Source organism: Uranotaenia lowii, chromosome 2 (genome assembly GCF_029784155.1).
Source record: "Uranotaenia lowii strain MFRU-FL chromosome 2, ASM2978415v1, whole genome shotgun sequence".
NCBI classification, from domain to species: domain Eukaryota; kingdom Metazoa; phylum Arthropoda; class Insecta; order Diptera; family Culicidae; genus Uranotaenia; species Uranotaenia lowii.
The window spans coordinates 19,366,310-19,468,758 of record NC_073692.1 but is presented as its reverse complement, the minus strand read 5'-3'; the positions used below and the strand labels follow the sequence as shown (position 1 = coordinate 19,468,758).

Here is a 102,449-nt window from a genome sequence, read left to right as displayed (position 1 = left end):
TCAGGGGGGTTTCATAATTATCAAAAAAAATTTCCCAAAATCCAAGTTTTAGGCAGCATTTTTCAATTCGATTTTTTTGAAATTATTACCATTTTATTATTGGAAAAATGATTTTTTTTTTTAAAAACAAGGTTTATCACAATTTTCACGTTTTTCTTAGCGAATTGTATTTTTGATCCAGAAGTTTTCTAAAATCACTGTCAAATGCTAGTTATACGTATTGAATGCCGTAAAAATTATATTTATGTCAAATTTTGTCAATAAGATATCATCAAAAATGCAGAAAAAAACATGGAAAACTTTGTATGGAGCCGCTCTGTAGTCTCCTGAGCGAAGTATAGAGATTCCGCCTAAAACTGAACCCACTCGTTTATAGGTTCTAAGTTCTGATAAAAAAAATCATTCGGACTCCTTATCTTCTTTAGTTTTTTGTTAAATCATAAAACTCACAATTGTAGCACGACTACAAGTTGTTTTCGAACGTCGCGTTTAAAGATTTGAGTATTTTTCAGAAGATTTGCCTCTTTGCTCTTTGATTGGCTCTATTTCTTTCAATTTTCCAGAAACAGAAAAAATAAAATATACCTTATAAACTGCGCACTTTCAGCTTTCATTGTGCAAATTTTCAACAACAAAAAAAACCCATTGAGTGATTTTGTAAAGCGTTTGCAAAGATATGCAATTTGATGTGGGACTTCCTTTACATTGCAATTTTATGAATAAGCCTAAAAAATACTGAAATTAAAAAAATACGAGATTGAAAAACAAAACATTTTTTTTAAATTACCACCTTGATATAAAACTGGCAAATACATCTTTTGATTTTTTTTTCAAGGCATATATTGCCTCAGTGATTCCTCTGCTGTTTAACAGGGTGATTAAAAAAAATTAAGAAGACCAGAATCGAAACCTTGGGATCTAAATTTGCTTATGGAACTATTCAAAAGACCCATACCAAATTTAAGCTCGTTTATGGGGTGTCTTACCAATGCTGTTCTCATTTATATGAGTGAATAATTCAACAAATATGGCCGGTTAAATGAAAAGTAATTTAAAACTAGTCTGTTGAAAACCGTAAAATGTTTTTAGAGTTAAGCTGTGTTCTCGAGCCTGAAGCCGGAACTGGAACTTGATTTCTCGAACGAACTAGAGACCTACTCTTCTCCATACTAGCACTGTACGTAATTTTATAGCAAAAGCCCAGCAAACATTTAACGCAAGAACAACAGAAATAAAATAAATATACCAGATGAAAAGATTGTATTAATCTTACCAAAATAGCATTTAGCTACAAAAGTGGAGGCGATATATCTACAATGGCAAGATTTTAACGATTCGATTTCCCCACAAAAAGCAAAATATACGATTTAAAGTAATTTGAGTAAAATGAAAAAAAAAAACATCCACGACCAAGATTTGAACTCCAGTCCTCCGAGTTGGCTGTCCGGCATCTTACCACGATGCCAACTCATCAGTTGATATGATTCGCGCTATAGCTGTATATCTAAGACTTTCTGTTCACGAACCGGTCAAAGGAAGAAAGAAGAATCGCCCATTTATCGTAAATCAGTTCACCCAAATCGTAAATGTCGAATTAGCATATTTTCAACTATTTGGAGACATATTTACGAATTTACTAAACTGCTATCAGATTCAACTTTTTTTGGGCAAAGCTTGTCGTAAATGAATGATAGAAAATCACTCAATACCAACTTGTTTACGATGGTTATTGAAAATGTCTTAATATTCGATTTTTATTACGATTTCATGTTAGTTGGGAGAAGATCCATTCAAACCCAAGTAACACAGATTAAGCCAACAAGCATTTGAAAGTTTTGTTATGATTTTATCAAAGCATGTTAGTTTGCAGCTAGTTTTATAACTGTTCTATTATGATAATGAAAAATGCTTAGATTTTTTAATTCTACCATTTGTTTTCAGGTAGTTCCTAAAACGGTAAAAAAGGTTTGGCTAAAGTATATTTAAGTTATTCAGAAGGAATCCTGAATGCTCTATTAAAATTCCAAAAAAACGTAAACTGAGAAGTTTGTTCCAAGCTTTTTTTGCATGGTTTATAAAGGCACGCAGTGCTTGATTTTAAAACCGTAATAAAATAAGGAGACAGTTCTCGATTAAGATGTCAAAACAGAACACGCTCGGGCTAGATTGCACATATTTAAATTGGAATTTTCATTTTTAAACATTTTTGATAAGTCATGTGTGCTGTTTTTGAGTTAAATAAAAATAAATAAAATGAAAAGCCTTTAAAATACTTTAAATTACCGGGAGTGCTATGAATATCTCTACAGTATGAGTATTGGCTGGTCCGACACCATCTTGAAATACAAGAAGGTTTGATCCACATGAAACCCCCGGAATATAATTATTACACAAATGAGTAAAAGTCGAGTTGCGCTATCGGACACTAGCTTGATATTTTTTTTCAAACCTGTATATTACTGATAATAGCTTGAAACCCCCATAATATGAGTAGGGTGATAGGGCTTAACTAAAAGAAGTCGAATTTGGTATTCTGACGCTATCTTGAAATCCAAGGTGGCGGCCTCGGTCTTTCTTTTCAAACCTGTGTATTATTGATAAACGCTTTAAACCCCCATACATAAGATGAGAGTGCAAAACTAGAAGAAGTCGAATTTCACTATCTAACGCCATCTTGAAATCCAATATGGCGGCTTCCACTGTACTTCAAAATTCTGTGAATCACCTAAACTCGTATGAAACTTCTACATTATGGGTATTGGGTAAAAAAGCCAAAGAAGTCGAATTTCGCTTTCTGACGACATCTTAACTCAAATATGGCGGCTTCCGCTTAGCTTGAAAATGCTGTAAATCACTGAAAATTGAATGAAATTTAAACGAAATTTTCGACCATTTACAGCGTTTTGAAGATGAGCGGAAGTCACTATCTTGGGTGGCGTCAGATAGCCAAATTTTACTCGTTTGGTCCTTTCGTCCAAAACCCATATTGTGATTTTCAGTTATTAACAGAATTTTAAAGTTAAGCGAAAGTGGCCATCTTGGAATTGAAAATGATGTCAGAAAGCGAAATTTTGTTTCTTCTTTTTTAGTCGTTTCACCCAATACCAAAATTGTAGGACTTTCAAGCGATTTTAAATCATTTACAGCATTTTTAAAGTTCAGCGGTAGCCGTCATATTGGATTTCAAGATAGCGTCAGGTAAATCATTCTACTGTAAAATTTTGATCACCAAAGCTTTTATAAAACATGTTAAAATTTTGAACATGTTTTATAAAAGCTTTAGTGATTCAAAATGATTTAATCGAAGATTAAAAAACTAGTCATGTTGACGTTTCAAGCTTTTTTAGAGTTCTGGTGATATAGAATGCGCTTAAGCTTTTCATAAAGTTTAATGCGATAACTCTAAAGAAGTTCTGCTGACCATAATAAAGCTAAAATTATTTTGTAGATTGGCCCAAAAAACTGACCTGTGCAAAATTTCAGCTCAATCGGACAAGATTTAGGGTGCCTAAAAGCAATCAAAGTTTCGATTTTTTTTATCTTCGAAAATCACCAAAGGGGGGACCTAAGGAAATTCGGAAAACCAAAGACTTAAAAAGGGAAAAAACTACGAAATCTAGTGTTATTTTGAGAAAAAAACTTTCTGTCAAAGGTCAATTTTTTTTTTAAATTTCATCAATGGGAGGTTTTATTTGGTTCCAAAGGGAATCCAGAAAATCGAAATTTTAATTCGATGCCAAATGGCTAAGAAATGCATGAAACGTCGACATATGGTGAAATCTTGAAAACATTTTTTTTCACCAAAAGTCGGCTTTCTGGGACAGTAGTTTAATCTGATTTTCAGTTAAAAAATCAACCGGAGAAGCGAATTCTTGTAGATTATTTTTGTCTTTATGCCCCTACAGCATCAACTCACTCACCTAGAATGATATAAAAAAACTGATCAGTTGTAATCTATTATTACGTTCGGAAAGATCACGGGAAATGCCGGCAAATTTTCTCTAATTTCTATGAATCCCCGTATTTTTTTACAGAAATAAAACGGCTTCATGAAACCCAATCCTTATAAAGGTCGCCCAAACTGATTCCACGGAAAATGATGGTGTGGCTGATGATGATAATTACGCGCAGGATAATGAATTCCTCAGAAGTTCGGGGGCAGCCATATTCCCATGAAAAGTATGGCACAAATTTTTCCCGGGATCCTTACCATGGCGAACCAAACAGATTGAATTTACACCAGCAGTCAGGCAGGCCTCGGAGAAAAGTTCCTAAAAGCCTGATTTTATTTTATTTTACATCGTCCCACTCACCATTCAGTTGGGTTGGGGTAGTCGTTTCCAAGTAGCTGAATGCAATCGTACATACCTGAAACGAGAGGAAGGAAACAAAATGGAAAAAAGTTAGTAACTGGGTACCTACTAGTATTTATACGAGTTTAGTTGGGTGGATGATTGCGTTTCATTTGAGTGGTAAATATAATTGTTTTAAATTTGTTTGCCGGGGGTTTTATTCGGAGTCTGGTTTGGACAAATTGAATTGAGGCTTTCGAGGGAAACCAGTTTGAATTATGATGAATTGTTTATGTGTGACATTTATTGGAGCTATTCAGCTTTTCAGTTGAAATCAAATGGCTTGTTTTGTTTTCTACGCAATCATAAAATTGTGCTTGTGGGTTATACAAATATCAATCGCGTAGAAATTTATGAAATAATTTGTAGGTTCAAATCATTTCTGATCTTTTTCAAGATCTAATATTCCAAACTTTGTAAATGTACGTTTCTAAAAGCACATCTCTCAAAAAGTTCGTCTTCAACTGTACAATACACCAAATAAATCAAATCTGTCTCTGAAAAAGATGTTCTCTCCGATTATTTCACTGGACGTGTTTCCATTTCAAAAATGTATCTTGACAATCCACCCAAGAAAAAGCCATCTAAAACTTGTGTAACCCCTTAAGTAAACATATCTTAGAAACGTGCTTCTGTAGTACGCGACCCTGTGCGGCCTTATTTTCCATTCTACATTCCCTATTTAAGATATGTATGCAGTTTTGCAGCTTGCAAGCTAACAACCTAACCATGGCGCCAATTTTTTAACCACATATACCACATGGACTGGTAAAGGGTGGAAATATACGATGAGGCCAAGACCTGCTGCTGCTACATTATGCATTCTCTCGACTCAACTCAACAGGTTAACTTTTCTTCATAATGCTCGAGCGAGAGCTACAAAAGGCAGCCATCAAAAGCTTTACGTTCTTGTGTGAGGGCAAACATTTTGAACTTTTTTTTCCCTACTTCTTCTCTATCGGTCTATCGGTAGACAACCCTATTACTCCATTCATCGAAGAGGGTCGGTTTGAGAAGCTGCATCAGTCGAGTACAAGTTACATTGACGGCAGTCTCCGTAGACTTGCATACTAATTATGGAAGCATGTAAGAAGGTACATTACAAGTGGTATGCTCTCGGTCGTGTCTAGTTTGGTAATAAGACATAAACCCCTCGCTAATGGCATAATCATTTCATCGCGTCTTTTGGCGGCATGTTTTTTTGAATCGCTAGCGCGGCTTTGATTTTATAATATACCCATTCTAGCGCTCCGAGACGACCTTGGGTCAGGTGTCAGAATCGTGGATCGATTATAATTTTTCTGTTTTTCCATTCTCGCGCCTATCTTCTAAGATTGTGATCAACAATGGTGTCAACTGATTTGCGCCTGTTTTCGTTCGTTCCAGCAATTAATTCACGCAAAGCTCTACCCGATCATCAGTAATAGAATCACGCCCATCGCCACGATTTATGCACCATCAATGGCGATGATGTTGCCGATGCGATGGTGTGACGACGATGTTAATCCACCCAGCTCATTGAAGTGCTTTATTAGTTCAGATATTTCGCTTCACCGGTTGTAAATTCAATTCTGGCTGGAATGCGCGCGGGGGTGGGTGTGGATATCCTGCCTCCAAAAGTGCTGCCAAGTGCGAGAAACGCTAAATCTGTCGCGCCGTTTGCCGTTTGTAAAGCGCTAACGTCACCCTGCGACTGAAATTGATTCCAATCTGTAGATGTACTCTGCCGTGCATATAAATTAAGATAAATTATCTAATTAACAATTGGCTGGCTGGTCTGGTTGGTTTGTTCGGTGAGTTATGGTGTCTGGCTGTTTCATGATACCTCAAAGTGTTCATCACACGATAAGCATTGATGTTCAGGTGAAGGCTAGGATGTGTATGGAGAATTGATATTTTGTTATGCGAGTAATAGGAATAAATAAAACGCATCATAAAAGTCTTTCGACTTTATATTATCAGTATCTTAACTTACTTTTGCGGTCAGAGTCTATATGACCCAAACTCCTTCCACTCTTTCTATCCTCCCAATGCAAATCGGGAGGAGTTTGAAACAATCATAGAACCTTTTCACGTATCCAAAATGTCCTCCCATACCAGTTTGGTTCCATTTGCTCGAATAGTTATCGAATTTAGCCAAAATAAAAATTTTGGAAGCCTCCTTCCCCTTAAAATCTTTGCACTGGAAGTAGGAGGGGTACCATACATTTCTAGAAATATTTCTCGTAGCCAAATTCCCTCCCATGCCAAATTTGATACCATTTGCATGAATAGTTCTCAAGTTATGCAAACATTTCTTTTTTGCAAATGGAGACCCCCTATCTTCTTCCAGTAAGAGGAAGGGGTCTTAAACTATAAAAGGAACCTTTCCCGACGTCAAAAACACCCACCTGTCAAATTTCAAGAAATTCGGTTCAGTAGTTTCCTAGTCTAAAGGAAACAGACAAGCAAAGCGACAGGCAGAAATCCCTGTTTATGTACAAAGATATATGCGTCTTCATTCATTAAAATGGAAAACGTCATCTAATTTTGTAAGAACTTTTTGTCAATTCCATAAATCATCTCATTATGTCAAAACGCTTACGCTTATCAAACTTTTACAAACATTCTTCGACGATTGTTAATTTTGTATGGAAGTTCCTTTTTTAGGAATCGGCAGGGATTTGAAAGTATTATAGAAACCATTCCCTGTCTTAAAAACGGATAAACCCAAAGTTTCACGTTGATCGGTTCAGGTGTTTCCGGAAATTGATCGAATGGTGTCACATTGTAATTAATTTTTGTATTGGAGACCACCCCCCTCCCCCCTCCCTCTTTCTTAATTTGGAAGATTCTGAAAGTATTATATAAACCAATCCCCGTTTTGAAAACGGCTACACACAAAATTTCACCAGTTGTTTCCGAAAATTGATCGAATTGTGTCACATTGTTATTAATTTTGGTATTGGAACCTCCCCCTTTCTAAATTTGGAAGATTTTTTTAAGTATTATAGAAACCATTCTCTGTCTTGAAAACGACTACACACAGAATTTCACGTTGATCGGTTCAGTTGTTTTTTAAAATTGATCGAATTGTGTCATATTATTATTAATTTTTGTATTGGAGCCCCCCCCCCCCTCTCTTTCTTAATTTGCAAGATTTTGAAAGTATTATAGAAACCATCCCCTGTCTTGAAAACGGCTAAACACAAAGTTTCACGTTGATCGGTTCAGTTGTTTCCGAAAATTGATCGAATTATGTCATATTGTTATTAATTTTTGTATTGGAGCCCACCCCCCTCCCTTTCTTTAATTTGAAAAATTTGGAAAGTATTATAGAAACCATTTCCTACCTTGAAAACGGCTACACATAAAATTTAACGAGGATCGGTTCAGTTGTTTCCGTAAATTGATCGAATTGTGTCATATTGTTATGATTTTTGTATTGGAGCCACCCCCCCCCCGCCCCTTTCTTAATTTGGAAGATTTTGAAAGTATTATAGAAACCATTCCCTGTCTTGAAAACGGCTACAACCAAAATTTCACGTTGATCGATTCAGTAGTTTCCGGATGTTCAAATTGTGTCTTATTTTTAAAAAATTTGTATGGGAGCCCCTTCCATCCTTTAAGTCCTGTAAAAGTACTTTAGAAACCATCTCCGACCCCAAAAACTCTTACATACCAGGTTTAAAATTGATCGATTTAGTAGTTTTCGGGTCTGGAGGGAACAGACAGACAGACAAACATTCATTTTAATGTATATAGATTTCATTTTGAATTTTCAAATGTTTGCTATATGATGCTTCTTAAAAATTTTAGTCTTGTTTTTTGTAGTCTACAGAAATCGATCTTCAACCAAAAAAGTCCCTTTAAAATGGGTGGTTTCGGGTGGTGGGTGATTTTATGTCGAAGTAAGGTACGCCGTATTCCGGAAATCGCAGTTCTAAATGTGATAAAAAATATCAAAAAATGAAATTTAGTCATTTTTCATGGTTTGTAACATATTAAAATGTAAATAAATCGTTTATCAGTTCAGTTTTATTGATATTGACCGACTATTCAATTAACAAACAATGGCAGTAATACTTAACCCTTTAATGCATAGTGTTGTTTTAAAACAACAACACTAATCAAAATCCAAATAATTCGGAAATGCGTGGATATTTTTGAGTGATGTATTCATAAAAAATGTTTTGGAGATTAAAAGAAACTAGCCCATGGTATTTTTATAAGAATATTTTAATATATGTGTGAGATGTCTAACAAAGTATGCGGAAAAATACAAAAATCAAATTAATTTATTTCTTTGGAAAAAGTAGTTTTTGGAAAATCGCTGTATTTTCTTCAGATTTGCAAATTCTTACAATTTTTTAAATCTCAATCAATCACAAACACCCTCCTGCAACCAATAAATAAGGATTAGAAGAAATTTGTAAAATCGTATTGATATGAATTAAAAATTTCAAAAACTATTTTTCAACTTTTCACGGCCATAACTTTTTAAATACTCAAAATAACGTCTTAAAGCCAGTTTAGTTCAGTAATTCGAATTGAAATGATATTATTTCACTGAATCAATAACTGCTATTCTCATTAAAAAAAAAGTCGTTAGTACCGAATGATACCGAAATAATTAATCACGAATTTTCAAAAATACAGTGTGACCCATGAAAAATGTGAAAATTTTAAGCAGTTTGACATAGGTTGTTTTGCCGATTTTTGAAAAAAAAAAAAAAATCCCGATACAGATCTTGCTTGGAGAGAGTAGCTGAGAACGAAAGTGTTTCTTTATATCAGGGATGAGCAAAACGCGACCGGCGGAAAGATTAAATTTAGTTAATTTTTTCTTTAAAATTTCGTAAAAATTATCGTTTTTGTAGGTTTGGAAAAAAATAACAAAAAGAAAACTTTCATAACTTTTTTTCTCAGAATTCAAAATTTCTCGCGGTCTTTGGGAAAGTTGATCATTGAGTCAATAAGTATTTGTAATTTACAGTTTTGTCAAAAAAGTATTCAAACTAAGCAACAATTTTTTTTACCTATTTTTAAAAGTTATCTCGAAAAATAGAGCTGACAAAAAACTAATTGAATAATTGAACTCAGCGCCCCTGAATAAGTCATTATCAGTTATGAGATTCCTTGCACCTCGGAGAACTGTGAATTGTGTTGTCTTGTGCTATGTGTGATGCTATTTTCAGAAATTTCATTCGCAAATCATGCCAAATATTGATTAAATTGAGTCATTTTACTTCAAAATTAGCAATCCACATTGCCAAAGTCATAAGATTTTCAATATTAAGCCTTAGAAAGCTGCACCAAACAAAATATATGAAACTTATGAAATCTGCAAAAAATTTCTAGAATCAAAAATGTAAACTGTAACAATGACAAATCTTGTTAAAAATTCGTGAAATAATGATTTTTTCATAATTTTGTAACTTGCTCAACATCTTAACGCAATGATTTCATACGGAACTTCAAAATAAAAAAAAACTATCACCATTATTAGAAAAAAAAATTAGGCTTCGCAACTAAATTTAAATAAATTGTGGAAAAAAACTTCGAAAATGGGCACAGAAAAAAACGCTATGATTAAACTCCATGAAATTTTTTTTATGGTTCATATTATAGACATTTTTTATCCTTTAATGAATCTGCCTTTTTTCAGATTATTCTAATCCGAACATCACAATTTTATAATGAAGAAAAGATAAATTTTTTAATAAGGAACACGTGATGAAATGATTTGAAAGAACAGTATTTTTATTGTTTTCAATTTAGTCATTATGCAGGGTGGCCAGCGAGTTTCCATTTTCAAATTCCCGGTTTTTTCCCGGTTTTCCCGAATGAAATTTTATGGTTTCCCTCGTTTCAAAATGCGCGAATAAATATGTCCATTTGACAAAAACTGAAGATATGTTTATGCAAGTTGAATGTAAAAGTGTGAGAGGACTTAATTCTTTTTAGTTCAATCATGAAACTCAAAAGTTATTCGAATTATGGTGATCGTAATACAGTAAGAAAAAAAAATCTAGTTATCCGAACCTTAACCGAAAATTGTTACTTTCTTTTCAGTATTTTATACCATCTTCGTTTTTTATAAGAAAAACTGCTATATTTTTATTATTCGCATGGATAAATCATAGTTTTGATATGATGCCAAATAATACTTTTTAAATTTTAAGTAGAAATTCTAAATTTTTCTATTGAAATCTACTTACTGACATTCTGATATTTATTCTTCTAAAGCTCTTAAAACAGATTCAGATGAAACTTATTCATAATAAGCAATCTGATTTTTATTTCGGTTCTCATATTGAACACTGAAATAATTGGATACCTTTAACATTTTTATTAGAATGCGCTGAGTTCTAGATTATATGTCCTATCTCAAAAATGCATGTTTTTATTCGATATTTTATGTAATGTAAACAAGAATCACACAAAAACTTGTTCTCTAGTTACATCTTCTGTCTTCTGTGCGTTTAGCAATTAACCGAATAAAATGGTGGCTTCTTTTTTTCTGGCATTTTTCCCGCATGGGACAATTTTCAGTTTTAAACCAAATTAAATAAGTTCTTCGAGGTCATGTCGTTTGTCAGAAAAATAATTTTGATTTTTGAACTTACGTTTTTGACAGTTTCTCGTGTTTTAGTACATAAAACGCAAACAAAATATTTGATAGTTTTTTAGATTTTTTTTTAAATGTATTATTAATCAAATGAAAATTTGAAGTATGATTGATTATTTTTTATTTTTGAGGTACTGTAAACTTAATTGAAAACAGCTGAAAATAAGTAAAGCCACGTCAAAAAAAAATTATTGTTAAATCTATTCAAAAACTTCCATTGATCATTAGATTTTTGTTAAAATAGCTTTTCAGTAAATTCTTCGACCGAGGTAAGACTTTATGGCTAAATAACTGAATTCATATCTCTCGTTTAACGTTCTATTAAAAAAAAATTTCATCAAATAATCCGATATTTTAGTCGGACTCTTCAAAATAACTCCCCCAGTGTTAATGTGTTTGATAGATTTCTGCTAATTTTTCTAAGTTTCGTTCCAGTATAACGTGTTTTTCTGAAAAAAAAAATTAGCTCCTGATGCCGATTTGAGCTTCGTCAATTCTGAACTAGTGTATAATTCCAGTTTGAAACTAGGCCTTCGACTAGCTCAGGACTCCAGCCAATCTCAGGTTCGGCTCGTCGTAACTAGAAGAACACTCACTCACCTGTTCGACTTTGATTCCTCCCACCCCAGTTACTACCCATATTTCAGATATTTCGGTGCACGCAGGTAAAAGTCTAACGCACAAAATTAAAGGGCAATTCAAATTATTTATTTCAAAGAAATTTAATAGAAACTGAATAAGGGAGAAAATCTGATTTATTTACAAAAGCCCCGGTTTTGACTCACTGCTTTTCTGCTTCTACTGCTGCTGCTGCGGGTACCCGTCGATGCTGCCGGACACTTGCTGAATCTCGCTGCCGTGGTACCACGTGGACTCGGTCGGCCGGATTTCGACCGGGATGCCTTGGTGCGTCGTGCTGGGCCTTGCCTGCCTCAGGCTTCAAGGTGGTTTTTTATTTAGCCTCGGATTCCTACCGACGGCTCTTTGGGGGTTAGGTATGGAGAACCGCAATTCTCAGATAATTTCCCGGACCGTATGTCGCTGGACGGCCGGGAATGTCCTGCCGTATGTTGACGGACGGCGTGTCTTGGAAGCCGTATGTTGACGAACGGCTGTTCGGTCTTCTTGGGACGCGGGCACTTGTTTTGGCTACGGTGTCTTGCACTAATTGCACTTGTCGCCAGAACCAAGGTCCAAAACAGAACCGACACTTGGTTGGCGGAAAATGTGTTGGCGGATAAAAAGGCGCGCACAACTACCGAACGACACTCGGACGCGTTCCCAAGGGGATAAGAGGCCGGCCCATTGGTGCGTCGGTCTTTTATCACCTCCTCCGGTAGGACCAATCGGTGATGTCGACGCTTGTGATTGGGCCACGTAATCTGGTGTTTCCGCATGTGGCGCGGATTACGTCTGGCGCGGTTTGTGTCTCGGCTAAATCCATTTTATAGCAGTGAAGTCAACCTACACTAAAAAAATTCTCTATTCTCCTATTCAAATTTCAAAGCCCAATTTATTTGAAATATTAATCTAATTTAATATAAAACAACATCTTTACTGCGTGTAAATTTACATTTACTGTCATTTTGTATTCAGGGCAAAACTGCCACCGAAATACCCAAAATGCCAGTTGTAACCGAGTAGGAAGTTACAAGTTATAAGATATAAGTAATAAGCTTAAATCTTAGTTTTTGAGATGTGGATTCAATAGAAGACTGCCTGATTTCAACACATGAATTTTCATCACAATTCAATTTTTTTAATTCCTTTCACTCATTTCTTCATTCAGCTTTTCAAGTTATATTTTTTCCAGATATTTGCAAGAAAGTTCACAATAATCAAAATCTGTAAATTAATTAACGCTATAAAAGTTAACTACCAAGACTTAACGTATTAAAACTTTACAGTTGTGAAACGTTTATTTAATTTAAAAACATTTTTATATTCACTGCAGTGCACAATTTGCTTGGGCTAAGAAATAAGCTAAGTTTGTGGTCGAGACATCTATTTCTCGATTTTTCAAATATTCTCGACTTTTCCCGGCATTTTACTAATTAATATAAGATCCCAACATTTTCATGCTCCTCCCAAATGGTTAACAATCTTGGAATAAACGACTATAGATTGTAAACTTTCTAAGAGAAAGTTCAGTCATGATGATATGAACGTATTTTAGGATTTAATAATCCATAAAAATATTCCCGGTTTTGATTTGAAATTCCCGTTTTTTTCCCGGTTTTCCCGGTCTCATTTTAAATTCCCGGTTTTTTCCCGGTTTTCCCGGTTCGCTGGCCACCCTGCATTATGACATTTCGTGGTATTTTTTCATTTCTGTATTTTTGGTCTTTTGTAACTATTTTGTCATTTTTTACCCTTTTTTTAATTTTTAGTTATTTTAGAATTTTTAGTTTTTATCATTATCATTTAACCCGTTCGAGACCGATTGCACACCGTGTGTGCAATGGAATTTTTGTGCCTTTGTCAGAACAATCTTTCATTGTGTGTTTACTATTGCTCGGAAAAATAATATTCTTATACCAATGGAATCCGCAAATGTTAGGCAAAATGTATTGGGAAATGGTTTTGAAGAAAATCAAACAACATAAAAGTTCTCTAAGAGTAAAGTACTATGCGTACGAATGTCGTGAAAAGGCCTCCGTCTCGAATGGGTTAAGTGATTTTTATATGTTTTAAGGTGATATTTTTGTCATTTTCTTGACAAAACAAATAATTTATTTTTTTTCATTTTTTTTTGTTTTTGTTTTTTTTTATTGTTCCGTTTCTGTCAATCTGCCAGCACGGAAGAAGTCGACAAAAAATGACCGTTGAAAAATACTGGCAACACGAGTGAAAAATAACGGTCAGTTAGAGAAAAATTAGCATACGATCAACATCGAAATCTCGTATTTCTCTTATTAATAAAGTTAAGTTGTTTGAGTTAGATTACAAATTTTTCGATCCGATCATTCGACGCCCACGCCAACTCCAACCTAATACAGTTCACCCGCACTTTGTTCACCGCCCGAACATTTATCATTTTTGTTGTTTTTTTATGATTTTGATCTTTTGTAAGTTTTCCATTTATGGTTTTTGGTTCATATTGTACATGTTGATCATTTTTGTGATTTTGGTCCTCTTTGTCAATCTTGTCTTTTTTTCATCCTGTCGTTTAGGTAATTTTTGTCTTTTTTGTTATTTTTGTTAACTTTGTAATTTTTGGAAATTTTATCATTTTTTTTTTTAAATTTTTGTCATTTTTGCATGTTTGTCATCTTGTTCATTTTTGTTATAATGGTCAATTTTGTCATGTTACCATTTTTTATATTTTTTGTCATTGTCATCATTTTTGTAACTTTTGTAACTAATGTAGTTTTGATCATTTCAAAACATTTTTCAAATTTGTAATTTTTATCATTTTTATAATTTTTTATCAATTTTGTGATTGTCGTCATCTTTTCATTTTTATCGTTTTTATCTTTTTTCTTGTTTGTGATTTTTGAAATTCTTGGCATGTTTGTCATATTTTGCCTCTTTGCCATGTTTGCCAATTTTATTATTTGTTGACATTTTTGTTAACTCTGATTCATGGTCCGAGGCACACAATAAAGTAATATCTTAATATTTAAAAATGGGTTTGGTGGGATATTAAGAAAATATGTAACAACTCTGAAAACAAAAATTTGGAAAAATATGAAGTTACAATTCAATTGAAAATTGTGAAGTAATTACGTATGACATTCACGTGCTGCCAGAGATAGATGGGGATGAAAGATACAATTTAATCCAATAGCGTTTTTATGGCAGCTTCACGAAAGGACTTAACAGTAATTAAAATTTAATTTCCTGAGCGCTTCATTAAATTATGAAAAACCGAAAATGAAACCCCTCCCGGTAATGATAGTTCCCACAAAACTCAATTCCTTAATGGACATTTTCCGCCGACAAACGAATCTGGTTCGCAGCCGGTCCCCCATCCCCATTCGTAGATGAGGGCAAGCACATCGAAAGACAGAAAATAGTAATTTATTCCTTGTTTCAAGCTTGTCTACCAAGAAGTCTTACTAACATGGAAGGCATGAAAAAAAAAGTCGAAGAGTCATGACTTTTGCCACCCAGTTCTTCGAGGTTAGAGACAATTTACTGGAACAAAAACCTCACGACAGAAGATTACCTATTGGCATGAACTGACACGGAGTTTATACACTTCCATCTATCCATTGGGGGTTCTTTCGTTCTTCCGAAGAGGATAAATTATACACCTAGTAGGAACATTATTAGAGACACGCCAAGAAAACGAGAGCTGACCGTTTAGCACCCCTAGGTGAGTTTGTAAGGGGTATACGTTTACAGCCGTGGTCATCCGCCTTCCGAACATCGTTCTACAGTCTAGATTCTGCCGGTATTTCCGGCTTTTATGAAAATTAATATCCATAAATCAGAAACCGGAGGTCCCGGGGCTCGTTTTTGGGTGTGATGCTAATAAGTATGGTAAAGGTACACTCTTTTGACCTAACCTCAACCAACCAGACCAACAAGCTTCATCAATATTAATTAGTGACGACTTTTCGCAAACCTATGTGAATTGCACCACTCACTCATTTGGGCTTGTTGTTGATTTTCTGACAAGCCACCAACGCAAACGCTAAAACATGAATGCTGAACGATGACAGCATCGAAAGACAATACCTATACGATTTTATAAAACTGGAAACCTAAATGCGTGGAGGATGTGATTCGGTGCGGGAAATATTAGAATCGATAATCCTAGGGTTTCAGTTCAATGGCCGTGATTGCCGGCAGCTTTGTCAGAACATGCTCATCAGAGCCGATTCTAATGATAAATTGAAGACCAAAATACATGTGAGGCTCATCACTGGAATTGAACGCGATTCTATAAAATGCTAACAATAATGAAATATCCGAGTCTAATAAGTTAATTCAATAATTATAACTAAGGATAATGATGCCGATATAAAATCGCAAAAATAAAAATTGGGAATGCCTTTAACAGTAACATTTGCTGAAAATTATGTGCAGAGCTTTAATAAAAATACCTTCAAAACTATCGAACGTGTAAAACCTATTCTCAAGCCGAAAAAAAAAACCGAACACATCAAAGAGTTTTGTCTCTGTAAACAAAATCCAATCATGAACCGCCCTGATACGTGCGCCAAATATAACCTGACCCCCAAAGCTGTATTGGTAATTGCACAGCCCCAACGTTGTTATCATCTTAGTCACGTTGCTCACGTCACCTGTTTCTCACTTTTCTTGTAAAACCCTCCACAACTCAACCGCTCTGTCTTACTCCAGCTCCGTAATAAGTAGACTGTCTACGTATATCGATTTATCGCTTCCACCCTTTTCTTGTCGCGACACCCCACAACTTGTAAGCGTGCGTAAGTCGGTGGTTGATAACGTGACATTTATATGATGAGGAGGGCGGTTTACGCGATAATTGAGAATTGAAAATAATATCGCGCATCGATTGGTATTGGGAACGATACCGATCGGATGCCGCATATGTTTTTAAAGTTTTTTAAAACTCAGTTGACGAGATTTTTCTTTAAAGAATAAAAGCATGTTGAAATAGGAATAACAATTATATTTTCACTGTGAAAACACTATTTTCAACATACATTTCTTATCCGACGTCTGCAAAAAAGGTAATTTCATCGCAGCGACTGGATGTCAGTTGCAAAGTGATCTGCAGACTGCAGTTGATGTTGAATCAAGACATTTCCGAACGTAAACAACCGGTAAACACCGGTTTATGGTTCGATTTACTTGTACACATGTACGTACAACCATTCCGCGTCCAGTACGAGGTAAAATGCTGAGGATCTCTACATATGTTGGCCGATTAAGTAAATTTACTGTTTTCCCATCGAGGTATACAAAAATTGGAAAAGAAATTAATAAACTACAGAAAACCTTTATTTTTTACAAAGAAAGATGAGCAGTTTCTAGTGAAATTTGAGAAATTTTATTCGGGAAAAGCCAGAAAAACTAGTTTTTTATTAGTCACATTTCATTTTTCAACACTGACCGATTTTTAATTTGAGTATGGGAAAGTCGGGTAAAACGGACACTTTCAATATTTCGAGAATTATAATGTTTGGCACTAATCTAATGATGGGAATATGTTCGCCTGAGTGTATCAACACTTTCGAGACCCTTTGTTTATTTATAGCAAGCAAGGTCCCATAATAGTAAACAAAACAAACAAAAACTTTGAGAATACATTATTTGATGTAATTTTCTCTCCTCATAAAATAGTTCATAACTCGCAAAATTTTCGAAAATGTCAACTGTTTTCAAAGGAAGAGTGTTTATTAGGTTTCTTTTTAACCATATGGAGGAAAATCAGCGAGTTTCGGTCAAAGGGCTTGAACATCAATCGTTTAGAAAAAAAAGTTGCTAAGGCGGGTAAGACGGACACCTCAAGGTCGGGTAAAACGGACACATAAGTTTCTCCAGGTATTTTAAATTTTTCATCGGCTTGATCCTCCATATGCCTTAAGAAGACCTTGGCAAGAGCAATTGTCGGTCGAAAAGCACTCAACATCTCAAACAGGCCATAAAAACTGTAAAAACAGGATCTCCGGTGAAGAAAGCGCCTATAAAATATGGAATTCCGAAACCACACTGTTTCGCTTCTGGACTCGGACTAGTTGGTTCCATTTTAATTTAAAAACGTTTTCTTATACTTAACTCACAAAAATATCTACATTTACAGCAATTTTTGCGGCAAAATGTACCTTTTCTGAACAGTGTCCGTTTTACACGACCATTTTTGAAAAGTGTAATTAGCAAGCATTTTTAGATAACTATAAAACAGTCTTGATGAAGGAAATTTACTAATTCCAGTGGTTAATGCGATAGCAAACAACCTAAACTGCCCATCTGCATGAAAACTGCGATGAAAATAGCAATATCTGGTTTTCTATTGCGATTCTACCTTAGGGTGTCTGTCTTACCCGACTTTCCCGTATGTGGATTTTCTCAAACCCTTAATTATGTCAAACTTTCACCTGATGATTGCATCACAATAAGAGTAGATTAGATTCAGAATTTGGTACTTCTTCTTCGATACAGTTGATTGGTTAGGGACAAAATATCAGTAGGGGAAAGGTTTCCTAAATGGGCCTATCGGGTTAAATGACCCTACGGCTGTTTGATGAAATGGCTGACTAGACAGCTTTTCTGACCAATGCATTTTGAGGGTGATACGCTTAGAACATAAGGCAAGAAAGAATTTTTTGAATTTACAAACTCAAAAAAATTTAAAAAATCATACAAGGTTTTGATACATTTTGATGTAATATTTCGACTTTTAAAAATTATACGTAAAGAAGCTTAAAACAAAAACTAGGATGGTTTTTGTTTCTTACTCAAATGAACTTTGGAAATTATACATATTTCAGCTTTTGTGGAGGTTTAATAATAATTTTATAGTGGAATAATAAAGTGTTTTTGTATGCCCCCATCATGTTTGTAAAATGCCTCCATCCTAAAATAACAGGTTAAATAGAATAAATAAATGATTTTAATCATTGAACCTTCAAATCTATGCTATGAATAACATCTTAAGAGAGAATTGAAGATCTAAAAACAGATTTGATAAAGTTTTTCTCATGGATGAACTGCCTGCATAGTATGGCAACCCTAATTTTTGTTTTATTCCCTAAAATTATAATATACATAGATTTTTATAAAACTTCAGCTTTGTCGTACGGAAATTATTACTGTCTAGCAGCTTCAATGAAATTATACGGAAATATTGCCAAAAAAAAAAATTTTGTTCAAAACATAAATAGGCGCATTTAGCCCGCACGATTTGAGGTTCGGCATTTTAGACAACACTTATAATAAAATCGTTTTCTTGGAAACAGAAGAAAATTTTAACATAAAAATTACTCCAACGTTTAGAAACCAGATGCCTACACACGTGTATATAGTTTTTGTACACATCTTCGATGTGATATTTGATCAAATCAGTGTTCTGCTTAATAGGCGCATATAGCCCGCTCCTCCCCTATGTCGTGAAGCTTCTATTCAAAATGCTCCTCGCTCTTTTCAACACTGTGGTAACCGGTGCTATACGCTCGGAGGCTAGACTTAGAATGCGGAGGTGGTTTAGATGTTGTACTTACCAGACTGTGTGTGGGATGATCAGCGAGGGCGTACGTGTGAGCGTGGGAGTAGAATATCAGCATATACTTACGCAGTGTATGTCTACCACATCCCCCTTTCTCTAAAGAATGAATAATAAATTATTATTAATTATTTAATAATACATTTATTTTGTTTAATTCTTCAAATTTTATTTTGTTTTATATTTCTGTTAACGATTGTCATCTAGTTACAAAATATATTTCTGTTATTTGTTAATTTATTAAAGATTATTAAGACATTGTTAGAGACCAACGAAGCTCTGGAAGTCCAGTATTACTACTGCAAAGTACTACAATGACTATCAGTTTCCTGATCGTACGAGGGACCTTCTATTTTTCTCAAGTGTGACACGTTCCTGTCATACATTTACCTAAATAAAAACATACAATTTGTATAGATATGATGTATCCCTTTTAAATCGTAGCATTACCTGTTTCCAATTATTTTACATAAACATTCGATCCTGTACGCTCTTCAACTTCGAACTTCTCTTTCATGAAATTCGTGGAGAGTTTATTCTAGGGATGAAGATCCTTCATCAGTACCATATCTTTTTTTTCTAATGAATAAGTTTCAAATCGGTGTCTCAAGTCCTCCTTTTATTTTGCTTGGATTTTTTTTTTATTTGTGCAATCGGTCTAGATCAGCGAAGTCTGAGAGGCGTAGTTTCAATATCTCCAATATCAGGTAATTTGTATCTTAATTTTCTGTTTTGGAGTAGCTCACTTGGCGCTTTCTCGGTAACTGTGTGGAGCGTGTTGTTGTACATTTGCAAAAACTGTTGTAATTCCGATTTCCAATCATCTAAGAGAGCATTTTCATCCTTTTTAGAAGTGAACGATTTTGACGTTCCATATCTCCATTAGCCTGCGGCCAATATGGTGTAGTGTGGTTCAAGTGGGTTTTTATGTAGTTGCTCCGAGACTCCGAGAAATGAACTACTTCGCATTTTCTAAGGTTAACGTTTGAGATGTCCCCAGTGGTTGAACTTTTTTTTTCCGAGCCGCTTGATAGCTTTTCTCATGGTTATGACTGTCATTATCTCAATTTCTACATAGAGGGTGTATTAATGCAAAACAACAGGATACATTTGCCCGTTGGCATTGACCCCCGGTAATCGAGAGCTAGAAGCTTAAAACTTGAGGTTGCTGCTTTATTTGCTCGCCGCACATCTACGCATAATCTTACTGAACTATCCGTTATCGTTTATAATGGTGAAACCCATGTCGAAGGTTTTGTTACTCGTTAAATTATTTCCATTTCAAGTAGTTCATTTATTTTCAATTTGACTTTCTCCAACAACGGGATTGGGCAATGTCGCCGAGGTTGAATTACAGGGGTTATACTTCTGTCTATAGGAAGGGCTAACTTAAAGTTTTTTTTTTATTTATTTATTTATTTATTTATTTATTTATTTTTTTTTTTTTTGGACACGGTCTCGTTGCACGGATACTGTTAATCCTGAATCTTCTTGAACTAGGAAGTCTAATCTGAAGTACTCCTAGCTAGAGTTTGTGCTGGTTCTTTGCCTAGAGCTTGTTGTCTATTTTCTATGACGTAAAATGTAGTTTCTGTTGAGATTGTTTCAGAACAACCCTCTATTGCTAAAAAAATCTGTCTTCAATTTTAGAGGTACTCTACCATAAGCCAGAAATGTTTTCGTTTTGTCAAATCACTCAGCTTGTATTTTAACACCGTAGTGTTTCATGTAATCTCACGTCTTGTCGTCAATTAAGTTATAAACTTAACCAGAACCAATCAACATGTCTATTTCAACACCTTCTATTTTACATGACAGCTCTCATATTGATAATTTTTTTTTATACGATATACGGAAGATTTTTCAGTTGTTAGGCTCATGTTCGTCAATTTCCACATTTCTGACGTTCTTGAAACGTTTGGTGTTGGGCTGGTAGTTGAAATCGCTCGAACTGGAAAAGTTTCTTTTAAAACCAAAGCTCTTACGGCTTTCAGCGCAATTTTTCGGTTGACTTTTACACACAAATTTGTAATGACCATAATTCGAACATAGGTAACATTGAAGGTTGTAAGCCGGACAATCTTTTGGGTTGTCGTGCCTCGTTTTTCCACATCCAGAACATTTAGCTTTGTAGGCAATTTTACCAGAATCTTTGTACCTTGGAATGTCATTTCTATTTACGGTGAGCTGATATACTTGAGTTTGGGAAGGCGGTTTGGAGTTCATTTGGCTAACTTGATATTTGATTGCTTGATGAGATATGATAGTTCTTATAACTTGATCCATTGTTAATTCCGCCTTTTCAAGCAATTTGCGTCTGATGTCTTCTGGGGCATGTTTGATGATTTTGTCAATAATAGCGATTTGTTTGCTCTCCATTTCGGTTTTACCAAAGTTACAAGTTTCGGCCTTTTGTTGAACACGAGGTATAAAATTCTCAATGGTTTCATCAATCTCCATTGCCATGTCCCAAAACTCAGACCTTTCAAAACACTCGTGATGTTTTGGAGAAAAATGTTTATCCAATTTTTGTTTGGCCTCTTGATATGGATCAGCACCGTTTGCAAGGCTATCGTCAATAACTGGTAAAGCATAATAAACAGCCTGTAATTCTATGCCACCCATAGCTAACAGTTGAGCTTTCCGACTTAAACTCTCGGTGATATTGGTAGCAATCATTACATTTTCGAACCAGCGTATCCACGCGGTCCATGCTTTTTTTATTCCAGAAGCCGGTAGATGTGAAAATTTGAACTGAGGCAAATTGTAAGAGCCAGGACTAAAAATAGGCTGGGACGGAGTCACCATTATATCCGCTGGACCGTTCGCCATTGTCCTATTAAAATAAAAATATCTTCTGATTTTCGTTTTTTTTTTACATGGTCAAATTGAATAATTTCATCAAAACTTTTTGTTTTGTTTTTTTTTTTTTTAGGGGTTCAGTGTAAATAATTCTTCATTCAGTGAAATTCAGTGAAAAAAGGATCATCACCTTGAAGAAAAAAATAACGCACCCAACTGTCCTTCAATTCATTCATCAAGTGAATTTAATCACATGCACCTATGATCAGCATGTTTCGAATAAGAGAGATTTTTTTTTCTTAACTGCACACCACACAAATCAACGTAATACATACTGATCGAAACTCTTCAATAAGGCGATTCAACGCCAATACCAAACCAGTCATTGGGAGTTTTTTTTCCAAGCCAATTTTCAAACGCTTCTATCTCTGGTGATTCGTTACCAAAACGGCATCTCAAGATGTTGTAAACACTGCATCTTATAAGTGTATTGAAACACAACTCAGTCTAGAAGAGTTCTCAACAGTAAATTTAATTACTACCACTTCTATATCATTCCTGGCGTCTGCTCTCTTAGCCCTTCAAGCACAAAAAGTCATACCCAAGCTTACTTCAGTTTCAGCTTGTCAGTGTATTGAAACACTCGCCATTCAAGCCATTCGAACAGAATGGTCTCTTGAAAGCTCACCGCCTACAGTGGTCTTAGATTTCAACAAACGTACACGAAGAATAAGCTGAGATGGCGATGGGTGAAAGCTCTCTCTCTTTTCTGGAGCATGCAATGCTAATGATCACCCGATCGTAGCTATGTTATGGAGAAGCGCAATTCTCGCCCATAGCGTTGCGTTGATTTCGATCTCATATATGTGTTGGTTCGTTCTGGGTTCTGGCTCCAAAGTTTCAATTGCCAGCAAATTTAAATGGGGCAGAGATTCCGCAAATTATACGCAACATAAGGCGGATTCAAAAACTTTTTTTTTTTTAGTCAGTGAATATCAATTGAAAGAAGCTGTTCAAGAGTGTGTCTGATCAGAATATGTTGAATTGATGCAATTTTTTTTTTCTGTAATAACCTAATGATGATCAAGAATAATTAATTTCTTTTCAAAACCTTAACCGTTTCTGTTGCTGCATGGAAGTTTGAAACAAAAAACTCTGAACTCTTGAACAGTGCAAACTTTAATTTTCTGTGCGGCAACATACCTGTTCGTGCAGCTCGATTGGTCGTGGGTGTAAATGGGACGGCAGAATCTTCAACATTCACTCACACATTCATACACATTTTTTTTCTCCCACTTCCCAAGCGGGAAAACCCAAGACCTGATGCGTCTTCCGAGAAACTCAAAATGGAGTCATCGCGTATCACAAATTGATACTTGGACTTATTCTTTGGCTGATGGTGATTTATCAAATTTCACTACATACCTCAGCACCATTTCATTTTGAAAACTGATTTACACTTTATCCGAGATCCCCATATTCATTTTAATTGCACATTCGGGTTTGAGCGCTTAATAAAACTTTAACTTTTTTTTTATAGATGATCATTTTCACTGATTTTACAGATTCTCACGGATTCATTTTTTTTCTTGGTAAAATTTTTCAGAACTCATCACACCAGCAAGATTTCAATTGAATAATCACAAGTTTTTCACTGAATTTACAATCTTGTTATGGCCAAGAAAACTTCCCATTTTTTTCAAGATTTTTTTTATATTTTCACTGCCCCACTTAGAAGTGATGAAATTATTTCTTTTTTTCTTCTTTCAAACTCTCATCACCTTTCTGAAACTTTTTAACAGCAATACTCACGATTTCAACTCAAGGCTAGACACGCCACTTATTCGCTTATCAAACTTATTTCCGACTTCAAACGCACGCGCGGGTTTTTTTTCTCGACTCGTCGCCACTCTGTGGTAACCGGTGCTATACGCTCGGAGGCTAGACTTAGAATGCGGAGGTGGTTTAGATGTTGTACTTACCAGACTGTGTGTGGGATGATCAGCGAGGGCGTACGTGTGAGCGTGGGAGTAGAATATCAGCATATACTTACGCAGTGTATGTCTACCACAAACACCTTAGTAACTTTCTTCCTATGGTCTATTCGTCCATTATTTCAAATCTATAATACTCACCGATAAACCCGCTAAGAATTTCCAAAAACAAATTCACGGTGAATTCCCCTCTTTAAAAAAAGCTGTACAGAAGAACAAAACATATGATAAAATTGTCTGTCAAGAGGTTGTGCGGTAGTCTGGATTTAGACTCCACAAGGTCTAGAACCGGGACGGACTCCACACTAGGTTTTTCTTTTTTTTTTTGTAGCACATAAATAGACGTCTATAGATCACAAAGCTGCTAACAAAAATAAAATATTATCAGCAGCTCATGAAAGACATGTAACATGAAAATACTTTGGAAACGAATCAACGAGATTATTGGAAAGAATTCTAAACCTCATGAGATAGCATGGTAAATCCGTGGAAGATCCATTATCTGTAGCTGATTCATTCAACAGACACTTTACTTCTAGTGGGGAACAATTTGCCAGCCAACATCATTCAACCGGTAATAAAAATTCAATGCAATCATAAATCTTCAACCATCCACCATACATGAAGAATATAATGTCAAATCTAGATTCTTCGAAAGCTGCTGGAGTAGATAGCTTTCCGGCGTCAGCACTACGCACCTATAATGAGGAACTAGCTCCTATTGTTACTTCGGCCTTTAACGATAGGATATGTATCCTGAGTGTCTGAAATTAACTGTTGTACCCCGAGTATTTAAGTCCGGTAATCCTAAAGCTCTAAACAGTTATCGACCAATATCTGTTCTGACTGCCTATAGTAAGGTATTTGAAAAATTCATTGCAACGAAACTGTTAGAACCTCTTGTTTGGGAAAACTTTCTTTATAAACATCAACATGAGTTCCGTAAAGGAGGGTCGACTGAAATTGCTGTATTGGAACTTACTGATAGTATTTCATACAATTTGGACTAGAAGAATGAAATACCCTGTGCTTCATTCCTTGATCTGTCGAAAGCCTTTGATACTTTAAATCACGCCTTGTTACTCAAAAAATTGGCAGCTTACGGTATAAGAGGCTTGGCAAAGGACTTCACGCTGAGCTGTCTACAAAATCGGCAACAAGAAGTTGAGATCAAAGAAACTGTGAGTTCTCAATTGTCTATAAGAGTAGACGTACCACAAGGAAGCAATCTAGGACCTCTTCTCTTCCTCATTCATGTAAACGACCTACCAAAACCCACTCTTCACGGTATCTGCCGGTAAACTGCCGTCAGATCCACAAAAATAATAATAAAATAATAAAAAAAAGAGGTGTCCAACTTTAAGTAATTAGGAGATCGTTTAGATAACCGTTTATATTGGAAGCTATCGTACTTCATGCCAATACATGTCTTGCAGAAAATGTATCATAGTTTTGTACACAGCTGTTAAACATATGTCATAGTGCTTGGGGACATACCAACGTGATCAGTTAATCAATTCTGAAAGTTCAGCAGAATAGGTGTTTAAAATCTATTTTCAAACTTCCGTACTTATATCCCAGCTTAGAACTATACAAAATGCCAGGGCATAATATCTTACCAATACGCTGTTTACGAGGTATGCAAACCTCAGTAATAATGCAACCAAACAAAAACATCCATCACAACTTTCATTTCCACCAAGTCACACATAATCATAATTTCCTAATACTCGGTATATGGATAATTTTGTAGAAAATTCATCAAAAAGAGACGAAAAAAGGCGATTAGCCATTGTAGGATCTAGATTCTAGAATGTAAAACAGTCTAAATAGAGAAATTCGGAATAGCAATAATGAACCAACTTTCAAAGCCCTTGTTGAAAAATTCCTAAAAAAAAATGTTAAGCGACTGATGTAAGCATAATACCTTAGTTTCATGCCTTTGTTAGCTATAATCGAAATCTTTTAGAGCAACGTAAGTTCATAAGGTTTCTTTCTTATTATATACGAAATAAAATTAATTAAATCAACCAAAAGTTCTTCATACATTTTTTTTTTATTTTAGTAATTGTGCGTGTGTTAATTGTTAAGTGAAATTCAATCTTGAATTACCCTAAACCCAGGAGATGGTTTCCATATCCTGCACTTTGAAAATCGTTAAAAATCCGGACCAGACTATTGGTAACGTTATTCTGGCCTTTTAGAAAATTTCACGTAAACGTAAACGAAGATTTTGTTGCATCTCATCGATTCTACGTGATTTTGTAATACCTTCATTCTTTACACATAGACGACACATAAAATTCATGTAAAGTCTTAGTTGATAATCTGAAATCCGTTTTGAGCTTTTTTAACCCATGCGATTCTTATAAGAAAAACGGAAAAGTCATTAGTTAATCTTTGTCCCCACAAATTTTGCGCGGAATTGGAGTTAAAGAATATAGTATTCTCGCTGATTTTTTAAGTTTTAGTGTGCCCAATATCGATGTCCAAGAGATGAGATGAAGTTGTTGAGTGAGAATTCGATTATCATTCCCTCGTCGGAATTTCGTATTATTTTTGCTTAAAAGTTTGCTTGCGAGGAAGAGTCTGTGCCAATTATGATTATACAGAGAACACATATTCGGAGTAGCGCACGTTTGTACACTTTAACAACATAGAGATATGGCATGAATATAGGAAACTTTTTAAGGTGTAATGTATACAGATTTGTTCAAAAAAGGATTAAATCGCGTGAAGCAGCACACTCTCTTCCAACTTTAACAAGCTGTCATCTTTATCTCGCTTGATTTTTTTTCCATAAAAATTGGAATTTGAACAAATAACTTCAATAAAAGATCATTTAATTTGAAAAAAACTAAAAGGTTCCTCCAACTTCTAGAAGTCACAAGCAAGGTGAATTTCGATGATAAAACTATTTTATTTAGACCCAAAACACACCGGCTCGATTGCACGCTCTGCAACGCGTATGTAGATCTCTCTCAGTCAATCAAAATAGCACATCAGCAAACATGCCATGAAGTAACAATTTCGTAAAGTGTGTGAGCAACGGAAAGAAAAAAAAAATGTCGAAATCATGAACCGAACAATCATCGTATCAAAAATAAGTAGATATACAAGGCTCCCCGGCAAGCCGAAGCCGGCGGGAAATGGGTAGTGTTAATTAAAACAAAACCTTCCCCCGGGTTGATGAAATCAGAAAACCGACACGCTATCATTCGTCGTCGTCGTCGTCGTAATCCCGAATCGACCGAACAAACTAAAGTAAAAGGTAAAAGCCATGGGTAAAAGTGATCCCTCGGCTTAACTGCTGCTACTGTTACTATGTCTGTGTGTTTTTTTTTCGTACTGCAGAAACATTCTGTAGACCTAATCAAACAAGCGATATCCCATTTCCTTCAATCACTCTATTCGGCTACTAAAAGATCTCTCGCTCGAGCTACCTTTGCTTGCTGTTCATCGGATCTGATACGGACGGCGCAAAGGCGATAGACACTGCTGCTGCTGTTGTGTTGTAGACAGAACTATTATAACATAGTTGATGTGTTGCATACCGTTAAATTTCATTAGAGCATTTCCCACACCGAAATCCAATCACGACATACACACCGACATCGGATCCGTCCTGCCCCACCCAGGAAACTTCGTCTTCCTCCTGCTCTCCAAACCTTCGGCGCAATCTGTTTTTAAGTAATTCGGCATGTGTCGTCACGAGGAGCTGCATAACAGCAGTTGACCGCCCGATTTGACGTGCGAAAGGGGGATAAAAAACAACAACACTGAAATTGGGGAGAGAAAGAAGGGCTTTTGTTTATTTTTTCGACCGGTTCACGCGACCGAAAGGCGAGTTTAGTACACTTTAACCGCTATACCCAAAGCTACAGCAAACAACCGAAGTGATAAAAAAAAGAATCGGGAAGCAAAAGTGTGCGACGATGACGGGTAAGGGGGATCAACGAAGAGTATCACGATTTATTGTCACCGGATCCGAACGACGACGATGGTGCGCCGGGTAAATTAAACTTCGTGAGGTTTTACGCTTTTGTTTTTGTTTCTCCACGGACGGGCACACGTGACCATGTGTATCGATACATTAATACGGTCGCACACGTTGTCGAAAAAAAAGTGGTATCGTAAAGTATTATATCATCATTGATGGGAATAAAACGGCAGAGAACAGCCGAGAATGAATCCGTTCTTTACTTTATTTTAATGAAATATACAACCCTTACTGTTTTTGATAACGTATTTCTCGTTTGTTGATTTACGGTTGTCCAAAAAACAAAATATTATCATCACACAATTTGCGCCGAGAGGTCTCAGATTATACCCAAAATACTACCAAATCTCTCTGTAGGTGTTTTACTTATGTCCAAGCTATTTTAGTTGCTGATTTTTTTAATATGTGTTTTCTGCGGTTATTATTGTGGTTAAAACGCAGGTTTCAGTTGTGGAATAGAGTTTATTCATGTTTTGTCCGTCTGGTCATTACATAACTACAAAATCCATTAGCAATTGCTATTGTCGCACTCTCCACTTACCGTGTTCCCTATCCGGGAAAGTACTCATTTCTGAATGAGTAAATGAGAAACTAGTCATTTCTGTGTGAATATTCTGAGTTATCCACTCAGAATATCTGGCAACACTGTTGAATTACCACTAAATCAGTTTGAGTCGTTCCGATTCACCGTGTAATTATGTAAACATTTGTACCATGTTTATCATCATCGGCTGTCACCAAGAATCATCAATCTATTGTTTGATTGCGAATTGACCACACGCTCCTTTTTGAACTCAAAATTGAGCTGTTTTGGTTCAAAACAGCACTTCAGTTGCAGCCCTCTACTTTGAGTTCGACCGGGCAATCGCAAAACTAAGTTCTTACAAGCATACTCAAACCTAAGTTCGACAGCCGAACTCCAATTTGAACGTAGCTACTCAAAATGCAGTTCGACAGCTGAACTCGCTAAGTGCTTTCAGTTCAACATACACAAAGAGGGTTCAATTTTTAGTTCATTAAGTCGATATCAGTTTTGCTCCTTCGCCGAAGGAAAAATGGGATTGGTTTTAGTTCGCAGTTCGAACTCCGTTTTGAACCATCGCAAGATGGAAAAAAGGAACTCAACTTTAGTTCATACAATCGAACTATGTTTTGACCACGGTCAAAACAGCGCTTCAGTGGCGGCCCTCATCCGTGAGTTTGACTGGGCAATCGCAAAACTAAGCTCTGACAAGCATACTCCAAACTAATTTCGACAACTTAGTTTACCCGAAATGCGGTTCTTCGAATGGGATTAGTTTTGAGTTCGCAGTTCGAACTCCGTTTTGAACCATCGCATCGCAAGGAAGAAAAAAGGAACTTAACTTTAAGTTCCTAGAGTCGGGATATGTTTTGACCTCGGTCAAACTTTATTTTGAGTTTAAAAAAAGGAGCGTGCAAAGCATGTGGAGATCCCAAACAAACAGTGTTTTGGTTCTGCTCGGTGCAGTGAATCGTTCCGATCAACAAATCGTGACCCTGTCGGAGGATCCGAACGGTGAGTTTCAGCAAAAAAAATTTATTTATCGAAAAAAAAAAGTTTTTTCAATCATTTGTTTGTAATTTTTCATCGTGACTACAAAAATAACATACCCAAATGCGGCAAAAATTCGTTCTACATTATTATATTTTCCGTTAAACTATTGTTACATTATTATATGAAAAGTTATAATTTTCAGCTGTTAAAAATCCTTTTTTCCTTTCTTCATAGAAAAAGGACAGTAGAGTCCATTACTCAGGCTCTGGGCTCAATTGAGGCTTTTGGTGTGGGAGAATGTGGTGAGGCACTGCAAAAAAAAACTTTGAAGTTTTCATAGATCTCATGTTACAAATTACGGAACGGTGGACTTTAACATCTTTTAATTGCAGAGGATTCCATAAAATACACAAGTGTCGATCACAGTAGTGGACTTCCAAATGAAACACAGTAGTGATTTGTGAACGATGTCATCATCATTCGTCGTGGGTAGTTATCGTCGTAGCTGGAGCTTACAACCTACCGAATTTGCTTTGGACCCAGGCTTGATTTTGCTCATCTTGATCAAATGGAGACAGTGAACTTTTTCGCTCCGAATAATTGTGAGTCTATTTTTAATGAGCATTTATCCTCTACTGCTGAGAGAGCGGGGAGAATTTTTTTCTCTAACGAATGATCGCTCTTCTACTGACAGAGCACTGTTGGTGTGTGACTCTGAAAACTCTTAATCAGTGCTACGTGTAATCAGTAAAATGAATTGCGATCATTGATTTCTCAGCCAGCTACTCAGAAGCTAATGAACATTTCTCTTAGCGAGAAACTTGGACCTTCGATGAGAATGCAGATGAATTTTTACAAGTGAACGCCTTCACCGAGCAGGAGCTTGCTGTAATCTAATCGACAATAGCTTGCGGATTGTTTCAGATGTATTCGCTTGCAAACGCCAATGGTAGAATTCTAGACCTTCTGTTTGAGAATAGTACCGATTTAGCTGATCTTTTACACCCTCCAAACGCAATTTTACTGAAAGCATCATCATCCCTACTGTTTTACTGCTCGACTATTTTTCTAACAAGCTTACGGATCCCGTTAGCCCGCATAGACTAAATCTTGACTTTCTGCACTGTGATACCGACCGTGTTATGGAAAGATTACTGGGCAGAAACTGGCAAATACTTTTCGAAGATTTGAATATTGATGTTGCTGTATCAACCTACATGATCATCTCTGGGACGTCTTACGCATTCACATGCCGCCTAAAGGACTACACCGGGACAAGACTTACAAGCTCTTTTGGTGGAATTCAAAATTACGGAGGAGCCGCAACTTAGTTCGCAAAGCCCGCAAACGCTACTTTCGAGACCGAACGGATCAAAACAAGCCAATGCTCTCAAGGCTAGAGATTGAATATTCGACTCTCCGTAACGCTATTTTCAACCAATACATTTCTGTTGTGATATCATCATGTATCGGAAAACTGATAACATAATTATTTTTATTCTTGTCAAGTCTTGTAAGAAGGTTTGGTTACAATAGTGAATGATATATGATTTGGAATGTCACATTAAATAAATGTAAATGTAAATAAATATATCGGACTATCAATCCGTCATAATGGCAACACTTCCCTAATGATTTCCTATTTGTTCAACTAGCAACGAATCCAGTGAACACTACGAATTAACTCTTCGTCGATTCTAGAAGAATAGCGAATTGACGTGCTCTCTCACTTTCGACTCTCTGTTATTGTTTACATTTACCACGCGTTTCTTCAGTCCACAATAATCGCCGCGAATTAAACATCGAATAGTTCGGTCGTCGCGAGTTAGTTTCAACAATTTCTAATATCGAACGCAACGCGAAACAAGATCCTTCAATATTCTGGAAATACATCTATGGCCGCCGCCTTACTAACTTACTGTATCCCATCGTCTGTGACGTTCAAGGACGCGCATCGGAAAGCATCATCAGCACCGATTTTTTTAAGCAGCGTGTATAGCTCAGTCACTCCTGATCAGGGGCGGTCCTAGAGTTGGCTCTTGGGGGGGGGTGATTTTCCAAATTTTCAAAAATCAGTCAATATGAAGGAACGTAATATCTGGTAAAAAAACGATCATTTCGAAAGAGCGAAAAGAGGGGGAGGGGGTGGCAGGGGGGTTAGGATTGCCACTTTAAAATGAGTACAATATAAGCTGCATACTGCTCGTCCTCCCCCACTTCAATTTCACTAATCAAAATCAGATGTATTTCGAAAAATATGAAACAAGAGAAGAATAATGGAATGTTTTTAATAACCTTTTTCAATATTTATAGAACAACCAGCAAATATATAATATTCACTGGGAAAAAATGTTAATAAAAAGAAAATTGTCATTATTTGTATATATGGTAGTTTGAAGCTGTCACTTTCTAAAATCTTCAAAGAATTTCTTGTTATAAATGTCATTTTACAAATGAAAATTATACACACGTTGTTGAGCTTCTGAATAGTGCTAGGCCAAACAAAAACTATAATTTTGAGATAAGTTTTCGTTAATTATTGCTATGAATTCCAAACCGATTAACGCTGATTAAATTTTAATTGGATTAATTCATTGGATAGTGATTTGGAAATTTCGTCATATTATTTTCAATTTGGAAACATAAATAATCCTCGTTTAAAATTTTGGTTTTGATTTTTCAATTTCTACATATAAAAAATCAACACTCCAAATATAAATTAAGTTGCAAACAAGATAATCAAAATCAGTTACTGAAGTATGAAGCTTCTGGAACTTAATTTAATTGATTTGCTCTTGAATTTCAGGTTATAATAAAATGAAATTCAATCTTAGTTATACTGAAACAAATGAAATGGCAACAAATAAATTATAAAGTGAAAAATCGTTTTTTTTTTCTTCATGTAGGTACCTATTCATTATTCCAAACTCTTTAAATGATATTTATTTATAATTTAAAAAATGGAATGAAGCCATGCAGGGCTAATTCAGTAAAGCGTATTTATCAATTGCTATTGAAATAGCCTAAATTTCAGATGTAGAGTATCAAACTTAAAATTTCAAAATTATTATGTGGGTGAGCTCCCGAATAGCAAGAACCATGGTATTACATTCATTTTCCAATGAATTCGAAGGTTACCATGTATTTCATAGTAAAAAGTACATCCTATAGCTTTTAGTACAAAAATTTACGCATTTCCAATTTTTCGTGTACGGTTTTGACAGCCGCGTCAACTTTGTTTTGCTCAAACAATTTTCGGTCGGCATATTCGTCATCAACATTTTTCGATGGGTTTTCTGCAAAAATATTCAACAATCTATTGTTGATATGATTAAATCGGTAAGTTGTATCGAAGCTTGGAATAAAAAAATCATTTTTAATTCGCAAGATGGAAAAAAGGAACTCAACTTTAGTTCATACAATCGAACTATGTTTTGACCACGGTCAAAACAGCGCTTCAGTGGCGGCCCTCATCCGTGAGTTTGACTGGGCAATCGCAAAACTAAGCTCTGACAAGCATACTCCAAACTAATTTCGACAACTTAGTTTACCCGAAATGCGGTTCTTCGAATGGGATTAGTTTTGAGTTCGCAGTTCGAACTCCGTTTTGAACCATCGCATCGCAAGGAAGAAAAAAGGAACTTAACTTTAAGTTCCTAGAGTCGGGATATGTTTTGACCTCGGTCAAACTTTATTTTGAGTTTAAAAAAAGGAGCGTGCAAAGCATGTGGAGATCCCAAACAAACAGTGTTTTGGTTCTGCTCGGTGCAGTGAATCGTTCCGATCAACAAATCGTGACCCTGTCGGAGGATCCGAACGGTGAGTTTCAGCAAAAAAAATTTATTTATCGAAAAAAAAAAGTTTTTTCAATCATTTGTTTGTAATTTTTCATCGTGACTACAAAAATAACATACCCAAATGCGGCAAAAATTCGTTCTACATTATTATATTTTCCGTTAAACTATTGTTACATTATTATATGAAAAGTTATAATTTTCAGCTGTTAAAAATCCTTTTTTCCTTTCTTCATAGAAAAAGGACAGTAGAGTCCATTACTCAGGCTCTGGGCTCAATTGAGGCTTTTGGTGTGGGAGAATGTGGTGAGGCACTGCAAAAAAAAACTTTGAAGTTTTCATAGATCTCATGTTACAAATTACGGAACGGTGGACTTTAACATCTTTTAATTGCAGAGGATTCCATAAAATACACAAGTGTCGATCACAGTAGTGGACTTCCAAATGAAACACAGTAGTGATTTGTGAACGATGTCATCATCATTCGTCGTGGGTAGTTATCGTCGTAGCTGGAGCTTACAACCTACCGAATTTGCTTTGGACCCAGGCTTGATTTTGCTCATCTTGATCAAATGGAGACAGTGAACTTTTTCGCTCCGAATAATTGTGAGTCTATTTTTAATGAGCATTTATCCTCTACTGCTGAGAGAGCGGGGAGAATTTTTTTCTCTAACGAATGATCGCTCTTCTACTGACAGAGCACTGTTGGTGTGTGACTCTGAAAACTCTTAATCAGTGCTACGTGTAATCAGTAAAATGAATTACGATCATTGATTTCTCAGCCAGCTACTCAGAAGCTAATGAACATTTCTCTTAGCGAGAAACTTGGACCTTCGATGAGAATGCAGATGAATTTTTACAAGTGAACGCCTTCACCGAGCAGGAGCTTGCTGTAATCTAATCGACAATAGCTTGCGGATTGTTTCAGATGTATTCGCTTGCAAACGCCAATGGTAGAATTCTAGACCTTCTGTTTGAGAATAGTACCGATTTAGCTGATCTTTTACACCCTCCAAACGCAATTTTACTGAAAGCATCATCATCCCTACTGTTTTACTGCTCGACTATTTTTCTAACAAGCTTACGGATCCCGTTAGCCCGCATAGACTAAATCTTGACTTTCTGCACTGTGATACCGACCGTGTTATGGAAAGATTACTGGGCAGAAACTGGCAAATACTTTTCGAAGATTTGAATATTGATGTTGCTGTATCAACCTACATGATCATCTCTGGGACGTCTTACGCATTCACATGCCGCCTAAAGGACTACACCGGGACAAGACTTACAAGCTCTTTTGGTGGAATTCAAAATTACGGAGGAGCCGCAACTTAGTTCGCAAAGCCCGCAAACGCTACTTTCGAGACCGAACGGATCAAAACAAGCCAATGCTCTCAAGGCTAGAGATTGAATATTCGACTCTCCGTAACGCTATTTTCAACCAATACATTTCTGTTGTGATATCATCATGTATCGGAAAACTGATAACATAATTATTTTTATTCTTGTCAAGTCTTGTAAGAAGGTTTGGTTACAATAGTGAATGATATATGATTTGGAATGTCACATTAAATAAATGTAAATGTAAATAAATATATCGGACTATCAATCCGTCATAATGGCAACACTTCCCTAATGATTTCCTATTTGTTCAACTAGCAACGAATCCAGTGAACACTACGAATTAACTCTTCGTCGATTCTAGAAGAATAGCGAATTGACGTGCTCTCTCACTTTCGACTCTCTGTTATTGTTTACATTTACCACGCGTTTCTTCAGTCCACAATAATCGCCGCGAATTAAACATCGAATAGTTCGGTCGTCGCGAGTTAGTTTCAACAATTTCTAATATCGAACGCAACGCGAAACAAGATCCTTCAATATTCTGGAAATACATCTATGGCCGCCGCCTTACTAACTTACTGTATCCCATCGTCTGTGACGTTCAAGGACGCGCATCGGAAAGCATCATCAGCACCGATTTTTTTAAGCAGCGTGTATAGCTCAGTCACTCCTGATCAGGGGCGGTCCTAGAGTTGGCTCTTGGGGGGGGGGGGGGTGATTTTCCAAATTTTCAAAAATCAGTCAATATGAAGGAACGTAATATCTGGTAAAAAAACGATCATTTCGAAAGAGCGAAAAGAGGGGGAGGGGGTGGCAGGGGGGTTAGGATTGCCACTTTAAAATGAGTACAATATAAGCTGCATACTGCTCGTCCTCCCCCACTTCAATTTCACTAATCAAAATCAGATGTATTTCGAAAAATATGAAACAAGAGAAGAATAATGGAATGTTTTTAATAACCTTTTTCAATATTTATAGAACAACCAGCAAATATATAATATTCACTGGGAAAAAATGTTAATAAAAAGAAAATTGTCATTATTTGTATATATGGTAGTTTGAAGCTGTCACTTTCTAAAATCTTCAAAGAATTTCTTGTTATAAATGTCATTTTACAAATGAAAATTATACACACGTTGTTGAGCTTCTGAATAGTGCTAGGCCAAACAAAAACTATAATTTTGAGATAAGTTTTCGTTAATTATTGCTATGAATTCCAAACCGATTAACGCTGATTAAATTTTAATTGGATTAATTCATTGGATAGTGATTTGGAAATTTCGTCATATTATTTTCAATTTGGAAACATAAATAATCCTCGTTTAAAATTTTGGTTTTGATTTTTCAATTTCTACATATAAAAAATCAACACTCCAAATATAAATTAAGTTGCAAACAAGATAATCAAAATCAGTTACTGAAGTATGAAGCTTCTGGAACTTAATTTAATTGATTTGCTCTTGAATTTCAGGTTATAATAAAATGAAATTCAATCTTAGTTATACTGAAACAAATGAAATGGCAACAAATAAATTATAAAGAAAGTGAAAAATCGTTTTTTTTTTTCTTCATGTAGGTACCTATTCATTATTCCAAACTCTTTAAATGATATTTATTTATAATTTAAAAAATGGAATGAAGCCATGCAGGGCTAATTCAGTAAAGCGTATTTATCAATTTCTATTGAAATAGCCTAAATTTCAGATGTAGAGTATCAAACTTAAAATTTCAAAATTATTATGTGGGTGAGCTCCCGAATAGCAAGAACCATGGTATTACATTCATTTTCCAATGAATTCGAAGGTTACCATGTATTTCATAGTAAAAAGTACATCCTATAGCTTTTAGTACAAAAATTTACGCATTTCCAATTTTTCGTGTACGGTTTTGACAGCCGCGTCAACTTTGTTTTGCTCAAACAATTTTCGGTCGGCATATTCGTCATCAACATTTTTCGATGGGTTTTCTGCAAAAATATTCAACAATCTATTGTTGATATGATTAAATCGGTAAGTTGTATCGAAGCTTGGAATAAAAAAATCATTTTTAATTTTTTTTTCTCAATTTCAGCGACATAATTCCTTCACACAAGGCTTCGAAGAAGTGGAAATAAGAAATGCGAGCTCCAAAGCATTCCAGCTGGTGGTCGACGGAAACTACCATCTTTCCGTGTACAGTGTTATTATTAAAGGTTTTTATTGTGAAAATTAAAATATGTTTTATTCAGAAATAAATATTATATAAAGAAAATTAAAACGACAATTTTATTATAAGATCACGAAATAACATTAAATTTAATCTTCCTTTAAACAATGTAAATTCGTTGAAAAACATTGAATTTCACAGTTTCCTTGAGCAAATTTGGAAGCTGTAATAACCATCCATTTCATAGTTTTGTGTTTTGAAATGTATGGAAAAAAGTTGATTTTTTCATGGTTAAGTCGCTTAACAACCCCCTTTTTTCATGGTAATTTTGGTCTAAACCGTAAATTTCACAGTCGAAAACGATGAACTTGACAGTGCATTCAACGTTTCTTGTATCATGCTATTCATAGTGTCAACCATAAAATCCATGGTAATGTGAAAATGAAATTCATGGTTCATCAGTTTCGGCTATATAATTGGTGTAGATCTTGAAATCCAGCAGTATAAGTCAAAAGTCACAAAAAGCTCTTTCGAATGTTAGCTTGATGGATTGCCTTGCTGCCAAAAAAATAATCGACTGATAACGGGAAAGTTTTAATCCACAAGGGCAATATAAAACATAAGCAAATGAATTTTGGAAAATTTTTGCGTCCTTAACTCGAAGGTCCTGTGTGCGTACTCCTGATTGAAGATAGGCCTTAGATTCCAGCAATCAAGATGCGACCAACTTATAGTACACCAGGTAAGTTTTGCCACCCAAACGAAGCTTTTTATCAAAGAGTTTAATTTACCAAAACATACGATCGGAACGTGAGACGTGAAATTGAATCGATCAATCGATCAATCGATATAACTGATGAGGCAACTGACCAACATGAACATCAAACAATTGTTTTGAATCTATAAATTATCTTTTATTCATTCAACGATGCAGATTTTAGGAAAGGATTCCACTAAGTGGTAAATTCCCGAAAAAAACGTTACAGATTTTATTCCTAAAATACAATGATTTAAAAAAAATTAATTTAACATTTTTAAATTCTATTTGGGAAATTACTCAGTCTTCAGAAAAATTGATCATGAAGTTAGAACTTTTTTTTAATCTTATTGATACAGCACACTTTTGCTAAAAAGTGCCCAAATTTTTCAATGAATTTAAACCTTGTATTTTTAAAAGTTATCCGGAATACAGAGCAGATAAAAAAAAATACAAATTTGCATTCAGTACCTCTAAATAAATCAAAGTTCATTGCACCTCGGAAAATGTGAATTTTAATTCCTTGTGTAATAATTGGGAATAAAGATTTTGAATGTTGAAGATGTTTTTGAATCTCTATCCTTAAACTCCAAATCCTTCATATTAAAACAGCTTTTATAAATAGTTTTTATTCCTTTTTGGTTCTTAAAACTCATAGGGAACGCATAAATTACAAACACTGCCAACAATTTCTTTTTTTTTATTCATTGTTGCCCTGGAATCTCTTGTATTTTATTACTGCATTAACTTTAATTTAGAAATTTTTAAAAGGTATTTAAAACTCAAATTCTAACTATTAATATATAAAATTTTCATATTCAATTTCTGTTCGTTAGTATGTGTATGTACTTGAATCTGTTTACGGTCATCCATTATATTAATGCTCGATGTGATAGATTTCAAACCAAATTAAATTAAATTGGATCTAATTTTTTGTTTGGAATTTCTTAAAATAGGTTAGTTGCAAGTTTCATAATTCATATTTGTATGATGTAAAATCGAGGGAAAGATGAATTCGTGCAAGAGAATCTTTACTGTGATTCAAAAACTCAATTATTATTCTGCATGAATTCCTTGTAAACGCAAGTGAGAATTGTATTGCATTGGATTTTGAATGTGTTAGACATCACTTTGTAAAGATTTAAAATTGTCAATAAACCAACAAATTGAATTGAAAGTTCAATTTATATTTGAATTTCAAATTTGCCTTAGCTTTTTATCCTTGACGTAAAGTTTTATTATAATAACTTGTCCCGATTCCTTCGGTTTTTAAGATATTTTGAACTACAAAAAAATCCTAATGAGGAACTTTCCGTTTCCGAATCCTCCTTGAAAATGGATTTCATGCGGCATCTAGATGTTGTAAATTACGATTGAATTTATTTTGTGAAGTATTGGTGTCAAAGAGAAAGATTAGAAGGTACCAAAGACTGTCAATTGAAGTTACACGTTTCTTAAGCGCCTACTGCAAAACTGGGGTGGAATTATGAATCCTGTTCGATTCGAGTTACCCGTTTCGAGTTGAACTCGAATCGAATTAGCATCAGTATTACGAATCTCGTTCGAGTTCTAAATTTTCACGTACTAGATTTCGAGTAAATCGGGTAGTAGATCATCTCGAAATGTTCCATTCGAATCGAGATCGGTAATGCCAAAGTTGGTCGAATCGAACGAAAATCGATTGTTTCGAGTTCCATAATCCCGCCCCTGATCACTCCAATAATGGAGAATGTGACTATTGTTTAAATTTAAAGGAAATTACCAATCCTATTATTCTGTATATACATATGTATCTAGTTTGAGTTTTTTTTTTGTTTTCTTCTATCTGACCGAATAAAAATGAAATTGCAGGCTATCAATGTGTGACTTCAGAAGAAAAAATTTTCAAGTATTTCAGTGTTACAACAATATCCACTCCCTATTTGACTTTTTCAAATTTGTAATTCCATTAAAATTCAAAACATAATGAAGGATTAAGAAGCTCAGATTTTGAAACAAATACAAAATTTATCACAATTTGCTCATGTAAATTTAGGCATATGAGGGATATAAGTGATAATTAAAAAAAATGTCCCTACATTTCATTACCTAGCTCAAATGTTAAGTAGATAAATGGTTAGCAAATTAAAAGTCAACAGTCTATGTAATTCAACAGAAGTTGATTGGTTTAATTCGGTTAAGAGAATTGCAAGATACAGCTGTTTGAGTTTGCTTGGCGACTTTTCTTCAATCTTGAGCCTTTAAGTGATAGATTAACTTTTTCGTTGATTAAACACCCCCACGGAGTGGAAAATTTTTGAAAATTCGAAAGCACATCTACTGGGGGAAGTTCAAAGTTTTCATAGAAATTCGAGCGTTTACGGATATTTTGTAACGGTTTTTTGCCGCTTGGGGGGGGGGGGGGGGTGATCACCCCGATCACCCCCCCCATAGGACCGCGCCTGCTCCTGATTGTACCAATGTGCACTTTGATAAACTTCCTAGCTATGACATCAGTCAACCGCAACCCATTTTCACTGAACAAGTGGTTCTAAAAGTTCTTAATTTTCTTGATCCCTCGAGAAGATCCGGGCCTGATGGAATTCCAACACTGCTTGTTCTAAAAATAGCTGCTTCGTTTGTCACATCGCTGTGCATGATTTTCAATCGGTCTATCTTGGAAGGTACTTTTCCTACTTAGTGGAAAATCGCATCAATCTCACCGATCCATAACTCATAAGTCATGGAATGCTCATCGTGTGGAGAATTACAGGCCAATATCAATTCTCTACTGCTTTTCCAGAAGTCCTGATATACGAGAGAATCTATTCAGCAGCCACTCCAATACCAACTGATGTCCAGCACGGGTTTATCAAAAAACGATCAACCATGATAGACCTAATGACCTATGCCAGCGATTTGCATTTTGCAACAGGTAAAAAACTGCAAGTGGATTCGATATATTTACGTAGATTCCGCAAGGCTTTCGACAAGTACCTTACAGAATCGTGAGACAAACACTTGATCGACTTAAATTTCCCGAGGTGGGCAACTAGATGGCTATATTCGCATGCCGTCTGGTGTTTCGCAGGGTAGTCTTGGACAGCTTATCTTCGCAATTTTTATTAACGACCGGGGCAACATTCCCTAAGTAGCCGAAACTGCTATTCGCCGATGATCTTAAAATCTACCGGATCATTAACTCGATATTGGATTGTGTTGCGCTTCAGGAGGACATCGACCCCTTCGTCTCAACCTTCCAGTAGTGGTGCCGGCTAGGATGCAAGCATCGGGTACCCAAACCCTCGTACCCGCGTGCTCTTCGACGAATTGGAGAGTCGCAAATTCGACCTCGTAGCGCTGTCGGATGTATGCTGGAAGAGCTTCGCCGTACGTACATACGTTCCGAGATGAACATACCAGAATTGCGGCAACCCACACAAGCTTGGAACAGCTTTTATAGTGATGGAGAAGATGCAAAAGCGCGTGATCGGGTAGTGGCCGATCGACCCACGAATGTGCCGATTGTGAATCAAGGGTAGCTTCTTCAACATCAGCATCATCAACCTGCACAGCCTTGCCCTTAGTAGAACCGGTGACGACAAAGACGAATTCTACGCGCAGCAGGAGCTTGAATACGATCGCTGCTCAAAACATGATATCAAGATCGTTATCGAAGATTTCAACGCCCAGGTCGGCCAGAAGGAGGAATTCAAACTGACAATTGGAAGGCTCAGTGCGCACCAGCTGACCAACGAAAACGGCCTAAGACTTAAAAATTTTAAACCGCCTCCAAACGAATTGCCGTAAATACGTGATCTCTTTTTCCACCATCGCCTCCCACACAAGTACACATGGAGATCACCGTATCAAACGCATTCACAGATCAACCACGTTTTGAATAAACGGTCGGCACTTCTCGGACATCATCGACGTCAAATCCTGTCGAAGCGCCAACATCCGGTCAGATCCGGTCATCCACTTCAAAGCCGCATAGGACACGATCGACCGTGACGAGCTATGGAAAATCATGGACGAGAACGGCTTTTCCGGGAAGCTGACCAGACTGATCAAGGCGACGATGGACGGAACGCAGTGCTGTTTGCGGATTTCGGTGAATTGTCGAGTTCTTTCGAGTCGCGCAGGGGGCTTCGACAAGGTGGTAGTTTATCCTGTATGATGTTCAACCTTGGCGTTAGAAGGTGTTAAATATTTGAGTGGTTGTCGAAATGTGGAGTACGATTTTCAACAGATCTAGTAACTTATTATCTATTAACTTAACCGACGACATTGATATATTCGAGAGATCATCTGCGGCGGCGGAGGAGATCTACAGCAACCTGAAACGCGAAGCAGGAAGGATTGAGTTAATGATTTATACGTCCCAAGATTTATACGATCCGAGACCAACCGAACTCGCTTGTCTAGCAATAACAAGGTCACGATCGACGGAGACGAGCTGCAGATAGTAATCGAAGACTTTGTCTATCTCAGCTCACTGACAATGACACTAACCGTGATATCCGGCGGCTATTGATCAGCGGAAGTCCGTGCCTACTATGGACTCCACACAAGCAACACGGTCGAGAAGATTTAGCCCTCGCACGAAGTGTAACCTGTACATGACGCTCATTAGACAGGTTTATTCTCATTAGGCACGAGACGTGGGGAATAGTTCGAAGAGACCCTGCGCACATTCGGATTACTCGAGCGACGAGTGTTAAGAACCATCTTTGGAATGTGGAGGCGAAGGATGAACCACGAGCTCGCGCGACTCTACGGCGAAGCCAGTATCCAGAAGGTGGCGAAGGCTGTACGGATACGCTGGACAGGACATGTTGCGAGAATGCAGGACGACCGTCCTGCAAAACAGGTGTTCGCTACGAATCCGATGGTTAGAACAAGTGGAGCTAGATCTGGCGAATGAGGTGAATGAGAAATTGGAAAACGGTTGCCATGGACCGAGTGAATTTTAGGAACTATGGTTCATCAAGTTATGTCGTGAGACGGAAAACTATGTAAATAATCTATCCACTCCAAGGTTGTCAAAGATTATTTCAACAAATCTCCCATAAAATGCTACACGATGACAGTGTGAATGTTTCAAAATTGTAAGTGAGAAAGGTAGGTGCCAGTAGTGCCAGTAGATTGGTGTAGGTAGATTCTACTCCTTCAGTCTATTCACACTAAACAGCTGAGAATCGAAACATCAAATCTGCCAAAAATAAATAACACTCAGCATAACGTGGGTGTTGAAATAGCTGTTAAATCGATAGGAAGTGTAAAGCATGAAAAAAATAAGTTCAAACCGATTTCCATCAATGCTGCAACGGGAAATTTACCAAACATAAAATCTCATCTTGCAACATTTACGCCGACTTTCTCCAGTTTCCGCAACACCCAGGGATAAACTTGACTTAGCTGAGAAATGTCGCGCAAAGTTACATGTTATATTGAAATGCTCCGAGACCAACGATGGCGATGTGCCTGGGGACATCTTTTTCGCCCTGTGAGCGATGATGGAAAGAGCTTCTTTTTTTTTCTTCTTTTGCAACGATTTGCCATTTTTTCCCGTTTCCCAGAAGATTGTGTTGTTACCGCGAATAAACATATTTCCGAGGAAATGGGAACCGGTTACGGTGCAGCTTATTTACATCTCCGACCGGGAAGCTGGATTTGCTTGTTGGATCAAGATCAAGTTTGGAGACGGGTTTTTTTTGATATTGTGTGTGATGGGCATCGAACACGTTTCGCGATTCGATTAAGGAGAGTGTGAATATTTAATTTTTCAGCATGTTTCGTAATCGGTTGATTAATTTGCCGGTCTAAAAGCCTGATTGATAAAGCAAGCATCATTCCATCACTTGGGATCACCGTCAAGATTCGAAGATTTATGGTATATTCATTTCAAAAAGTCGACTACTTTTATATAGCATCCTGCGTGGATTTCTATCAAATAATTTGTTTTATTAAAAAAAATTGTTGGATCTCACTCGCGATGACCAAATATACAATGTTTATTTCACGGCGATTATTCCAGTCTGACGAACAGCTTGGCAAATGTCCTAACCTAAACAATAACAGAGAGTCGCAAGTGAGAGAGAACGTCAATTCGATATTGTTCTAGAATCGATGAAGAGTGAATCCGTAGTGTTCACTGGAATTGTTGTTAGTTGAACAAATAGGAAATCATTAGGGAAGGGTTGCCAATATGACGTATTGATATTCCAATATATCAATCACTATTGTAATCTGACCTTCTTAAATGACTTGACGAGGATAAATGTGAATATATTATCAGTTTTTCGATACAAATAGTAGTCCGTTTTATTTGATATCACAACAAAATTTATTACCTGAGGTTGGGTTTTTCGGTGTTTTTTTTAAAGTTTTTTGACATTTTAGGAATTTTAAGTCCCAAGTATTTTCCAGCTTTCGATTGAAACGAGTGAATTACCTGAAAAGAGATAAGAAAAAAGTCAAATTAGTTTCACGATCACACGATTCTAACAAATACAGTTTGAGATCTCAAAAGAGACGAAGTTACATTCAAGACAATTTGCATTTTAGGTTATATTGATTCTGAAATCAATAGATACCACTTTTTTAGGTAAATAAACCAGAAAAAATAGTTCAGATGAAGAAATTAAAATAATGTTCTGCTAGGATTAAGCTGGCCACTCCCGAAATAATGATTTTAAGGTTTTGGCCTCACTTTCCTAGACACACACGTTGAATATAAACACATATCTAAACAAGCCCTTTAACCTATTTTTTCAAAGCTACCTTCTTTGAAAGTAGAAGGTAGACCTAGCAAATAAATTACTTTACAAACAAGTGGAAGCGAAAAACATCTTCCATGAGCTGAGCATCATACTTTCGATTGGATTTCCCCCGTTTTTTTTAATGTAAACAATCTCGAATGAAGGATGAAGAAATATTTGCACCGGACAGTCTCGGTCAACAATTTAACCCCCCCTAGGAGGGAGGTAGCATCAGCCAGGTTTGCCAGCAATGGTCAGTTTCTTTTAAGGTCTATATAAAAAAAAAACCTTTCCTTCGACGTCGTCATCTTCCGAAGGCCCTGACTGCCAATGTCAACATGTCAGCGATGCTTTTGATCTTGGTCCGGCGGCCGGCCCGGCCTATTCGAGCGCCATCCTCCGGCTTCAATCTCATTAGAGTGGAAATTAACCAGCCGAAGACATGAGCTCCACAACATAAAATTATTGAACGACTACTGCTGAGAGTGAACCCTTCGCCATTTGTCTGTCAGTCGTTTATACGACTGTCAAAAGTTGACTGTCAGGAAATCTATGCGAACTTATAGCAACGGGACAAAACGGGGCTGATGGTGGTTGTGATATCATTATGAGCCACAAGTCAAATGAAACGAACGAAAAAAAGTTAAACAATCACTTAAGTTGCTAAACGATTGTGACATTTGTCGCTGCCTTTTTCAAACACCTTTTCAGCTTTCCAAAAATGGGCAAACTAGCTGACGTTCGAGGGATTTTTTTTTCTTCGTTCAAACTGGAAGGGAAGCTCATTATAAAATCGAGCGCTGGGATGTTGAACGGTGGCAACAAAAAATTAAGGCGGAGACGCTGGTTTTTTTTTGCCTTTGATATTCTGGAACATGCTTCCGGGCAGACAAATTGTTGATTATAATTTGACAAGTTTATTAATGTTGCATAATTAACCGTAGAGCTGGGAATGAGAACGTATGATTCAATTCCGATTTGGCAGTTAGGCAATTTGCGATCTGGGGCAGAACGGCATTTTTCCTCTTGTACCTTGTCTTAGGTCAAACTGAAAAAACTATTTAGAAGACTTATGACAAATTGGCTAGTCTCTATAAAGTCTCTCTAAAGACGTTGTACAATTGTCTGAGAGTAACAGACACCGGAAGTAATTTATTCAAACATCCAATGTAACATAACAATAAATCAAAGCTACAAAAAAAGTTGAGTCCGATTCTTACAGAAAAACAGAAATCAAACAAAACGTATTCCATGCCAACATAAGATGACACCCCGATTCGTTGTGGAAAAAAAACATAAAACAAAAAACCATTATAAATGCGGCAAAGAATACTTTTTTCGGGTTAACTGCATGACTTGTAAGCTACAGCTAAGCAGAAAAAAAATGAGGACACTCAGTCAGTCGTGCCAAATTGCGCTGACTGTTGTATGTTGTTATATTGACGCGGCAAAGGAAAGACACACAAAATACAGCAAATCAATAAGTTTAAGGGGCCTGATGTTGTACGGGGGGAATTTTCAACCGGTCGATGGAACTCGGAGCATTGACGACAAGCGGAAAAGTCAACGGAATCGACTAGTGACAGCTTCAATGGCTGGATGGATATGTTTATGTTGGTTTGCCATCTGACGGCTGCCAGCTCGTAACTTACTATTGTAATTGAGTTGTACTATCGAAGGAAAACTTCACCATTCCGATGGATCGTCGTCAATCGAGATCGATTGAGGCGTCTTAATCCGATGAGGCAAATGGAACCAGTGACCTTTTTTGTCTAGTGCGGAAAATGATCCAGGAAGAGCTTGTTTTAAAAAACGTCACTCTGAAGTCTAAACATGTGGTGTTCCCAAAATCCTTAAATACTTAGACGTACAAAATTGACAAAATCGGATAAATCTAAGTGTATAAATCTTTCAGAATTATAGATTTATGGCTTATTTGAAGAGTCCTTGTCTTTGGGTACTACTTGGACGTTACTTGCGACATATCACTCACTCAGCATTTTTTTCTCAATGTCAACAAGAACGGAACATTTTGTAGCAAGGCAGCACTGCCGTGATAAGCCGAAGTGACGTACCTCCATTCTTGACGATTTTGACTTTTTGATTCTATGCGTTTTTCGACGAGGCTTTTTGATTTTCGAAAAAAATCAAACCGTTTTTGAAATATTTGAAAAAAACGAAACGGCTGCGTTTATACGCCGCCGTGACGTATATCCGATCATCAATGGAAAAAATACAGAATGAATGTCGTTACTCAAAATAGTTTTTGATTTATATTCTTAATGTTTTAGGCGGCATCCATAAATTACGTAACGCAAAAAATGCACTTTTTAGACCACCTCCTCCCCGTATGTCACAAATCGTAACGCTTCGATGTACCCCCTATGAAAATTACGCAACGCTGACAATACCCCCCCCCCCCAGCATCTTCTCATGTTTTAAATACCGATTTTCGAAGGTTTAAAACAACATTTAACATTACATTTTTAACGTTCTTCAAAACGGAAATTAATATCTATCCAAATCGCTTCTTAGTACTCATTGATGATAACTCTCTGATAAGAGAAATTAATTGTTTTACTACGAGTTGCCCTATGCTTGTCAACTGATGAGTGATGATTTATATTGTTTACTTTATTCTGTTCAAGGAGCATAACTTGTTATTCAAAATATACTCCACTTAGTAATATTCGTCGGAATAATTTAAACTGCAGTTTTTCAATCAGTTGAGAAAAAATAGTAATATTTCCGTTTTTAGATTGGACTGAATTCTTGGGGGTAAATTTACCCAATATTCGGTTTTCCAACGGGTATTTCACGGATATCCCATACACATTTTATGTGTGTGTATGTGTATTTAATTATTTATCTCAGAATCTTTAAAGAGGAAAGGCTACAAACCAGTTTCAATCTTTTACAAATTTTAAGCTGATTTTAGTTTGCTTATTATTCTGCAAAAAATACATGACATCTTAAAAGCTGCAATTAATCTGAAATTTTTAAAGAAAAAATCGTTACGTAACGATTAAAAACCTCCCCCCCCCCCCTCCCCTATGTCACAATTCGTCACGCACGAGCTTACTCCCTTCCTCCCCTAGGAGCGTTACGTAATTTATGGATGCCCCCTTAGATGTATGCTCAATTTGACATGATTATCTGTTTATAACAAAAACTGTACCAACCCACCTATTATTAGATACAACTCCAAAATTTTACAATTTTTTTTATATTTCTGAGTTAAGAAAATCCTATAAATGAATAGGGTGGTTTATCCTCAGGAAATCTTGAAAAAATCTAGATAAAATCAATACTTCATATGGACAACTCCCGTTTGTGGCCTTTAACCAAAATTTTATTTTGCACAAATTTGTGTATAAATATGAAGTGTTTTTATGACAAGGCACAGTGGTTCAGGACGGAACTATATCGTGGCGAAATTAAATATGAAGATATTATAAGAGATAGACAAATCGTGTCTTCAGCAAAAATGCTCATATCAAACCATGCGCTTTAAAAATCTTAAATCAAATATAAGGGCGTGTCATTTTTGCATGATTTCCACATAGAAACTTTTCCCAGTGAAGATAGAGCCAAATTGTCTTCTAAAAAGTTGTAGCCAACGGTTTGAAGCAACTTTACCGAAGACATACCGTTATTTATGAGATTTTTTTTTGCAAAAACTTGTACTTTTTAAACTCTCATATCTCGGATTGGTGCTAGCCAAAAGTTGGTGCTATTTAGTTCAAGTATCAAATATTTGATTGTGAAATTATGGGAGATAGGTTTATTTTAATTTTCAATACAAATTCACACATTTGAAGACCCTGTAAAAGAGGGCGCCCCATTTCTCGTGCAAAAGTCAAATTTTCATTGTTTCGTTATTGTCTGAGCCTATGCGATACTGGAATAAACGATTAAGCAAATTTTTCTTGCTTTTAGTCAAATTTGCGAAAAAATTATTTCAAAAATAGTAAAAAAAACTCAGTAATTTCCCGATGTATTTCTAAGTGAAATTATCGCAAAACATTGTAGGTATTATTTATATAGATCACCTTTCAAGCTGACCTTTGACAAAAAAATCAATAAAAAAATTTAATTGACTGTTACACAAAACCTTCATAAGCCCATAAGCCCATGATATTATCTGAATCCGATGCATTATAAATAATAACGCAGTAATTGACTTAGACGGTCACCCCCTTTTTGCACCGACCTGAAATATAAAATTTAAAATCAATTGGTAATTCTGGAAAACGTTCGTGTGCAGATTTCGATGAAATCAAATAATACCTTCAAAATTGCTAAAGCAGTACAGGATGGACTCGAGTCTACGTAGACTGAATTACCCGGTGGCTCGGTTATCCGTGATTTGATTACCTGTGAATTTTGATTCGATTATCCGCTGAATTTTTTCGTGATTCTTTTAACATTGAAAATAAATAAGAAACCCATAATTTTGCCATATATTTAAGAAAAAAAAAAGGTTTTTAACAAAATAATAAATTTAGACAGTATTATTATTCAAGTTAAAAACTTCCCTGCAATTTCTGCAAACTGGAATGTTTTTATATTGGCAAACAATTTTTAATCTCATCGCCTTATCGTTTACGAATGAATTGCTTGCCTGGAAAATATTTCATCGCCAACATAGAATAAAGAATCATTATTGAGATTCGAAACACTCTTCACAACTTCTTCAACATCAATCTGAGCGACTTTTTTTTTTAATTTTACTGCTCCATTTGTTTAATTGATATGATAACCATCATCTGATATCGTCCTCGTCTTCGAAATTTCTTTCTTTGTATATCAAATTTTATTTGAAAATTTTTGAAAAGCGAAGCTAACATGAATCAATTTTTTTAAAAAACTCTTTCAGTTGAATCAAAACTTTACGCGAGGTACCACATTTTTGACTTGAACGCGAATTTTTGGAAGGATCATGAAACAATATGTTTTCACTCCGCCAATCAGTCTATAAATTTTTGTATTTTCTACAGTACCCAATAACGAAAAAGGAAAAAGGTAATCAATGGTTTATTCATTTATCAAAATCAGAATCTCATGATTTTTAGAAATGAAAAAGGAAAAAATGGCAGGGTGACCACTCAATTTAAATTTTTCAGATTCCGCATTTTTTCGACTTTTTTCCGCACGGTCTCACGAAATTCCCGATTCTAAAAACAAAAAATCAGTCACAGAAGCTCTATTAAACGGTTTTCTACCTTAAATATTAGGCTGGAACAAATGTCAATTTCTTCTTTTTTTATATTTGTCTGCGTTTACACGTCTTTGCCTAGGGCCAATGATGGCCCAACTTGGCTTTCTTCTTTTGTCACCCCCACCATCGAAATTTCAAAAAAAAAAACCGTTTGTTTGAAGTTTGAAGTAATTTATTAAAATTTTGAACAAAATCAAATGTTCGAAAGATTACAAGTGCAAAAAACCAATTTTGGAAAATTGGAGTTATTTCACCTTTTGTATTCTTGATTTTTTATTGAATTTTTCGATTAAAAATTACTTACCTTGTGGTTTTTTGCAATTATATACTATGAAATTTTGTTTTGTTGCATACAAGCTTTCGTGCAATTTATACCAATTTATCAGTTTGTCGCATTATTTTTTATTATCCACCACACACCCACCGCCAGATTCAGATGATAGTAGGAAATCAAGAGAAGAAAGAAAAGATTAAGAGAGATAGGTAGAGGATTGAAATTGAGGAAAAACGTGAGTTTGATAGTAAGAAGCTGGGGGAGGAAGACTGGAATTTGCTGCATCGTTTTCTGCATCGTTTTTTTACTGTTCGGCAAAAAGCCAGCAATTGTTGAAAAGATTTGTAATCGTTCAAATTTTAACTAGATGATCAGTTTCGTGTAGTGAGTCATGTAACTCAGTTGTTTAGGTGCTAAATTTAAATTGAGCTATATTTTTAGAAGAACCATTAATCAAGCCATTTTTATTTATCAGCTTCAAAACTTTGACGCAATTTGCAGGAATTTGCCATAGCAAAACAAAACCTAATTAAATCATTTTTTGTTGATACTTACGGTTTCCTTCAGCAGCAGCACAGCGGCACAGCAGCAAACTTCTGCTGCCACGAGCGAAACCAAAACAGTTTGTTTTGGTTCCGCATGCTTTGAGTCAATTCGCAATTGAAACAATAGCGGTGATGATTGATGATGACAGCTGATGATGGTAAACACGGTATAAATGTTTACATCATCACACGGTTAAGCGAGACAACACAAATTGGGTTCGTGGTAACTCACCAGTGTTGCCAGATATTCTGAGTGGTTAGCTCAGAATATCACACGAAAATGAGAAAACTAATAAGTGAGGATATCACTTCAGTGAATATTGTAAATAGCTATCGCTTATGTTATAAGTAGTTCTTTAAGGACTTGACGAACAAAATGAATAAAGATTAACTCTATTCCACCACTGAAACCTGCGTTTTTGACATTTTTTTTATACAAAACAAGTGCTTTTCAGCATGAAACAAGTTTTATTAAAAATTACTAAATAGGAAAGTAAAATTTTGAACCTTCGCACGGTCGGTAGATTGATGAGAGAAATTTGACGTTTGAAATTTTTATTCTTTTTTTATTCAGTCTTCCTCCCCCAGGTAAGAAGCATAAATTATAGTTTGCTAAAAAGTTGCAATTGTGGTAATATCCCTTCATTACCACTCGTGTTCAAGTGAACAAGTGAACAAAAGGACTTTCTAAATAAGTCGTAAGTACTTTAAACTTTTTTTGAAAAACCCTTTGCTAAAAATCACTTTACTCAAAAAATGTAGGTTAGCTAAACTTGATACCGAGTAAGTCGGGAAAGTTCCCTTCGAAAAACAGAAAAGTATTTTCCTCGATTGTTCAACGATATCAGCTAGGAAGCAGGAAGGATATCGTGAGTATTTTTAAATGTAATATGCGAAACATTTATTGATAAAATCTTATAACCTAAAATCATAGGTTAGAACAAGTGTGGCAACCGATCTTGAATTCTAAGTTGTGCGCTAAAATAGGAACAACGCCACTAAAATTGTGAGTTAAAAAACTTTCACTTTCTCAAAGTTACCCAATTCTAATTAAATTCCCTAATATCTACAGCTTAAAAGTGACAATAAAATTGTTCAGCTATCCAGAAGTGGCGTTTCATTCCACCGCGGCAACAGGTTGATTGAGATTTTGTTGATCACACAAATGTATAAATTAATTTATTTTTCAAAAGTTTATCTTTTCCACAGAAATTCTCAAAACAGACTCTTAGAAGCTGTATATTTTTCAAAAATTGCATTTTAATCTTACTCTGAGATTGTAAATTTGAAACTTCAGTTTGATTTCTGTATAAGAAATTTTAATTTTAAAACTAAATCCTGAAAATAAATTTTTCATCTGCATTTTGAGTTCAACTTCTGTATAAATAATAAAAATGTCAATTCGATTTCTTAGTATGAAGTTTCTATCTAAATTTTCAATTTAAATCGAAAATTAATTCAGATTCTGAAATTCTTCATTTGGGTATAATTTTTGTATGATATACTTTTGATAAACACGAATTTTTATTTATGATTGAAACTTTTCGATTCTTGATCAAGCATTGGAATCATAAATGAATATTCATTTTTGTTGGACTGCCAGCCAAAAAAATATCCCAAAAAATCCAATAATAGTCGACAAATCACACAGACATCGACACATCAGTCGACACCACGACAAATGAATTACATTTCTAAACAACTATTTGAATTTTCAATTTGAGTTCAAAACCCTGTTTTTAATTTAATTATTTAAATAAACTTTTTCTTTATTCGGACTCTTAATGCCAGTTATTTTTAACATTTGTCCATCTCTAACAGAACAAAATTGACAATTTGTATTTGAAGCTTCTGAATTTTTTTTCTTTTGATGAACTTTCCTATTCAGTATGTAAATATATGAAGAGGAAAAATAATTTCTTTGCTATTTTCAATTCCCGGTAATATCGGTTTCCCCGGTTCGCGGGCCACCCTAAATTCAATAAGAAAATTAAAAAAAAAAGCCAAACCAAAAAGAGAAAATGGGCAATGTTTATTTCAATAATTTATGAGAATATTTAGAAGCAGTGATAATATTATTGTTTTTTTTTTAATATACGTATTTGAAACAAATTTGAAAGATTTGGATTTATCAGAAATTCTGTGCTGTTGTTGTTGTTGTATGTTTATTTTTAGAGGGTTTTTAGCCTTCAACTTTTACCCTCAAAATTCTGTGCGAAGAGTATGAAAATAATTAAAAGGTGTCTTAAGGTGTCATAAAATAACATACTAAATGATTAAACACAGCCGCAAAAAAGTAAAACAGGGTTGCTAGCCGTTTTTCGTTTTGAAATTCCAAAGTTTTTTTCCCGGTTTTACCCCGGTTTTTTCCCGGTTATAAATGATGATTTTCTCGATATTTATTATACTCGATGTTATATTGGTTAATAAAAAAAATTGATGTATGTAAAGGGCCACAAATTTCTATCAATTGTATCCCAAAACTTGTTAAGCGCTTAAATATCACATTCTTGAAAAAAATACATCTTAATTTCTTCAAAATCGATGTTCCGTTTTCGGTCTAAAATTACACGATTTTTTCTTGCTGTGTAGATAGTTTCGTGTATAGTTTTAATTATTAAATTTATAACATTTTAGTTATGCTTGTAAGTGTAGTACACTTGCGGAGAGCGGAAAATGAGATATCTCAAATTGCTCCCCAATTTAAAAAAAAAAGGCGATTCACACTTCTTTTGCTTACTAATAAACAAAAATCAGCTTTTAAGAGATAAATCTAAATCTTGACTGTCAAAACTACTCTTCAAAATTTAGAAATAAATTTAAAAATATTTATGAAATTCCATGAAAAAATTTAAAGCAGGACAATTTTCCCGGTGAGGTGCCGAAATTCCCGGGTTTTCCCGGTTTCCCGGTGACGCGATGAAATTCCAATGTTTTTCCCGATATTCCCGGTTTTCGCTAGCAACCCTGGTAAAATCATGTCACAAAGAATATTAATTTTAATCTTATTTGCAATCATGTGATTTATTTATTTCAAAAACCTCGTTTGAATATATTTAACAAATTTTTTAAAACCCTAGGTTTTTCAACAAAAAATATTTTTCAAATGATACAAAAATTTTCATTTCGTTCTCCTTGATATTTCATCTAAAAATATTTTATAGTTTTTGATTATATATTAGAGGACAAATGGTCGGAATTCAACCAGACCGAACTAAAAGTTATCAGCATTTTTTTTCGAGAAACTTCAGTTTAATGTACAAATATTCATACAAGAGACAACATTTATTAATTTGTAAGGACCAGAATCAGTTGTTTTCAACCCATGAAGCTAGTTTCCGTCGATATGATTGACGGAAACTAGCTTCATGGGTTGAAAACAACTGATTCTGGTCCTTACAAATTAATAAATGTTGTCTCTTGTATGAATATTTGTACATTAAACTGAAGTTTCTCGAAAAAAAATGCTGATAACTTTTAGTTCGGTCTGGTTGAATTCCGACCATTTGTCCTCTGGTATATAATCAAAAACTATAAAATATTTTTAGATGAAATATCAAGGAGAACGAAATGAAAATTTTAGCTTTTTCGGTCTTGTAAATGAGATTCAAATTTTGTTGTTTGAAAATTATCTCATGATGGCTCATCATGGCTAGTGAAGTAGACAATGTGCAACTCGAGACCCTATACACCCAACCCTCGGGTAGTGGTCATATCACCTCTTGTCTGCAACTCCGATTCTCTACCTCCCCGTGGTACTAGCTGGGGTGCGAGCAACCTTAGCGGAGATCGGGTACCCAACCCCGGTGGATGCTTTGGTCGCATGCAGAATGAGTTAGGGGGCTTCGTACGCGTCTGTTCTCCATGTTAGGGGCGGCGTGCGGAGTGCAACAACGTCCTGGTGGTGTTCGGGACCCAAAACAGCAACATCACGACGGTCCTCCTGCGAGATAGTGGGGTTAGCTGCGGGCCTTGCGAGCCTGTGACTACTAAAAAAACATAAGCAACGAATAACGAACTCATGACGATGGCTTTCAGTTCGGTCTGGTCGAACCCAACCAAATATTCGTTAAAAATTTTTAAAAGGCTCAAAATGTTAAATTGTAAAATAAATCAAAGATAAGCCCCAAAACATTCAAGAATGCTGGGTATTCATTGAAAGTTTATTCATTTAAAGTTTATGTCTGAATGTGAAAATCAACCAAAAATTAAAAGATTGGCCTCAAAATATTTAAGAATGCTAGGCATTTATTGGAAGTTTATTCATTTAAAGTTTATTTCTGAACCGTTTCACAATTTGAAGGTTCAAAGATTCAAGAAATCTCACTAGACTAAAGTAAACGACGAAGCTCTGACTTTAAATTTCACACGTGCGCGTGTACGTGTTCAATGAATCGTTCGAATGTAGAAATCGTTCGAAGGAAACTAAAGCTATTGATGAAAAAGTGGTTTTTCGTGTTTCTCCCGAACAAAATGTCTCAAAATCCCATACAAATTTCAGGCTCGTTGAGCGACCCCTTCCCGTGATCCGATCTGGCCCAAATTTGGCATGAGATCTTGTACTAGGCCAAGGATCAATTTAAGCCTGCAGCGCATAACTTTTTCAAAAGTCGGGTCATTTGGGGCACTCTAGTGTTCATATTATGTGCATGATTAGTTAATGTTCGGAATTTTTGTTGAAACATTTCGTTGCTTAAACAAAAAAGAAGATGCAATTCAACGAGAGTTAACACATGAAAGACCTCAAAGAAAATCAATCGGAAAAATCTTGTATTTCTACAATTTATTTCTCGGTAACAAATGGATCTGAACTGAAGTCTACAATTTTATCATTTTTGAGTTGCTCGAAGTTTCGATTTTTTTTGGTTTAAGTGTTAGTTTCGCATTTTTTTCAGCTATCCTGGCACATTGAAGGCACTGAAATATATGAATTGAGCAGCTGAGCCAAAAATTTCCGATTTATTTGAGGAATTCCCTTCTGTTTCCCGCATTTTCCCGATGGATCCCGTCTTTTTCCCGCATTTCCCGAATGAGTGGTCACCCTGAAATAGGCAAGAAACATTGTTTTCATATGCAAACAATCGTTGAAAAAGTTCTAGAGAAGTCTCACTTTCTGTTCAAGCCTGAGATTTGAACCGAGCAATTTCTGAGATATTGAAATTTGATTGGAAGAGACCAAACAGTTGGAATTACGAAGATTTTCGTTGGCTCAAACAACTACAGGCTTAATTCATTGGATTTTTTTCACGAATAACCTAATTTTTCTCAATATTCTCTTAAATTTAGGTAGCCCCATTTACAAGACCCATCTTTATTCATTAGAAGATATATGGAAAAGTAAAAGAATTATGTGTGTCAATTTATTGTTTTATCCTTCCATTTATATCGACTGGTCATATTTATATTTTTTTTTTTTTCATTTTTTTTACATTTTCATCATGTTTTGTTATTTGTCATTTTGTAATTTTTATCATTTTTGTCAATCTTGTCAATTGCGTCGCCAATGACAATTTTTGTAACGTTTATCATGTTTATTACATTTGTCGTTCTATTGTTTTTTGTAATTTTAGTTACTATTGTTATTTTTACTTATTTTAATAAATTTCGAAGCTTTTCTCCTAGAAAACTGAGAGTGCATTCATGCCGAATTGAACGTAAATTCACCATAAATCAGTTTTTTCGACTTAAGTCTTAAGTAGACTGATGAGGTATCAAAAACTTTGCAAACTTTTAAACAGGAATTATTTCATAAGGCATCTGTTTGATGCCTTCTTCAAACCATACTGTCATGTGATTTATTTCTACATTTTAGTCACAACGCTCTGTTCCAAATCAAGTTTAAACCATTCAGTAGTATCGATCAATTTTACCCGCCTGAACGCCCAATTCAGTCACGTGCGCCTTGCGATAGCTTTCAGTGTATAAGAGCAACACTTTAAGAAATTACCATAAATCGAACGGGCAATCAGCTAATAGCGCGCTCACCGGTACGCCTCAGAAATGTTCGTATGTCACGCCATACGCATTTGTTAAGAATCGCAATAAACAGTTAAGCTAATAGAGAACGCAATTCGGGGCGATAGATTTGTAGGTTTTTTTTCCTTTAAGCGCACAAGTTCATGCTCATGGTAAGTTTCTTTGCCGCCAAAAGTACCGGTTTCCGACACACAGGGCTTCATTTGGTTGTTTATAAATTCAAGCATTTAGCCACCTTTTGGACTGAGGTATGCAGCTTTAAAACTGACAATCAATCTACTTGGAAATTTTTGCCGGGCGAAAAATGTCTGCAACCTCTTAGCAGAATGATGGCGGAGGAATGGCAAACATTTGGCAGCAAAACATGGACCAACAACATCCATCAGAGCTCGAGCCAAGTTAAAGAGAGCCACATGGCAAAGTAATTACGGTGTTCCTGAAATTGGTGCAGCTTTCTTGTTGCAGCTGACATGACTCCTCAGGAGAATATTCACCTGTCCTACTCACCTGAACGTTTTATAGTCGGAGGATATGTGTGCAATGTGTGAGATCCGCAATAATCTACCTTCGTCGTCGTCGTCGTCCCTAGTTGAGGTTGAAATTGTGAAGATTCTTCTTCCTTGGTGCCCGTGGCTGTAAATATGTACCAACTAAATATACTTATGTATGGGTACACGTCTACTCGATTCTAAGCTGCGGGATCTCATTATCGGGAAATGTAACTGTAATGAATCAGTTCTGAGCACGTTTGCCGGCAATAATTAGATGAAATCATGATTGTAATTAAGTTTGCCGATTGTGGTGATTTGGCACAGTGAGCCTCCTTCGGAGAATTGGAATTGATTTCTGATTGAAGGAGAATGGAGCCCCTGGGCGAAGGCGAAGATTGAATCGGAGCAGTGCATCGGAAATCAGGATGCACTTACGAGTTTATTTCTTAATTACCCTTGTGGGATCAGTAATACGATTCCGAATCGATATCCTGAATGAACTAATGGGTAATAATATGAACGCCTCTAGCAAAATGTCGAAGCTGTATAGTTTTCATAATGTTTTATACCTCCCAGCTTGATGTAATTCATATTAAAAGACTAGCTGACCCGGTAAACGTTGTGTTATCTTTAACTTAATAAATCGTTATAAATGTTTAACTTCATCTACACGTCTTCAACACCGTCATGCTCGTGAATTAATTTTTATGAAAATCGTCTAAAAATTGTACGGGTTGTGTCTTAATTTCAATAGATTTTGAATGGGGGCCCCCCTTCCTTAAAAAGCGAGAACACAAACCAACGCTGACTTGAAAACCCCTCCAAATACCAAATTTCACTTCATTCCGAACGTTTTCGATCCTTTAGTTAATTATCTCATCTCTTTTAACAAACAGAGGGGATAAGGGCATAACGAGCACCCGGGCGAAGTGGACACCCCTTTTCCTACGGAAGTAGGTATTTTCTTAAATACATTTTTTTTTTGGTAGAAAATTCGACTGGAAATATGTTTTTTCGGGGAGTTTTTTCGGCTTGCAGTCTTATTTTTAGCAAAAACGACGTATTGATTTACATTTCCAACGTTTCGATCCTTATTGGACCATCTTCAGGGACTTAAAATAGTGTTTATTTAGTTAGGTCTGCTGATCGTAATTTATACTTTCTCAACGAAAAGATGCCGTTTTCTTGTGAGTGTCGACTCGGCTGGTCGTGCAGAGCTGTATTTTCCGAATAATTTAATTTTATCCGTGTTTTTAGATATGAGGTGTAAAGTATCGACTTACTGCGTACAGATGTTTGGGGATAAAAATCTGTTTGTCTAGTGTTTTTGGGATTAATTTTCTACATCATCGAACTTCTAGCACAATCTTGACGTTTCACTTCACAAATTCAGCTGTGTGTATGTGTGTTGATGGTGTAGTTTTTTGTGTATATTTTTTATCTGACAGTTCGCTTATTTTTCCCAGTAATTGGAAAATGTTTGCGTATGAAGAGTTGGTGTTTTCAGTGTCTTTCTTAATGTTTACTGTGTTTTTAGTTGTTTTAATGTGGCAGCTTTCAAGCCGAAAAAAAAATTCAATTTTCAATATAATCAATTTTAAAATGCGTTTTTACTCTAACTTGTTGATTCGGGGCGAACAGAGCACCATTGATCGGGACATGATGAGCATTTTCTGCCGTAAAATCTAGCAGGTAACAAAACTCGATGAAGTCAACTCAATTCAAAAGCTGCAGCTTGACAGATTTCATGTGAAGAGGTGGCCTAGAGGTAAAGAGCCGGAGAGAAAACTCGAGGACTCGAGTTCTACTCCTGGTCGAAGAGAATTTTTTTTTTCATTTAATATTCATGATTGATTATTTTGATTGTTGCATTATACGGCTAGTCGCATAATCCGCCAAACAAAGCTCCTGAAAAATAATGTATGAGTGTGTGAATTGTTTGTATTCTAAAACACATATACTTTATTTTGTTATTGCTTCGTTTCATGGACGATGCGACTGGCCGTGTAATGCCACAATAAAAAAAAACAATCATGAATAGTGCCTGAATGAAAAAAAGAATTCGCCTCGACCAGGAATCGAACTCAAGTCCTCAGAGTTACCTCTCCGACATTTTACCTCTAGGCTAACTCGTCAGATGAATTTGGACATGCTGTAGCTCTTTAATTGTGTTGGCTTCATCGAATTCAGTTCGCTGCCAGATTCTACGGCAGACAATGCTCATCGTGCACACTGCCCCAGAGGGAGGCGGGGGGGGGGGGGGGGTGTTTCATTTTGCCCCTATAGTTACCGATTTTTAAGCTTTCACCAAAAAAGACTTTTTAAAACGTTTTTATCTACTTTTTCAAGTTTCAACCAAATACAAAAAATAGACCCCTTTAGTGTCTGAACACGAAACAGTGATGTAACTCACATCAGGGGCGTAGCAAGAGCTGACTCATTGGGAGGGTTTTGGAGATATATTTTTTTCTATGGCATTTTTGCCAAAAAAATTTAAAAAAAAAAAATTTATTTTAAAATACTATTTGATTATTCATTTTTAAGTTCGTTTTTCTAGTTAAATAGAAACTAGTGTAAATAGAAACTTTTGAAAAAAAAATCCTAAAATCTTTCAAATGATGATTAGGAATTGTATAAAGAATCCTGTATATGTATGTATGTATGTATAATCCATCCAACGACCCCCTGAGCTGGCAGGTATGTTATGCAAAAGAGCCAATATTAATCCGTTTGATTAAAATTGTTCAATCGCGGGTGCTGGTGGTGTTAGCTCTATTGAAATTCCAGTAACCCATTTCAGAATGGCACCTGCACATCCCGAGGCTACTTTCATTGCCAATAAGCCCCGCCCAATCATAGCCGCATGACCAAATGGGTCATGTAATTATGATTAGTCTTTCCATCTTTTATTGTTGACATATCTAGGAACTTCATAAATATAATTGCCCAATTATATAAACTTAGCACCCTAATACGTCCAATAAAAGATGGACATGTATTTAGTTTATGATTTCAATTATAAATACTATTATTGTATAGATGAAGATAATTAATATGGGTGAAAAAAATAATAAGATTTATTAAAAAAGTTGGAAACTGTAATATAGTTTTCATATTTTTCTGAAAAAACATGGTTAATAAAACATTTGATGCATAAATTTTTCAAAATTTCTTCTTTTCTACTTGTTATTCATCCTGTGGCGATCCAACTGAAAATCTTAAGGATTTACATAAGTATATTTATATTCTAATGTTAATATAATAACTGTATAACTTTTACGAATCTGAAATTATTAATAAATTAGCCAAAACATAAAATTTTATAAGATATAGACTAAATTTGTTTGAATGAATCGATTGAAAATAATTGGTTTTTGGGCGTAACAATCTGTCAAGGCATGACATTGGGAAACTATGGTTTGTTGTACCATTCACCAAGCTCTAGTGATCAGCGGTTTCTAAAACATTTTGAAAAATGGATAGATAAATTTCTAGATGCAGCTTAACTGAATGTCATTGCAGGCGACTTTATTATACACTGGTTGGTAGACAATGTTTCGAAACATTTAAATCGTGTTGTTGAATATCTCAATTTAAAGCAAAAAGATAATGATTATACGCGTATTTCAAGTAACAGTAGAACGTTTATCGATCATGTGTTTAGCAACTTTTCTTCAGTTCAGTGTGAAATTGAAGCCGATTTAAAAATATCTGGTCATGAATCAATTGTTATTAAAATTTTGGATGATTTTTTGGAAACTGATAATAGAGTCAAAATACGATGCTGGAAAAATTATTCACGACATGCTTTATCAGAGCATGATTCTAGAAGCTTGGATTCTGATATGTTTGGATGTTTGGACCAAACAGCAGTAGGTCTCACGAACATTTTGAAAAAGTGCACAGATAAGCTGGTAGTAGATAAAAATTTAATGTATCGAATTCAAACCGCTGGTACAATATTCAACTTTGGCGTCTGAAAAAAAAGAGACAGACTTTAAAAAAAAAAAAATTAGGAAACAATAAATGACTGCACTGAAATTTTTAGATAATAATAAAATAATGTGGGCCAAAATAAATAATGAAACAGCTGAAATGATTATTTTACGATATTGTATTACATAATATTCTATCGACACCTCTGATGTTCGTTTAATAAGGCTGCAATTTATTCACTAAAAAATATCTCAAACTAAACCGTGATGTTTCTGTGGTTTGTGTGACCTAGAATAAAATTTATGTAATTAAAAGGTAGTTTTTTTTAAGCGCGACAACACACAAATTGTTGCTATGAAAACTCCTGAAATAAAATGTTGAAAATGCATTTTTATAAAGTAATAGACTGTATGGTTAATTCTTGTCACACAGTCCGGTAGCATTGAGAATAAATAATCAAACACCAAAGTGAATAGCATCAATCACAAATCAACAATAAACTGTAAAAAAAAAGATTAATTGTGCTGTAATTTAAAAATAAAAATTAGTTAAAAAAAATACATGATGTTCACTTCGAATCATATCTTTGAACCTGTTAAAGAAATTACATAAATGGTGATTCAATTCAAGATTCTGTAGGAATGCGCTATATTTTGTTGCAAAATAAAGGAATTGTATAAAGAATCCTGTAGCACCAAAATAGAAAAACTTACTTTAATCGAGGGTTGAAATCTTAAGTTTGCATCATACTCTGGTGAACTTAGCTTGAGATTGCCAGAAGTTTTCCCGCACGCGGGCCGGATAAATCTGAGCTATTTTATTCAAAACCTGAAAAAAATCGGTCATTCTATTTCCAAATTTTTGAACCAAAATCCGGTCAATATTTAGAAAAATTTGACAAAAATCCAAGAACTGTTCAACAAAAATCTAGGAAAAGAAAGTTTGAATTTTTTTTTTCGCCGAAAAACAACCAGATTTTGTTTAGGTTTATTTTAATAAATCTAGCTTGTAAAAGTTCATTTTTGGGACGAAAAAAAAATTAAAATTATAATGATACAATATAATTTTTTGTTGGATTTTCCAATAAAATGTCAATACATCCGGACAAAAAAAGGTTTTTTTAAACAAAATTTGGGCAGCTGAACCTTTCCCTATTTGTTTCATAAAATATCCGGGCAAGTCCGAATAAAACCGGGTAATCTGGCCAGCTTAATTGTGCTTAATTGATTTGAACCAACAATAAGTTTTTTTTAAGAAAGAAAATTCAAAAAATAAATCCAATATTCCAAGGTAAATGTAAAAGATTGAAATTTTGCAGTAAAATCGGATTTATGCAAGTTCAATTTTTGTTAAACATTTTAGTTTGAAATTTTCTACTTGAAAATACTGAAATATTAATTATGTTCAACAATACGCCAAAATAAATGGAAATCCCAGAAATTTCCAGAAGAGAAGATACATGTTTCTTTATCATCAATTAATTCACGAAAAATCAATTCCTGTGGATGGATTTGCATTTCACAAAACGGACTAAAATTCTACCAAATTTTTGTCATTTTCAGCTGTGCAAGCTAACTGAATTTGGTGAAATTCAAAAATCGAATTACCAGTCAGAATTATTATCTCCTGCGATTTAAATCCTTACCGAAATAGTCATCATGATCATTTTATTTTGATTGTGGAACTCATTTACGAGCTGAAACTGAATCTGAATTTTGAACTTGAATATAAAATTTGTATTTTCTATCTGTTTCGGAATTTCAATATATAAAAACGGTTTCTGAATTTAGAAATATGAGCCTAGAATTGAAAACAGTTTCGGAGCCCTCAATCATGAATCCATAATAATAATTCCGATCTTTTGAGTTTCAATGATCATTCTTTATTTCAATTTTGTATTTCTAATCCGACATATTCGGAAACACAATAAAGGATGTAAAAAATTCGTATGAGTTTCGAGAATCGTATATCAAATTTTGAAGGAAATGTAAAACCAAACTTAAACGACGATTTCAGCACAGCTTTTCATTTTTATGTTTAATGATGATTCGAACAGAAAACGGGAATCCTGGATACAAAATCTGGAACACAAATACAATTTCTATTTTGATAAGGGAGACAATTTTGAAAATCTTTAGCTGAATTCTGAATCTGGGATTAGTTTTCGAGATTTGAAGTCAGTTTTGATTCAAGATTGTTACTATCGATAACCTTATTCCATCATCAAAATTTGATTAAAAATTTGAAATTTTGAGTGTAGAGTAGAATGCGGGGAAGGGTGGTTACCCCCAAACCCCCCTCTCCCCGTTCCTACGGCCATGACTCACATAATATAGCTAGCCCCTATGATTCAATAAGCGTCTTCCTTAAGATGGCCATTGTGCCCTTGTTTCCCCTATTAATTGATTAAAAATTATTATAATTAAACAATTAAAAATAATTATATTCAAAACTTCGGAGATTGAAATGGTTCCTCGGCCTTCCAGAAAGCCCCATGGCAAATTGCAGCTCATTAGAATAGCTCTAAGAAGTCCAAGGGGACGCTCAAGTTGGTATAGAAATTTTACATAATTTGTTCTAGCTTAACTGCAAATTCCACTGTTTTTTGGCTCTAGCTTTTATACTAAGGTTGCCAGATTGCCCGGTTTTATCCGGGTTTGCCCGGATATTTGATGCAAAATTTCGATAAAGTCCGGTCCGGCCCGGTTGCCCGGATATCGTGAAAAAAGTCCGGATATTGCCCGGATTTTTTCCCAATTTTCACAAAGAAACCAAAAAAAAATCAAAGTTTTTGAATAAGTTTCAGCAAAATCGATTAACGGTATGGAAATTGTCAACGGTTGTTTCAAATAATTTCGCTGATTAACTTTTATAAACCTTTAAATATTTAAGTTTTCCAAAAAGTTTTTGGAAGTCTGCAATTACATTAATAAAATATTAATTTAAATTTTTTTTGCATTTTTTCTTTGCTTTTATGTATAACTAGCTGACCCGGTGTGCTTTGCTACACCTTTCAGAATCAAATGATATTTTCAGAAATCATTCAAATTTTTATTGTTTTTGGTATTATTTTAAATCAAATTATGACGAAATTAATAAGCAACCACTATTAAATGAGAGCTTCAGCTGGAGTTTCAAATTGCAACACAAACCATAACTTATATTCTGAATCTTGATTTATAAATTTGTTTTAAAAATCTGATTATTTTCATCTGTTTCCTTAAGTTTCGCCCTAAAAAAGAAGGGTCCCAAATTAATCGTTCGCAAATAACCTAACTTATAAAGTATGGTTATTTTTACTTGATATGTTCTGGATTTATGCTAAAAAACTGATTAGAGAGCCCCCCCTGTCCTTCCCTTCACCCCCTGCTGAATGGAGATTGTAATCTTTAATAAACATTTTTTTCGTTCCCAAAAATCCTCTTATATCAAATATAGTTCCATTGGTTGATAAGTATTTAAGCTTTACAACAAAAATTGTATGGAACCCCTTTCTTTCTTTCCCTCTCTACACTGTAAAGCATAAGAGTCTATAACAATCGTAGAAACATATCTCGTAACCAAGTACCTTTCCATGCCATATTTGTTTCCATTTGTTGGCTTCGTAAGCATAAATTGAGAACATATGCTAACAAAATTGTATTGGGCTCACCTCCCTCCTCCCATGTACTTTCTCACTGAAAGGAGGATGATGTGTCAAATAATCAAAGAGTCATACCAAAATGATTTTCCATGTTAAGTATTGTCCATTTCTCGGATTTTGTAAAATAAAAGTTAAATGTAAGCTCCCCTCTTCCCTTCCTATATTCCATGCCGTACCAAATTTGGTTTTATTTAAGTAGTAAATTTTTGAGTTATGTATAAACTTGAAAGGGAGTACCATTCCCCTTTCCGTTCTCTTCTTTCAATAGAGGGGTGATAACTTAATATTCATAAAAGTATTTTTCGTACTCAAATACTTTTTGATGATTATGATGAAATTTGGTTTCATTTGCTCGATTAATTCTCGAGTTATGCAAAAAAATGGAAACCCCCCCTTCTTCCTTTATATCTTACCGCTTAAAAGGTACGGCTTAAATTTAAAATAGAAAGATTTCTCGTATCTAAATACACTCACTTGTCAAATATGGTTCAATTTGCTTGATCAGCTCTCCAGTTATACTGAAAATTGTAAGGGAGACCTCGCCTCCCCCTTTTCATCCACCTCTTCGAAAGAGTGAGGGATACCAAATATTCATAGAAGCATTTCTCGTACCCAAATATCGTTCCATGCCAAATTTGGTTCCATTTGCCGTTGTAGTTCTTGAGTTATGCAGTAAAAATGGTATGAAACTCCCCTCCCTCTTTCCTTCCTCCCCGCTGTAAGAAGGAAGGGGTCTCAAACAATCATTAGAACATGTCACGTTCCCAAATAACCGCCCATGCCAAGTTTGGTTCCATTTGCTCAATTACTTTCTAAGTTATGTTGAAAACTATAAAAAGAGGCCCCTCCCCCCTTTATATCTCCCTACTGGAAAGAGGGAGGGGTCTCAAATAATCATAGAAATATTTTTCGTATCCAAATACCCTCCCATGCCAAATTTGGTTCCATTTGCTTTATTAGTTTTTGAACTATATGAAAAAATATGAAAGAGGCCCCCCCCCCTGTCAAATGGAAAAAGGGGGGGGGGACCAAATAATCATTGAAATATTTTTCGTATCCAAATACCTTCCCATGCCAAATTTGGATCCAATATCTTGATTAGTTCTCGAGTTATATGAAAAATTGTAAGGTAGCCCCCCTCCCCCCTTCCTATCACGCCACTGAAAGGAGGAAGGAGTACCAAATATTCATAGGAATATTCCTCGTTCCCAAATACCACCCCATGCCAAATATGATACCATTTGCTTGATGGGTTCTCGAGTTATGCAAAAAATTGTCTTTTGTTTGGGAGGCCCCTCCCCCCCTTCATGAGAGAGGGAGGGGTCTCAAACCACAATAGGAACCTTCCCCTGCCTCCAATACCCCCACCTGCCAAGTTTCACGCAAACCGGTTCAGTAGTTTCCGAGTCTATAAGGAACAGACAGACAGACAGACAGACAGACAGACAGACAGAAATTCATTTTTATATATATAGACTAGCTGACCCGGTGTGCTTTGCTACACCTTTCAAAATCAAATGATATTTTCAAAAATTATTCAGATTTTTATTGTTTTCTTTGCATCATTTTAAATCAAATTATAACATAATTCCTAAGCTATCGCTAAAAAAAAAAAGCTGCAGCTGGAGTTTCGAATTGTAACACAAAGATAAATTTAATCTGTCTGGAGGGTCTCAAATTAATCGTACGCATACAATCTAACTTATAAAGTACGGTTGTTTTTGCTTGATATGTTCTGGTTTTAAGCTAAAAAAATGGTAAGAGGGCCGCCTCCTCTGTCCTTCCCTTCATCCCCTGCTGAATGGAGGTCGTGATCTTTAATAATCATCACCATTTCATTCCCAAAAATCCTCCTATATCAAATATTGTTCCATTGGTTGATAAGTTTTTAAGCTTTAAAACAAAATGTATATGGAGCCTCCTCCTTTCTTCCCCTCTCTATACTGTAAAGCGTAAGGGTCTATAACAATCGTAGAAACATATCTCGTAGCCAAGTACCTTTCCATGCCATATTTGTTTCCATTTGTTGGCTTCGTTAGCATAAATTGAGAACTTATGCTAAAAAAATTGTATTGGACTCACCTCCCTCCTCCTATGTACTTACGATGGTGTGTCAGATAATCATAGAATCATACCAAAATGATTTTCCACGTTTAAAATATGTCCATTTCTCGTATTTTGTAAAAAATAAAGTTGAATGTAAGCCTCTTCTTCCCTTCCTATATTCCCAATTCTATCATCTTGCTGCAAGAAAGGAATTGTTTCACATAGAAAAATTATTTTTCGTACTTTTATACTTTTTGATGCCAAATTTGGTTGCATTTGCTCGATTAATTCTCGATTTATGCAAAAAAAAATGTATGGAAGCCCCCTTTTCCCCCGTTATATCTTTCCGCTCAAAAAGATGGGGCCTCAATTCATAATAGAAACATTTCTCGTATCCAAATACCCTCACATGCCAAATATGGTTCAATTTGATCGATCAACTCTCCAGTTATACTTAAAATTGTAAGGGAGACCTCTACTCCCCCTTTTCATCCACCTCTTTGAAGGAGTGAGGGATGCCAAATATTCATAGAAGCATTTCTCGTACCCGAATATCGTTCCATGCTAAATTTGGTTCCATTTTCTGTTGTAGTTCTTGAGATATGCAGTAATAACTGTATGAAACTTCCCTCCCTCTTTCTTTTCTCCCCGCTGGAAAAAAGGAAGGGGTCTCAAACAATCATAATTGCATTTGCTTAAATAGTTAATGAGTTATGTAAAAATTATTAAAGAGTCCCCCTCTCCCCTTTATATCTCCCTACTGGAAAGACGGAGGGGCTCCAGATAATCATAGAAATATTCTTCGTATCCAAATACCCTCCCATGCCAAATTTGGTTCCATTTGCTTTATTAGTTTTTGAGTTATGAATAAAAATATGAAAGAGGCCCCCTCCCCCTTTCTACTGGAAAGAGGGAGGGGTCTCAAATAATCATTGAAATCTTTTTCGTATCAAAATACCTTACCATGCCAAATTTGGTTCCAATATCTTGATTAGTTTTCGAGTTATATGAAAAATTGTAAGGTAGCCCCCCTCCCCCCTTCCTATAACCCCACTGAGAGGAGGGAGGGGTACTTAATATTCATAGAAATATTCCTCGTCCCCAAATACCACCCCATGCCAAATTAGATACCATTTGCTTGATTGGTTCTCGAGTTATGCAAAAAATAGTCTATTGTTTGGGAGGCTCCTCCCCCCCTTCCTGTTAGGGGGAGGGGTCTCAAACTATAATAGGAACCTTCCCCGGCCTCCAATACCTCCACCTGCCAAGTTTCACGCAAATCGATTCAGTGGTTTCTGAGTCTATAGGGAACAGACAGACAGAAATTCATTTTTATATATAGACTAGCTGACCCGGTGTGCTTTGCTACACCTTTCAGAATCAAATGATATTTTCAGAAATCATTCAAATTTTTATTGTTTTTGGTATTATTTTAAATCAAATTATGAAGAAATTAATAAGCAACCACTATAAAATGAGAGCTTCAGCTGGAGTTTCAAATTGCAAAACGAACCATAACTGATATTCTGAATCTTGATTTATAAATTTGTTTTAAAGATCTGATAATTTTCATCTGTTTCCTTAAGTTTCGCCCTGAAAAAGAAGGGTCCCAAATTAATCGTTCGCAAATAATCTAACTTATAAAGTATGGTTGTTTTTGCTTGATATGTTCTGGATTTATGCTAAAAAACTGATTAGAGAGCCCCCCCCCTGTCCTTCCCTTCACCCCCTGCTGAATGGAGATTGTAATCTTTAATAAACATTTTTTTCGTTCCCAAAAATCCTCTTATATCAAATATAGTTCCATTGGTTGATAAGAATTTAAGCTTTACAACAAAAATTGTTCTTTCTTTCATTCCCTCTCTACACTGTAAAGCATAAGAGTCTATAAAAATCGTAGAAACATATCTCGTAACCAAGTACCTTTCCATGCCATATTTGTTTCCATTTGTTGGCTTCGTAAGCATAAATTTAGAACATATGCTAACAAAATTGGGCTCACCTCCCTCCTCCCATGTACCTTCTCACTGAGAGGAGGATGATGTGTCAAATAATCATAGAGTCATACCAAAATGATTTCCATGTTAAGTATTGTCCATTTCTCGGATTTTGTAAAATAAAAGTTAAATGTAAGCTTCCCTCTTCCCTTCCTATATTCCATGCCATGCCAAATTTGGTTTTATTTAAGTAGTAAATTTTTGAGTTATGTATAAACTTGAAAGGGAGTACCATCCCCCTTTCCGTTCTCTTCTTTCAATAGAGGGGTGATAACTTAATATTCATAAAAGTATTTTTCGTACTCAAATACTTTTTGATGATTATGATGAAATTTGGTTTCATTTGCTCGATTAATTCTCGAGTTATGCAAAAAAAATGGAAACCCCCCCTTCTTCCTTTATATCTTACCGCTTAAAAGGTACGGCTTCAATTTATAATAGAAACATTTCTCGTATCCAAATACACTCACATGTCAAATATGGTTCAATTTGCTTGATCAGTTCTCCAGTTATACTGAAAATTGTAAGGGAGACCTCGCCTCCCCCTTTTCATCCACCTCTTCGAAAGAGTGAGGGATACCAAATATTCATAGAAGCATTTCTCGTACCCAAATATCGTTCCATGCCAAATTTGGTTCCATTTGCTGTTGTAGTTCTTGAGTTATGGAGTAAAAATTGAATGAAACTTATCTTCCTCTTTCCTTTTCCCCGCTGGAAGAAAGAAGGGGTCTCAAACAATCATTAGAACATGTCACGTTCCCAAATACCCGCCCATGCCAAGTTTTGTTCCATTGGCTTAATAACTTCCTTAGTTATGTTGAAAACTATAGAAGAGGACCCTCCCCCCTTTATATCTCCCTATTGGAAAGAGGGAGGGGTCTCAAATAATCATAGAAATATTTTTCGTATCCAAATACCCTCCCATGCCAAATTTGGTTCCATTTGCTTTATTAGTTTTTGAACTATATTAAAAAATATGAAATAGGCCCCTCCCCCTTTCAACTGGAAAGAGGGAGGGGTCTCAAATAATCATAGAAATATTTTTCGTATCCAAATACCTTCCCATACCAAATTTGGGTCCAATATCTTGATTATTTCTCGAGTTATATGAAAAATTGTAAGGTAGCCCCCCTCCCCCCTTCCTATCACGCCACTGAAAGGAGAGAGGGGTACCAAATATTCATAGAAATATTACTCGTTCCCAAATACCACCCCATGCCAAATATGATACCATTTGCTTGATGGGTTCTCGAGTTATGCAAAAAATTGTCTTTTGTTTGGGAGGCCCCTCCCCCCCTTAATGAGAGAGGGAGGGGTCTCAAACCACAATAGGACCTTCCCCTGCCTCCAATACCCCCACCTGCCAAGTTTCACGCAAATCGGTTCAGTAGTTTCCGAGTCTATAGGGAACAGACAGACAGACGGACAGACAGACAGACAGACAGACAGACAGACAGACAGACAGAAATTCATTTTTATATATATAGATTACACCTTAATTTTGCCCGGTTTTTGCCCGGTTTTTAGATTTGAAAAATTGAAATCCATGCCCGAATTTTGCCAGATTTTTTTGAAAAAATGCCCGGAATTGCTAGGCCCGGATGGGAGTGGAAAAAAAACTGGCAACCTTATTTTATACTAAGGTTGCCAGATTGCCGGTTTTATCCGGGTTTGCCCGGATATTTAATACAAATCTGCGAAAAAATCTATGGATCTAGGCACTTTATTTGCCAAACCATACAAAAAAAAAATTGTGTTGTATTATTTTTTATTTAGGCTTCCTAAACGAATTTTCTCGAGAAAGTTTTATAAAAATATTCATAAGATGAATTTTTGAAGACAAAAATACGATTCGAATCTGCTTATAAGTTTTGAAGTAATTTTTTCTTGATTTTTGTTAAGTAGTTCTTGGGTTGGATCAAATTTGCCCGGATATTGCCCGGATTCTTGGCCGACAATATATGGTAATTTTTTAAACTCTCAAACCATGGGGTCTAAAAAGCTACGTTTTGGTTAAAACTCATCGATGATTTTTGCAGAATTTTTAAGTAACGTTTGTATGAGTAAATTTGAAATTTTATTTTCGAATGGGAAAATTGAGTATTTTGTACTGGAAAATCAACATCATTTTGGTTTCTTCTGTGGAACCGAGCTTGTTCAAGGTTTTTTTTGCCGATTTAAAAAAAACTATAGCAAATTTTCATCCGAACAACTTTGTCAAAGACTGTAACTTTATATCTAGGCAAAAAAGTTATTAGCTGTTTAACAAAGATGTCTTAAGGCATTGAAGAACAACAAAATCAGTTGACGTTGACATCATTGCTGGGTGCCTAGCGAGGTATTGCATGACTTCTTTTCATGCAATACATCGCTAGGCACCCAGTAGTGATGTCAATTGAATTTATTGTTTTTCAATGCAAAACAACATATCCCTGTTATACAGCTAATAACTTTTTTAGTTGAGGTATTCGACAAAGTTGTTCATCGAAAAATTTCATTTAGAAAATTTATAAATTGGCACAAAAACCACTTGCAGGCTCGGTTTCACAGAAGAAACAAAAATGATGTTGATTTTCCTGAACAAAATATTCAATTTTCGCATATAAACATAAAAGTTCAAATTTACTCATGTAAACGTTACTTAAAAATTCTGCAGAAAACATGGATGAGTTTTAAACCAAAACGAAGCTTTTCAGACCCCAGGGTTGAGAAATTCAAAAAAGGACCCCAAATCAACTCAGTCTGCTGTCCTATTTCCCCCATAGCTCCACGAGTCAGCTTCCTGGTCAGCTTTATTGAATATATTCCCAGCTAAGCTCAACATCCTTTGTCGTTTTTCAAAACCAATAATGGCTTTTCTTTAGAACATTTAGAACATCTGATCTGATAGGAAATCTCCTTAACCCTTCGTTAAAGTAACAAATTTGCAACAATTAATGTATGGAAAAAGTGAAAAATCGTATTTTATTTTAATTTTTTTTCTTGATGTACTCATCATTCTCAACTGTTTAAAATCATGTTTGAAGAAAAATAAAAAATCATGTAATGAAGGGTTAATAAATTTCTCGACACATTAAGGAGTGTATTCGAAAAAAATGCAATACTTTGTTTTGTGAATAACTTTTGAATGCATGAAGGGAAATTGATGGAATTTACAGTGAAGCTACCTAGTGATGTAACAATATGAGTGACAATCTGTCAAGTGGTTTTTGAAATAGCTTCCAATTCTTAAGTTCATTGATAAAATTTGTTGGGCAGGATTGATAAAAATCTAAGAAAGTCCCAGTGGGAGACCTTAAAATGGCTGGACAAAAGTTCAAATAGACAATCGTCCAAGGTGTCCTAGAGGACCAAAAAAACGAGCTACAAGGTAGAATAACTGCCCACCAGTAAAATAAAGAAAATACGGTCGTCAAATCGTGTGCAAAATTTTGGGACTGCTAGTGGGAGGACAGCAAAACGAACTCTTTAGTGGGCACCTGACATGTTTCTAGCCAGAAACTTCTTGTTGGCAAGTCCCCTGTAAAAATCATGTCTAGTACCTGAGAAGGCTAACGATCTGTGGGAACTCCAAATCAGTCAGTATTTATTCATAACGATTAACACGATAAATGGCTAAATATACAAAGAAGACTGCCTCTAAATCCAACCGTTTATATTCTGTTTTAAATAGATCTGAAATCGTGCCATTACGCAAAAACTGTGGTGGAGTGATGAAAAATCTAATATGTTGTTTTTTGTGCCGAATGAGAAAATCGACTAAATATGTTTTAACTTCGATCAAATCACAAATTTTGAGTAATTTAGAAGGTTGGCAAAGTGGTAATATCCGTAGTATCTCCAATGCATAATTTGAACATGTATCATGTCAATCTTATTGGGAGTGGATCTTTGTCTGCTGAAATGTGAAATTTCGGTAAAATGGAAATTCCACCCATAAGGACTACAGAATAACTTATCGTTATTCTGACAGTCATCATGAGCTACCAAAGGTGTCTTTTCTATGGGAGAATGGAAAATGGAGTTTTCTTGGAGACCAAAAAGAAAACCTGGAGGTCTTAGCATTTTGATCTTGGAGTTGTTCGATCGGTTTGTAAAATAAGCTGCGTTTTAAGTAAATCTGAGTAAGGGGGTTATTACCCTACTGCCTTCAAGTACTTTCCCCAATAAATCTGCCCTAAAAGAATGTGCCGCGCAAGTTGTGATTCGAGTCTACAACGATCTCGGAAGTTAACGGCCTAGCTACACGTTTTGACATCCAACCCCAGCCCGGGAAGTTTTCTGGCGGTAGCTTGTATTCAGGTGCAAGGACGATTTTATCGGTTAGTTTGCATTTTAGTTACCTTTGTGAACCTCTTTTTCTAGCATTGTGTTTGGAACTACGGCTATTTTCACGGCGACTAAGTTCGTGAACTTACACAAACTTCCCTCATTTCGCCAACACCATTTTGTTTAGTCTTCTTTGAAAACCCACCCCTGGGAAGAAAGTCCGGGTTTTAAAAGACATCGGCACATCAACTTTTTAGTTGTTGGCGCTTAAGTGCTTTTAAGTTGAGCTACGCAATTTTGCTAATAAAATTTTCACTTTGCTTTTGCACAAAGTGGGATTCAGTTCTGATTGAAATCAGTGGCTTTTGGTTTTTGAGAGTTTGGCCGTCTAGTTTCAGCTTCGACTTCCGAAGGAAATCGAGACGGGACAAGGTCAGGCTTCAGAAGAAAAGGTTATCAAAAATAGGCTAGCTTTAAAAAAAAGTGGTTGATATTATGCCTTCTTCATTGGACGCTATCTCAAAAACCAATTGAAAGAAAATAACAAAAATCTGCACATGTAAACATCACATTTCTAGGTAGCTTTGCTGAAAATTTCATAAATTTCCATCAATGCATTCAAAAGTTATTCAAAAAACAGCTCTAGTGAAGTGATTTTTTGGTCAATATCATCTTAGTTCAGCTTTAAAAGGTGTTGACACAGAAAACCAAGCTTAGAAGTAAATTCGTGCAAAAATGTATGATTTTTCCACTTTTGGGTGTTTTCCGATAAATGGATTTGGAATAGGTGAGTTTTAAATAAATAAACAGCATTTTGTCATAACTTACACCTCCTGGCAAAGGAAAAGATATCCCGCTCAGTAGAATACCTCCAAGATAAATCATTGTTATTTCGAGCAATTCACAATAATCATCTCAACGTTAAAAAAATTGTTTTGTTCTACCCCAGAATTTTTAATGATTGAAAAAAAATTTCAATTCTATTTTTCTCATAGCGATTTCAAAAAAAAAATTTCAAGGTCTTTGAAGGTCGCCTTAGAGTAATGCAATAGAGCTAAAACTTTACAGGGGCTTTTTTGTTTCGATTATAATCGTTTTGATTGTTTTATTACTTATTGGACCGAGATTAGAAAATGGGAGCTAGGATTCAGAAAACTTTAAAAAATTAGGGCCATAATAAAACACATGCATCGATTGTTCTACAAATTTGGATTTTAACAAACTAGACGCAATTTCTTAAATTTCATCTGAAGACCTTAAGACATGTTATAAAAAAAAAGTAATTATGGACGTTGATCGAAAGATGTCGAATTTCCATACCAACTTCAGCGTCGATGAGCAATCCGTTAACCAAATGAGCTTAAATTTGGCATGGGGCCTCCTGGCAAGCCAAGTAACGATATCAGCTCCAAGGTTTTGAAAAAGATAAATGTATTAAATTTGCCGGCAGTTCTTGATGGTATGATCGATATTGCAGCCCTTTTCTTAATGCAAACTTTTATCATGACCCTCCACCGTTTTCCGTCAAGATGTCTCATTCCGTAGAAATTTACGATCATGAACCACTCGCGACTCGAGAGCTTACCCTATAAGGCCATCGAAGGAAGAAGCCCTTGGCTGGAGACAGCAGCAGTACGTTGCTGCTGCCTGGGCATTTGAGTGGATTCTCCATTACGTTGAAACCGCACACAAAACAACATTGGACATGACAGTCAAACAACCGAGCCGAGCACATGTAGTTTCCCGCACACATGTGACCAAAACAGCAAAAGACCATCGCATCGGCATGGCCGTCCGTTACTTGTTCGATGATTACTGGCCATTTCGAGAGCTTTCGCCCTTAGTTGGCTTTAATTGCCTCTGCTGGCCTCTGTTTTGGTGCGTCCCCATAGATAGTTGTTGAGAAGTTGGTGGTATGGTAGAAACCGCTATATGAGTCAGCGACCAGCGAGCTCTCCACTTTGAGGTGGTCAGCCAGAAGACAAGAAGTCCGTTACCCTGAATTGGTCTTTCCATCTGATGGCGTAGAATGTAAAGTCTGTGTCCTCTTTACTTGTTTATATGGCGAAGGATCAAGTCCCTTATCAACCACGCAATATGGTCAAGCCATTTTTTTTGTTCTTGAACGGCTGCCGCCTAATCTTCGGCAAAGATTATCGCGCAAAACGAGCACAACCACGTTATCGCAAATTAGTTCTTATCGATTTTACTTTCGATTTTTTTTATTATGTTGTTGTTGTTGTTTTACTGTAAAGAAGATGATTAACAAGGCTAGTCAATGTTCCGATTGATTAGTTTACAAACACAAATTACTTGGAAAAGAACGCCGCTGTTTGGTTATTCTAGCATCTTATGCTATGACAGTTTGAAAAGGCTACTGAATGGAATAGAAGATTGAAGGAAATAAATAGAGCAAAAAATAACAAAAAAAAACACACACTATCACATCTGGAAATCATCGCCTTGCTTTGTACCCAAGTTATGAATTCTCTTCCAGGCTTCACAAATAATCGGAAACACCACAGTTTTGAGGAAATAAATTTTAAACTACGATAAGTTGTGGCAAGTTGACGCTTCGTTTCATAAAGTAACAGATTTGCAACAATTAATTAAAACTGTTCTACATTTCGCATGAAGCTAAATAGTCAACTTTTTTATTAATGGCAATAATATTTCTAACTTCAAGATAATGTTCAATTAAAAAAATGACTTCCAATGTATAAAGGTACAAACAATATCAACTTGAATCTGAAGAATATAGAATAAAGCGGGGTAAAAGTGCGAGTCGTTTTGAGATTATCAGTTTAATGGTATATCAGATTTATCAGTAAAATTAAAAAAAAAACCCGGCGTGGATTGATAATGATTTGGGCTGCCCAGCAAACATTTTAGTAGGTATATCTCTCAACTAACTTTGTTATACGATTCATAAGGCTATGATCATTTAGTATCCGGGCAGTTACAAACGCTTGTATTTTAAAAACTATTCATTTGATCGAAAAACTTTCTATGGAGGAAATGAAGGTGTTAGTATGACATTTAATAAAAAAATATAAAAAAAAATATTTATCAATGATTCAAAGAAATAATCATACTTTTTCATGAAATCTCTTTTTTAACTTTGCACACTTGTGTCAGTCATGTTTTGATCTATTATTTTTACCACAGAATTAAAAACTTTGCAAATTCATGATATTTTACACAAACTCACCTGGAAAAAGCAATTGGAATCTGGTTGGAACTTTTTCATAAGTAGGCATCTCGAGCAATTTGATCTCTTAAATCCGGTTTTAACATAAATTTCTTCGTCCATCAGGACATATGTGTCGCGATGCTTAAAAAACCGGTTGCACATATTGCAATCTGTTGCAACTGTTCACTATTAGTTATTTACTTGGTGTCTACTAGTCAGACAACACTTTTTGACTGACGGAAATGGATTAATTGCATTATTTAAGGGGTCTGCATTCAGTTATCCCCAATAACCATAGACTTTTTACCATATTTAAGATAAAAGGTTCCATTCCGATGTTTGATTTCAACTTTGTGTGAATTCTAAAGTGGCTCCTTATAATTCTTTACCATTCGGTCCAAAACAGAATCAGAAAAAAATCAACAGTTTATGAGTTTTCAAGTCGACAATGAAGAATTTTCGAGGCGCAAATTTGTGCAAAATTATTTTTACCATGTCTTTTTGCATCGTAAATATCTCAAACACACATAAACTTAAAAATCTGGCAAAAATAGGCTTTTTCATAACCAACACAACGCTGCTAAAGTTTTGCATATCCGAGCTCTAATAACGTAGCTATCACCGAAATAAAGTGCCCGGATACTAAATGATCATAGCCTTATACATTATAGAATCATCGCATAAAATTCGAAAAAAATATTTACCTATCAAAGTCGATTCAATATAAAGGGTGATATGGTCAAAATTTGGTCAAGGGAAAACGCGTGTAAATCGGTGAAATCGTTTATTTAAAAAATCAAATTAAATTTCTTTTTCAAGTTTAATTAGTATAAAATTCAGGAAAAATATTCAGTTAGGCTTCTGCTTTTCCAAATCCGAATTGCCGGGCCTTACGCTTAACCCCTGCCATCAGATTTTGTACAGCCACATTTTCCACCTTCTTCGCCGCAGAAAGCCAGTTTGCCTTGAACTGTTGCTCGTCCTTAGCAGTTTTTTTGGTCTTCTTTAGGTTCCGCTTGACAATAGCCCAGTATTTCTCAATTGGACGGAGCTCTGGCGTGTTGGGAGGGTTCTTGTCCTTGGGAACCACCTGAACGTTGTTGGCGGCGTACCACTCCATGGCCTTTTTACCGTAATGGCAAGATGCCAAATCCGGCCAAAAAAGTACGGAACAACCGTATTTCTTGAGGAAAGGCAGCAGAAGTTTATTCAAACACTCTTTCACGTAAATTTCTTGGTTGACAGTCCCGGAAGCTATGAAAATGCTGCTTTTTAAGCCACGGGTACAGATGGCTTGCCAAACCAGATATTTCATCGCGAACTTTGACAGTTTCATGTGCTTGAAAATATCTGCTACCTTTCCCCTTCCTTTTGCCGTATAAAACTCCTGTCCCGGAAGCTGCTTGTAGTCGGCTTTGACGTAGGTTTCGTCGTCCATTGCCACGCAGTCAAACTTCGTCAGCATCGTCGTGTACAGCCTCCGGGATCGCGCTTTTGCAGTCGTATTTCGTTTATCATCGCGATTTGGAGTCACTACCTTCTTGTAAGTCGATAGTCCGGCTCGTTTTTTGGCTCGATGCAAGGTTGTAGACGATACGCCCAGCTTATTTGCGGCATCTCGGAGAGAGAGGTTAGGGTTTCGCTTGAAACTACCGGCAACTCTCTTTGCCGTCTCAGCGGCTTCCGGTTTTCGATTTCCCCCCGATCCAGACTTTCTGGCTGTCGACAAACGTTTCCCAAACACTTAAATACATTTGTAACGTCTGATTTGGCAACTTTTAGCGATTTTGCCAGCTTTGCTTGAGTAGCTCGGATCTCGCGATGCGCGAGCAAAATTTTGATACGCTGCTCTTCTTCCTTGGACGGCATTTTGACAACTGAAAAGTATCAAAATAGGAGCAACATTCTACACACACACACACACCTTCAAAATGAGGGGTGTTCAGGTTTTTTAAATGAAAAATTGAAAGAAATACGTCAAGTTGATATTTTCCTAATTTTGACGGTATCATCCTTTACAAACATATTTTCAACTCCTGGCTTTAGCAATAAGACTTATATAAATTGGACGGAATTTAAAACCTATTCATACATCCCAGGATTGGGTTGATGATTAATACGTCCAAGACGAAGTACATGCTGGCCTGCGGATCCGAGACCGATCGAACCCGCTTGTCCAGTAATAACAAGGTCACGATCGACGGTGACGAGCTGGAGATAGTCGAAGACTTTGTCTATCTCGGCTCACTGGTGACCGCAGACAATGACACACTCGGACATACACTCGGAGTATTCGAGCGACGAGTGTTAAGAACCATCTTTGGCGGCGTACAGGAGAACGGGAGGGAGGCGAAGGATGAACCACGAGCTCGCGCGACTCTACGGCGAACCCAGTATCCAGAAGGTGGTGAAAGCTGGCCGGATACGCTGGGCGGGACATGTTGCGAGAATGCCGGACGGCTGTCCTGCAAAACAGGTGTTCGCTACGAATCCGGTAGGAACAAGACGAGCGGGGGCGCAACGAGCGAGGTGGTTAGACCAAGTGGAGCATGATCTGGCGAACGTGGGGTGCCCGAGAAATTGGAGAACGGTTGCCATGGACTGAGTGAGTTTTAGGAATTATGTTCGTCAAGTTATGTCGTAAGACGGAATACTATGTAAATAAATAAAATAAATAAAATAATCATACATCCCGAAAGTATGCGAGAGAGCGCAAGTTTTGCTCTCAATGCATGCAAACCGTTGCCAGCGACAACATATGTTGCTCCTCTCATTGGACAATTTTTCCAAATCAACCATCTAATGTAGCGCTGCTTATCGCAGAGAGTACAACAAGGTTGTTTTATCACTTGAATCTCACGAGGGAGAAAAAATTAGCAAACAAGGATGACCTTTTTCATATTCGATTTACACCGACTTAAAGTAACCATTTTTACGATCGTCTACTTATTCGGTAGGAATTGCGATTCGCATTCACATTATTAACGATTTGAGCTATCATTTCTAAATCGATTTTATGTTTGCTGGGTGCCTACCTGCAAACATATTTCGTTTCGTATGAGTTGAAAATACTTCGAAAACTGAGGTAAAGTTGTTTTCTAGCATAAATGATGTAATATTTAAACTAACGGCGAACATGTTTAAGCAATCAAAATCCTTGTTTTCAATGGAATTGTTAATGTGTCTATTTGATTGTTTTCAACCACTATCGAATGTCAAAGAAACAATTTCATTAATGTGTCTCTGCTTTGTACAATGAACTGTGAATCACAAGAACTTGATCCCAAAATATTCAACAAAACCTTGTACTCAAACTCCAAATTTTTGTTCAAGATTTTGTAAATTTAATAGTTTTTTTTTCTTAGTATCCACAAAGCTTGTCCCGATGATTTCAGTTAGACGAAACTCTAAAGAGAATATTTATTTTCAACTCAAAATTCAAGTTCATAGAATAAATCAAAATTCAGCTTCGCAGAATGAAGCTGCAACTAGTGAACCTTTAACATTTTCCATAGCCATGTGGAAATCATCACAAAACTTTTGTCACTCAAAAAAAAAGACGGAACGAATGAGACATATGCCTGTTCCATGTGCTAACATGTTGTCAAGGTTGTTTCTAGTATGTGACGGTTTGCTCTTCGAAGAATGTCGCCCAAAAAGTTACTCTAAAATTTTTACTTCTCCTCCCATCTGATTTATAAAGTGACAATGTGCACTTACAAGTACACTACGGTTCTGCAGTTGTGAGAATGATTCCAAAAACACTAAAGAGCTACCTTAAGTCATAGATATACTCAGCTTTTGGTACTGTTGATGATGATGGGAAAGATGGCGACGATCGACGCTGCCTTCTCCACCGCCATCATGCCAGTCGAGTCGAGGTTTTGTGGGAGCAAATATTTGGACAAGTGCTTGGCATTATGCTAGTAGATAGGAACCTACTATAGAGAGGGATGTATCTATGTAGTAAAGTGTGACAGCGCGCGCTCAAAGGGTGCAAGATAATGGAACACGTGGTTTCTATTTTTCCCAGAGAAGGTCGAAACGGCCTGAATGAAGTTCTTTGATTTTCGCTTTCGGGGTCAAGGAATTTTTAACAAACAATGCCTCTCTGATAGGTTCGGTCAACAGAGTTAATGGAAATGATATGATTCGGGGTTTTTGTTTGTAGTCGGTTAGAGCGTTTGTTTATTTTTCAAGTTTAAAGTCGACCTTAGAGATGATGACAAAATTTTTAAGAATACATTTATTCAACAGAGTTGGAAAATTATTGTGTTCATGATTTTTATGACTGATAAAAACAAATACTGGAAACATAATAATCATTTACGAATTGAGTCGTGAATTATTACATATTATTTTCGCATTACCATGCAGCATAATTTAATGATAATGCATTTGCCATGGCAAAAGTCGTAGTCGAGCAATTGTATATGTTTCCCTTGCTTCGATTACACCATAATCCGAAAGTAAAAACAACCAACCCTGGTCGACCGACAACGATAACCTTTCACCGATTCGATGTGTTAATGCATCATCATTATCATTCGTTGTCAATCAGCCCTTTTGTACTTGTATCATCAATATTCGTACTCAAACTACAGGGACAAAAACCGCCACCCAGCTTAATGAAAGTGAAGGTAAAGTCTTGGATGAGCAGCAAAAAAAAACGTGTCGTGAATCGATTTCTTTCATTCATATGACACCAAACGAGCTATAGAATGGGAATCCGCTGATTAACTTAGTCATTGTTTTGGCGCTGTCAACCTTCTTTGAGCAGCTCATCAGTTTTCATTGTCTTTATTAAGAGCGTGTCTTTGATCTTAATAAGTATAACAAAAAATCAGAAAGAGTAAAATGACAAAAATGATAAAAGTGATAAAATAGATAATTGTTTTAAAAAATTACAACAAAAATGACAAAAAAGACAAAAATGAGAAAAATGATAAAATGAAAAGAAATTACAAAAACAACAAAACTGATAAAAATTACCAAAATAAAGAAAATGACAAACATGACAAAAACAATACAAAAATAACAAGCAAAAATAAAAAGAATTAAAAAAATGAGAAGAAAAAAAACGACTAAAATGACAACAAAAATTAAGGAATACAAAGAATGAAAAAATTAACAAAAATCACAGAAATAACAAAAATGTCAAAAGCGACCAAAATAATAAAAAACACAAAAATGAAAAAAAAGAAAAAAATGACAAAGAAAAATGGAAGAAATGACAAAAATTACTAAAATAGAAAAAAAAAATAAAACAGAAAAATATGTAGAAATAACAAAAAAAAACAACAATGACAAAAATTGCAAAAATTCTAAAATAACAAAAATGAAAAAATGACAAAACTACAAACAATACAGAAACGACAAAAAATTACAAAAATAAAAAAATAACGAAATTGGCAAAATGACACAAATGGCAGAAGTATAAAAAATTAAAAAAAAAAAGAAATGTTAAAAATTAGAGATGTACCGAATAGTGGTATTCGGCGAACGGCCGAATACCGAATATTGACCTTTCCAACTATTCGGCCAAACGAATATTCGGCCGAATATTCTATTGAGTTTTCAATGAAAAAACACAAGCGAATATTTAAATATCCTTCTATTTCTTCCATCTGATTGCCCCTCGTGTTTCGAGTCGATTATTTTCAACCAGGAAGGACATCAGATGACTTTTTGCTTCTAGTGCGTACATATATCAAAAAGGAGATTCGGTTCCTGCAAAATCCTGAACAAAACATGTCGAAACAAGTGCCAAGCAATTTAAAATTGCTTATTTTATAACGGTTTTGATATAGTCGAATTTGAGTAAGATATTTTAAAAATACTTGTTGAAACAACGAATCCAGATAGTCGGGAAATTTTGGCCCATTTTTGAAAAATAAAATTAAAAAAGGGGACATCTGAACGAAATCTAGGCTTTATTCTTAAACATACAAGAGGAAAAAGGATGAAATAACTTGAAATTTAAAGTTTTCATTGAATCACATCAGCAGTGTGACAAATTAGGATTAAATAAAAATTTATGTTTATTTTGGAATTTATGAAAACAAATTTTTGAAGCATTCTTTGTACGATCTACAGTGAAAAGTATACAGATACCCCTGAGATGTTTTGCTGAACCATAAGTTTTTGATGATTGTGTAGCTCTTTCAGTATCTACTACTTCAGGATCTTTCATAAATTACCCAAAATCATTGGAAAAATTTGGCAAGTTTGTTATCGTATAAATTTAAATAATAAATATTCGGCCTATTCGGCCGAATACTTAGCTCAACTATTCGGTGAGCCGAATATTCGGCTTAACGGTTTTTTTGGCGATATTCGGCCGACCGAATATTCGGTACATCTCTATTAAAAATGATAAAAATGACAATTATGACAAAAATGAAAAAAAATGACACAAATGGAAAAACACAGAAATGCAAGAATGATAAAAATGACGAAAAAGACAGAAATTTCAAGAATGACAAAAATGACAGAAATCATAAAAATAACAAAAATGGCAAAAATGACAACAATGACAAAAAAGAACAAAAATGGAAAATTGATAAAAATAACAAAAAATTTAAAAAATCTCAAAAATTATAAAAATGACAAAAATGATAAAAATTGAAAATATGACAAAAATGACAAAAATGACACGAATGACAAAAATAACAAAAAATAACAAAAATAACAAAAATGACAAAAATAACAAAAATGTCAATAATGACAAATATAACAAGAAAAAAAAAAACAAAAACGACAAAAGCAAAAATTACCAAATTGGAAACATAACCAAAAATTACACATTTGACAAAAATGACAGAAATTAAAAGAAAGACAAAAATGACGAAAATGACAAAAAAGCCAGAAATGACAAAAATAACAAAATGATAAAAATAACAAAAATGAAAAAAAAACATTAAAAAATGACGAAAATTACAAAAATTGTAAAAATGACAGAAATAACAAAAAAAAACAAAACTGACAAAATGACAGAAATAACAAAAATGATAGAAATATCAAGAAAAAGAGAAACGTCAAAAATGTCAAAAACTTAAAAAATATCAAAAGTAACAAAAATTACAAATATGAATAAAATAACAAAAAATTACTAATATGAAAAAAAAAATATTAATGACTACAAAAAATGAAAAAATTTTCAAAAATCACATAATAACAGAATTGACAAAAATGGTAAAACGACAAAAATAAAAAAAATACAAAAATGAGAAAAATGAAAGAAATGACTAAGAAAAACGGGAAAAATGACAAAAACCACAAAACAAGAAAAAAAAAGAAAAAAATGTAAAATTATAAAATAACAAAAATGAAAAAAATGACAAAAAATACAGAAATGACAAAAATTAAAAATATGAAAAATAACAAAATTGACAAAAATAACCAAATGGCAGAAATTAAAAAAAAAAAAAAAGTCAAAAATGATTAAAATGACAAAAATGTCAAAAATAAAAAAATGACACAAGTGGAAAAAGACAGAAATGCCAAAAATGATAAAAATTACGAAATAACAGAAATGAAAGAAATTTCAAGAATGAAAAAAATGACAAAAAAACACAAAAATGACAAAAATGGCAAAAATAATAAAAAAGAACAAAAATAAAAAAATTACAAAAATGACAGAAATGACAAAAAGGCCAAAAATGTCAAAAATGAAAAAAATAATAAAAATGACAAAAATAACAAAAATGACAGTAATAACAAAAATAACAAAAATGCCAAAAATGTCAAAATTTGCAAAAATTCTATTATTGACAAATATAACAAAAAAAAAAAAAACAAAAATGACAAAAATAATAATAAGGAAAAAAGCAAAAATGACAAAATTGAAAACATAACAAAGAAATTGACAAATGTGACAAGAAATATGACAAAAATAACAGAAATTACAGAAATTAAAAGAAAGAGAAAAATGACAAAAAAGACAAAAAATGACAGAAATGACAAAAATAAAAAAAATGATAAAAATAACAAAAATAACAAAAATGAAAAAAAGTACAAAAAATGACAAAAAAATACAAAAATGACAGAAATATTAAAAATTACAGAAATAACAAAAATAACAGAAATGTCAAAAATGTCAAAAATGTCAAAATTGTCAAAAATGACAAAAATGACAGAAATAACAAAAAATAACAAAAATAACAGAAATTTCAAAAAGTCAAAAATTTTAAAAATATCAATAATTTCAAAAATGACAAATAAGACTAAAAACACAAAAAAAAATAAATAAAAAATGACAGAAATGACAGAATATACAAAAGAATGTAAAAAATGGCAAAAATGGCAAAACAGACAAAAATGATAAAAATTATAGAAATAAGAATTATGATAAAAATGACAAAAATTAAAAAAAATTAAAAAAAAAGTGACAAAAATGACAAAAAAATACAAAAGTTGTAAAAATGACAAAAACGACAAAAATTAAAAAAAGACAAAAATGACGGAAATAACAAAAATGACAAAAATGACAGAGTGACAAAAATTACAGATATAACAATGACAGAATAAAAGAAATTAAAAAAAATAACAGAAATGTGAAAACTCACAATTATGACAAAAATGACAAAAATATCAAATATGACAAAAATAAAGGGAAAAAAATAACTAAAATAGGTACCAAAATGGATCAGGATGGTTTTCGTTAAAATCAGACTTCGGGTTAGTTTTACTTTAAACTTTCAATCAGATATTGTTGTCTGTTTGTTTTTTACGATATTTTCATATGGTCTGAGTTAGCCTTCGCCTTCAAATTGACAGCTCAGCAATCTATAGGCAAACGATAATGCTGCTTTTATTTTGGCCGACAGGTCAAGGTTTTGAACGTCTTTTTTCCATATATTGATATAAAAGTATACACATTTTAGAGTTCCATTAGCCAGCAGCAGTGGGAAGAGATGGACAATTGACCTAGATTTTGACTGCACTTCACAGCAACAACAGCCGTGCTTTTTGGTGGACAATATAAAAATCAATAATTTCCGTTAATGTCAACTCGGCAGCCAAAAGTGTTATTGCAGTTGTTATTTTCGGGGAATGGAACCTGTCCAAGTCGCTGCGACTTGGACTTTTGGCAGTGTTCCGTCATTAAAGAATTTTATTTTTATCATTTTTAGCTCCTGCAATTGCAAGCTACCCAACTCACTATTGCATCAGAGTTCAGTTAATGATCTAGGCTTTGTCATTTCTTGGTTTGTTTTTTTTCGTTTTCGGATACAATTTAATACGACCAACAATCCATTATGAAAATCAACTCTCAAAAACAACTAGCAGCCAGGAAAGTACTACACATTTTATTTTGCCTATACACAGGAAAAAGCAAACCGCCAGAGGCAAGCTTTTTTCAAGCTTTTCCTGTGGACTGGCAACTTTTTTGCCAACGACTTGAAAATAAAAAAATAAAAAATAAACAGCGACAATTGCAAGCAACGACGAGGACGTCAATATAAAAAAGACCTTCGAGTATGAAAAGCTAAAAAAACGTTTAGCTGCTGGTCGGATCATTTCTCGTCATCAGTTTTGTCTTCGATGTTCGCGATACTTTTTGGGACTAGTGTGGAAGTGCAGTCTGTTTTTTGTACTTGCACCTTAAATGGTGACAAGATGATTGGCTGTGGTTGTTTCGGATGAAGAAACATCGCTTTTGGAAGGGTGGAAGGGTTCAAGGGTAATTTGATCAATAAATAAGCGCTAAGGCGTCGAATTTCGTCAATTGATTGCACACAATTCACCGCGTAGTTCAAATAAGCTGGAAACATTAGAAAAAAGCTTTGTGATTGATAATATGAAAAGGAATATAATAGAATTCCAAATATACATATCTTACAAATTATCGGCAGAAGTTGCACCTTACTGTCTGTGTTGGGGTGCGGGATCCGGCTCGAAGGACCAAAATGTTGGGGTGCGGGATACCTTCGTGGACTGTATTTTACCGGTGGGGGATTCCTTGGTTGGGTGGAGCTATTGGGTCAGCTCTTTCGGCGATTGTGAGCTTGGTTATCAAAACACTGACTTGGATTTTTACACTATTTATTCACAAGTCACAATTGGGGTTTAGACACAATTTATTTAACGCGGCTTTACGGAAATTCAAACAATTTACTTAAACATTTATTCAACTACGACAACATTTAACAAACTACTATTCTAATTCAACATCTGTACTAATGGCGGTTTTTCTTAAGACTAAAGACTGGATACAATACAAAATTTTGGCTTCTTTTTTGGTAAAGGACAAACATAGTCCACAATCATTTTACTCCTTCTAATCAGCTGTTCATTAGAGATGCTGACAGTTGCATCTCGACATCTTTGAACCGTCCTTCTCCATTAATGATCCAGGGTCGTACGAAGGGTCATTGGTTTAGCCTGACATCGCTCTCTAGTAATCCAACATCCTCGCCCATCCTGAATCGCTCGCGGTTCTGAAAATAAAAGAAATCTCACGAACACAAGGGGGAGGTCTGATCTGTTTGGTTTTCACGGGCAAGTTGGTACTCTTCTTCAGGCTGAAATGATTCTGGTAGTATGCACAGCTTTTCAACTGGGCGCGTAGAAGGTCCTGTAGCCGTCTTCAGAGTAACTACTCTAACAACACCGTCTGATCCAGGATGCAGCTTTTCAACTCGTCCCATTCTCCAGCGGCATGGCGGTAGATTATCGTCCTTGATGATCACTAGTTTCCCAACAGTTATCTCGACAGGTGACTTCCATCTCTTGTATCGCCCTTGCAACTGCGTGAGATACTCTGTTCTCCATCTATCCCAAAAATGTTGTAGCTTTTTCTGGATAACTTGGCTCTGATTAAGTCGATTCATCGGTACCTCGCTGTACTCCCTTTCTGGTAGCTGTTGAAATGGTTCGCCAATTAAAAAATGCCCAGGTGTCAACGGTTGAAGGTTTCCTGGGTCATCGGTTAACGCAGTGATCGGTCTCGAGTTTAAACAATTCTCCACTTGAACAAGCAACGTGATCATATCTTCGAAAGAAACTGCGTTTTCTCCAAGAACCTTGAGAAGATGCTTCTTGGCCGAACGAACTGCAGCTTCCCAAAGGCCTCCAAAATGGGGTGCAGCGGGGGGAATAAAATGCCATTGAATATGGTTGTTCGCACACTCCTTGGCTACCTTCTCCTGATGTTGGCTGTTACGGAAATGAATCAGCAGTTCTTGTAGAAAATTACGAGCTCCTACGAAATTCGTCCCATTGTCCGAATAAATATCCGAACAATATCCTCTTCTTCCAATAAAGCGGCGTAATGCTTGAAGAAATCGATCCGTCGATAGGTCCGAAACTAACTCGAGGTGCACAGCCTTCGTGCAGAGACAGATGAAAACTGCTACGTAGGCCTTAATTGCTGGTCGTCTTGGGGCTAAGCGAACATATACTGGTCCGAAGTAGTCCACACCGGTCTTGGAAAACGGTCTCGATCTCGTGACACGAGCTAAAGGCAATTCACCCATGAACTGCTGAATGGGGCTAGGTTTGGAGCGGAAACACTGTTTACAGTTGTGTATAATCTGCCGAGGAACATTCCTACCTCCAAGTGCCCAATATTTCAGACGAACAGAGCTGAGCAGCAACTGTGAACCTGCATGCATCAGCTTCAGATGGTAGTACTCGTACAACAGAATTGTGAAGGGGTGTTTTGCCGGTAAAACTATTGGATGCTTGGTATCTTCCGACTCCTCCGATTTTCCTAATCGGCCGCCAACTCGTATTAAGCTCTCCGAAGAAATTCGAGGAGCAAACCATCTTAGGGGTGAGCTTCGATGAATCTCCTTTCCTTCGACCAGGCACTTCCATTCTTCAGGAAATGTCTCCTGCTGTATTCGGCGGATTATAGCGTATTCGGCGTCTCTAAGCTCGGTGACGGTTAGAAAACTCTTGGGATTTGTCTCATTTTTCTTCAAAATACGCATCAGTCGCATCCAGTATGCGGTGCAGCGTATAAGCTTGGTAAACGACGAGAATTTTCCAACGTATTCTGCTCCAAAATCGGTTTGACTTGTTGTCAGGTTCACTACAACATGCCGGACTTCTGCATCTGCTCCCTCAGTGCAAAAGCTGCTGGGTTGTTCCGGATAATTATTTTGCAGTAGCCATTCGGGACCATTCCACCAAAGGTTGTTCTCCTGGATCTGATCGGGATATAAGCCACGGGAAATAAGATCTGCTGGATTCTGTACCCCTGGAACATGTCTCCAAACACAGTTCTCCGTAGCTAATTGGATTTTCGCTACACGGTTTGCAACGAACGTAGCCCACGTCGTTGGAATCGCCTTCAACCATTGCAGCACGCAAGTTGAATCCGTCCAGAAAAACCTATCCATTTCGACCTTCAACGCCTCTCGTACCTTGCAGGATAATTCCGCTGATAATAGTGCCCCGCACAACTCCAACCTGGGTATCGACTGGCATTTCAGTGGTGCGACCTTCGATTTTGACGCTAGTAAATGAACGAAAATCCTTCCTTGAACATCGATGCTCTTGATGTATGCGCAGGCACCATACGCCTTCTCCGATGCGTCCGAGAAGAAATGCAGCTCCATATTAACGCAATTTGGGACCACTGCACATCGCTGAATTTTCAACTCGTTCATCAAGTGGAGCTGCCGGTGAAAATTCCGCCATTCACGTTTAACTTCACGTGGAACAGGATGATCCCAATCCAGCCTTTCTCCTTTCTCGTTCAATTTCCACAGCCTCTGCATGAAAATCTTTGCGGTTGTGGTGACAGCTCCTACCATACCAAGTGGATCGAACAACATTGCGATTGCCGACAGAATTTTTCGTTTCGTTAGTCTTTCGTTTTCCGGGGTATCCAATATGGTGAAGTTGAATCGTAAAATGTCTGTTCGAGGTTGCCACACAAGTCCTAGGGTTTTGACTGCCGGGTCTGGATCCAGTTGTATCTCCTTCATATGCGGCAACGCAAGGTCTTCGTCGTCTACTGATCGCAAGGCCGTCGGCGAATTGGATGCGAACTTTCTTAATCGAAACCCTCCACGTTTCGTTAGGCTGATGAGTTGTTCGCAGAGTATTGAAGCAGCTTCTTCGTTATCCGTTCCAGTCAAAACGTCATCCATGTAGACGTCTTCCATTATTGCCTTAGATCCCATTGGATATGATTCCTGCTCATCTGTGGCTAACTGCTTCAGTGTTCTGGTAGCGAGAAACGGCGCCGGCTTTGTACCGTATGTAACAGTGGTGAGTTCATACGTTTTCACGTCCTCCGATGAATCTTTCCTCCACAGAATGCTTTGTAGCGGCATGTCTGTTCTATCGATACCTATTTGTCGGAACATTTTCTCGACATCTGCGACAATCATTATCCGCTTCATTCGGCAACGCATGATGAGGGCTCGTAGTTCGTCTTGGATCACAGGTCCTGCCAGGAGTGCATCGTTCAGGGAAACACCACTGCTGCTCTTACACGATGCATCGAATACCACGCGAACCTTCGTTGTAGTGCTTGCCTGTTTGATGACTGGATGGTGTGGTAGATAACAACGCTTCTCTGGGCCTACATGCGCCCTACGCATGTGCCCAAGATCCACGTACTCCTCCATGAACTGGTTATATTGATTTCGCAATTCTGGATCCCTCGCCAATCTCCTTTCTAAGCCATCTAGTCGCTGAAGCGCTATGCCACGCGACTCGCCCATCCTCGAAAGTATCTCGTCGTTCTTCGGTAAGCCTACGGTGTATCGTCCATCAGAACTCCTCTGGATAGTGCGAACAAACTGCGCCTCGCAGCGTTGTTCTTCCGGGGAAAATATGTTCGGAGACCCTATCTCCTCACACGACCAAAACCTGGTGAGAAGTTCGTCTAGATGAACTGTAGAAGCTGTATTGCAAACGATGCGCCGAGTTGAACCCTGGTGTTCAACTGCTCCGGTGACCAACCAACCGAATACTGAATCTATCAGCATTGGCAGCCCCTCGCCAAGTGGAATTTTGTTGTCGGTTTGCAAAAAGGAGAAGAAATGTTGAATGCCGAGTACCAAATCCACCGATTTTGATTGGAAGAAACCTGGATCTGCTAGTTCCACACCCTGTGGGAACTTCCATGAAGAAACCGTCACGCTAGTAGTAGGCAGATCTGCAGTAACCGCTGGGAGAAGAAGAAATTCCATATTTCTCGCAAAACTAGATGTGCGTGACTTCACAACTGCTGAAATCTGGTATTTCACAGTTGTATTTGCCTTGCCGATTCCGAGTACCGAGATATTTGAACGCCTTCGGGAGATCTTCATCCGTTGACAGAGCCTCTCTGACATGAAGTTGCTCTCCGATCCAGAGTCTAGTAGAGCCCTCGCGTGAAAGGCCTTCCCTGTATCGTCTTCAACCAAAACGACTGCTGTGGCGAGGATTATTGTCGACGAGTTGTTCCTGGCAACATTTGAAGAGACAGTTCCTGCTGTTGTCTCTGCAGGATGAGATGACTGTTGACCTCTTCTGGCGGGTGATGCTGATTGAGGATTCCTATAACCTCCACCGTCTTCTCTGAAGCACACTAAAGTGTGATGCTTTCCCCTACACTTACGGCACACTTGCATAGATCTGCATTCTGAGGCTTGATGACCACGTCGAAAACAATTTCTGCATAAAGAATGCTGCCTCAGTAGTTTGTCGCGAGCGGATGCATTCAACCTTGAAAACGCTGGACAAGTGTAAAGCAGATGAGATTCTGAGCAAGCGATGCACGTTCCGGATGACATCTGAGCTGCGCTATAACTTGTTCTCGAGGCGAAATTCTTTTTAGGCAACTGTGAGGGCTCCTGCTTGGTATCCTGGGCTTTTGATGGTAGTGAGGCAAGGATTTTGACTCGCGTTTGAAGAAACTGTGTGAGATCCTTGACAGTGTCCTCAGTCTGATGCGCACTGTGCTCTTCCCAAGCACGACGAGTTACGGGATCCAGCCTCGAGCATAATACCTCCAACAGCAACAAATCCTTATAATCCTCGGGCTTCACCAGCTGATCTAACGTTTGCACAACACGTTCGAAGCCTTCCAGCAGCACCTGAATTTCGGATGACGATTCCTTGGTAACCTTCGGGAGTTTGAATAGATTTCCAACTTGTCGACGTTTCAAAACCTTGCTGTCGTTGTATCTAGTCATCAGTGTTTCCCAAGCGATGTTGTAATTGGCCCTCGTTAAAGCCAAAGGGTCGATGAGTGCTCTGGCTTCTCCGGCTAGGCATCCTTTTAGATAGTGGAATTTTTCCACGTCCGGTAAGTCCACCTTGGAATGGATCGGCGATAGGAAAAGATCCCGGAAACTCAACCACTGATCGATGTTGCCGTCGAAAGTCTGCAACCTTATCTGGGGTAGCCTAACGTGTTCCGTGACTGGCTGAATGGATGAATCCATGATGCGGGTGGATTGCAGAACGCTGGTGTTCGCGGTGTTTCCTTCCAACTCCTTGATCCGGTCTAACATGCTGGCCTTGGCATCGTAGTAACGGGTAGTGAAGTCCAACCTTATACCTGGACAAGCGCCTTCCTTCGACGAATACTCTTCATGAATTTCTACATCCATGATAGCATCGTTGACCTTATCCCATAACTCATTCAGCTTTTCCAACCTGACTTGGATTTGCTGAACAGATGTAACCTCGCCCAAAGTGTTCGAAAACGCGGTTATTGCCTTGAACATCTCCAGCATTGCCTTCAATCTGGTTTGGAGATTCCTCAGCGGTGGGTTTCTGGTAGACGATTGGGCGCCGGAAGTAGCCATGGTTCTCGGTTAAACGGATTCACGCAGTGGTACACAGTGATAAAATGACAGGTGAGTATTTGTACTACGAACAAGCTTCGGCAATGAACATACACTGTAGAGCTTAACTTACTTTAAAGAAACTAAAGTTGCACTCCTCTACAGGTATCGATCGACTTCCGAAAGCCTTGACGTAATACGCGTGCGTTGCCTTCAAACGTGGATTTTCCTCAATATTATTCGCGGTTGGAATGGTTGCCCTCAGATCAGATTTGAATTCAGGATACAAACGGGGAAAATACGATGTAGTATTCAGATTTGAACAAGCTTCGGCAAAGGACATATACTGTAAGCTTAATTTACCTTAACAAAAATAAGGCTGAACACCTTTACAGGTATGCACGTCCTAGCCGCAAATTTCGATACGAGGAAATAATTTCACGCCTCGGTTTCCGTGTGAAAATATTCTTATAGCCAACTCGTTCGTACCCTCGTTACCAAACAGAATAGCAGGATGGATGATGGGAAAATAATGGCGATGTAGTATTTGCAGTCTATTAAGCTTCGGCAGGACGTATACTGTAGGTTCTACTAACCTGACCGAAAAACTCGTTGCATGGATTCAAATTTAAAAATATTTGAAACCAAAATTTTGCTGACCAGTGTATTTATGTTGAGTTGCACTCAATCTCTCTAGTGCATACGCAAGCCTCTTGCATGAATAAATACCAAAACCGAATTCTCAAACTCATTCATACATATAACGGTATAGGCACGGTTGTGTTCGTGAGATTTATAATTGTTGTTTAGTCTCGTGTTGAAGCCAGCACCGGCTGGTTCGTTCCTTCCGTCGGATAAAAAGTTGGTTGACTCACCTAACAACTGCGTAGTGTCCGGGATTTTAAAGTTGTGCGCGAAGTTTTCTGGCCAGATGATCACAATGAAGGTGCTGATCCCTTGGCTACGGGGACCTGCAGCAGAAAATTCCAGATCCAGCAGCTTCGAGGTAAGATGGTGCGCGATGTTGTGTTGACCTTGACCGTGAAAACAATGGAGCCTTCCAACCTTTGGAATGGCAAATTTTTAATTGAGCCGCACTTTCTGGGCCCAGGGGGAATGAAAGTCAATCAGCTGATACGAATCGGATTACCAATAAATCACCAGATGATTCCGATTCCTGGATTTCGTTGAAAATAAGGTGATCTATCGTCGTTGGTGCTGATGATGATGATCAGCGCTAATGATCATCAGCGATGGTGCTGTTGAGCGCGGGATGATGATGAGCCGTGGTGGTGATGGTGATGAGCAGTGAGATTATAGGATGATATCACTGCTGTTGGTTGTGTTGGTTTCAAAGTTCCTTGTTGGAGTGTTGGTGGAATCGCGGTACAGATGTGGTAGTGTTGTAGATGTTGCTCTCGTCGGTTGTTGGGGTTGGTGAGAATCTTCAATTCTCACGAATGTGGAAGCAGAATGGTAAACAAACGGTGAAGTATGCAAAAAAAATCCTAGCAATAGGCTGAACATAAACTGTTCTCGGGTAATTTACCTGGAGAACCGTTTTCAGCGGCTCGATTGCTGGATACCTGCTACCTCGACCGACGAGTTGGGTGATGTGGATATTAGGCCGATATTCCAGGTGAGTTTGGTGCAACGTTGTGACTCCGGGTGTGTAGAAGTTGTGCTAAACGCAACGTTTTGTTTGTTGCAAACGGCGATAGCTAAACTTCTTTGACGACGGCAATCGAAGTGTAGACCCACCAACGGGTTTCGTGAGCTGGTGATCGTAGGTGATTGCTGCTAATGGGGTGAGTTTTTTTGATAGCTAGTTGCAACTCCCACTAAGGGATGGCGCTTATCAAAATGGTTCCTTTCGATGAAATTTTGTATGGAAAAATTGAGAGTTACCTTTTTTAAATTTTTTTGACGATACTGGCACACTTTTTGAAAAGTTCCAAGGGTTCCTGCACATTTTCCGGATTTTTTGCACCCGGTGCTGGTATCAAACGAGGTGGTGAAAATTGTTAAAATCGCGTAAAACTATCGGTGAGAGAGTAAATTTTTTGTTTTGATTTTCTTTCCTTGGTACCAGCAGGGCTGCCAGTTGTGATATGTTTTTGTGTTTCGTAATTTTTTTTCAATTTAACACATTAATATAAGAATAAAGTGCATCTAAGAATTGCTTTTTTTGTTATTACTGTTTATAGTAAAGCGTAATCGTTTATATCAAGCTATGACTTGACAAATCCGTGGTACTTATGAGTATTCTCGATCAGAGGGATTTGATTGTATTTTAAACAATTTTGAACAACTATATTTGCTGCTCTTAAATAGAAAAGGTTTGAATTGATGATCAGTCATTTATTTTATATTTACGCTTACGATGCATGCAAATCATATCTAGTTTCTCAGATAAAAGCTTCAAATTTGCACCAATTATGTAATATGTTTTTCGCCAATATTCTTTAACAAAAATTCTAGTTAGTTTATGGATAATACATAACTTTGAAAATCCAAACACCCGTACGGCTGTTTTCTAAAACAAAACAATATAACTTATCAAATTTAATGTCCTAAAGGAACAAAGCTCGAACGGTTTCTTATAATATCGTCCTTTGAAATCAAATTTCTAGAAACGTCACTGGTGAACTGGCAGCAAATCACTGAAATTGTTAGAAGTAAATTCGGAAACCTGACTTCACAAGTAAACTTTGGTTCTGGCGCGTTAATATTATGTCTGAAGGGCACTAGAAGACGGCGTTCTATATTGTTATTAAAAACGAATTAAAAACGGTGTGATTTTGTTGAGATACCTAAGACATGTCTCAACGACTCACGAAAAAGTGAGAGTTAGGATTAGTTGCAGCAACTAATATTGATCAACCGGCTGGTTTGCATATTAAATTCACAAAATATTTTTCAAATTCTAAAAGGGTTTCAATTAAATAAATTGGCATCTCTTTTGCTTTCAACCCGTTTTTTTGTTCTGCTCTATATTCTTCGTTTCATACACGCTTCGGAATTTTTGCGTAATAAACAAACATTTTAACCACCATGCACAAATATGGCATTATACATGCTCCGGATTTGGTACTCATAATTAAGTTGGACCATGGATCAACACATGGTTTTATGCTATAAACATAAAATTGAGTACCCCTTCTCTTCCTTGCGATGGTTCAAAACGGACTTCGAACTGCGCATTAAAAATTAATCCCTTTTTTCCTTCAGGGAACATTAAAGAGTACCCGAATACGAAAATATTGTTACATAACAGTTCCTGTAGTAGTTTTAAACGATTAGAAACAGTGTAAAAAAACGTTTAGAAAATGATATCTGAAACCATAAAAAACATTGCACTTATCTTGAATTCCAAAACGACGGTCTGTTGAATATGGCGTTAAGTTATGTTACTGTTTAAAACTGTTAAAACGATTGTATGGAGAAACTATTCTAAAAACAGTTAGGTTAAGATAAAAAATCTGCTTATGGAAAATGGATTCAACTACGAGTGTTTAGCTGATTATTTTGCTTTCAAATATAATTATAATCCTCTATACAATATAGGTGTGATTTTCATTATTATTAGTTTTTTAATTCATTTTATTGTTATTTATTGAAATGCACTATAATAAATATTCAAAGTTTCACAAAATTTAAACATTTACACCACTTTTAAAAATACACGGCACTTTTTCCTGCTGGGTGCTGGATCGATGATTTTCTGATCGGTGCTGGATTGCTGTTCTGCACTAGAAGACGGCGTTCTATATTGTTATTAAAAACGAATTAAAAACGGTGTGATTTTGTTGAGATACCTAAGACATGTCTCAACGACTCACGAAAAAGTGAGAGTTAGGATTAGTTGCAGCAACTAATATTGATCAACCGGCTGGTTTGCATATTAAATTCACAAAATATTTTTCAAATTCTAAAAGGGTTTCAATTAAATAAATTGGCATCTCTTTTGCTTTCAACCCGTTTTTTTGTTCTGCTCTATATTCTTCGTTTCATACACGCTTCGGAATTTTTGCGTAATAAACAAACATTTTAACCACCATGCACAAATATGGCATTATACATGCTCCGGATTTGGTACTCATAATTAAGTTGGACCATGGATCAACACATGGTTTTATGCTATAAACATAAAATTGAGTACCCCTTCTCTTCCTTGCGATGGTTCAAAACGGACTTCGAACTGCGCATTAAAAATTAATCCCTTTTTTCCTTCAGGGAACATTAAAGAGTACCCGAATACGAAAATATTGTTACATAACAGTTCCTGTAGTAGTTTTAAACGATTAGAAACAGTGTAAAAAAACGTTTAGAAAATGATATCTGAAACCATAAAAAACATTGCACTTATCTTGAATTCCAAAACGACGGTCTGTTGAATATGGCGTTAAGTTATGTTACTGTTTAAAACTGTTAAAACGATTGTATGGAGAAACTATTCTAAAAACAGTTAGGTTAAGATAAAAAATCTGCTTATGGAAAATGGATTCAACTACGAGTGTTTAGCTGATTATTTTGCTTTCAAATATAATTATAATCCTCTATACAATATAGGTGTGATTTTCATTATTATTAGTTTTTTAATTCATTTTATTGTTATTTATTGAAATGCACTATAATAAATATTCAAAGTTTCACAAAATTTAAACATTTACACCACTTTTAAAAATACACGGCACTTTTTCCTGCTGGGTGCTGGATCGATGATTTTCTGATCGGTGCTGGATTGCTGTTCTGCACCAGAGGTGCCAGGTCATTTTATCAAAAATCAGGTCACCGCTAAGAAAAAAATCAGGATTTTTCAGGACACCACTGAATTGGTGAAAATAACATGCAGTTCTGCTTAGATTGCATTACCAAAGGCGAAATATAGGTGCTGAAGACGCCTCGAATTATATATCTGATGCGAGATAAACCTTAGCTGGCCTGCAGTCAATATTGAAAAACACCATTTAAATATCATTTGAACCAGAAAATATCATTGGTTTAACTGATTAAACTGTTTAATTAAAGATTTGTTTGATGTTCTCATCATTTAACAATAAATTTAGTTATAATTTAGATATTTTTCAAAAATCAGGACAAATCAGGACATTTTAATGGTCATTTTTTAAAAATCAGGACAATTCAAGCGTTTTTCAGAAATCAGGACGGCCTCTCGAAAATCAGGACAAATCTTGATAAATCAGGACACCTGACACCCCTGTTCTGCACTCTGTGTCCTGGTCAAGATACGGATGCGCTCACATGTTTGAAAGTTTAGACTCGCCAGCTCCCTTGAAAATCCTGTATTGGAACGCTCCTTCCGGGGAACTTCTCACTCCTTTCCGTTTTTGGGTTTCCGTCGGAAGTTTCTGTCTTCCAACCATTCGAGTCTGGATCAGAGAAAAACGCATTGTAAAACAAATTTAAAACAATTTCCCTGAACGTACTCACTTGGAAACACATCTGCTCTTTTGTCCTGGCTCCCCGCTCGGTCAACATCCTGCAAGTGGTGCTCGCTGGAAAAGTCCGGGACCTTATATTCCGCACTGCTGTTTTTGTACTGCTGGTGTTGAAAGCTGGTCTGGCGGTCCTAAGATGATACGCTTCCGATGGTATTGGCACCGCAATTAATTCTCCCATTAGAAGCTAATAACCTAGATGAGGAAAAGATAAATAATTGATTAAATTATGTAAAATGTTAGAAAAACTTTCAATTTTAACTTTGTGTTTGGCCGTTGTTTTCTTTTCTTTTTTACGCTGATGGGATGAACACTACACTCTCGCGCACGGGAACTCAAATTTAGGTTCAAATCTATATGATTGAAAAAATCAACTATAGAAATATTTGCTTCAAAAACACTTGAATTTAAAATCATATTGAATGCCTAAAATCAATCATACGATTGTAGTTTAATTTATCATATTTACAATTGAATAAATTACAGTTGAATCTACTATATTTATAGTTGATTGCGTAAGGATAATCAACAGTTTGTTGTTGAACCTTTTATATTTATAGTTGAATGCGAAAAAATCAACTACACCTTGATGATTGGTATAATTAGCTGAAATAATTGGAAAAATTTTCGACTTTTTTCTCCGTGAAATGATGAAAATGACAAGAAGCATCATAAATGACGGAATTTTACATAAGAAAATCTTGTTCTGTGTCATGTAATATTAGGGGTTTTCATTTTCAGTACTTTTAAGGATTCAGATTTTTTTATGCACTCAAACCGTTTGCACGAACAGTGCCATACACGATGTAAATCGTATTAACGGCGACAGAATTTATTCGAATTTTACCACATTTGCAAAAACGAATGTTGAAAAGTTCCTTTTATTGAATTCCCTAAAAAAATTAAACTTTCTTTTTAATACAGATAAGAAAATGCGTGAAAATTTATATTTTGTGATTAGATTTTAATGTTTCACCTTCCTCAAACTGAATTTTGAGTTTCATTTCTTGACCTTGCAACAAAAAAAATCAATTTATAAAGTGTTCTTAGTTTAGCGTGTAAAATCAAATTGGAAAATCAAGATCATAACAAAACGGATAAAAATTTCTCTCTTTCAACTGATTCCCTCTCTCCACTGAGAGGGAACTAGTGGCGGCTCCAAGCGGTCGTTATGTGCGGGCGCTTGCCGACACAGGCCATTTGCGAGTTGAAACGCGCACCTGGTGTCGGGTTTCCGAGTCTCCTTCTCGGGGAATATCCAAAGCAATGGCGATAGTAAATTGTGCCTCCGTGGTGTGTTTGGTTGGGCTTGTTGATCCGGCCGATGGACCAAAATGTTGGGGTGCGGGATACCTTCGTGGACTGTATTTTACCGGTGGGGGATTCCTTGGTTGGGTGGAGCTATTGGGTCAGCTCTTTCGGCGATTGTGAGCTTGGTTATCAAAACACTGACTTGGATTTTTACACTATTTATTCACAAGTCACAATTGGGGTTTAGACACAATTTATTTAACGCGGCTTTACGGAAATTCAAACAATTTACTTAAACATTTATTCAACTACGACAACATTTAACAAACTACTATTCTAATTCAACATCTGTACTAATGGCGGTTTTTCTTAAGACTAAAGACTGGATACAATACAAAATTTTGGCTTCTTTTTTGGTAAAGGACAAACATAGTCCACAATCATTTTACTCCTTCTAATCAGCTGTTCATTAGAGATGCTGACAGTTGCATCTCGACATCTTTGAACCGTCCTTCTCCATTAATGATCCAGGGTCGTACGAAGGGTCATTGGTTTAGCCTGACATCGCTCTCTAGTAATCCAACAGTCTGGTTTATATAATAGTGTTATTGTTGACTCGATTACACGATTTTTTTGTACCAAAATGGATACCACTGGCTAAAATCACGTCCAAAATCTTCGATTTTTATTTCGAGACGTAGGAATCAACTTTCGATCAAAACGAAGCACATTTTGAAATATGAACAAAACACAAAAACGCATTTATTCAGTTATAAATATGGTTTGAAGAAGAATTTCAGCACCACTAACATGAGAAAAGGGTATTAAAGATAAAGTCAACAAAACCGTTTTCAGTGGATTAAAGTAGTCCGATATAAACTCTACTTATAACAAAAACCGTTATTAGTTTATCAGTTTCCATTAGCTTTAAAATGCAATTTGAGCAAAGGATTTAAAAGATATATAGACATAAGATGACATTTTCCCCACAAAAACTGGTTTATGCACCCTTTACTCAAAAGGGGAAAAATGCAAAGAGCTATTCACTCACATTTATAGAGAGAACCATCAGCGTTTGTCAAAAATAGAGGAAATTTTATCTGAGACATAAACAGTACAAAGCAAAGGGTGTATAAACCATTTAGACGAAATTCATACTCCAGCTAGGTTCCATAAACAATTGCGAGTTATTTTTCCATGAAAATCCCCTCTTATCGATAAAAACATATTAACACTAAACATACCGACACTTTGTATATACCTATTCATACCGCGAGCGGTCAAATGACGGCAAACACCGTTTTCGCTAAAACTCCCTTGTTTCTCAACCGATTTCTACCAAATTTATAGTTTTGAAAAGCTTTTAATTCGACTCAAATATGTTTTTCAGACAATTTCCAGCTACAATCAATAACTTCAAAGTTATTTACAGTACAAGAAAAATTTTATGAAAAAACATGCTTCAGGAAAAAGGTTGTAAATCAGTTATTAAGTGCTGGAAAAAAATTTCACTTAGTGCCTGAGAGAGCTGAAGTTAGAAGCTACATGTTGCACATATGGAACATTTTTTTGAAAATTTTCTAAGATCATGGCCACAAAAAATGTAAAAAAGTTGTGTAAAACCCGTACTTTTCAATCAATCATCCGCCAAAGCAGTAGAAAATTTTGAAAAAGTGAATTGAAAAGAAGACGTAATTTGTCACATTTTGGCACCTTTAGATTTTTGAAATACGAAATACATAATTTATGACGACTTTTCAAAGGTAGCTGTTTTTCGAACTTTTTATCAATTTGGACTTTCTAAGACAATTCCTACACCTAAGCTCAGCTTTGCACTGCACACACACAAAAAATTTAAAAACGCAAAAATACTTGCATTTTAAAAACAAAAATAGTCCTGTCGTTAAATTCCGTACCCTGGGTTCCCATGGGTCACGGCGGCGGTGTGCATGCTTGTGATAATGATGGTTTACTATCATTGTCCTGAGAGGGTCGTTGCACACATCTTGTCAAGCATGGATCATAATATGACTCAAATTAGAAGGCGTGCTGGACACCTTTATTTAAATTAAATTAGCGGTAGGCTCAATGGTGTCCCAAATTTTCATGATCCATGCTGATAAGATGAATGGGAGTTGAAACACTTGCCCTCCCTTCCGTTGAACAATGGGAAAATTTTGTAGTGAAAATATCACATTTTACCGACATAAAGTGATACTTTTCAATAGGGCATAATCTGTTTGGTAAGGTAGTTAGCTAGTTTAGTTTCATAGAATTAGGATGTTTCAAGTATTGTTAGGTTAGGTATAGGTAATGGTATTCGCCTCCCCAATGCTCTAGAAAGTGTGCATTTGCGGTTTATAAATTTCGTTGGCTTATTCTTAAATCAAGCATTTTACAAGAACTAGAGGCTCATTGGACGGGAATGCTGTTTTGACAAATATGATATTTCAGTTTGTAATACACTTTCGACATTTGTTTTTATTTATTTATTTACTTTTGGTAGATCTATACATTTTTCGGTTAGGATTGAAATTCATAAATCGAAGTTTAAAATAGAAAATATGATTTCGATAAGCAAGTATGAGTAGATAGTTCAGATCATTTATTTCGGGCATTTAAAAACAGGCACACGGTTTATTTGAATTGAACCCCTATCGTGTAGATTGAGTATTAAAGTTTGTTTGAGAAGTTGACCACAATTAGTGATAAGGTTTTAGTGTTTTAAAGAACAGCACTGTTATTTTCCTGTTCCGTTGATAAGTTGATGATATTAACAAATCTATTGCTATTGAAGCTTATAGTTCATTGTTGATGAGTTTAAAAGAAACCTTTTATAGATTCTGTTTTTATGATATCCTAATTGAGTTATCGAATAACCGTGTAGTCGCGTAGAATCAATCACTTGAATATATTTTTTACTTAGCAAATCTATGATTATTTCTAAATCAAACTAGGAAGAATCCAAATTTATGGAAACGAGTAAGGTAGATGACAGGTAGGGAAAATTCAACTACGGTAAGATAGTGAACCCTTCTGACAATGATATCGAGGCGTTAGCATATGATATCATATTATTTGATACCATACTGCTATTGCTCGGTTGAATTGAAGGTTGGGTTAACTCGAAGTTCATATGGGGCCCACCAACCGTCCTAGTCCGTCGAGCACTATCTTAACGCTTCCCCTAAGCTGGTGCTTCAGAACCCTCGGGCTCTGTTGCCGCTATCCTTCTCTAAGCTATACTACTCTCATTTAAAATTTTCCTCTTCTGTCCCCCGATCTGTTTTTCCTTTCCGGGTCAGCCAGGCGCTCATAAACCCATACAAAAAAAAAAAAAAAAAAAAAAAAAAAAAAAAAAAAAAAAAAAAAAAAAAAAAAAAAAAAAAAAAAAAAATAGTCCTGTCGTTAAATTAGCGAAAAAACAATTTTATAAGGCGTAATCATCATTTAAAGTTCAAAAACCGTCATTTGACCGCCTCCGGTACGTTTAGTGTTAAGAATGATCCTACGCTTTGGTCATATAGTCTTGAAAGATTCCTCGTGAATTTGAATTGGCGATTTAAAAACGTCGCAAAATTTTTAAACGCGTTTTTCTCGAAACGTCATAAATGAACATAGAGTAATAGACCCTTTTCACGTGTTGGTGCCGATATAGTTTAGATTGATTCAACCATTTTTTGCATGATTGATTTGGTCAGAATGTTCATTTACCTGTTAGCATAATATTAGACTGAGTCGATTTGGTGTAATATTTTGATTTCTCAAACCCTGGGGTCTAAAAGCCATCGTTTTGGTTGAAAACTCATCCAAGGTTTTTTTTGCAGAATTTTCAAGTAACGTTTACATGAGTAAATTTGAACTTCTACGTTTGCTTGGAAAAATTTTGTACTGAAAAATCTACATCATTTTTGTTTCTTCTTTGGAACCGCGCATGCTAATGGTTTTTGTGATAATTTATAAATTCATTTTCTGCTGAACAACTTTATAAATTTCCAAAATAACAAATTAATAAAAAGTCTATATTTTCATAAAACTAAATTTCCAAATAATTCTAATTATGAAAGTTTCCAAATTGCTTAAACATCTTGTAGGTTTCGTTGAAATTCCTAAATATTTGAAATGTTAGACTTTCAAATTCGAAAATTTAAAAAAAAACTAACATCAAAATTTAGAGATTTTTGAGTTTT

The 102,449-nt window shown here is 35.9% G+C and overlaps 1 protein-coding gene across 1 annotated transcript; it reads right to left on the bottom strand.

Moving 5' to 3' along the window:
• Window positions 1-43,816: 43,816 nt before the first annotated feature.
• On the bottom strand, window positions 43,817-97,503 carry LOC129745238 (uncharacterized). The gene is made up of 3 exons (XM_055738179.1): window positions 97,001-97,503; window positions 96,812-96,939; window positions 43,817-43,908 (listed from the first exon to the last, which is right to left on the bottom strand). The coding sequence occupies exons 1-3, from the start codon at window positions 97,187-97,189 to the stop codon at window positions 43,905-43,907; spliced, it is 321 nt and encodes a 106-aa protein (XP_055594154.1). The 5' UTR covers window positions 97,190-97,503; the 3' UTR covers window positions 43,817-43,904.
• Window positions 97,504-102,449: the final 4,946 nt, after the last annotated feature.

Excerpts from the sequence above, each read along its gene's own strand:
- LOC129745238 (XM_055738179.1), bottom strand. The coding sequence starts at position 97,189 with ATGGGAGAATTAATTGCGGTGCCAATACCATCGGAAGCGTATCATCTT. Across the intron at positions 96,940-97,000 it reads AAGAGCAGATGTGTTTCCAA|ACTCGAATGGTTGGAAGACA; the intron begins GTGAGTACGTTC and ends TCTCTGATCCAG.